At 32.7% G+C, this 144,179-nt stretch overlaps 1 protein-coding gene, 2 long non-coding RNA genes and 1 other non-coding gene across 5 annotated transcripts; 1 reads left to right on the top strand and 3 right to left on the bottom strand.

Moving 5' to 3' along the window:
• Nucleotides 1-30,502: 30,502 nt before the first annotated feature.
• LOC146992675 (uncharacterized) lies at nt 30,503-74,747 on the bottom strand. Its single transcript, XR_015038967.1, has 2 exons — nt 74,612-74,747; nt 30,503-34,578 (listed from the first exon to the last, which is right to left on the bottom strand). It is a non-coding gene; the product is annotated as an uncharacterized LOC146992675 (long non-coding RNA).
• Nucleotides 43,283-83,571, top strand: tinc (transmembrane protein tincar). Of its 2 annotated transcripts, none has more exons than XM_035350071.2 (4): nt 43,283-43,619; nt 64,714-65,415; nt 74,657-75,912; nt 76,304-83,571. In XM_035350071.2, exons 2-4 carry the CDS (start codon nt 64,908-64,910, stop codon nt 77,042-77,044), a joined length of 2,505 nt encoding a protein of 834 aa, XP_035205962.2. In that variant the 5' UTR covers nt 43,283-43,619; nt 64,714-64,907; the 3' UTR covers nt 77,045-83,571. The 2 variants fall into 2 exon arrangements, with proteins under 2 accessions (XP_035205962.2, XP_035205963.2); XM_035350072.2 differs by lacking the exon at nt 43,283-43,619 and adding an exon at nt 43,626-43,958.
• LOC118180999 (uncharacterized) lies at nt 81,806-139,983 on the bottom strand. The gene is made up of 3 exons (XR_004756797.2): nt 139,841-139,983; nt 129,960-130,159; nt 81,806-81,943 (listed from the first exon to the last, which is right to left on the bottom strand). It is a non-coding gene; the product is annotated as an uncharacterized LOC118180999 (long non-coding RNA).
• On the bottom strand, nt 85,711-85,815 carry LOC118181002 (U6 spliceosomal RNA). Its single transcript, XR_004756799.2, has one exon. It is a non-coding gene; the product is annotated as a U6 spliceosomal RNA (small nuclear RNA).
• Nucleotides 139,984-144,179: the final 4,196 nt, after the last annotated feature.

The raw sequence follows: 144,179 nt of genomic DNA, 5'->3' as shown, positions 1-144,179 counted from the left end.
ATTCCTCCCCGATTAAATGATCATCAGCTTGACCAGTCAAGTCCCGTTGATTATCGATCTTTCACGCATATATTAATGTGTAAGATATAAATTCATCTGTAGCGAAATGCATGAAATTTGCGTAATATCAATTCCTTTTTTAACGAAGTAGAGACCTTTCCTTTTAAATGCTGTTCAAGTGCAATTTTTTTTTAAAAGTCCAAAGGAGCTTTGTTCCTGAAGGACTATTGTTCTCGTTTTGTTTTTGCTTCGAACCACTATAAACGCCGTATCACTTTTCACATTGTTGCCACCAAATGTTAGAATCCTGCATTATATTTGAAGAATCTGCATAAATGTTTGTATGTTTCTCGCATTGGGATAAAACAACGGTATTTAGAGCCATCCAATTTTGAATGACGTAATCCTACTGCAAATATGGGCATCTGAAAGCCCAAATTTGAAATTTGGAATTTGTTTTATTATCGATTTCATATTTTGTAAAACTTTAACGAATTTTTGATTAACCAACTCAACGATTTCAAAGCGAGCAATGGCAACGTTGTACAGAAAAAACATTTTTATCTCCAGCGCGTGAGACTGTGTATCGGAAATTCTAAAGACATGCTCAATTTAAAATTATTTTGCGATATTGCTGTTGAACTGAATTTCATGGTTTATGTGCAAAGAACATGATATTTAATAAATAAAGGTAACACACAAAACGTTAAAAAACGCCCCTTTGGGCGTAATTTCAAATCTATAGATATGATAAGGTGAAAGAACAAATTATTGAAAAACATACTGAAAAGATGCTAAAAAATAAAATTATTGTGCTAAGCACTAGTCCTTACGCAAGTCCGGTGGTCCTTTGTAGAAAGAAGTATGGGTTACCGCCTGAGCACCCGGACGCGTATAGGTTTGCAGTTGATTATCGTAAACTTAACAGTATAACAAAATATCCCACGTATCCCCTACCAATAATTGACGAAATAATTTGAAAAATTCTCTCAACGAAGTTTATGACAACCGTAGATATGACTTCGGGTTACTTTCAAATCTCTGTTAAGCCGGAGGATATCCAAAAGACCGCGTTCATTACAAAATCAGGCGTCTATGCCTTCTTAAGAATGCCCTTATGTTTAAACGTAGAGCCAGCTACGTTTCAGAAAGCTATAAACATAGTCTTGAAGCCAGTTTTAGGGAAAAGTACAATTATTTATCTTGACGATATTATAGTTACCAGCGAAACATTAGAGGAACATTTGGAAGAAGTTTTTGCCTAGCTTAACGAGGCCGGTTTCAAAATAAATGCAAGAAAGTGCAAGTTCGCGGAAAAGGAATTGTGATACCTTGGGTACAAAATTTCTAATAAGGACATAGAGACTGATAACTCAAAAATAAAAGCAATTAAAAGTTATCCTCCCCCAAATACGACTAAAAAATTGTCTTCATTTTTGGGCTTATTTTTCTATTATAGAATGTTTATGAAGGATCTTACAAAAATAGTTGAGCCTCTTTTAGTGCTAAAAAGAAAGAAAAGTAGATTTCCTTGGACAAAACCGCTTTTGAACAATTAAATAATGCCCTAATTAATGCCCCAGTCCTTTCTCAGAATGGGAGACCTATAGCCTTCTTTTCGAAAACTTTGAATTCTACCCAGGGAAACTAACTATTCCGCTACAGAGCGAGAAACGCTCGCTGTCTTATTAGCCGTTCAGAAGTTTCGTGTCTACTTCGGAAGTTCACCGATAACAGTCTACTCAGATCATGCGGCAGTGGGTCGCTTGTATTCAGGAAAAAATTTATCGCCTCGCCTGATACGGTGGACTTTAAAGTTACAGGAATTCAATTTAATTATAAAACACACGCCCGGAAAAGAAAATGTAGTTGCCGATGCCCTTTCACGAATAAAAATTGATGTAAAGGGAAACACAATTAAGTGTGCTATGCTCACCTCAAAAGTTATTGAGTCTCGTGATACAATAGTTGAAGAATTGAGAAAGGACCCAGAATTTAATTTTTTATACAAAGGTTACAAATTATAATCAGGAATACCGACCAGTGATCCCAGCGAGTCTACGTTTAAGTATCTTAGTGTAAGTAGGAGTTGCATGATCTACCGTCCGCTGGACATTTCGGAATTCGAAAAACACTACAGAGGGTACGCGAAGCGTTTTATTTTCCGCAGTTACGGAGAGTTGTTACGGCGTATGTTAAATCGTGTCATATGTGCCAGTTAATAAACTATGTTAATTACAGCACGACTGGGTATTTAAAAAACATAAAGAACCAATTTTCCAAAGGAAATAGCATAGATTTGCTTGGACCCTACCCTGGGACAAAAATAAATAAAAATAGATATTTATTAACAATTGTTGACCATTTTTCAAAATGGGTAGAAATAATCCCTCTTAAACGAGCTTCAGCTAAAATAGTCGCAGATTCGTTTTTAAATAAATATATTTTAAAATACGGGGCCCCACTAAAAGTAATATCAGATAACGGAAAACAGTTTGTTAGCAGTATATTTAAAAATTTGTGCACAGGACTTGGCATACGTCATCTAAAAATGGCACCATATAGACCGCAATCGAATATAGCGGAACGCTTAAATAAGAATATTGTAAAAATTATCAGGAGATATGTGAAAAATTTTCATGACCGCTGGGGCAGCTGTGTCAATGAGTTAGGTTTTGCCTTGAGAACAGCAAAGCATGATACTACGCAAAAGATCCCAGCGGAGTTATTTTTAGGGAAAAATTCATAACGCCTTTGGATAAGCTGTTCTTTGTACAGCAAAGACAAGAAGAATTCAAGTTAAAAGACATTCAGAGAATTATAGATGAAGCAATTCATAATTCGGGTGTAGCAGGGGGAAAACAAAAATTATATTATGATAGAAATAGAAGGCAGTTGGAGTATAAAATAGGACAGAAAGTCTTAAAACATTCTTTATCATCAGTACCCGAAAACAGAGTTGCGAAGTTTGAGCCCAGGTTTGAAGGACCTTACATGGTCGAAAGAATAAGGAAAGCCACGTTTTATTTAAAGGCCGAAAATGGCCAACAACTGGTTGCAAATATCGATCAGTTAAAGCCTTATTACAGCCGCAATGATTTTAAAATACTGGAAGATTTATTACAGGATCCTGGAAGGCAGGATAGGAGCCTGCCAGTTCAAAAGCACAGCTGGGATCCCCCCCCCAAAAAAAAAAAAAAAAAAAAAAAGGGAAGTAGATAGAGCAATCTTCGACCAGGCGGATCCAACCCGGTAATGGTACAGGCGCACGAAAACGGAGGAAGTTAGCACCGACGGATCAACGAGGCAGAACCGGGGATTGTGCGAAAACACCAGTACCACTGGCTAAGAGAGTGAGGCCTGCTGACAAGGTTCCAGTTAAGCAGAAATTTCAACGCCGGGTGGAACCTACGAGACGTAAACCACAGTTTCCAGCGGCAACAACTACAAGGGAGGCCCAAGGAGGTCCAGGATGGAGAACGAAAAGCGAGAAAAGACCTGAGACAGCCGTGCCTGACCAACAAGTTAGAAGACCCAAGCAAAGATTCAATGACCCTGAAGGACGGATAGCCCCACCGGAGTTAAAAAGGAGATTGACGTTCCAAAACCCGCAGCCCTCCCGCAAGAGTCCCAGATGCCTAGACAAGGGGCAGAAGATGAAAGGGAATGACTGGAACGGCACAGAGCGTCAAACGGCGAGAAGAAGGCTGGAGATGATGAAGTATCCGACTTTTGAACAGTTCTGCCACATCAGAATGCAGGAATACAGAAAAGATAAGTGAAAATTTCCTTGCTTATTTTACTTTAAAAACGCATTTCAATTTATATCATCTTGTTCTAAGTTGCTAAAGATGTTTAGAAAAGTTAAATCGCAGATAGCGAGAACCCTTGATTGTAAATGTTCGTAATCGTAGATTTTTATGTTAGCAATTTGGCGAGAAGCTACTAGTGCTAAATACTTTTAAGAACTCGCAAGTTGCGAGAAATGAAATGTGAATAAGTTTAGTCGGAAGACTCTTTGAATACTGAAATCTGTTAACGTAAAGTTAAGATTTCGTGTAAAGATGGTAAATGTAATTAAGCAACTATGACTGTTGATGTAAAATGAATTCAAAAGTGATGTGTAAATATATAAATGTTCATGTTAAAGTAGAAATGTTTAATCTCTGTGTTGAAATATCATAAAGTTAAACTTGTACAAAAGATAAATTTTGGCCTCTTTGTATTTGAATTGTGAAAGAATCGAATGCTTAGACTATATGTGTGTTTAATGTTAGGCTCACAAGTTAACACTTTTAAAAGTAAATGTAAGCTTTCGCTTACTACATTAGGAAAGTATTTTCGTGTTGGGAGTCTTGTAAGGTCTAGAGTGTCTATTTTAACCAAGTTAGATGTTGTATAGCGGTAGTTTTGTTCGCGGTAAAACAACATAAAATACCCGAAGTACACTTCAGTACATTTGCTGGAGAGCATGGGGGAAATAGAACTGTAGTATGAATGAAAGTGTATGAGGGCCGAATGAGAAAATAAAGGCGTAATTTTAGGATTTATAGAAAAACTTTGTAAAATGCACTAATAATGACATTTCCTTCCAGATATCGAAGGATCAAGACTTGACTTAATAGTATCTGAAAGTTTCCATTCAAAGAAGATGATGCGTGTCCAGAACAGAGGAATTTTTCGTAAAATTTTATACAATTTTTTCTAGCTTTATTCTAGCTTTAGAATCGTTGTAAAGTTGGCCCTAAAAACAGAACTTTAAAGTGAATTTAGTCAATTCAAAAGTTAGAAGTTTTTCAGACTTTAAAGTCTTAAACAAGATCGTTTTGAGATCTTATTTTTCGAGTATTTAAAGTCTGGTCGGAAGCTATGTAAGGATTATGTTAATTTTATTAACAGTTAAATTTTAAGTTCCTTTCCAGTCAAATTCTTAACTTCAACTTACTGCTTCTGACCAGAACGTAGTTTTGGAATCACTCTGATTACTTAATGAGGAGGAGTGGTATTTAAACCGCAAAGTTCTACTTGCTGAGTTAGAGAGATTCAGAGTTCTGATTTGCGCGCGTCTGCCTTTTGGCTACTCTCTCTCAAAGCTGTTATTACGCTCGGCCGTACTCAAGCCCTTGATAAGCTTCGTAGTCAAATAGAGTTAAGGGGCCAACTCGATTAGAATCTTGATAGCTTCGGCTATATTTCTTTAGTTAATCTTAGTTTTAGTTTAATTCTTAGTATTTTAAGTTCAAGCCCAAGTGTCGGCTTTGTTTGTACACTCCCAGGCGGAGTTTTGTTAAATCTTATTGAAATAATAAAGGGTTAGTTACCCTTTCATCTTCTTGTTTCTTGTCACACGAACTTAAGCGATTATTCGCTAACTAGTTCTTAAGGTTACTCACTTTTGACTGCAATTACACAGTGCTAAACCTCACAACGTAATATTTCCAAAGCAAGTCAAAAGACATACAAGTCCTGACAAACTAACTAATTACGTTTTGCAATACTAATCGCTTTCAGAGAATACTCATATTAGCCAGGAGACCGCCATCAAAGGTTTATATAATGCTTTGTATTTGACTGCGTGGCCGAAGATCATTTGTTGACAATTGTTGATGAGATGTAATGGCAGCAAATGATTTGCGGCATTTTTGATTCGGTTTGTAGGGCCATACACAAAAGCCGTTAGTGACCGTTATAAATCATAGTACTTCTGTATGAGAAGATACCGATCCAGCTAGATGTTAAAATAAAAAATGAACTGTCACCTATCTATGCTATAAAGAACTTCTCATATTACTTGGGGCAATTTTTGTCAAAGAAACGAAAAAATAATATTTGTCATGTAATAACGTTTTGCAAGAAGGTTTTTAACGTTTATACCACAGACCAGTGAAGAAATGATGCTTCTAACATCATACACTATGATTTCACTCCTACTTATACGCTGTCTCTTGCTTTGATAATAAAACATAATAGCAAAGATAAAACTCTATTGCACTTGTTTATATATTGTCAATCAAATTTTTATGGCATCCTTTGAATTTTATAAAACATAAAGAAGTTATAATATAATATTTTTACCGAAACTCATTAAAAAAGTAATCACAGGTAAAAGTTTTTATGGTTCTAAGTTAAATAACATTGCTCTTCTTACACGTCAGTTAGGAGATGAATGACGTATATTTAGCCATTATAATTCATAATTATGGTGTCAGATCTTTAAACACCTCGAAAGAAAATTCTTCAAGGTCTTCATTTTTTTTTTCATTTTCATTTGGTATCCTAAAAATTTAGAAAATATTTTAACTTGAGATAAATGTTTATTACAACTTTCTTGCACAAGCGAACTGGTGAAATAAATAAATGTGCAGTTATGTCTAGAATAGTGAAGTTATAAGGTATTTCTCCCGCCTTCTTACCATGCCTTCGTAGTGTAATGTTCTGTACGCTGGGCATATATTCCAAAGGTGCGTGGTTCGATTCCCGGAGAGGGCGTTGCTCATTTTTCATCACTTTTGCTTCAAAAATAACTAATTTCTCTGCAAAGTTATTATCGTCATTAGAATTAGAATGCAAGTCTCCAAGCGGCATTGATTTACGATAAGATGTTATTTGGCAAGTTTTTTTTTCGATGCTGCTTGGCTTTGCATTTTTGAACAGCCCATTGTCAAGAAAATAGTTTATGTTTTACATCTTTAATTTCTGAGTGCCAAATAATTGGCCTATTATAACTGCTCAGCTTTAAACTGTTTCAAATGTTAAACTGGAATTAGCATATCAAGATCAGTTTGCAATTCTTTTTCAACTGCATATTTTTATTTAAAATTTGATTAATTTAATAATTTTTTTAACTGTTTTGAAACTTCAGTAGTTATCTCGAAGTGTTAGATTGTAATTTCAATTTTCAGATTTAAATTTTTTGCATGTTTGTGCTATTAAAGAACGAAAGAGCACTACTATGCAATTTAATAAGTACAGTGCAATTCTTTCTCGCACTTCGTTTAATCTGATAAAGGCCACATTTATAACAGCTTTCTGTGCGTCGTTACCTGGTGCTTTAAATAGAAGTAGTAGCACTGCATGCACTCTTGCAATGCGTGCATCTTGATTTTTAGAAGGTGTTGGTGTATTTAATTATGGCAAAGCACACGAGGGCTATCTGCCTAAGGGGAGGGATGCCTTCGTGGAAGACTTTCTAAGGGAAACTGGCTCGTATACACGTTACACATGGGGAAAACCACTAAAACGCCCATGCAGCCAGCCCGTTCGCGGGATTCGAACCTCGGACCGAACTACCAGTGTTCAGCAACTTTACCGCTCGGCCGCTGGTGGGCGATTTTTAGAAGGAATATAGACGCTATTCACACATTTTTTAGACGATTTCCATTATATTTATAGAAATATTTTCCCTAAAATTTTTGTGTTTTAAGTATTATATTTGATAAATCTTATTCTTCACTATGTTTCTACATCGTAATTTCCAAGACCATAAAGCCTTTTATAGTATAGGAAGAGGTGTTTTATCCTATTCCTTTTGGAGAGCTTTCCAAATCCAAGGAGAGTTGTAGGGCGATATTTGGAACCAAAAGCGCTAAAATGGAGGTATACATAAGGAGATTTGGTAGGGATATGAGTGGAGGGTACGGCGTTGATACCCGTTTCTTGTTCCCTTTTTCCCAGGAAATTAAAAGTGAATTTTGAGGCGTGACTGCTTGCTTTATCTGACGAAGCTCTTCTGATGGATGGCACTATGGGTAAAGAGAAGGTATTTCGTATTTAAAAACTGTGTATAAAGTATATTCCTAATAATATGTGAAGTTGATCTGAGTATTTACTCCACTCTGTTTATTTACCGTTATATTAAAAACTTGTAACCATCATAAATCTCTTTGAAAACTTTCTTTAGATTCTTTGATCCATGTTTTAAAACCTTTTTCTCTTCTTTGATGATAATGAATGGATCTCTTATTGTAGTCATTCAAATACATTCAAGAATTATCTATCGTGACAATATTTTTTCTTTTTTGTCCGGATAAATGCTTCTCATAAAGATATCTGCAGCGCGTTCGGCGATATGACACTGACCACTACAATGATTTTGCAACTGTTCTTTCATTTGGCGGATTTTCTTTTAACATTAAAAAATCTTACCTCTACAGCATTCGAAACATTCCGTTTTTTCCTTGGATACGTATTTGGAAAGAAATTTTTTCCCGCTCGAAGCCAAACTTTGATTTTTTATTTCATTTCTTGTTTATAGTATTATCGGAAAACCATGGCTTTTACAGTGTCTTTTAATAAACATACACGAATAGTTCTCTTCGAAAAGAACACAAACACAGCCTTCAGTCCATTGCTTCTTGCATTCTTGTCCATTTTGCATGAGAACAAAAATGGCAAGTAGCAGATGATAATTTATACTTCCAAAAATATTGTTGCAGTTAAAAAGAATTTGCAAGCAGATGATTTCTTTTTCTAGCAATGTGATTCTCCATAGGAATATTTTGATTTTTGCTTTCTGTGTTTAGTAGTATAAAAGTTATATTTCGTGTATGCGTATGTGCGCGTGTTTTTGTGATTATATTAGCAATTGAATCTGTTTTAGATAATGCATTTAAAAATTTCCGTTAAAACCCTGCTTTGAATGCAAGTGCTTTCCGCTCATATTCAAAGAAAGGGCTCAATGCTTCATAGGTATACACGTCAAAATTTTGAATTTTCTACAAAACTCAATTACTTGTTTATTTTACAAGTTTCAGCTTTTAAGAGTTACCATGGATACTACTTAAGATGCTTAAGAGAATTATTGAATTTAGAGCTGTGTCATCAGTATAATGCCCTCAGGGCCTGCGCTAGGTTCATCCCCCCATGTGATTTTTGCCCTTCCTAAGTTCTGCCGCCAGGTATATCCAGAATTGTATCGTCCATCAAAGGCTAAATACAAAAGATCGCTGAACATTGGTAGTTCGATTGGATTCAAATACCGGCAAAGGAACTGCTGAATGGGCCTTCTCGCGGTTTTTGAAATATATAACGTGAATACGAACTAGTTTCCCTTAGAAAGTCCCCCACGGAGATACCTGCGCCACTTAGGAATTAGCCCTAGAATGTTTTGCCGTAATCAAAACAATTCAATCCAATCTAAAATTTAGCAGCACCTAAATTCTGCCACATTTGTTGCATCTGCTCTGCATGAATGTATATATTCGGAATGTAATGTCTTGAAACCGGATTGTAATTACAAAAGGACATTTTAGTAAGCAGGTTGTGCAATAAAAATATTTTAATCGTCAAAATTGAGCTGCTAAAGTTTCAGCACAACTATACAGCAGTACTTAAATGTAAGCTTTGTAAACAATTTTATAGTTATAACTTAATTCTGATAGTAAACACTGATGTAAACAGATCATGTTTGCAAAAATGATTTGTAACGTCGGAATATCACGCCTGTTTCTACTGCAATATATAATGTCCTGAAACATGATGCCTGTACCCACTACAATAGATAACATCTTGAACATGTACCTGTGCAACTATGTATATCTCTATCTATATCATGTAATGTAATCCATTTTACTTGAGCTAATTTAACGCTGAAAGGTAGCAATGCCGTTGATGCTACCGGCGGTGGCAAAATTTATGGCGTTGGCTGGAGCCGCATTTTCCATTCCGCCTTCGAGGAATGACGCAGGAATGTTGTTAGTTTTCTAGTTAGTGTGTGGGGCTAATACCTACTTACTTAGGGTAAATATTATGTGGCTCCTTGATTTCTACATAACATAGCATAATAAAAATAATTTGACTGAAATATGATCTCATCTGCCAAACAGGAACATAACTGCAACTTTGTTTACATTTAATGGGTAAAATGTTTTTTAACTCTTTAGGACTTCCCTGAGCAGCATTTAAGAAACGCTGACTATCATATTCTTTTTAATCACATTTAAAAGATAAAAACCTCTTTAATTACATGACAAGAATGAATACCGTATTTACTCGAAAATAAGACCCATTTTTGTTGCATTTTTGGTTCTAAAATTTGGTAGGGATTTAGAATGGGGTACTTTGATAAAGGAAAATGCATAATGAGAGGAAAGGGTTGAATTATCACACAACGTAGTATAATTACACTGTTTAAATATTAAATAAAACCACACATGTCATTTACATAAACTGCATAACTACCGCTATTATAATAGCCACCGTCTAGGCGAGAAATATCTCTCTTGTTCCCACTCCCGTGGCATTAGTTCGTTCGATCCAGAAGTTTATGTAAACTTCAATTATTCCAGAGCTAAGTTTAAGTAATGCTATTTCTTATGTGCGGCTTGTTGAATTTGGATTTCCCTGCGCTGAGCATGAAAGTGACTAGTCGTTTTGATAAATAAATGTTGAAAGTGAATTTTAATATTTACGTTAGAATGTGTCCAGGTCTTTAGTGAATTATGCAGTTTATATCCTGTTATCAGCTTTAAGCCAGCTGTTTTAACTGTATGCAAGCTAGCAACTCTTCATATTTAAAAGTTTTGTATCATAAGATGTGGTCAGAAAAAATGTCAGCTATCTCTAATTAAGTTTTGTAAGTTCTCTTTCATTCTGATTTGATACTTGTGTAGGCTCAGGCTACACAAGTAAGCTAACCTAGGCTCAGGCTGACTCATTAAATTAAGAGTTATAAATTAACTACATTTGAAAAACGCGGAAAACAATTACATAATAAAGGGAAAATAATAAAAAAATTACATTATAAAATGAGTACTAAGCCCAGAAATGCCTATTGACTGCTAGCATATTCAGTGAATGAAATCTACCTTGATGTTGTTGTTGTTTCCTTACTAATCTCACTTGTCTGACAATGGCCAGCACAAATCCACGACATTCATCGTGGCAAGGAGTCAAATGCGCTTGTCGTTGGCAAGAGCCTTGAGCACCATATATATGTCAGTCTGACTTTAGCTTCCCCTACCTTCAACCTCCCAAGAGGTCTTTCGGCTCGTCTTATATTCCCTCCTGCCGTATGCCGCACAGACACTATACATTGCCCCATGCCGCACAGACACTATACATTAACAAATATCCCCACCTTCTCCAGAATTCGAACACGGGCCCTTCGGTACGGCAGCCAGCGTCGCTAACAACTATTCCTGTGGGGTGACGCCCTGATGTTGTCTTCTGATAAACGATTTTCATTTCGAGAAAATCAACAATCTTATTTTATTTCTTAGACTAAGACCTATTTATATTCATTTTTACATTAACATATTAATTTAGAGTTTCATTTAAGGGCGAATTAATTACGGTATATTGAAAAAAACTTAGGTAAGGAAACTAAGTTCAAGGGAGAAAATACCAACTACGGATGAACTGCACATTTACTAGTGACGTAGTTTATCTCTGAAAAGTACTCCTGATTGCATCTTGTATATAGCTTGCCTAATTACACCTACAAGCACTCTTAGTGATTGAAAGTCAACACCTACCGTGTTCCTTCGAAGCAGTGAAATTCCACTCCAGGAGAATTCAAATCAAGCTGATTGCTGCTATATATGGCAGATGAAAGGAGCGATGGGTGCTAAACTTACAAGATTTCTGATAAGATATTCTTGGCAATTTAATCTCCATAGTTTTCTCTTTTCTGCATAATTTACGAAGCAAATTTAAGAAAATATAGAAGTCTGAATGAACCATTTACTGTATTGCTGGAAATATATCGGAAAGATAGCGTAAGGACAAAGCAAATGTTAATAAAATACCCTGAAATATTTCTTCTTAATAAAAATTTGCCTCTCGTGTCTCACCAGACAAGGCAATTTAAAGAAAGAGAAATAATTAATTTATAATCGAACAAGCGCAGAACAAGAGCAGAACAAGAGAGAGAAGAGCGCATTGGCTGCCGTTTTGTCGAACTTAAGGGAGGGAATCATTTCGAATAACAATTTTTCTCCCCCCGCCAGAACTGTTTATAGCAATTAGAGTAGAACTTAATAATTATAGCACTGTTAAGCAAAAGTATGCAATACAGTACTATTATCTGTCTATATTGCAATGAATTTACATTTCTAAATTACAATCCATTTATATATTTATTGTAAAATACATTTACATATTTTTTCATTTAAAATAGATTCAATCTTATTTTGAGTGTCCTCCCCAATGCAGTTATTATGAGCAGCTACGTTATGCCATTATCAGATGAATGTTATCAGCTAAAATAACTTCTTTGCTTTTTTTTAGATAAACCTAATTGTAGCTTAAAACAGCTTGTTACTGTATGTGTAGTCTCTTAGTGAAACAGCATTTTCCGTTTAAACCGATGCAGTATTTTAAAGAAATGATCCCGTAAGTAATTATTACCATTAATGATTCAAATCCATTATATGTTATCAGGTCAATGTCAGTTTTGCTACCTCCTCCCCATAGAGGAAATAATGCGAATCGATGATTAAAAATAAGGGACTAAATAAAAACAAGAACAAAAAGGACTTATAATATCTCACAGATAACCATAAATTTCTAGTTTCAGAAATCCTCTGTTCAATAGCAGAGCTAGAGGAGGGACGGAGGATGTGGGCCGTCCCAGGACGCGTATTTTTTGAGGCGGCATTTTTCACATGAAACATTGTACAGGGGTTAGTTATATGTAAGGTCTAACAACTTTAAAAAGCCCTGAACACACACACGCACACACAAATAAACAAAATCAATAATACAATAGCATACTGGAGTTAAAGTTTTACTTCAAAAATGAACACAGAGGTTTAATTTGTTTCAATGGATGTGATATTGACGTTTTTAATTATTTGCTTTTGTATCGAGAGAGGCAGAAAATTCAGGGACAACCCCAGTTGGCAAAAGCAGGGATTGTGCTGCTGGATGGCAAAAGCCCTTGCCTCTACTGAAATATTGTCGACATCAGTGATTGGCAATATATAAATTCCCTTATTACTTATAGATATAGAATATAGATATAGAACTTATAGATATAGAATAACAAAAAAAAAACAGTTTGAATGTAGTGAAAAAATATTTATAATTTATTGGAATATTTGATATTTCAGTTCATGATAACTTAATAATTTTCAGGTAACTGTCTCCGTACAATGAAAATTTTAATTAACATAATTTATTAACGAAAGTAGTTATTTTGAAGGCCATCTTCTGAAAAAGATTCTATTCTTGATTCCATCTCATGTGCTAATCTGAAATTTATTTTTTTTATTATTAGTATTATTATTATTATTGCAAAATCTATATTTACGTCTAAGGTATAACAAAATTCGATAACAAGTTGTTTTAAGAAAAACTGCAAATTGTTGGTTTTCAGATTCATTGAATAAATATAGTATCTGAATAGTGTAACAATTAAACTAAATGAAATTCGATTAAGAGGGATTATTGTTATTAGAATTTCATAACTCTAGTTAACCCTTTGCGGCATGGTGGGTCAATATATGTCCCACCTAATTAATATTTATTTTCTCAGTTAGCAATTTCCGTTAGAAATTTTCTAATCTTTTAAAAATAATCTATTTTAGTTATTATTTTTCTCAGTAGATGTTACTACTATACCAGGGCTTAAGTTTATAAGCAAAAAATATTCAAAATAGGATCACAAGAGTGATATCCCTGTATCTCACATTTTTCAATATTTTAAAAATTTTGGTATACAATTTATGATATGTATGATACTTTTTAATATTCAAAAGTACTTTATTTTCAAAAATCTTAATTGTATTCAATATTTTATAACATTAATTTTGCAGTTGAAATAAGTGGGTTAAAATTTGTCCCACCACACACTTGAATTTCCGCTCAATAGATGGCAGCACTCACGATTATTTTTTCTTTTCTTTTTTGCATCTACTTTTTTCGTGATTGCGCGCGCTTTTACATCCTTTGTATGCTCTGATGTGCTAAAATGTCTAGGAAAAAATTAACAACTCAGGAAGCTTTGGATCTTTTTGCTGAATTGCCATCAGATTGCGACTCAAATGCTTCAGATGTCAGTTCTGATTCAGATGAAATTGAAATCCAGGAGAGAATAACTGAGGTTGAAGTTATTGCTGAAGAAGAAAGGGAAGTAGTTATAATTTGTTTCGCTTTTTAAAGACACAGACCCATCTATGCATGTGGCACTGTAAATATGGATCGGAAGTATCTACCCAAAAAATTTAAAAGACAAATTTATGTCAAGAGAATATAGACTTTTCAGTTAGCGATGATTCAATTTATTGCATAAAATGGAAGGATAAAAGATCTGTTTCTATCCTGTCTTGCTTGGAAAAGGCAACTGAAATGAAAGAAATTAATAGAAAGGAACGAGATGGAAAGACAAAAAAAAAAGTACTGTGCCCAAACATCATTATTTCATACAATAAGAATATGGGATGTGTCGACTGATTGATCAACTGAAAGGACTATATGAAATAGACCGCAAAAGCAAGAAATGGTGGCACATGATTTTTTTTTTTTTTTTTTTTTTTACTTTTTAGATGCGAGTATAGTAAACACATTTATTCAAGTTTGTTCGCGAACCTGATCATGATGTAAAAACAATGAAAGATTTTCTTCTCTCAGTTACAGAAGGACTAATGGCACTTGCAGGCAAGAAAGAGCTGAAAAGAAAACTGAAATCCGCAGTTCAAATAAAAACTAAAAACCCTGTTCGTACAACCCTGTTCGTAGAAGACACTAAAAAATGCAAGTAAAACGCCAAAGAGAACGAGCAGGAGATGTGCATATTGCAGCATATCGAAAGAAGAACGACGAACATTTTGCATGTGTGAAACATGTGAAGTGCCTCTATGCTTACAAAAGAATGAAACAACATGCTTTTCAAAGTTTCATGAAAAATGACTTTTTTTCAATTTTAGTCATATATAAATGTTTTTGAATCAAGGGCCAATTTTAATATTTTATTTAGTATCATATGTACGAGTATCAAATTTTAATCTTAAAATAATATTCAAGAAAATATTTTCTTTTGTTCCTAAAATTTAAAAATATTAAATATATATTACATGCAAAATGTGCATATGCAAAATTTTACAAGTCATGCATGTATGCAATAAGTACAAAATGCATTTTAGTGTGTTTATTATGAATATTTTAGAATGCGCGCTTTATTTTGTTTATTCATTCCACATATAATTTTTTTCCCTGCTATACACCAATACGCTATAATACATGTGCTAGTTGCATGGTGGGACAAACGGTATCCCACCTTCCACCGTAAAAAATAAAAGCGCAGAATTTTTTTCAAGCCTTAAAGGCACTTAAGTAAGTCCATCTGACTTAGTCTAAGGCACTTTTTTAAAGATTAAAATATATTTTAAATATGCGTATCGCAAAGGGTTAAAGCACATTTTAATTGAAAGAAATACCTTAAGACTAAATAACAATTATCTCACTTCCTATAGTCTTCGTAATGTTGGGATTCTTTTCATCTCTAACAATCTTAAGCTTCAGATAAATTTTACAACGTTTTATACATCAATAAAAATTTATAAATCTTAGAGAAAAAATTGTATGCATAAATGTATTCATTGGCTAGAAAAAATTAAATGTAGATTTTATTAGATTATCTTGCAATGGGGTCAGAAACTGGAAGCAAACATCCTGTATTGCATTGCATTATAGACTGAGAACCGTGAAGTCATTTCAGATGGTCAGAAGCAAACACTTCGGACAAAGGCTCTTTGGAAAATTGCTACCATTTTATCTTAACAAATATGTGACAAGAAACCATACCTTTTGAAATAACAAGAAGCAGTATGTGACTTTGAAACTTAACAATCTGAAAATACAGAAGATATGGGTCATATGATTATTTAAAAAAATGCTTAGCAACAGTAATATAACATATAGGACCCTATCCGCATACAGCGCAATGCAAATTACAGACCTTTTCTTTAGAATCTATTTCTAAAGCTCTTTTTTTTTTCCGAGGAAGAGGGAACAAAAAGGAAAGGTAAAATGATAATGACTAATAAAAGATTCTTCTTCGAACAATACGTAACTGATATAGTATCACTTCTAGGTTATTAAAAATAATGAAACATTAAGGGGTATTCAGGTTGACGGTATTGGACGATTGATGCTGGCTTATCCGCTGCACTCGTGAGAAGAATAACTATATCAAAAGAAGTGAATTATCGTCATTCATCCCAATTCAGGGGAAGGATCATTGCTATTTTGATCAGACACCCTTCAACAATATTAATGTTGACTGCCTCATCATTAATGATGAGTTTTCTAATCTGTTGTATCTGTCGTTCTGGCCCCACAGGAGTAATCTTAAGTAAATTCTTTTTTATTTCTTAATAAAGAATTTTTAAGTATATTGCATCATGAAGCACAATGTATGATTAATTTACACTGGATTATTATTCTATAATATATTATACCTAGAACAAACACTATAAGGTTGTGTAATATGAAAATTATCGATAAGTTTATTATTACACATTATTTATAAATCACAAATATAACTTGATATCTGTATCATATTTGTTCAGTACTTGCTAAATTAAAGTAGTACTAAGCACTATGGTAAATAAACACGTGTGAAAAATTAAGAGAATTTGCACGTTGTGTCAAATTTCAGAAACACTAGCGGACAGATTTTAAGGAAATTCATTGTAAATATACACTTATAGCATAGAAAGAGATGTACTATTCAAAAGTCCTTTCATGTTCACATTATTATCAATAAAGCCCAGAGTGTATGAATGTCCAAAATCTACATCCAAAATCCTAGAGTGTACGAATGTCCAAAATCTAATCTAAATGAATCCAAAATCTATAGCGAACTGAAAATGAGTCTAATATGGGATATAGTCCCCTCTCACAGCCAGACAGGGCGCGCGGCGTGGCAGCATACCGAATACGAGGAAGTTGAAGATCCCACTCCTACAGCAAGAGAGTTTTCAACTTTGGATTGTTCTCGGAGGGGGTTAGCGAGACGTAATTGCCCTTCCAAAAGTATCCCATACATGCTCTGCAGGGTTAAGTTTAGGAGATCTGACTACTCAATCGATGTGACGAATATCCTCACTTTCCAGGTAATCGTCGACCAGCTGAGCGCTATGTGGACGAGCTTTGTTGTTTAATTAACAAGAATCCAGGATCAGCTGCGCCTCTGGAAAGTCGAACATAGTGCTCTAAGATCTCCTCAAAATAGCAGTCAGGATAGTACCTCATAGCAGTTAGGGAGCTTTTGTTAAATGCATGCAGGGGTGTGCAGTCGTCGAACATAACACCTGCTCAACCCATTACACCTCCTCCATTATAATGATCCTTTTCACTGATGAGGGGGGAGGATAATATCGAGTTCAGGTTCTTTCCAGATATAAGTACGCTAAGAATCAGTATCCAGGCTGAATTTCTCCTCATTCTCTGAAAAGCACGTTTCTGCACTGAAGTCTGTTCAAGGAACATGTTGTCTGCACCATGCTAAACGCGTTCTTGTGTGCAGCAATGAGCGGAACTCAAACGTCATAAAGCCTTCGAGCAACTATAGACCATAAAACTCGGAAGCATAGAATTCACGTGAGAGCTGTGGTGCTATAGAAGTCCTGTGTACCCATGCGGAAAGTTCCAGATAGTGATCTTCATTCGTCGTTGTAGATCTTGATCGACTTTGTCCAGGTCTTCTCGATATGGATCCAGTGCCCTGAATCTGTTTCTGCAAATAGCAGACAACACTGAGAGTCAAAATGAGCTCTGTAGCCACCTTCGCTTGTGACTGACTTACCTCCAATCTACTGACAATTCTGTACCTCATTCCGGCATGCATACGGTCGTGCTGCTTGTTTTACCTGACACCTAATAAAATTTACTTCTTTCGAGAAACACGACGAATCTCGTGAAGGAGTATGAGCACGCTAACCGTTGAAAACCCCTCGTGTGCTTATATCCCCTTCGCAATCAAGCTCCGCAGACACACACGTATAAGCTTATGTATTTGATTCTGAATATTTGCGTAGTTATATTTAATGAATATTTGCGTCGGCGGCGTAAGTAGTACTTCTGGTTCAATGATTTTCGTAAAAATAGATATAATTTGCAAATGATCTTAATTCTGCACACCAGTGTGGTAACATCTAGTACCCATTCTCTTTTCACTTTTTTCTTATTATCTACTAGTATTCTTTACTAAGTACTCACTATTTATTCAAGAATAACTAAAGAGGTTTTACTTGAGACTAAATTAAAATAAATGTACAGTTCAAACAAATAACAAACTCATTTAAACTTAACTTTAATTATAACTAAATCCAGGTTCTCTGGAATTTGCAAGATCAATATAATGCTCATTACAACAGAAAATGTTCTTACCAGAAAGGCATAATTTTAACGGTGGTTTTAGGTTTAGTTCACAGTGAGTTCTCTTCCTGGATGTTGAACGACTTGGTTGTGTGGTATTTTTACTGTTTTCTAGATAAAATTTGGAAGAAAATATGTTGATTACCCTTGTGTGCTTTGATGTGATCAAATAATTCAGTTCAGTAGGACTATAATTGTGATTGTACTTGTTGGAATTAATTGGTAATTCTGGTTGATGTTAATATAATTCATTATACTTTAAAGAACACAAGTTATCATAACTCGGCAGGATTTTAATCAGATTAGGGCAGTCTTGCTCAGGCAACTATGCAAGTCATACTTGTGGTTTCACTGAGTTGTAATTAAACTGCAAAATAATTTTCATGTATTCGCGAGTTATTGGGAACAGATCGTCCTGAATTAAAAGAAAATAGGATAGAATGAATTCAAATAGAAATAGAAAAAATAAATAAACTTTGTAATAATACTTTATGGAAGCTTTTATTTCTTAAAATTTTCTACCTGTGTTTTTGCTTAATAGCTTATGAGGTTCTGTTTAATCTGGTACTGGTAATTAGCTATGTAACCCCAACAGACGTAAGGCGAATTATCGCTGTGTCTGGATTAACTACGGAATCGTGGAAAGATTTAAATAACCTTCTTATTTAAATAGAATTGAGAGCATAACTTCACTTTCTCGAGCTAACAATATCAACCACAGCTCATGGGATGCAGCTAAAGGAACAGTCAGATTGAAATTAATTGAGGAACAGTATCGAAGACTACACAATTAAGTTTTACTCCAAGCTGGCTCAGTAATTCTGACCTAAACATCACAATCAAGGTGTCAGCAACGATATAACGCAAAGCTGAATAATTACAACTATCAAGGCTAGCAGGAACTAAACGTAGAGTGCACGCGCAGACCAGAAACAAGCTTTTTCTTAAGATACAAAAACCTCGGTTTAAATGCTAGCCATCTCATTTACATTCTGGTGAGAAAGATGAAAGGGAGAATTTAAAGCACAGATCCAAATCCTAATAACCTGTTAATTTTAAATAATAACCTTAGAAGTTTATGAAATTCCTTTTAAATATACTAATAAAGTAGGTTTCGGTCACTATAATTATATAAAATTCATGTAAATAATACTGTAGGAACACCATTTATTGTTACTTAGCTATTTGAAGATTCGAGTACAGTTTTAAGTTCTAATACCTTTTAATAATTTAACTGGAAATGTGAACTTTATACGCTTTTTTAATAGCTTATGAAATTTCTTTTAAACATATTTGTAAGGTATTTTATTTTAATTAACCAACTATTATGGTTTAAGATCTTACTATAACTTCTTCTTTCCGCATAACAAGAATGCATTTTAGATTTTTGTGTATTTAAGCTGAGGGTTCTTTTGAATGCTAAGGTTGGAGTTTCTAGGAAGTGAGTCTTGCTGTTATGAACTCTCACCAGCCCTGTCTCAAGTTATATACGGGCATTACCGTCATTTTTGAAAGGCTCATCAGTAAAATTCTGAACCAGTTTAATTAGTTTATTTTATGTGCAGTCTTCGACTACGATATCTATATTTGAACTTTAACTTTCTGCTGTGCTAATTTAAATACCCGCAAGATATCGGAAATTCGTTATACCGCAAGCTGGACCGGTTCTATTTGACTTAAGACTAAATAAAAAGGTTATAATAACCTTATTTTTGTGATTTGTTTAAGACTATGCGATAACTCGCTGTCTTTGTAATAAGCTTTGCAGGATTTGCAGAATCTTCCAAATACAGTAGAACTCTATGTACTAATGAAGGATGTTGAGGACATGGTAATCATAGAAAATTCACGTAAACAAATGCTGCGGGAACATAAATAATCGTCGAACATTACTCTATTAAAACTTAAGTAGAGTTTTAAGTTCTAATACAAAATTTCAGCTATTAAATCCTGATCTTCGTGTGAGTATTGAAAGCAGCGTATAAAAAAATAAGATCGCTTGGTTTGTTAATTTGATGGCTGAATCATCAAGTCTGCACCAACCGGAAGTTAAAAATAACTGATGTATGGTTTATCGTCCTAAAATCTTTGAACAAGATTTATATCATAGCATAAATTAATTAGCTCTATTTATAGATTTTCCGAAGAGTTACGTTCGTTTTTTTTTTTTTTTTTTTTTGGTAATACAAATAACTTAAAACTGGACTTCAAACCATTATTGTTATAATAATGCTAATTAATTTACAGGAAATGTATTTGAGGGTAGCATAAAATTACTTCGAGGGCCTCCAGTTTGACTGTGACAGAGCTTTGCTAGAAAATAGCATATGTGATTAAAATTAATTTGAGATGTCCACATTGGTAGAGTACCGCTTCGCAGCAGAATGGAATTAGTAGTTTTAAACCGGCAAAGTTAGAGCAGATGCAAAATCTGTTAACTTCCCATACACGATGATAGCGTCGGCGAGGATCACTCAAAGAAATAACCTAGCCCTTCTCTTTAACCCTGTTACTAAATATTCAATCGTTGAAAGCTGCCAACTCTTTTAAACAGCCGATAACATTTTCAGAAACCTTTAGTCATATTTGGAAATTAAAACTTTCGTTTTTCGATTTACAAACAAACTAAGGTTACGACTAAAGTTAATTATTTAAGATGAAAAGACAAGCATACACAGTTGGATAAAATTAGTTGTTACTTTTGAAATCAATGGGAATGATTGCATTAGCATTTGAGATAAATATTAACTGCCTTTGGAGCCATTTGAACATTATCTCATCAGTACTATCTGCTCATAATAGAAAATGAAAATATTGTTAAGGATTTGGTATTTAAATAGCTAATGTTGGTTGAATTATAAATTAAATTGTTTAATTCCCCGTGCAGTGCAGCGCGTGACGAATATTGAAAGCTAAGCCGTAAAATTAACAAAATACAATTAACATTTAATAAATAAATATCTCTTTTTGATTTCGAGAAAATACCAGAAAATTCTCGCGCATTTATAAAAGCTTATATAAGCTTTTTTAAACGGCATGAAAACCTCTCAATTCGTTATTCAGCTAGTTGTTGTTTTAAGAGTTTGTTTAGAAACTGCTCTTGTTGACTGTAGCGAATTTGCGGATTAGCTGTCTCTAGCTGTTTTGAATTAAGTCCTGTTAAACGTTTGAGTAGTTAAAAGATAACTACTGTGAGATATTGCAATTCTGTACGAATATCTGAGGAAATTTAGGCATTTTGTTTTATTTGTTGTGATAATAATAAATTTTGTTGATTTTTTCATCGGACTTGTGCATTCAATTCATAACGAACCCGTACGCAGGCAACAATATTATTATAAACAAAATAGAAATAGGATAAATCATTCAAAGTAGCTTGTAAGGTTCTACAGTAACTGAAAGCTAATCCTGATATTCTGGAAGCTAGTCCTCATCAGCCTACTAGATTGATAGCGAGTTGTCGATTAGTCTTAAATGAATCACAAATATTGAAGAAAGTTAAAATAACTTTTTTTTTATTCTTAAATTGAACAGAAAGGGCACAGCATGTGCTATGTTACCTTGTGGTTATTTAAGTTAACATAACACAAAGTTAAATTTCAAATTTAGGTAATGCAGTTGAAGACTACAGACAAAATAGACTAATTGAGCTAGCTCAGAATTTTAGGGATGCATATTTTAAAACATCGTCTTGCGAGACGTTAAAGCTAGAATACAACTTTAGGCAGAGCTGGCGAGAGTAAGTAACATCAAGAAGTACCTGCCAGAAGCTGCCATCTAAACATTAAGAAAACAAACTACTAATTTGCATTCTGCTGAGTTATACGGAAAGACGAAGTTATTATAAAGGATTAAAGTATAATAGTTGGTTAATTAAAATGAAATATCTTACAAGCTTCAACTTTAAAATATCCGAAGCAAGCTCAGAGAATAGACTACAGGACGCTGAACAGACAGCCATTGTGTGCCTTACTGTACTCAATTAAACAAACCTCACTGAATTAGTAATTATCTTCTTTTACCGTAAAAATAATAATTTTTCCAATGCATTAAGTACCAGAAGTATAAGAAATCTTTTGGTATATAAACCACATAAAGACTAGTTTGACAACGGAAGTAGACGGTTTGAATAGTTGTTCTGATCTTTCTTACGTTAGAATGCGATCATCTTATAAAATGCTGTTATAATTTCCGATAGCAATGCCTGTTTATTTCTCATAAGAATTAAAAATTTTCAGAGTTGATCGTTTTCTTCCGTGAAAGAGTTCGCTTCGTTTCGCATTTAAATAAAAAATATGCTTTCTATTTATCGATGCATTGATGAATTGTAGTATGTAAAATGAGCTGAATTTTCATAATTTGAGTACTGATTATTTCATCTCATTTTATTTCTCAATTTATAGATTCATGACAAGCATATAGAGGGAGAAACATTTTCACAAATGGAGTTGGAAAAGAATACTGATAAAGCAATATATGACTTGTGATTTGAAGCGAATTCTTAAATGTAACTAACTCATACTTCATAAAAAATATAGTGTTTAGTGTGAAAATAGGAAAATTTTTATAGCAATATAGTAGGACTGCAAAAAATCACCATTATGAAAGCGAGCAGCTGGTTATTCTTAAACTCTCTTTACCTGAATATTTACAGGATAACTAATTATAATTCTGTACATTTAACTTTTATTCAAATTAGTAACCTGCACCTGGTTTGAGGATTCTTTCTCATTAGTATATGGACAGTCAGTAAGAGTACACACACGTTGAATACTTTTCAACCCAAAACGTGTTTTCAACTGCTTGAAGATATGAACAGGTGAAATGCATTTCAAATTCACATTGATAAAAGTAACTATTTTCGATTTAATTTTTGTTTTGTTTTCTTTATTAATATTGCCATTACTTCAACTCTAATTTACAGTATTTTAAGCTCAAAATATTCACACTATGCTGAACAAAAATTTAAATTATGGTGAAAGTGAGTTATTTCCTTTAAAATGATATATTTAATTGCAATAAATAAACAAAATGCATGGCAGCATAATAAACAAACGAATTAAAAAAATCAGCTTTCGAAATTTATTCTAGCTTTGATAAAAGTGCTTTTTAATAAAAATGCAGCTCTTGAATTAAATTCTGGCGCTTTTTCTTTTCATGTCTTAACTGTAATTTACTGACAGTGCTGAAATAAAAGAAATGTGACTGCTTTTATAATTAAAAATAAATAAGTATCCTTTTTTTATAAAAACAAATCCGTAAAATATATTGAAGTGTGCATAATTTGAGAATGTGATTAAATTTATTGCTTAATGAAATCTGTGTTCCTGAATGTTTTTATCTTATGTCAATAGATGGCAGCAACATGCTCAAATGGTCGTTTATACTCGAAACGAAACTATTTGATGCAATGCTGCATAATTACGCGGTTTACAGTTAGTGACACAGTGTTTCGTATCGCATTCCTGCATTTTTAATACATATGACCAAAGTTTTTTTTTTTTTTTTCTTTACATATTTTAAGTTTTTATATAAGTAAAACATTCACATGTACATTTAAACAAGTTTCCTAACTCGATTGCCAAGTCCGATATTCTGGAAGTGTTTTCGAACAGGGAGGAAAGCAAAAGGAAAACTGACGTAACAATTATTAAGCTAAATATTAGCATTTATATCTATAGCACTATCATTAATTACATGAAACTATTAATATTGGTTATACAAGAGAGGGTAAAATTTAAACTTATTTTTATGTGTTTATGAGATGTCTCGGACTTGATTTTGTCACTACAGGTTTACAAAAGAATCTCTATAGGCTAGTTCGTACAACTCAGTTTTAGAAAATTGCGGACTGGACGAATGTTCTTGTGTATATGTCCATGAAAGGACTACATTGGATTAGTCATGTGGAGAAAACACGAGGGTTACTCATATGAACTTCATGCCAAATTTTAATTGAAAGCATCCTGGTAGGTAGAATCCAAAGGTCTCGTACTCCTCTTCCCTTACCACAGCCTCTCTAGCGGTCGGCTCGATATCAAGAGGGTTTTATGTATACCAATCTCGCAAAGACAGTATACAGTCATAAATGTCCAGCATGCAAATCCTAGCACATCCAACGCTACTCCGATGGGACCCCCATCAAGATGAGTTTAAGCACATAAGCGTGTTGATTAGCTTTCTCTAACCACAGTACGGTTGGTGGCCGGATCAGGGCGGTGGAAAGTGAGCTTCAGACTTTTACATATATTTAAGAAATTTAAACACTGTTTTCAAATTGCAAGATTATACGTATATATGTATACAAACATTGTCAGCATTGCTGACAGCCAGGAGTGACTTCTTTCCTTGGACACCATGCCGTTAGCAGCCCGCTTACTTAATGTCTTTTTCTATTTGTGTTTAATATTATGATTAACCCAGAACTAATTTAATGTATTTCATAATTTGTAATGCTTTTGTTCATCTGTACCTGAGTCTGTACTATATCCTTAATATATCTGTATGCCTAACATGTACCATAGTGAAAAATGTTCCTCGTTTAGCGTAGCCTGTTCTCGGAGGACACAGCACTAAGCTCTAAATGTAATGAATTCCCGGAAGACACAGTACTAAGCTCTTTATTTATATTTATTCATTTTTAATTCCATCGACGGGATCCAATAGGCTGAAAAGCACCTAACTCAGTGTGCCAGCTGTTCCGTCGATGGCGGAAACAAAGAAAGTACGACGACGTTATAGATTGAGAATGTTGGTTGCCGTCGCTAGTTTTGGGATCAAGCCAATCTCTGTATCTCAATCTGTCTCGGCACTCCATCTGTATTTAGTTACCAGCGCGATTTGGTTGTTGATATACGCAGTTCATAAAAGTCGATTAATATGTTTCAAAAACATGTTTCGTTCTCCTGCTTGATTTGAGATCAAAAACCGAAAAAAGTTCAGTTAAAGTGTCGACATTAATATTCATATAAAACCGAAAAATTGAATCTCAAATATATCCAGAATTTTCCCTACTCGTTTTCGAAACACTTGGAAAAAAGAATAAAAACAGAACATTGTGTCAACCTGACTACTCAAAAACCAGAAAACTTTACATTATGTGCAATGACCATTCATAAAAACCTAATCGGTCTAAAATCATCATAGGCAAATCCGAAATTCAAAATAAAATACAAATAAAGAGCAGTGCAAATAAAAATTAAACCAAATTGTTATTTAAAAAAACCCTTAAAAATTGGGTGGTCCCCGATTATGCTAAACTAAACATTTAATGCCAAGAAAACAAAAAACTTTTCAAAGAGATTTCTTCAGATATCAAAATCAAATCTGAGCCTTAATCAGCTAAAAACTGAAATCCTATTAGAAACAAAAATTGAAAAAAACGCAGACTTACTGAAAACTTAGGACGATCTTTGAAATAAGAATTGACAGAATTTTTCACACGACCAAACTATGTTCATTGTGGAATTCAAAGTAAAGAAATTCTGGAATTCAAACAAGCTTCAGAGAAGCGAAAAGTTGCAGTTCTTGGAAAAGGTATGCGATAAGGTTCAAAGTGTCCAATAGCAGAACTAAATGTTTAACCATGTGTTCAAAATGTCCTATCCTAATAAACTTTGTGTGCGGGGGTGCCTAACGTTGGATGCGGTCTGCAAAAATGTATTACCTACGAGGAGAGTAATCGTCGACTCCAAAATGGCGACGTAAGAAACTTCTAAAAGATACTGTCTTCTTTAAAATCTTAAAACGCGAAAACAGTACTGGCTCAAAGTCGAGGAAAAGGAAAAATAGATGTTATGAAAGATAAAAGTCTTCACTTCAGCGCGTACAATACATCTTTGAAGTTAGGAGATCCATTTTTTTAACAAAAGCTAGAAGATTTGCCAGTTATTAAATTTACAAAACAGTGGAAAGATAGTATAAATAATTGAAAGGGATACGAAACAAATCTTTGTACATATTTACATTAAATTTCTTATCGTAGTCATCCAACTATTACCTCCGATTAAGGTTTAAGTAATAATTATCATGTCACTTTAAATGCTTTAAGTCTATGTATATAGTATATATATATATATATAAACTAAAATTTCCCATCCCGGGAATAACTTTTGCAAGTTTCAAGAAAATGGATGGGTTATCAGATTATTCATTATACAAACGTCCTTGACTTTTCGTCTGTCTACTATTTCGATCTTTTTAATTTGTAACCATAATCATATTTTAAGGTAATTGCTTCGTCACGTTTTATAAATTTAAAAGAAAGCTTTTCTCCAACTTTCTGTACTTTTCTATGCAAAATTTAAGTTATTCAGCTTTACTACGCAAATTCGTGGGGAAGTTAAATGATTTACCTGCGCTCATGAGTGCTAAAACTACATTTACCCGAACTGGCAACATCAGCAAATTCCCCCTAAACAATTTACAGCTGTGCGAAGATTTAGAAAAAGCATCCTATATTTACTTTTAGTTTGATTTAGAAAATAGTTCTTTCCTTTCCCCTTTTTTTCTGTTTGTTTTTTTTACTTCGATTTAATTAATTTGTGTTTAATAAACTTAACTTGCTTTAAGAAGCCAAGATAATCCATGAAAAGGAGTAGCAAAAATGGGCTCCACAACTTTTTTTACAATTAACTTTGAGCGAAAAATTCTTTAAAATGACAACACATGACCGCTGATACTGTGTTTTATTCTTTTTTTATTTTATACAACAGGGTAAAAATATTTTCCTATTCGAGGGAGAGAGGGTCGGTTTTGTTCGATCGATACACCCACTAGGGAGGTACAGGCCAGGAAAATAGCCCAGTTGTTTGGCGCAAAATCAAGTTTCCTTACTACCAGGGTATGAGAGGTTCAATTCCCCCCCTTTCTCCAGCGTTTTACAAACATTTTATTTGATTTTGTATTACAGATAGCTTAGTTGTACAAAATTTGAGCTTAAACGAATGGCTAAAATTGTACTTACTACATTTACTGTAATAATATTAACACAATAATATGAACGTCGGCGTAATTTAATTTAAACATAGAGTATTTACAAGTGAATTAAATTTTTTAACAGTTTTAAATTGAAAAAGAAATTTTCAACAATGTTGTGGTTCTTGCTCAGACTTTCCATTCAGAGTCTTTAAGAAAATTATACTTTGCTTTAAAAATAACTTTTATTCCTTCAGATTAAAAGCGGAAATACTTCCCAGATGTACTCCATCCTTAGTTTAAAGTTACAAATTAAATGCAATATGTTGTTGACAAAAACATTTCGCATATATAAAAAATTATTTTCATTGATAAAATATTCAATGAAAGTACATAATGAAGTTATCAATATACAGCTAGAATTCTAAGTGTATTTTATAACTAAAAGTATATCCTCTTTTATTCATGAAATGCTCATCACGACAAAGTAAGTAATTGAATAAAGGTTCAAACATAGATTAAACTTTTCATGGTAAAAAATAGATCTATCATTTTATGATAGCTTCTTCAGTGCGTCAGGAAGCTATCAAGTATTCAATATACTGGACATTCCAACATCCAGTCCTGTTAGAAGTTGTAAAGATAAAGTAATTTCTCCATTGACTAAGTTACAAATACCCATTAAATAATAAAAAAGTATATATGTATTAAATATGCAAAAAAAAGCATTTAATTGAGTCTTTCATAGCAGTCCAAAAAAGTTAATAAGCTTCGAATTATAATAATATTAGCTGCTTTCTTTATAATAATATTAAAATAACAATATTAAATAACATTAATTAAATAAATTAAAATAATATTACTTAACTAAATTAAAATAATAAGTTTTAAAACAATTATTAAATGCTAAATAATGTTAAAATAATTTAAACAATGTCATTTTCGAGCGAAAAAGTTAGAATTTAACCTTAGTAGCTTAAGATTTAAGAGTGATTTCTCTCTATTCATGTACACACATACTGCAATTTAATTTTCAGGTCCTATGTAGACCATTTGTTTCACATTTAGGTTGTTCTTCGAGTTCGACGAAAGGCCAGCAGTTGATTAATAAGGAAATGAAAGCTAATGAACCCTTTGCGCCCTTACTCATTAGCTTCCCGTTTCCCATGACCCTGTGGAAACATCCTACGAATTATATTTCAAACTTTGCTTTTATTGTAGATCAGATATCTTCCAGCATATGACAGTGACATAAACGAACACTTCTCTCTGATAATGGGCTGGTGGAACTCCATTTTGAGGCTCTTCTAGGGGCAAAACTACGTTCTTTAATCCTCTACACAATTAGTCAATTATTCAGTTGAGCTGTACTTTCTACACGAATAACGACAGAAAGTGTCTGTAGAACATGTTTCATGAAATCAAGTACATTATTTTTAAAAATTTTATATTTAGAAATACTCATTTAAGATTTACAGAAATAAAGCCTGAAATCTTTGTTTCCAACACCTTATGTATATTATATTGTTAAATTTATTATTTTATTATTTTATGCTAATTAAAAGGGACCCCTCAATTAATTTTACCGAAAAGAAGACATGCGTTTTAAGCAAATTAAAAAAATGTGTATATCTTTTTTTCCTTAATTTTAATTCGATAAAAACTAAACACGGATTTATTCGGTGTTCGGTTGAAACTAAACACGGGTTATTTTTTAAAACCCACGTAAATAAAAATTATTCTTTTTGTTTTCATTCGCCTATTATGTTCTCATTCTTGATTCAAGTAATTTTCATTTGCAGTTTTTATGTCACTAAAATTAAATTAAAAATAGATTGTGCACTTAAGCACATAAGATATTATTTCTTGCTCAGTTTTATGAAAAAATATATGCTTTGCGCTGTATTTCATGGCAAAAATATTTATTTTGCTTCTTTAGTAGTTTGAAGTAGTTTTCTTTGAAGTTGAAAGTTCGTTGTTTTATAAAAATTAAAGCCGTTTATTTAGACTATTCATTCACCAGTAATAAATTACATAGCTATATGCATTATTGAACAGTCTGAGTATAATTTCACTTGAAGCATAAAATAATTTCACTTATCCCAAAAAGTTACTATTCGGCTAAAAGAGAATTTTCGCATTCATGCCATTTTCATTAAAAAAAATATATTGCACAGACCTTGTAAAACAATATGCGTGGTGTTAGGAACATTTATCATAAATTAAAGTTACGAAAAACATTTTATGATTACATGTGTAAATATTTATAATTACGAATTGTTGACAGATATTAACGATGTATGAAAACTTTCTTTTGAATTCCTAGCACAGCAGCAAGTTTTGATTGTCCTGTACTCCTAGCAAGTTTTGTTTGTCATGATCACAAGCAAATGTCATGGCAAACACAAAGAATGATGCATTGCTGATATGTATTAAAGAGATACAGTGAAATAGAGGCGCATAGTTGTCCATACGATTGAAAATAGAAAGAGAGAGTATTTCAGATGCCGGCAAAACGAGCGTAATTTGGCACAGAGAGTGAAAGAAGGTAATCAGAATTACTTAAGCAGTCGTTACTAAGTCAAATTTTTCTTTGATGACTTTTGGATGTTTTCGCTTTTGTTAGATTTATAAAGAATAGTATATTAAGAAAAAAATACGCACACCAGACAAAAGCACAAGTGCATGAATGCACTAACATTTCTGCTCACGTCCCATACAGTGGCAATTATAGGATATTCATCCAGCAGCTATGAAATCAATGAAGTATTCTTAATAAAAATTTGTGCCTTTCAGCTATTTATAGTACGATAATTTAATTTCCATCATCTTTTATTACAGATACGTTGTGATAGTTAAACTCTTTAAGAAATGATTAATGAATGAATTAGTTGACTATATGCTTCACAACAAAAATGTACTATTTAATAACTATTCTACTGATTAATATCATTTTTTAAAATTAAAATTAGAAAAACATGCAGGACTTCAGATCCTCGTTAGACAAAAGTGAAGGAACCAAAATTAAAAAATTTACATATTATCAATTAAATTATTCTCGTAGAGACTATTTCTGACTGAAAAATGACGTTGATGAAAATGAACATCTTCATCGTTATCATTTTCCAGAAAGAAAACAAACTGATCCAAAATATAAATTCATCAATTACTTACATTTTGGCACTGAAAATTAAGAAAGAAATTATCAGTATACTGGCAGTTTCAGAATATGTGGAAACTCTTAAATCAATTAAGAAGTGGAACAGTAGTGCACATTTCTTTTAATATAGACATACATTAAATTATGGCCTTCTACATTTAAAACACTTTAAATTATAAAATAATCTCTGCTAGAACTGGCAAGTCGCTCTGCTTGGGTTTGACTATAATATTTGGAATGACTTTCGTTAAATATTTCTGCTGTCTCACACACACACAAAAAAAAAGTCAGTTCATTTACAGCCGATCATTTTCATCTTGAGAGCAGCAAGGCGTCTCAAATCAGAATTCTGGGATATTTTTCTTCTTCGTATAAACCAGAAATGTAATAAGACATTTTTCGTATTTCGTGCATTCATTTTCACCCCAAATTAAATAACAAAAAACGAAATAAGAAAACATTTTGGAAATTCTCAAAAATATATATGAAAACAGGTGTTTCTAACAACTTCAGCAGAATAATTTAAAAGGTATTTCATTCATACATTCATATCTTATTAACCCGTATTTAACCATTGCAGTAGTGTGAAAATGAGAGTTCACCGCCAGGATCTCAAACTCTAAGGCGCAGCACGTAGCAAGCGCGCAGGCGGATTGCGGATAAGCCAGCACGCCGAGGCGTAGCAGATAAGGAGTGTTTATTGATTCTTCAGTTAGCCGATAAGATGACGTCACACTTTTATAAGAGATTATCTTTGATTATCATTTTGCGGTTTTGCAGCTGAAGATGATGGTTCGGTAAAACCATCGAAACTAGTCCTGTGAAAATTTTGTAAATTAACGCTGATTTTTGTTGTTTGACTTCTGAATTAGTATTTATTCGGCGTGTTATTGTGTCTTAGATTATCTTTGATTGATTTTCCAGAGGTTCTCTGTTAATCAATTTTTAGCCTTTGTATTTTTTCTTCCTATTCAACTATTTTACGACGTATATGATAATTATATCCTAGGTATTCTTAACGGCGCTTATTTTCGAATTTAATCATTGATTCAGGAGGCTTTTATTTTAGATGTAAATTATAAATTTTTCCGTATAATTTAAGCCTTATTATTTCCTATATACTCAGAATTTTAACTTTTTTCATAAATTTAATAATACGACATTTACTTGCCGTATTCTTAACTACATTACTAATTTTTATTATTTATTTCATTTTACATAGAATTTTTTCATACCTTTTAACCAGTACTTATAAATGATTTGTTACATTTTACGAGCTTAATTATTCAGATCTGCGTTTCTATTTATTATATTATTCAATGTTAGATGTAATTTTTAACTTTTTTTGCGCTTTTTAACATTACTGATTTTCAACATATTCTGTATTTTAACTTATTTCTTAAATTTTCTGATGAACTTAAGTTTAGCTTGTTTTGTACATTTTAACCTTCATAATATTCAATATACCCTAATTTTTAACTAATTTATACTTTCACACGATATACATGATTTTTTTAAATTTCTTTCACACGTTTTAAACTTCATAATTTCTAATATAGTCTTTTTTTAACATAATTCCTATATTTTCAGATCATATACCTGACTTATATTTAATTTTAGATTAAATTTTAACTTCTTTTCTATTTTTTAATGTTTATAGTTTCCAATATACTCTGAATTTTAACTAATTTGCTGTATTTTCACACTATGTACATGACTTTCGTACGTTTTTAACTAATTTCATTCGTTTTAACCTTCGTAATTTCAAACATGTTCTTAATTTTAGCTTAGCTCCCCTATTTTCTGACCTAATATATGAGCATATTCATGGCCTTTATTTAATTTCGGATGTAATTTTTAACTTCTTTCATACATTTTAACCTTCGTAATTTTCAACGTACTTTAAGTTTTAATTCCTTTTTACGTTTTTTGTATGAATTGTATTTACTTTTAGATGTAATTTTCTAACATTTTTAACATTTTTGTTTCCCTTATACTCTTAATTTTAACGTATTTATCATATTTTCTGTTTATAAAACATATTTATTTTCCCATTTTACTTAATTTTAAATATTTGTTCACATAATTTTACATGTTTAAACTTCTTAAACATACATAGAACCGAGATATTTTCAATTCAGCATTTTATTTTATAACAGTTAACTACTATTCACATCCAATTCATTGAATAACCCTTGCTTAGTCTATATTTTATAGTACTATTTTAAATTGCCAGTTCTACATTTTATCTTTCTATAGTAGTCTTACCATGACTGATTCTGTATGTTCAGATATTTTCATATAATTTTTAATACCCTTTATATTTGAACGTATGTCTTTAAACTCGTTGATGTTACCATTGTTTAGTTTTGAGTCCCAATTATCTTTAAGCTAGCTCGATAGATTCCGAATTTTTGGAATGAAGTGCCAAATTTCATGTGTAATTTTAGGACATATTCACTATTTCATGTCCTCATCCAGAAGTCATCCCAATATTTTAACATATAATGCCTTATATTTAAATATATTTTGCCAATTACATGCTCTCATGCCGTTATTTTTTAAATTTTAGGTGCCCTGAATATACTATTTTTTTCTTACTACCCTTTCCTAAGCTAGATAATTTAGAATATTTCTACCTTCATAGGAAACTCTCTGAGGGAAAAGTCCTTATTTGTATTACATATCTAATGAGATAACTAAACACTAACGCTTTTAGGATTAGTATTTTACTAAGGAAAACTTACTAAATACTATTCAATTCATAAGTAGATCACATAAAATTAATTTAAAGTTTTATGAATGATATTTTTAGTAATGCTTCAGACTGCATAAAAGTCAGCATTCACTATCTTAATACATGTATCATCAGTTATTTATATTAACCAATGTAATATCATCATTCGATACATTCATATATTTTTGTTTACTTTTTGATTTTCAAGTTAATATTCTTATTTTACTATACACTAAGAAAATGCTCCGTATCTGACCATATTTATTTCACATTTAAATATTTTTTTCCAGAATCAATCCTGAGACATTTTCATAGCTCTTTTTAATTTTTTCGAAAGCTTTGGTAATTTCTCTTTCTACATCATACGCTTTAAGTAACTGCAAACAGTTGCTACGGAAATATGGGTAAATGTATTCAGTTTCCCCATTTTCACACTCACGACTCATTTTAACAGTAACAACTGCATAACATTTCAGACACCGATATGTTGCTACATTATCACTCAATTTTTGTACAAGTTGTGATTTTATGCACTCCAGAAACACATCTAGGTCTTGATTATTCTCTGTATTAGAAAAAATTGACTCAGTAGCGAACATATCCTTGAGACTTGTGATTTTAGCACCCGTACATACACTGACAGAATCAGCACTTCTTCGTTTTTCTATGGTTCGCGTTTGGCCATGCTCCACTCGAATATGATGAAAAAGATCGCTTTTTCTTTTAAAATCTCGTGAACATTGGGTGCAATTTCTAACATGAGAAGCTTCATGCTGTCTCGAAGCATCATCACTGGTGAAACTCTTTGAGCAACTACTGCATTTAAAAACAACATGGTGTGTTTTAATATGTCTTCTTAAATCCCTTTGGCTCGTAAAAACTTCCGAACATTCAATACAATTTTTAAGATGGGAAACTTCATGCTGTTTTAAACTATCAAGTTCACCAAATACCTTTGAGCAGGATTTACACTTAAAAGTAACGTTATGACTTTTCATATGTCTCCTAAAATCCCTCTGACTTGCAAAAACTTCAGAACATTCAGTACATCTTTTAAGATGGGAAGCTTCATGACGTTCCAAACGATCAAGTTCACTAAATTTCTTAGGCCATTTACCACATTTGTAGCTCCATGAGATTTCAGGTGTCTATTTAAGTCAACTGTTTTCGGGAATACTTGTAAATATATCGCACAAGTAAAATTTCGAAGATGAATCGTTTCATAAACATTTAAGTTATCAATGCGAGTGATTCGCTTGGAACACATACTGCATTGGAAAGGTGTTTTTTCTTCATGAATCTTCATATGTCTATTTAAATCGCTATGTCGACTGAATGACATTTCACATTCTACACAATGAAAGGATTTCTCTCTCGAATGGATCTTTAGGTGATGAGTCAAATTAGGCTTTAGACCAAACACTTTATTGCAAATAGGGCATACCTAAGGAAAAAGAGTAGAAACTCGTAATTAGTAGAATAACTTAGTACATGTATACACTTATCTTGTACACAAACACTCGCATAACAAAAATGAAATTTATTAGAATATTGATAATACGTATGCACTTCTTAGGCTGTAATGGCTGAATTCATCATAAATCTTAAACGTTACCACCATAAAATTTTCATCTTAAGTCATTTTTTTCACTAATTTAGTTTCACTAAGTACATCATGTCCCAATAGCATAAACATTAAACATATTAAAAATATATTTCGTAAAAAGTAGTAAAACATACCTTTTTAGGTATAAGTGCATCAATAATAGTATGATTGGAGATTGAAGAAACAGAAGTATTAGCCATTTTAAACATAAAAATGGAAGCAAGCAAACAACGCACAATCGTAAAACTAGTTTACAAGGTACTATAATATTGATTTTGGAAGATATGAATTTATATATGTTATACTACGGACCTAGAAATACTTTAAATCACCAATCAGATAATATGGATCAAAAATCAATATTGTTTAACCAATCAAATGCTTTTCATTTACCAATACCTATGGAACATTCTAGAACATTCATTATCATGCGATTTCTTCTTTCTGTAATTATCTTATTAGATCTATTTCGATAACATCCTGTTTTCTGGATTAAGTCAATCACCTTAGCGAAATTATTATATGGATTCTGAAGAAAAATATAAAGAAATTAAATTGCCAACTCAGAAAGAATTTTACAGTAAATTGAATGAATGTGATATAAGCGATGATGATTATAATCATTCACAAAATGTTTGGAAAGATGTTTGTTTGAAAACATATAAATTAGATCCTGCTTCGTTCAAATGCTTCTGAAAAAGAATTATCAGAAAAATTTCAAGCAGTGATTAAATTAATTGAAAATAAAGAAAATGAAGATAATAAATTGAAAGGATTAGAAGCTTCATATCATATTCAAAACAATTTATATTGTTGGCGAAATTATCATTTTATAAAGGCCTTTAAAAATGTTTACCAATAAATGGAAGAATTCAGTAGCTTCGAATATTATTCTAAAACTCTAAAATTAAAATATTTAGAGCCTGGGAAATATATCTTGACCTTATTGACAAAATTCAAACTATATACGGAGATTCATATACTGTAAAAATAGTAGAGGAAACGAAGGCACTTCGAGCAAATAGACGATTTTACGAGGGGTATGGTGATCGGACTGACATATGGTGTTCATAATGTCCATGTGCAATTTTAAATGCTAAAAACTTCGACAAAAACACCTCAGAAATATTCTTTAAACTACAGATAAAAAATTTGTTCCTTAAGTTTTCACTGCTAATATTCCTAATATTCAATATGATAGTCATCTTTGGGACAAGTGGATCGAAGAATCGGAGAGCAAACCCAACCTTCGAACGCAACGAAGACTCATTCCATCTCATTCGTCAGTCGCTGCTCAGTGATTGCACAGATTGCTTTTGCGATCCTATTCCTAAGATCGCCTGAAGAATGCATCTTTGGTAAGTAGGCAACTGTTTAATATGACGGTATAAGCAGCCTAGCATTTGACTCAATCTTACTGATCTTCTTGCCTCAAAAAAGACATCATTCAAAATTCATCACCATTCGAACTATGCAAATGTAAAATAAATGAATAAATTGTACAGGGAAAGCTTCCATTACATATCCAGTTTACAATGTATCTCTACCATATGTACATCTAAAATTTTAAACAATTAATGCTGCAACCATACTTTAAATATATTCATAAATAATAAATACGAGTAAGAAATTAATATTGATTGCAGCAGCTGTAACTTTTGTTATAAGTTCCTAAGCAGTCATTTTTTATTTTTTAATTTTCACACTGTTCTCTGCTGATTTCATATGCACACTGCAAAGAAAGCTTATGCGAAGACGAGGTTAAGAAAGAATAAAAATATGCTCTTCAACTGCACTTTATATTGATTTATTTAATTCTGTTAACTGCGAGTTTCCCTTCAGGAAAATTAAAGGACGAAAAAGAAAGGCTTAAAGCCTTTCAGTTTCGTCCTTTAATGTGCATTTGAAATTAACTTGAAAAATAGCTTTTAATTGGCAAGCAGAAATTTCTGAACTTAATCCATATTTAGCAGTAAGGTTCAGCTGAGTTTATGTACCTTACTTTGAATCAAGTTGGCTTCTTGTATTAGAATTTTGAATTATTTGTGTTAAGTTCTTTTGTGTCAGAAATTTGCTTTCGATTTACATCTGCACAATGGCGAAACGTTTGGGTGTTTCAACTCCAGCAGAAGCCCGGCTTCTTGCGGATGCGGCAAGTTATCACTAGCGGGTGGAAGAAGCTGCCGGGGTGCGGTAGATGCGGTAACCGTCAAGGTACTCTATGTAACAGGGAATCAAACCTCAGTTTTATGGAATTTAAGTGCGTACCGATGAAAGATACTGTAACGTTCATCTAACAAGGGATCTGTTTCCCATGACCCAGCAACGTCATCGTGGTCAACGTTAACACCTGCTTCTCTGTAGCATAAGAAAGTTTACCTGAACTTATGTATGGACATATGTACACCCATGTGTGTTCATCCGCCAAATTTACCTACTATATTTTTACTAACTGCATTTTTGATATGTCTAAAGGTGTGCTTTTGTCTTACCTCTGTGGACTTCGTGTACCTATGCTCTCAACATCTGAAAGGACGTCACCTACATATTCTGCTAAGAAGCAGCTGTATGTTTCTATTAAATAACTGTTAAGTATTGCCTCATCTGCAACAAGTTATGGACAATTAGTTTAAACTTTTCTTTGTGCTGTGTTTGCATTTTACCAGTTATTAGGCGAAAATTTGCTGCTGTCATCTCATAGTCTGCGTTAACAGGCGGTTAGGAAAAGTCAGTTGGGAAGTAGTATATGTTGTTAGGAGGTTATAAAATTAACTTGCCGATATAAACTTCCAGAGTTGTGGGAAAGAAAAGAATGTAGTAACTCTCCTGTCTTATTTACTCTCAGTTAATAAAAGCAGTTAATAAAAAATTTTTTTGAATGAAATTATAAATTTTCCTCATTTGGGTTTTCATGCAATAAAATTTAATATCAAATTTGGAGAAAGAATTTTGTCATCAGTAGTTATTTACTTAATCTCAAAGCTTTCTCATCAGTTACTTATAATACCTCAACGTGATTCTGGGCTAATAACCACGGAGATACCTTGCCTAAGAAATTAAAGTATTTAAAAAAAAAAAAAATCTGAAAGGTTTCAGATTGTAAATTACGTCCAAAGGGGCCTTTTATTAACAGTTTGTGTGTTACTTTTATTTATTAAATATCATGTTCTTTGCAATTAAACCATAAAATTCAGTTCAATAGCAATGCCGCAAAATAATTTTAAAATGAGCATATCTTTAGAAGTTCCGATACACCGTCTCGCACGCTGGAGATAAAAAGGTTTTTTTATCGTTGAGTTTGTTACTCAAAAATTCGTTAAAGTTTTACAAAATATGAAATCGATAATAAAAGAAATCCCAAATTTCAAATTTGGTCTTCCGCATGCCCATATTCGCAGTAGGATTACGTCATTCAAAATTCGATGGCTCTATGTACCGTTGTTTTATCACAATGCAAGAAATATACATACATTTATGCAGATTTTTCTTTATTTAATTTTTTCAAATATAATGCAGGACTCTAACATTTGGTGGCAACAGTTTGAAAAGTGATTCGTCGATTATAGTGATTCAACGCAAAATCGCAAAACGCGAACTATAGTCCTTCAGGGACAAAGCCCCTTTGGACTAAAAATATTCCTGCATGTTTGTTTTTATTAATAATTTCACAAGGTAAACCAATTCATGCAAAGCTTGTTTTCGTTATGCAGATATTAGTAGGATAAAAAAACATTCTAATTGAATTAATCTATAATTTGATAAACTGATAAATTATAAATTTTTATGCTCTGTGTTACAAACTTTAATGCAAATAAATTAAGTTCTCATGCTTTGATTATTTACTTTAATTAAAGCGCAATGTTATATTTCCAGTTTTTCAAGTTTAGTGCAAAACTATGTTTGGAACAAAATTTTTGAATCAAAATGCTTGGATGAATGAATCTCGAATTGGGATTTCTAATTTTTTAATTGACATGGCATCTTAAAATTTCTGAATTACTGATCAAAATTTTGAAAATGTAACATTAATAAGGACATTTCGATCGCATTCCTGCATATCCGAATTTGCGTATTCTTTATTTCACGTTTCTACTCCACTCCTGAAATCAGTGTCAAATTTCAAAAGGATATAAAATTTACATATTTGCTCTAAATACCAAAATGATAGCACTAACTTTTAAAAATGATTTCTTTATGGGAAAAAGGAATTGCTTTAATGTAACATTTTATGGATTAAAATAAGTTTATAAGGTATTTCTTCCGCCATCTTAGTGAGCCTTCGTAGTGTAGGGGTCCGCCCTCAGCGCGTAATTGAGTGGTCCGCGGTTCGATTCCCGGCGAAGGCGTTGCATGTTTTCAATCTTCCCTGCTTCCAAAAGTACCTAATGTCGCCAAAGTGGCGCCCGAACTATAAGGGTGTTGGATGATGATTCTCCTCACCCAGGATTTGGCGGTTGGGTCGCCTAAAAAACAGTCGCCCTTTAAAAGGGGGGAGTATATAAGGTATTTCTTCCGCCTCCTTAACGAGCTTTCGTGGTGTAGTAGTCTGCACGCGTAGCGCGTAATTGAAAGGTCCGCGGTCCGATTCCCGGCGAAGGCGTTGCATATTTTCCATCTTGCCTGCTTCCAAAAATACCTAATGTCGTATTATTATTAGGTCAACATTAGTTATTTTTAGAAGCAGGCAAGTTGAAAAATATGCAACGCCTTCGCCAGGAATTGAATCCGGCGAAGTTATGTAAATGTTTTTATGTAACTTGTAGACATAAAAATTTATTTTATTTATTTACTCTTACCCCACTTCATTAGAATTAAAGACGAAGGGGGAGAGAAATTCTTAGATTCACATAGATTAAAAAAATATATATATTGCTTTCCAGAGAGAAGTAACGCTTCTTCTTCAGAAAAAATAAAAGCCGGTTTTCTCCCCCTTCTGAAAGAAGAAGTACCTGTGCCAGTTAATCAATAACTTTTTATTTAAAATTTAAGCAATCTAAGCTTGATTTTTGCCTAATTTTGCATTTTGCATTACCATGTATAAATGGTACATTATTTACATTATTTTATAGATATTTCTGATTCAGCGTATTGATTGAAAAGATTTATTGCATCCATTCTTCATTGTATCTTAAGACCTTTTTTTAAAAAAAATATTTTGACTTCCAGGACGTTTTTAAAATCTAACTTACTTAGATAAACCACCGAAGCAGATTAATCCTTAGGACAGAGCTAATTATGATGTAGAAATTTAGATTAATGAATTTTAGCTCGACCTTTACTATACCATTTAAATTTAAATGAATGACATAAATTAAAATAAATGCATAATCTATACGCTCTGACTAAAATTACGTTCAAGTATTCTTGCACATAAATTTCGGTTAATTATATTCTTAGTACTACATAAAATATTGTATTTCTATACTAGAGAGGAGTAAATCATCCTAGTCTTGTACGAATGGGTCATTGAATTGCATTCTTTAAGTCACTACACTGTATTTCTTCGAAACTATTTAAGACGCACCCTTTTTTCCGAAGTAAAACTTCGCTAAAAATGAGATGCGGCTTGAACTCAGTGGCGCATTAGAATGTAGATTTTTTCGAACTGCTTCTGGAAAAATTATAAAATTTCTAAAAGTACTATTTTAAATAATAATGCTACTATTGTAAATATATAGATGATTATTATTAAAACTATTTGTTAGATATACTTTTTTAAGTCGATTTCTTTGACATTAAGGTCTTTGCCAGGTATATATATGTATATCTAATAATTCCGGAAGCATAGAAGGAGACTCAGCTTGCAGTCATAGTGGCTGAGGTTGAAGGCTTACAGATGAAGATAACAAAATATGAATTTGACGAATTTTCAGTCTTTATTTCTACGCATATAAAATCACCTCAGTAGATATTTATCTATTCATAATGAAATCCGAGACATTTATATGATTCAGTCATACTGAAACACGATAAATTACTATGTACATTGATTCTTAAAATTAAGACGCAGGCATTTTAGACGGGAAATCAAAGCGAGGAGCTATTAGCAAGGTAAAAGCAAACAGAAGTTCCAATTTCATATTCATTATGCATCAACACTTCAACGCCATCAAAATTCCTGCTGGTCATTACTTCTGAGTTTGATTTTATCACACAAACACACACATACACATATATATATAAGGAAGAAGAGAGAAAGAAGTCTTCCTTTATTTCTTTCTCCAGTAGAATTGTAGAAGCGGGAACGTGTCTAATTGCCCTCATAATCGATAGAGTTTTATTCAAAATCTACATCAAACTAAGCAACTAAGTTTGCTTTTTGCCTGAAGTAAAGGATCATAGAGTTTAAGAAATACAGTAATATTAATGTGACTAAGAGCTTATTTTTTATTTTATTTTATTTATTTATTTATTTTATTTTATTTTATTTTATTTTATTTTTTTTTATTTTTTTTATTTTTTTATTTTTTTATTTTTATTTTTTTTTTTTGCTTGGCTTTTTTAGAAACTAGAGAACCTTCAAAGTGCCTACAAAAAGCTCTTTTTAATATAAAAGGAAATATTAGATAACGATGGATGACTATTACATATATGAGCATAAACAAATTGACACTTATAATGAAACTATTTTTTCTATTTAGACATTTTATGAAATAAGATAAATTTTTAACTCAGAAAAATAATTTTTCACCGCGCTAGAAACTACATATATATATATATTTGGTTATTCAACTACTAGTAATTATTTATCATTTTCAGTTTGGTAAACATTTATATTTTAAGGCTTTTAAATTTGATTAGTGGGTGCTTAGACTTTATTATCGGTCAATATTTTTCTTGTATTAACCTTTTTTATTGCTACTGAGTAGCTATTTTACTTCATTATTTGACATTTAGTAAATTCATTTGGTTTTCCTATCCGTAACACAACCTGAAACATCATATGTTTATTATTTATCATCATACTTTTATTAATTTATTATGATTCCATTACTTTTTAATTAATAGTCATTAGTTTAAATAATAACACACCTATAAATTTATGTGCATAAATTTATGCAATTCCAAATTATAAAAACCCTTTCTTTAGATAATTTCTTTAAGTAATTTGATGCGATCAGTGCTTGTCATAACTTGGCTGCTGATAACCGTTGTTATTTTTATACTGCATGAATACATTGCAAGTAAATAATATAACAATCAGCTTATGAAATGAGTATTCTTTAAATTAATGTTTATTTCAAATATTTTTTTAAAGAAAAAGTGATTCTAAGAGAAACAACTAGCGTATGATAAAATGAATGAAAAATGCCCTTGAACTACTAGCTGAAATTATGTACAAATTTAGCAAATTATTTTGCAAAATATATGTATACAGTTGTCCGTTTCATTTTAAAATTCATTAATTTTTAATAACTATTTGGTTTTAACGAACGATATTTCGAAATTGCTCTACATTTTTAAATTTCTAAAAAGGAAGAACTAAAATCTTAATGCTCACTTGATTATAATAGCAAATATTTAAGCTTAAATTCAGATCTCCCCCTCTGTTACATAATTGTTTAAATTTAGAAGCGTAATAATCTCGCAATTAAACTATAAAAAAACAACCTTATATCCGGGAAAATATGTAAATATTTTTGGAAAAAGCTGGAATTTTTATTTTACTTTTATGAAGGGAGAGCCGTATAACATTTGTATGAATTTTTCATAAGCGGAGTGCATAAGTGCTGATTTTTAAAAAGGAGAATATGCCCTTATCATTTCTACGCGTTTGCTCCTACAGAATCTAAACTCGTTTTAGTTTCTAGAGTATCCGCTTTAACAGAAACCAAATCCACTTTATTGATGAATAGCACTTTTTGTTATGTTTCAGCACTGTTATACTAAGAATCTAGTTTGGTTATAATTTATTCTTTCCAAGATCACGTACTTGATGATATCTTAAATTTGGAATTTAACTCAGGGTTGCAGAATTTTGGGAAATAGAGTGACTTAAAATTTCTTTTTCTTTTTCTTTTTTTTTTTTTTTTTTTTTTTTTTTTTTGATAATCTGATTAACAATTTCAAGTTAATCCAATAAATGCACAATATTACTCTGAGAAGAATATGACATTTATATGATTAAATCTTTCTGTAAGCAGTTTGTAGAATTATCCAGTTAAGAGCCATTGATGTTATAATTTGCATGTTCGCAACTCATTTCTGTGTGTGTCATTTGAGTTAAATTGAAGCTTACAATTAAGTATAATACACAGTGACGAAATAAAATTTTTGTATATTTAGCAGTTTCTTTTGAAACGAATTCACAATCTTGGGCTCTTCAAATGGATGCCTCATGTCATGGATAACCTGCTTGTCAATGCATATTTAGTTAAAATAGGTTTAATCCAATTTTACCTTTTACACTAATGCAAAGAAATAAAAAAGATACAAATTTGAAATAATTGCATGTGTTGGTATATGCACAGAAGGTCACATGCAAGTAACTTGTCTTTTAAGGTTCTACGAATTGTTCGAATAGAACATTTTTTTTTTTTTTTTACCCGCCATAGTTACTACATTACGCCTTATTTCAAAAGAAAAACCTAATCGAAAACTCCTCTCTGCTTCAAACCTTACGTACCCAAACAATACATACGGCACGTGTTGATTTGGCGGCCGCGCCTTTGGCGATAAACGGTAAAACTGTCCTGGTAACCCTTCGAAAGGCGTGCGGAGGGGTAGGAGAAATTATTGCTAAGAAAATACGAGCTCCGGCTTCAGATGAGATCCAGTTCTTCTCCCGATCAGGTTATTCCTAGGATAAATGTTACTACTCTCCTTAGCTGATATGCTCTAGCATTTGGGATAACTTGAGACATCCGAAGATGCAGAAGGTAAGCCCTTCCAGTTTTCGATGTCCCGTTACAACTTGATACAGCGTGATACTTCCGTGGCCATTGACTGCTTAAATTGTCTTCTTTATAGTTTAAATTCTACTCAGTGAGAGATGTATTTCTGAATGAAGAGAGAAAAAGAATTGTAAAATTTGATCTTACCATTCAAAATTAACTGCTCAGGATTTCATTGTAATATCAATTAGAGTGGAATAAGCAGTTATAGAATTAAGAGAGATATTTCTTTTGAGTAGGGCCCATCTTTAACAATCACAAAATCAATACGGATGGCGGGTTTAGTGTGAAGGAGAGGAAAGCGTGATATTTCTGTCTGAGAGCGTAAGAGAATTTATTTTCTTTTTCTTAAGTTTTATTAGAGTGTAAGAGAATTTATTTTCTTTTTCTTAAGTTTTATTAAGTTTTATGAATGAAAATGTTGCAGTGCAAATAAAACGCGCGAAACTAACTTGGGAAACTCACTTGAGCTAAAATTTGTAAATCCATTTAACAACTCGTGAGAGTGCTATCAAATTGTTTATGCCCTGAAAAACTTATAAGGTGTCAACTTAAGATTAAAATGTTTTGAAGCATTACAAAATACTTGATATGAATGTTTCGAATTATTTGTGTGTCTTGCTTTATAGGAATCGTTTTTAAATAACAAGAATAAGCTCTTTTTTTCCCATCATTCTAAAAATAAAGTTCATGCTTTTTACAAACTTCTTTTCCAATCCGCTTATTTTATTCGTCCTGATTTTCTGATATTAGATTATTATTTCTGTGAAAGCTGAAGGGAGAAAAAGAGTACTTTCCGTACCATTTTACTAACCTGCTTATTACTTCGTTAGTCTTGAATTTATTGATTATCACATTTTCTGGTGCGAGATGCATTTATATTTTTGTTGTTTATTCTAATCTCTCTCTAATAAATGTATAGCTTTTTATTTTCTATTTCTGCCTCTTTCTTTCTCTGTTTATTTACATACAGACGTAGCTTTCAGGCATGATTGTGTGTATACATGTTTAGATAATAATATTAATTACAAAAGCAACTGTTTAATTAAAATTCTGTGAATAAATTTGGTGCATTAGTTTGAGTGCATTGCTGAAGATCGAAAAAAAATTCGTTTTAAACTAATTTTCTAATTTAAACGTATTTTTTGTTTCTCCATGCTAAAATGATGTGCTATTGAAATGTGTTATTAGTATAACCAAGTAAGTGACTATCATATGCAATGCCATGTACTTTCTAAATTACCAAATAATTATTTTAATGCTTTTAATTTTCTGGTCCATGATTGCCTTACTCGTTCTGTCTTTCTTTGTCTTTTAATACAAGTAAAAATGTACAGCATTTTCACTAAAAGTATTCACAAGCCTTAAAATGTCTGATGCAGATAACTTTGTTGATGAAATCTGTCACGCACCGAAGAATTGCTTTTGGCTCTTAGCCATGACGCTGCCTTTGCTTCAATTCGTTGCTCAAGAACATCCACGGGTCGTTCACCGGATTTGGCAGACTTTCTTTTATCATCACCGTTAATTAGTCTTCCTCAATTTGTTTAATCAGATTGCATTTAAGTGACTTATAGTTCACATAATCAAAAGGTTTTTGATGGCTTAAGTTTATCAGTTCAAGGAAGTCACAGAATAAAGTGCATTATTCGTTTCATACGAAGATCCTTCCTGCTGGAGTGCAGACATTCGTGATCATAAGAGTTAGTAATCTGAATACGTATTTTAATAAATACGGCCTTGCTGATTACATCTGCTCCCTCTTCCTTTGTGTGCGCCTTCAATCGAACCTACCAGCAGAAATGAATAGAGGTGGTGCTATTTCATCGGATATGCAAAACACGCAAATCTTAATTCAGAATGTGTGAGAGACAGCGCTTTCATTTCGAACTTCATTTAATGTCAAAGCACAATACTCACTTTCAGAAAAAGGTGAATAGATGTAAATTAATTTGCATTCTTGAGTAGGTAAATATTCATATTCAAACAAAAGTGTGAATTATTGAAGAGAAAAGTTTAGTTTAAATAATTTAACTTTTCACTACATCTAAAATACTTTAATATTTGTAAAGATGAGTAAGGTAAGAGAAAATCTAAGCGGACTGAAGTAACAGAATCTTAAGGAATCTCTCTCTCTCTTTTTTTTTTCCTTTGAAGAATAAAGTCTTATAAATACAATTAACATGGCTTTTATCGAAAAAGAATTTAATGAAGAAAAAATTAAGCGGACTGAAGTAACAGAATCTTAAGGAATCTCTCTCTCTCTTTTTTTTTTCCTTTGAAGAATAAAGTCTTATAAATACAATTAACATGGCTTTTATCGAAAAAGAATTTAATGAAGAAAAAATTTTCATGCATTCGAGCCAGATATCCCTACAAACGAGAATATTTTCAGTATATCTTTTCTATTTGTAAATTTAATAACAGAGAATGTTTCTGCTAATGCTTTTGTATGAAAGGCATTTAAAATTATTTTACTGTAAGATTAACAATATAGAAAAATGTTTGAAAAGAAAAATTTAATTTGAAATATTTTTACTAGAATTGAAGGCATAACTCAAAATCCAACAAGATCATAGCTAGCCCATTTTAGGGTATGGAAAATTTTATTTATTTTTTTTCTTTTCAGCCAAATCAAAGATTAAAAAAAGTTAATTTTAATTCTTTAGAATTTTAAGACTTTTGTTTAAGAATTCTGTATATACGACGACAATACCAAACTTATTGAAAAGTCAAAGCACCTCCCTTATAAATGACGGGCAGGTTATGGCCATCCTACGCTGAGAAGAGATAAGAAAACGGAAAGATAGTGAGTGCCCTGATGTATAATAGTTAGGAGGAATAGCGGCAAGAGGCTTTATTGGAATGCCGGGAAGAACGATATTTTTAAGGTGTATGACGCATGCATATCACACATATGTAATTAAATTGTATGACGAGTTAAAACAAAAGTTTATTAATGTTGACTCCCAAATGTCGTGCTGAAATTTCTCTTGAAGTATTTGAAGATAAATTTAATACGACTAAATATATGTATATATATATATATATGTGTGTGTTTGTATGTATGTATACATACATAGGAACGCAGCATATTAACCTTGCATGTGCGAAATCCTATATGAAAAAAGAATTATTTTTAATATCTAAATAATTAAGAACCAACTATATTAATTCCTTACGAATTTAAGAAATTAGATTGTTCAAATTCAAAGAAACATTAATATGAATAACGAAACAATATTAAAACTGAATCTGAAAGTTATAAGGTATTTCTCTCGTCTTCCTAGCGTGTCTTCGTAGTGTAGTGCTTCTGCACACTGGGCCGGTATTCCAGAGGTCCGTGGTCCGTTTCCCGGCGAAAGCGATTGCTCATTTTTCATCTTGCCTGCTTCCAAAAAATACTTAATGACTCTACAAAGTATTCATCTAGGTCGAAAGGAAAAGGAACATCGGTAAAAGGATTTTACTTTCTGAAAGAACAGGGAACGTGTCGTGTAAAGAAATATGTTGAATTTTTCTGTAAAACCAACATCATTTTTAAGGTTAAATATTATGTAATTAAAAAGGAATACAAGGTAGTCACTTAACTTCATATATATTATTCTTCTGAGAATAAAATCCGCCTATACTTTATGATTCCATTTATTCAATTTTAATATTTTAAAATATTTGCCGATATATATCTGATGAAAATTTTAATAATTATTAAATTATTGCTGACTATTATCGTTTGATTTATAATAGCTTCTCATTAATAGCCGTTTGAGGTTTTCGTAAATTCGGTTTTTTATGCATTCAGTATTAATTCAAATTTAATATTTAATTCCATAAGTGTCATTGGCAACCGCCAAGATCGCCGAATGTCAGGGTCGTCAACCAAATTGTTGTCCAAAGTGACAATGTTTTGCTGCAGCGACAGTTCATACTATCAAAACTGGGTGTAACTAAAACTGGGTGTAAACAAATGACAGTCTAATATTAACACGAAAGAAGCGAGCATAGAACTGTAGAGCTTGCAGGATCTGATATCCGGAGTGGCCGAAAATATCAAAAGACGTTGCAATTTGCATTTGTAACTCTTTACAAAACACTTATGCTAACATATAATCGGCCTATAATTTTTTTTTTGGACGAATTCGGTATCAGTAGCTGTAACGAAGAGAAGTTTTCTAAATTGAAATTGACAATATATTTTTAAATCATGTTTAAGTTTAAAAAAATGAATTCTTTTGCAATTCTAAAAAAGTTCTATTTTTACTTAACTTGATAAAGATACTATACTTTGGTGTGAAATACTAACATGTTTAATTTATGTGCGGCCCCCAACTGAACTCCTGGTTAGCCGAAAATCTTGGAACTGGACTTAGTAACACGGTAACTGCTTTTATTAAGTATTATTGCTATAGAAATTTTAAAAAGCAGCATTTCATCTCTCTTGATTTTAGGCACTCTTTATAGAGTTATCAATTCAGTTAACATCAGATTTATCAAGCTGACATTTTAAATATTTACATTTCATGCTAGCATTTCTAAAATTAAAATTTATACTATAACTAAAAATTCAACCAATTTGACTCTGGCACGTAGATTGTTAGAATCATAGTATGATTTACACATTTCTTTAAATTTTAAGGAACTGAATAACAAAATTTAAAATCAATTTATTTTGATCAGTTTAATATTTTAAGCTCATCAGAACTAAAAAAACGTCTGATAGAATATTTTATGTTATCAAATTTTTATCAACCTACATATATAAACAGACATATACATAATTATATTTAAGAAATGAATTAAATAGCAGTAACCAGATTTATTTTACCTCTTAAAGAATAAATTCCTATGCATTTGTATTTGCGCTAAATTTTCACCAAAATGGTCTTGTCGACAAATCTTTTGTGCGGCTTTTGGCATAATCAGGGCTCACATACGCCTAGGAATGGATTCTACTATTTTAAGCATCTTTCGTATGTAACTCAATCCCCTGTTCTCTACATTAGCTACCCTAGTTTACGCACATTTCGTAGAAGAGAATCAGCAGCCCTTACAATCTATTTTCTAGCATATTTCTCAATTATGCTTCTCAATTATGCTTCTCTCATGGTTTTGCTCAACTAAAAACACTCAGGAAAACTCTATCTTCACGGGCCAGCAGAACTCCGACTGTGCAACCAAGGCATATAAGGCATGATGTTTTTATTTCATATATAAATCCATCCATCACTATGGTGCATGAGGAAATGAGATATTTACCTTTAAGACACAATAACACGCCGAATAAATACTAAATTTATATTTACCTTTGTCCATTGTCGATGTTACTAGGCAATATAAGACACTATTTCCTATGTCTGGGCATTGTAAACACCTTATTCAGTCTCCAAAAATGAAGCTATAAGCGATGTAAGGTACGATGCATAATTCGCAAAAATAGAGCAGCACCGTAGTTGGACTGATTTGTATTAATCAACTGCAAAGTAATGACCGGTGAATCAGTTATGGAATTATCACATCTAACTACTCATGACGTAAGAGGTAACATTTCCTAGAAACAAGCTTCCGAAACATATCTCCCTGAACCTATATCCCGTATCCTCGTGGTGAGAATCCTCGTGGTGTGGGACATTTTACAATCGAAGGGGGAAATGTTTTGCTTGTGTCTTTTCTCCAAAGAACTGCTTTTCGATTAACCCAGTCAGCTTGTCTTCGAACGGTGCAAACAGCGGAGTACGTGGTCTATGGTGATCTACCTCCATCAAGAAGTAATTCTTTGCGAATATTCTCAGAGAAGTAGATATGGGTGTACTCAGCAACATGACATTATTCACTAAGTTGGAGAAAAAGGTCCTAAAGGTTGAAGAAAATGAGGAAATTAGGTGTTTTTTCACTAGGAATATTTTTATTTTCCACGAGGAGCATGCTTCTCGGTATTAACTATTCGTTTCTTAATGGCTAAGCCTAACTGCTCACCTCGGGGGTCAGAGATTCGATTTGACATGATCTTGAATTTTTCCCAGGTCTTGAGTTTTCTTCCTAATGTTTGCTGGATTTTTCGAGTATTTAGAAAAGTTGGCCGCATGTTCCCTAACGCAGTTACAGCAGATAAGTTTCGTATCCATTTCGCATGGCAGTCAGAACTTCTGTGCAGGAGTGCATATTCAACGCACCTCGGAGCACGTTTGCACTCGTCCGAGGCGTGATAGAAAAATTGACAACTGTGGCACTCTGCCATACTTTATATGAACTTATATGGTTCTAGCAAGATTACAAAATACACCAAATTTACAGCATCATAATTTTTTTTTTCGCACCGGATTCTTTCACCAACTACAATTAAAACACTGGCGCTATTACTCGATTCTTAAATTTTACCATCAGAGAAATTTTAAGAACTTTAAATCCATTCTTAATAAGCTTGTCTCTAATCTAACAATCGGAAGGCAAACCCCTAAAGGATTACTTTCAAAGGTGTAACTCTTTTGGGAAAAACAACGTAGTGTCGAACATTGTTCGTAGTTAAATAAATAGTCATATTCCAGTGATCATCCTCACTACGTGGGGCGATTTTAAGAAATTCACCTGCTATACGCGCCGTAAATTCAGCAGAGGTATCCGTAGACAATTTCTTAACAAATTCATTAAATTTAATCGTTGGGACGACCGTGATAGGTTTACTTTTGACCACTGAGGGTTCCGCACGTGGAGAATCACTATAATGAACCATAGCATTAATATTAACATTTGTACTGTCCTTATTAGCGTCACAGAGTATACTAAATTTGTTACTAACGTCTAAGTCTAGGAGCATTTTACTTAATTTTGTTAGGCGGCAGTTCTTCTAGCAGTCCAATCACTCAGATAAATATAAAGCCAAATTTCCGGTAAAATTTTTGGTCCCACGAGCGGCCGAGCGGTAAAGACGCTGAACACTGGTAGTTCGGTCCCAGGTTCGAATTCCGCGAACGGGCTGGCTGCATGGGCGTTTTCGTGGTTTTCCCCATGTGTAACGTATATGCGAGCCAATTTCCCTAAGAAAGTCCTCCAAGAAGGCATTCCTCCCTTTAGGCAGATAGCCCTCGTGTGCTTTGCCATAATTGAATAATCCAATCCAATTCAATCCGAGAAAGTTTTCTCTCTACACGCTGTTGAGGTTTGTATGTAGATGTGATACCGATTTTACTCTCAGCGAGAACAAATTGATGTACTGCAACTACTAACACGATGAAAGAAATCGCATAGTCATCCAAAATTACCGTTTACTGTAGACTAATGGTTATTTTTTAAAGTCCTGTCTTTTGAAGACACCATCGGAAGGACAACTATATCACGCTATGAATTACTGTTAAGAGTCTCGGATATATTTACCTCCAACATGAAATTACAGGTCGCTGTGCGTTCATGATTGTCTCCTTTGCGTGTCAGCCGAGGTGTTAAGCTATTACTGAGGTAACATTTTGTAGAAGAGTAGACAGAATAGTCGTATTACGATAATTTTTGCTAATTAAAATACTAATTTTTCCCATGGAATCGATATCGCATTTTCCAAAACACCTTTTTGTCTTAATGACCTCCCAAACTTACGGAAGTTAAAGATACCTTAAATTGACATGTCCGTAATATTCTGTTCGACATCCTACAAGCAAGTGTAGAAACGCAATACTTCGCTTTCAGCATGTTGCAGAAAAAGGTGTGTTGGTGTTGGTGTATTTAATTATGGCAAAGCACACGAGGGCTATCTGCCTAAGGGGAGGGATGCCTTTCGTGGAGGACTTTCTAAGGGAAACTGGCTCGTATACACGTTACACAGGGGGAAAACCACGAAAACGCCCATGCAGCCAGCCCGTTCGCGGGATTCGAACCTCGGACCGAACTACCAGTGTTCAGCGACTTTACCGCTCGGCCGCTGGTGGGCCCTTGCAGAAAAAGGTGACCAGCATTTTGAATATAACTTATTAATATAAAACTTATTAATTATAAAACTACTTATAAAGTGGATAGTAATAGCAAAACTCCATTTTTCCCATTTGGTATTGATTTTATGGACTGAAATTTTTATTGCAGAACTAAATTCTCATGCCCGCTTTTCATGTGCCATCAAATTTAGAATGTTTACATTCAATTATTTTTCTTTTAGAAAGGCATAAGACATTAGCCCTGATATTGTTTAATATGTTTTGATTATTTATAATTTTGCTTAATGTAATTCAATTGCTTTAAAAGGAAATTTAATGACTGCATTTATTTAGAGGGTCTGGTATGTGAGCTTTTCTAATTTTATTGCAATTATTTATGCGTTTCTTATGTTCCTTTCTTTTCATAAGTACATAAGAAATAATAATGCTCCCATATATAGTCTTAACTAGTAAAGCAGCATTAAAAAAATAAAGTTATCTGAAGTAATGAACTGACTGGGTAGGTCATCCGATCTATAGCGAAAAGTATATTTATCGGATGCATTGTAAAAAGAAATTGCAACTCCTCTCCCCCCAAAACTCCATTATCTTTGAAAGACTGTTGTGGAGAACTATAATTTAATGCCATTGATTATTTGCTTAAATGTCTCGCAAAATACGGGTTTATGCAATATTACTGCGAGATCGACCTCACCCTTTTATTAAACACATTATTCAAAATTTTAATTTCCTTTCAGCGCTTATATATTTTAGCTTTTCAGAAGAAGTTCACTATCTGAAATTTCGTAATTTATTCTTTCTTTATTAACTCTGAAATGTAGATTACTGTTATGTGCTATGCATGTACAGAAATCAGTATTTTTGGGTTTTTTTCTTTGTTAAGTATTGTTTAAGCATAAAGGCAAAACAGTATTTGATTTCTTTATTTAATTTAACAAAACTAAAGTCTTTTTTTTTTTTTTTTTTTTTTTTTTTTTGATTGAATAGAAAAACGAAAGGGTACCTGCAAATGCGCTGCTTATTGGCAGAAAATAAACGGAACAATTTAATTAAAAAAAATATTAGAAATTAATAATATTAATAATTAATAATGACATATTTTGTTTAGATTGATTCCAAATAACGCTAAATAATAAATTAATACAAATATAATTTTTCTAAAGTCCTCAATTTCTGCTTTGTCTTACTGTTTGTGTTCTTCCTTTTTTGCGTTTTGTGTCGGCATTACCGCGCAACGAAAGCGTCTCCGAATATATGAAATCCCATCGTCTAGGTGTAATCTGTCTCTCCTGAAAGTTTGTTACCCCGCTGTACTGTTACTCGCATGTTTTCCGATTTACCCTAGCAATTTTGCCGCTTAAAAATCGGGAACCCAATATACTATTTCTGAAGGTATATATTTTACTATTTCTGAATTATAAGCGGTGTATACTATTTTTCAAAATACGGCTTTAATGATAAACATAGCATATTACAAAGCACACGTAAAGTTACACAGCACAATAAAAGCACACCTTATTTTCAAGAGACTTCTAAATTTCAATAATGTTCTTTTTACTTACGCAAAATACCGTATTTGCGGGCGAATTAGACGCGCTGGCCTATAAGACGAGCCCCCTTTTTATACACATGTTTGAAGAATAAAACTTTGTTATTGATCATTACAATGAATTTATAGTATTTTAAATATAAAGTAATACAAATACAATGTAATACTTTCTACAAATATCCAATCTATCTGGGAAAGAACACCTTGTAATCTTCTTCTTCATAACTCAGACACTCATCTCCAGAGCTAAATGAAGAGTCACTTGAAATCTCTTCTAAATCAGCATCTGAGTCCTCATACAACACATTTTCCTCTGTACCATCCAGTGCATTACTAATGCCACAGTTCTTAAATGATTTAACCACTATCTCTGTTTTCACAGTATCCCATGAAGCTTTGACTCATTCACAAACTTGAGAAATGCTAGGCTTCTTCCTTCTTCCTGATGGTATAACCTGAAAATTTGAAGACTGCATCCAGCTGTTCCACTTCTTCATAAATCCCTTAAATGATTTATTAGTGCAGACATCTAAAGGTTGAAGCTGACTAGTTAGGCCTCCTGGAATTACAACTGAGTTTTTGATTCTTTGAGTTTATTATTAACATCTTCTGTTCTGTTAGAAAGAAACTGATACTAGTAGGGCAGGTTTCTTCAACAGTCCGCCAAGGACCCTCGAACAAATTTTATCTATCCATAACTTCATTCCTCCTCCATCAATACAGTCTTTTGCGGGAACATGTATAAACACTCATTTAGGCAATTTTGTTTGGTTAGTGTCTTCCTTTTAACAATCAATAGTGGGGGCAATTTTTTCCTATCAGCACAGCAGCATAAAACAACTGTGTAGTGAGTTTTTTTGTGCCCTGAAGTTTTAACAGTAACACTTTTTGTAACTTTGGGAATCTACAATTTTGTTTGCGGGCACATCAAACGTCAGAGAAACCTCGTCCAATTTTCTCGTTTTCGTGCTATTAATAAAGAATCCATGAAATTCAGTAAATTTTTCGTCGTATTCGTTCGGCATCTTTTGCGGCATTTTTATTTTAGTCCGCATGCATAGCTGGTGTCTTTTCATGAATCTTGAACGCAATGATCCTGATCCAGTAAAATCGCCAATCTCCTGTATAAGTCGCTATGTGTTTCGCTTGATGAGTAATTGTTTTTACAGACTCTGAAAATCCCTCTTTTCTTTGGTATAAATTCCAAGTATTCAGCTCTGCCTCAAGTTCAAGGGCATTGTACAGTTTCTCTTCGTAGGTTATATTTACTGTGAGTTGCTTTTTTTCAGATCCTCTTCCTGATTCCGCCTGGTTCATATCATTTTCTCAGCTAGGGCTGGCCCGAAATGCCTCTGTGCATCCCTGCTTCCATCTGTTTCAGCATGCGCAATCACACGTAGCTTGTATGCTATGTTATAGCCATGCCGACGTCGATTTTGAGCCATAACTTGCTAACAAATTTAAGAAAATTGAACAGTAGAAATTTCACGCACTTAAAAGTGTTTCACAAAAATTGAAAAGTTTAAACGAACCGAGCTGTGTTCGTCGATGACAGCCCATGCTTATTTACTGAACTCTACGTAACTGTGATATTCGCACACTCCGCAAGGAAGCAAGAAAAAATCGCATAACTCTGAATAGAGGAAATTTCCAGAAATGAATGCAATCAAAAACTGAGTATCGACGTATAAGACGCACCCCGTTTCTCAGACCAATTTTCAAAGAAAAAAAAGTGCGTCTTATACGCCGGCAAATACGGTACTTCCTTATTTGCGCATACATTTTACACTAGAAATTTCTAAATCATATTGTAGAGACATTAGAATTTTTCGGAAGCAGGAGATGGGAAAAATGAGCAACGCCTTCGCCGGGAATGGAACCACGGTCCTCTGGAATACACGCCCAGCATGCAGACCACTACACCACGATGGCATGCTAAGAAGGCGGGGAAAAATACCTTATAACACTCCCATACACATAAATTTTGTAAGGGAATATTGACAGGTTACCGTGGAAACAGTCGTGCTTTATATATCGTTTCGATAGTTTGAATGTACAGCTGTTGTGATCAAGGAAAACTGCAAATTCGATCTTGGTAACAAACAATGTATGCTTTATGTGCGATAAATATTTTACAGAAATATAAATAACGAAGTTGGCCAATTGATGCAACTAAATAAATAAAGTAAAACATAAAAAAGGAGGATTGAACGAGGCGAAAATTTGCAAGCAGTAAACGCCGTATGAAACAATCCGAATGATGCGCAAGTGTAGTTTGAGATAAGGAAAACAACTTGATAAAATCACTCTGTTTCTAGTGGTGGTTAAGTTATGTACCGTGACCGGAAACACTTAGCTGGCTTTACAGACGTCATCAAAACAATAGTTTCGTGCGATTAAGAAAGCCTCATTAATAGATTTTCAAATTTTAAGCAAATTATATGAAATAAAACGTTAATAAAGTTTGCGTTTAAGTTGATGGGACAGAATTTTTTGAATATGTTAAAAGCAATTTTCCATTTCGATAATTACACGCCAAGTTCATTAAAATCAAAACACCAAGATCTCAGGATTCAGCAAGGAAAGAATTACATAGCGTAACGTAATTAACGTTGTCACGCAAATCCGGCAAAGTTTATCCAAACTAATTACTCTCTTTGCTATTGATACTAACAGAGATTGATATTGCTCAGTAATAAGCTGCTTGAAAGATTCACTTACGTGACCTTGGAGATCGGAAAGGTCTTTCGGTAACACATTTTCTACAATGTGAAATTCCTCTTGCATTTTGGATTTCTAAAATTTTGCCAGTTTTGCTTCCGATACAAAATAGAAAACTAGAATTCAAGTTAGCATATGTATTTGTGAACACGTAAGAGGCTTTTCATTATCTTTCATGTAAATGTACAACCTATAGCAGTATAAGGATGCATAGCAATCAAAAAATACTAGAGCAATTTTTTTTTTAAATTTCATGAAAGATGTTAAACATTTCTGCCAAAATTATATTCCTTTTTGCAACAATATTCTTATTTATTAGATTGCTAGCTCTACATAGCAATGGTGATTCAGTATGCAGCGAAAAAACGCGTGACTATAGATAGAAATTACAAAATGCTAAAATGTTCTTTGGAAGAAATAAAAAGCAGTCATTACAAGGATTCAATGAAATTTCTGGGGAAAAAATAGTGTTTTCTGTAGATTAGGTTAGGTTAGGTTATTTAATTACGGCAAAGCCTCGAGGGCTATCTGCCTGCCTCGAGGGGAGGAATGCCTTCGTAGAGGACTTTCTAAGGGAACTGGCTTGTATACACGTTACACTTCGGGAAAACCACGAAAATACCCATGCAGCCAGCCCTTTCGCGGGATTTGAACCTCAGACCGAACTACCAGTATTCAGCGACTTTACCGCTCGGCCGCTGGTGGGCCTACTTTCTGTAGAAGTGGTTTCTTTAAAAAATTTTGTCATCTCCTGGCAGTCAGAGGATATAATTTTTATTTCTGATAAAGGCACTTTTTAAAATTTTTGATACATGCTCACTAGTAAAAGTAATGCAAATATATAAATTCGTTTAAAAAGTACTTTCTAAAAGGTCCACTCATTAAAAAAATAATTTCGGGTAATAAGCTTCAACAAAATTTAATGTCGTTGTGCGGTAAGTTGTACAAAAAGATTATGTTGTATTATCTGAAGGCAATGCTTACAAATTTAACAGTACATCTTATTTTAATATTTTCAGGCCCGAAAAAGTTTAAAAAAAATTAGAGTTTTTAACCAGCTAAATATCTTCTAGTAAAAAATTAGGGCTTGAAGTCTCATTGTGAACACGTCTTTGGATTGCATAGAAGATGCATAATTTTACTATAAGTTGATAACGGAGGGCACATAGCAGTTCAAAGACAAGACAATGAAAAATGCCATAACCAAAAAAATTTGAATTTGCTTACTTTATTAATATTGTTTGCTTAAAACATATTTGATTTGATGAGCGTAATTTGTAATGAACATTGCGATATTATTATTTAATATAAAATTTTAGCTAAGATTTAAAATAAATAAGATTTCTCGTGATGAAAGGTTGCTCATTTTCATTCCAATAAAGTTATTTACATGTATTGTGTGTGCTTTTAATGCTTCAGCTGTAATTAATAAAGCCATTTTTGTCTTCAGTGTACCGAATTATCCCAAGTAAACAAGATGACGTTTACTGTAAATTATGCTACATAAAAGTAAAATATAAAGATCTGAAACTTTAGACAAATGGTGCCTTTCAGTAAATACTAATTTCAATGAAATAATGGATCCTCTATAAATAAATCTCAGAATTATGCAGGAAAACATAGGTAACTGGCTTGAAAATTTTTTATCCATCCTTTAATCTGGTAACGTATAGAAATGTATTGCCATAAAATGTTTTTAAGACAGATTGGCTTGGTGTCTGTGTCTAAATTGTTTCATTTCTACATGGTTTCTGTGAAAATTTCTTTCAACAAATATGTTAGATAAAGTGTTGTGGTTCTTCGAGTTAAATTTTTTGGCAGTAAAAGATAATAAAGATCGAAAAGTCTGAAAACATGTGCTCAAATTACTGATGTATAAAATGGCCGACCTTACTCATAAGGGACTGGCATAACAAATTTAACACAGGAAAGCCTTTACAATGTGAATGGAAGCATACAATCAGTGTATAATTATGGAAATTAAAAAGGAAATTTTCAATAAAAAGACACTTACAAAAATGTGAAAAACCTGTTTTTTACTCTTCACTGTTAATGTAAACTTCCAAACAGAAAACTGTATAAGAAAATGTAACACTCCTTCCCTTTACATTTCGATACTTTTTTTTTTTTTTTTCGATTTAAGGAGGAATTCGTTTCATTTGCTTGTTTCGACTGTTACATGAATGAAGCCATGATTTTAAGCGGTATGGCAGATGAACTTTTCTTGTGCGATTCGGACAATCAGAAATCCTTTTTATTCTCATTAACATGAATCTCGAAACCGTATCCCGAGAGAGCATGACGTAGATCAGGACGTTGTCGTCTCAAGGTCACGACATCTGCAAAAGACTGTTATTTGTCTTTAATTGTGATCAGCTGTTCAACTCTGGAGCTTTCAGCGTCTTAACAAAGAAAGGTTGTCATATACAGAGGAGTATAAATAGTTCTATGAATAAAGGCTATTTTCTTGATGTGTCTCGATGAAATGGGAGATGGGTAATAAAGCTAATAGTTAATGTCCTGTTTCTTTCTCACTCCGTCAGAATGCTAACGCACCGCATAAAAGACATTTTTTTAGGGAGTTACCACACAATTTCAATAATTTATTCACATTTGAAACGATGTCTTGGAAAATGAAGAAAGTGTGCTCTATTTAATCTATTGTTTCAAAGATTTTATGTGATCTTAAAAAAAAATGTTGAAAATAAGACGCTAAATTCAATCTTTCTCATGACAGTTAAGTTCATCCGATGACGGTGTAACTTTTATTTTAAACTGTATCTTGTGTGGAAAACTCCTTTTTTCTTTTCTTTTTGCATGCATTCTCTCCATGATTTGAAGGGCCAGGAATTTAGATCTAAAGTAGGAATTCAATATACATTTGTTGAAGAGCAAAAACTTTCGTAAGATGAAAAGGAATTACTGTCTTCGATGACTCTGCGCAAATTATTTTCTAGAAAATGGTTCAGGTGAAATTCATCAAAACACATCCAAATTAAATCAAACTGAAATCTGAAAAGAACGCACCTTGCTGTTACAAGTGCTTTGACTGAAATAAAAGATTTACAACAAAGAAATGATATTGTCATTTTACTCGGAAACCAGGTATCGTTTTATACTTCTACAGCTCTTATCATCAGCAGGGCAGACAAATGAATATTTGATTGAGAGTATTTCTAGTATTTAAAAAATAGCTTTTCTTTTCAGCTAGCACTCGTTAAGTGAATTCATTAAGCGTTTTATCTCAGGTATTCATCCAGTTTCTTGTCTCAGAGGCATTATAAAATTATTATTCTAACAATATTCAGTATCTGACTGATCTGCCTCCGAATCGCTAAAGCTAACTACCTTTTAACTTTTCTATTTATTCTATTATTTAGTTTTCTTGTATAATAGATTAAAAAGTTTAGAATGAATTAAGTTTTAACATGATTTCCATGATTTGAAGATCATATAGCGATTAACAAAATTGGAAGTGGAGAACAGAATTTTCCCAAGCTGTTTCTCGGCGGCAAAATTTTTCTCTATCTCTCGGCATGCACCTAACCCCGTTTTTCTCCGAATTATTGATTTTCCCTCCCTAACCAACCGAATGCCATGAATTGGAAGCACGTGACAGGGTGAACTGAGAATAGGCTTGTGTGCGTGTGTGCGTATATACATATATCCGAAAATGTGTGAAGGCGCTTGCGTTTTCTTTTTATATAAGTAGGTGGATATCAATACAGATTACGTGCATTATATATGTACAAATATAGTATATGCATACACTATATTTACTCACATATTTCGCTCGCTCGTCTAACCCCCCCCAAGTTTTTTAATGTTAATTAATTGTTACTTTTTTTTACTACAGATAAGCACCTATCCAAGTACCAGCCGAAGTTGATGCTTGATTATCAGGAACTTACCTACGAGAAGCACCTTAAATATCTGGGGTTTATTCTTGACCCTGAATTTACATGTCACAAGAATATCGAAATATTGTTCAAAAAAAGCAGAAAACGACTAAACATTCTTAAATACATCGCGAGTAGGGCTCGGGGAGCTGATGCGAGTACCCTCAGAAGTACTTATTTGGCATTCATTCGACCCATACTCGAGTTTGGGCTTCCAATTTATTGTTGTGTCTCTGATTCCAATCTGAAGAATTAAGACAAAGTTCAATTAAGTGCAGCTCGTGTTATTACTGGGCTGAGGCACAGCTGCCCTACAGAAATACTCCTTTTTTGAGGCCGATTTGCAATCACTTCAGACTAGAAGACTAGCTAGCCTTGTTAAATACTTTAACAAACTCTGTAGTTACGGCCAATACAATAAAACTTTAGTATACCTAAATAGGTGGAAAAATCGACAAAGACTAAATAAAAACTGCCCTTTTGGTCTAGTTGAGCCTACGTTCATGCAGTATTGAGCCCCACTCACTGCAGTGTTGTTTGAGGCCATCGGAGGGTCTCTCCAGGGTCAACTTTCACTGTAACTTTACTACTGCTGTAAATAAGAAGGATTTTATCATTGAATACATGAGACAGATGGCTTTGGTGGTAACAAGCACCATTCCCAAAAATGCTATTAAGATCTTCACAGATGGCAGTTGGGAAAAAATGACTCTCTGTCATTTTAATCCAAATCATTGTTCTGTCTTTAGGAGTGAACTGATTGCAATCAGTTTGGGGCTCGAGGCTGTATTAAGAGAGAAGAATTTTTGTGATCTATGGATTTGATCTGATAGTCGTAGCTCACACATCATCTTGATAATTGGATTCTTGAAGGCGACAAAACCAGTATTTCTGTTCTACAAAAATTATACCTAATTTCCCAGCACCATGATATCTATTTGCAGTGGATCCCCTCTCATGTGGATCTTTACGGCAATGAAATGCCGGACAAATTAGCAAAGGAGGGCTGTAGTTTTTTAACTTCCTCCTCTTCTGTCCTCACATATCTGTAATTATACTCTTTGAAAAAAATCACAAATCATGGCGGAATGGCTTGTGCCCACCCACCCATCACTGGTACTTGGCTAGCTAGTAAACCTGTTTGAACTCTAAACCTTGAGTGTGACAGGAGCTCCCAGACTGAGCTCTTAGGAATTGCTAGCGGTCACATTGTCTCTCTTTCAAGGAAGGAATTGCTAGCGGTCACATTGTCTCTCTTTCAAGGAGGGCATTAAAAATCTTTTCCACATGCACAAAGGCTTTCTGCTAAACATATTTTGGTCTGTTTGGACCTCAGGTTTAAATCGTATGCATGATAAGGGTGTAAAATGTATGCGCAAATAAGGAAGTACCGTATTTGCCGGCGTATAAGACGCACTTTTTTTTTTTTTTTTTTTTTTTTTGAAAATAGGTCTGAGACACAGGGTGCGTCTTATACGTCGATACTCAGTTTTTGATTGCATTCATTTCTGGAAATTTCCTCTATTCGGAGTTATGCGATTTTTTCTTGATTCCTTGCGGAGTGAAGGAATATTACAGTTACGTAGAGTTCAGTGAATGAGCATGGGCTGTCACCGACGATCACAGTTGGGTTCCTTTAAACTTTCTAATTTTTGTGAATCACTTTTAAGTGTGTGAAATTTCTACTGTTTAGTTTTCTTAGATTTGTTGGCAAGTTATGGCTCAAAATCAACGTTACACAGGGGCATTTCGGGCCCCACCAGCTGAGAAAATGATAAAAACTCTGCTTAATCAGAAGGAGGATCTAAAAAAGCAACTCACAGTAAATATAACCTACGAAGAGAAACTGTACAATGGCTTGAACTTGAGGCAGAGCTGAATACTTAGATTTTATACCAAAAAAAAGCGGAACTTTCAGTCTCTATTAAAAACTATTATTCATCAAGCGAAAGAGATAGCGACTGATACAGAGATTGGCGATTTTACTGGATCAGGATCATTGTGTTCAAGATTCATGAAGAGAAACCATCTATGTATGCGGACTAAAATAAAAATATCGCGAAAGATGCCAGACGAATATGAAAAAAAAATTATTGAATTTCATGGATTCGTCATTAATGCACGAAAACGAGAAAATTGGACGAAGGTCCTCTGACGTTTGATGTGCCCGCAGACAAAATTGTAGATTCCCAAAGTTACAAAAAGTGTTACTGTTAAAACTTCAGGGCACGAAAAACTCACTACATGCTTGTTTTATGCTGCTGTGCTGATGGGAGAAAATTGCCCCCACTATTGATTGTTAAAAGAAAGACACTACCCAAACAAAATTGCCTAAATGAGTGTTTATACATGTTCACGCAAAAGACTGTATTGATGGAGGAGGAATGAAGTTATGGATAGATAAAATTTGGTCGAAGTTCCCTGGCGGACTGTTGAAGAAACCTGCCCTACTAGTATCAGTTTCATTCTAACAGAATTCAAGATGTTAAAAATAAACTCAATCAAAAGAATCAAAAACTCAGTTAGCTGTAATTCCAAGAGGCTTAACTAGTCAGCTTCAACCTTTAGATGTCTGCACTAATAAACCATTTAAGGGATTTATGAAGAAGTGGAATAGCTGGATGCAGTCTTCAAATTTTCAGGTTACACCATCAGGAAGAAGGAAGAAGCCTAGTATTTCTCAAGTTTGTGAATGAGTTAAAGCTTCATGGGATACTGTGAAAACAGAGATAGTGGTTAAATCAATTAAAAACTGTGGCATTAGTAATGCACTGGATGGTACAGAGGAAAATGTGTTGTATGAGGACTCAGATGCTGATTTAGAAGAGGTTTCAAGTGACTCTTCATTTAGCTCTGGAGATGAGTGTCTGAGTTATGAAGAAGAAGATTACAAGGTGTTCTTTTCCAGATAGATTGGATGTTTGCAGAAAGTATTACATTGTATTTGTATTACTTTATATTTAAAATACTGTATATTCATTGTAATGATCAATAACAAAGTTTTATTCTTCAAACATGTGAATAAAAAAGGGGGCTCGTCTTATAGGCCAGCGCGTCTAATACACCCGTAAATACGGTATTTTGCGTAAATAAAAAGAACATTATTGAAATTTAGAAGTCTCTTGAAAATAAGGTGTGCTTTTATTGTGCTGTGTAACTTTACGTGTGCTTTGTAATATGCTATGTTTATCATTAAAGCCGTATTTTGAAAAATAGTATACACCGCTTATAATTCAGAAATAGTAAAATATATACCTTCAGAAATAGTATATTGGGTTCTTCTCCCGATTTTTAAGCGGTAAAATTGCTAGGGTAAATCGGAAAACATGCGAGTAACAGTACAGCGGGGTAACAAACTTTCAGGAGAGATAGATTACACCTAGACGATGGGATTTCACATATTCGGAGACGCTTTCGTTGCGCGGTAATGCCGACACAAAACGCAAAAAAGGAAGGACACAAACAGTAAGACAAAACAGAAATTGAGAAGTTTGGAAAATTTTTATTTGTATTAATTTATTATTTAGTTATATTTAGAGTCAATCTAGACAAAATAACTTCACATTGGAGGCTAGTGGAGAAACGGTAGTTTGCTTAATGGTAACAAGTGTTAATTAATTTCACTCATATTCATAGCTCCATTAAAAATCAATTTGGAAGTTTCGCATATGCAGCAGAAAAGGATTTCGACAAAATATACTTATTCAGTTAAAATAACTTTCATCCAAGCTACATTTTGATGATTATGAAATATCGTTGATTGAAAACTATACTTCATATTCGTTTAATTATTGTTTTCCTTTAATACATGCCGAAAACTTAATTAATATTTCTCCATTAAACAGCTAAAATATTAAACAATGAAGTCTTTTTAATTTCTAAACTTACAATTCAAATTATGACTAAGGATTTATTTCGGAGTTTAAATATTAAAAACGAAAACTAGCAAGAGCTATCGACTTGCCTTGTAAAACTTCTGTGGCAACCAAGGGTTAGATATTTCTGCTCTTTCTTCAGTTATCTGAATTGTCGGATAGCCAGTAAAATCATCAAAGATTGAATTATTATTGTGTAGAGGTATTTTTGGAAGCAGGCAAGATGAAAAATATGCAACGCCTTCGCCGGGAATCAATCCGCGGACCTCTCAATTACGCGATGAGCGTGCAGACCACTACACCACGAAGGCTCTCTAAGAAGGCGGGAGAAATACCTTATATACTCCCCCTTTTAAACGGCGACTGAGGTTTTTAGGGGATCCAGTCGCCAAATCCTGGGTGAGGAGAATCATCATCTAACATCATTTTAGTTCGGACGCCATTGTAGAGACATTAGGTATTTTTGGAAGCAGGCAAGATAAAAAATATGCAACGCCTTCGCCGCGAATCGATCCGCGGACCTCTCAATTATGCGCTGAGCGTACAGACCACTACACCACTAAGGCTCGCTAAGAAGGCGGGAGAAATACCTTATAATTATCAGAACCTACTATGCTCTAATAATGAAAATTTAGTAGTCGTTAGTAGAATATTATTAGTAGAATTTAGTAGAACATTACTTCTCAAAATAATAATATGTGATAACGAATAATAATAATATTTAGTATTGAAGTACTTTAGAAAAAGGATCTATAAACTTTATCTATAAATCATTAGGTGTTTATGGATGTAATAGCACAGCAACGATATAAATTGCATCATGATATAAAATGTGGTATTTTAAAATTTGGAGTTACAGGAATTGTTATCGGGTATGTAAGTAATGTGAGAATAGCAGAATGAATATTAAATCACACTGATAGCCAATGTTAATATAAATAACTGTAAATAAGCTAGTGAAAACTAAATTCTTAACTTTACAATTAAATCTCGTTCAAATTTCATTCTCTAAATTGTAATGTAACAAATAATTTCATTTAATTTTCATTGTTACAAGATGAAATGTTTTGCTCTTTTTGAGGTAGTGTGATTAATAAAATACTCTGTTCTTTTTTACAGATGTGTTGTAAACTTTGAAAATGCATAAGAAAAAGCTGCATTCTTTGGAAAATATAGATATTAAACAAACAGAAATTTTGCTGAGCAGAACTGAATGCCTTAAGTAAACGAATCAAAAATAATTCAATTTCATAAATGCAAACAAAAGAATCACAAGAAGCATCAACATTATTTACCCCTAAAGCACATTAAATATGGTTTCTCAAACTCAAGCTGGACGTCTGGTTAAGAGGCCAAGTGATGGTTTCACCAAGTGTCAGCGTCCCAGAGTAAATAGTCAATGGTCTGTGTGGTACTGTGTGTTTACAATGGCTTTGCAAATATACATCATGGTCACAAGTATTCAAAGGTTTACCCGATATGTGTCCTTGCCATGGCCACCTCAGGGACAGCCGTACTTTGAACTAAATGCTTATGTAGCTTTCATAGGAGCTGCAGTGGTTTTGATGCCATTTTTTGTAATATCTGCACTGATGAAAGTTGGAAATTACGCCAATGATGGACATAAGATCGGTGATGAAGAGCCAGATATGGTTGTCTACCAAAATCTACGTAAAAGGAAATGTTGCCGATGGGTTAAATCTCTATGGAAGCACGGAGGACCAATAGCATCGCTGATTCACCTTGCAGCATCTATGTGCCTTTTACTACCTAGGCTGCTCATTGAAGCCCAACTTATTAAACATGGCTTCCTCAGCAAAGGTAACATTAAAAAATATTCTTTATTAAATTCAAAAATCCTAAAAGCGATTCAAAGTAAATGCAGTATTAAAAAAATCGGGTATATTAACTTTTCGTGTAACAGGATTTTATTTGTAATACATATCTTTAATTTTTATTGTTACTTTCTGTAAATTTATGAATTCTTAACTACTCAGGGCAAGTAAAAAACTGAAGCCATATTCTGTTTCAAACATCTAATGTAAAAGAAACAATTGCGGCTACGACATAGTAAATATTTCTCCAAAACCTAAATTTAAAATTTAAATTCTCCAATAGCTTCTTAACAGCTAAAACAGAGAAGATACTTTTAGAACGTCAGGAAACTAATTTTTATCAAATTAAACTCTTAATTAGTTATACTTGTCTAATTTGTAATTCTATTTTAGTTTTTCCTTCCCCTCTCTGATTTGTTGAATTCTTATTAATTACTATATTTCTTTTTTTGCTTTGCAAAACGAAAAGCCAAATTTTTTTTGTTTTTTGTGCTTTATATAAATCCATAATAGAGAGAAACAGTTTATGTCTAAGTATGCCTCTTTCTCATTGGCACCTTAAAAATACGTCTAAAAAAGGAAAAACCTGGCATTTCAAACTGTGATATATATATATGTGTTGTATGATCTTAAATTCATTTAGTGCGAAAAAACAAGTTTATATATATGATATATATGTATATATATATATATATATATATATATATATATATATATATATATATATCATATATGATATATATATGATATATTATATATATATATACGATATCAAGCAAGGTAGTAATTACAATTTTGAAAAACCAATTTGGTCTAGAAAACATCTTGCGCAATGTGCTGCAAAATAAGTAAAATATAAAAAAAAATCTAGTAAGCTCGCCTAAAAGTTACCAGGAGCTGTTGCTCCAAGAAGTTCAACACGTTTAAAAAAATTAATACATATGAAAATCGAACCATTAAACATGTAAAACATTAAAAAAACAGAATCAGATAAAAAAAATGTAAGCGGAAAATGGTAAATTAGCCCAACTCGACTTCCAAACTGGCTTTTCAAGGGAAATTTAATTTGTTTGAACGTCGAATCAAGCTAACCCCGTTACGCGTTTCGCCGAAACACAACAATTGAAACTTTTTCGCTACAAATTTTTTTTTTAATTTAGACAAAGTGTCTTGGAAAATTTTAATAGTCTCAATTCTCTGTTCCAATTTCCCGACGCGTCCGCACAAAATGACACATTAAGGTGTTAAAATATGTTAAACTATACCGAAACATCTTAAATCTAGACTAAAATCAAAGTCAAAATTAAAATCAAAATAAAAACTAAAATAAATAGCGGTCTGCTATTAGTCCTAAAATATACAAAAAAACATACGGACTGGGCCTGCAAGATTAACAATTTTATATATTTTAGAAATCTGTAATGAAAATCTGTAATTAAAATAAAAGAAAATTAAGATCATAACAAACTAAGGGGGTCTTGCTAAGACCAAGAAAAAGTTGTAACAAAAGAAACAAAAAACTGACCTGTGGAGATGCAGATCTCTCCCTCTTAAAACTAGTTGAAAAGTGGTTGTAATTCCCTTCTGTGTACTTCAGTCGTATGACGTATGTAAGGGGGAGCGAAGTTCTGTGGGCATTAGCCAATACGAAGAGATTGTCCGTTATCTGCAACTCGTCTCCTAATATCGAAGGGGGTCGGAAACCTACGGAAACCTTGTTACGACTTTTACTTCCTCTAAATGATCAAGTTTGGTCATCTTTCCGGCACGCCGACGCGACCCGAAAGCCGCTTCTATATATATATATATATAGTTGCGACATGCAGCACGTTCCGTATATTCACACTAATTGAAGGATTTCTCATTAAAAATTTTAACTTTATATACTCTTTAACACTTATATTTTCACATGATAGTTGGTATTCAGCAAATCAATCGAATATTTAAAAAACTTCGAGCTATAGATATCAAACAAAAATTACGTCAATGAAAATAAGGTCGTAGAGACATTAGGTGTTTTTCGGAAGCAGCAAAGATAAAAAATTAGCAACCGCCTTCGCCGGGAATCGAACCACGGCCCTATGTAATACCGGCTCAGCGTGCAGAACCACTACACCACGAAGGCACGCTAGGGAAACGGGAAAGATGCCTTATAAGGTAACCAAAAATCATTGTTATATTTTCAACCTAATAAAACAAATAATGACTTCTCTATATATAAATGTAACTATTTAAAAATAAGGCAAAATAATTCATTAATTGATTGTGATAAAGTATTCAAAGGTTTTGACGTAAAGAGAGATATGATCGTAAGAGTTCTTCTATGAAGATATTGGCTTTTATATTACACACAGGAAAATCTACGAAAACCACGTAATGCCAGCACGTTCATTCATTAAGACCTAAAAATAAATAAATAAAAGAAGATTCCGTAAAAGCATACGATATAATAAACATTAAAAAACTATTTCTTAATAGTAAAGATAAATGATAATAAAATTATTATCAGACTTTAGATAAACGCTGCTTTCCAAAATTGAAACAGAAATCACAGAAAGAAAAAAAAAAGTAGCTTTATGCCATTATTAAAATGGAAATCATTTTAAAAGCTTGCCCTTTAATTCATATTAGCATTTTTAATCGTAATTCATTTATTTATCATTTATCCCCAAAGACGATTAAATCCATTTGCAGCTGGCACCCCGGTTTTTCATGAAATCCCGCTTTCTGTAAATAACTGGAAATGCAATTAAGAACGCGAATCGGGAAACTTTTTTTTTTATTTTGAAAACTTTTTCTAAGCTGGAAGTTCTTCTGGAAGTTCCTGTACTTCGAATTCCTGAGCAGAAAGCCGCGCAGCTCAGGCAGATTTATTTCAAATAAGACAAACAGAAGAAAACGAAAAAATAATGAACTTTTTCCTTGTGGCAAATTTTTTAGAAATTTCAAGCTTTCCGGCGAGTAGTAATTAGATTCGCAAAAAGGGAGGGTACCAAGTAAAAATTTTTCTCCCTTTTCTTTTCTTTTCTTTTTTTTTTTTTTTTTTTTTTTTTTTTTTAGGAATGATGTTTAAGGAACACATTACTGCAACCGTTTTTAGAAAAATTCCATTCTGGTAGGTGCTTTTAGAATGAAGATATCATGAAAATCCAGATCCCTGTTTTGAATACCCTGATGACTTAGACCCTTGATGAAATAACTTATTCCTTTTTATTTTGTTTTCAGAATAAACTGCTCTTTTCATCAATCTTTAAATGTATCTTTTTTCTTGCAGATTTAGTTAACATATCTGACTGCGTTCGATAAAAAAAATAAAGTATTCTTCTAATCTTATTTATTGGAAAATGAGATGATACAGTTCAGTTGAAGAGCCCTTCCCCAAAAATCCGAGGAGTAACTTTCCTCAGATATGTCATTCTTTTATTCAATGGTAGATAAAATGCATTTAAAATTCGCTTAGATTTGCTTTCGCATTGACTTCAAAACTTTGACTTCGCCAAAGTCAAAGCGAAAGCCAATCGGTATCAAAATATCGCACTGTATATTCTTTTCCAGTTTTGTTTTTCCTGCTACGATTCATTTAAATGCTTGCTTTTTGAAATTCTGTTAAAATGCTCCGATCTACTGAATTCCGTTGAATTACTCAAATGTGTCAATTAAATTTCAGAGAGCCGCCCAGATGGGAAGGTGGTTTGTGATTTTAACTGATTATTTAAAAAGTCCGGATTCGAATCCCGGAGAAGGCACGGATGTAATTTGTCTGTCTCTTCATAGGACGCAACGGTGGCCCAGCTATTAGGTGCCTCCATAATAGAGTCCACGACTTCCAGACTTAATAATGACCAACGTCTATAAACGGCTAGAGCCCGCCATTGGGGGAAAAAATAAACATTCAATGATCTTTCCTCCGTTTCAAGCAATTTGGCAGAATAACATTCTTCCAGTATGAGACAGCTTATTTTGACATAATCTACTATTTTCTCAAATGGAAAAACTTTTTATAAGATGTTAAAATCAATAGAAAATTGTTTAATTGAAAGAGCGTAGAAAGTGTGAAATTAAAATTGCTGTACTAAGTAATCAAAAGCAATCTATCTTCAAAACTGAGGCTCCTATAAAGTAACCTCAAAGGGAGATTTTAACAAAGTGCAAAACAAAACGTCAGAGCTATTTAATATTTTCATTTAAAGTGCGCAAAATTTATTTATTTATTTATTATTTAGATTTTGTTTCAAGTCTTTTGCTACAGGAAATCATTTTCCCTCCATCGGTATCTTTTTATTCCTTATTCTGGTCTTTCCTGCCCAGAACTGCACTATTTCTCTCGATTCCAAGTATATTTGCTATACCCACAACCATAAAGGATTTTCCTCTCTCTTTCTTTAAGTACACACGACATAAAGAAACATTAAATTAAAGACAACAAGTAATCAATCACAAAAGTATTAGGGACATTAATTAAAACGATACCTCTCTTTTTAATTTAATTTCCCTAGTTATTTTAAACTTTTTCAGTAAAAATGTGTACACACTAACTACATTTTCATATTGTTAAAAAAAGTATGCACAGAATTTGATGAAGTCGATTACTATTATAAGTTATTTCTTCCGCCTTCCTAGCGTGCCTTCGTGATGTAGTGGTTCTGCACACTGGGCCTGTATTCCAGAGGTCCGTGATTCGATTCCCGGCGAAGGCGATTGCTCGTTTTTCATCTTACCTGCTTCCAAAAATACCTAATGTCTTTACACTATGATAAAATAACCTGTTTCTGTGACATGAACCACAAAAAAAAAAAAAAAAAAAAAAAAAAAAAAAAAAAAAAAAAAAAAAGGAAAAAAAGTATTCAGAGTTCGAATTGTAAATATATTTTCTCTTTCTTAAGGCGAATTTCATACACTGAAATAATGCTTTCAATGTTTATATTTTTTAAAAAATGTCTTAAATGATAGGTACTGTACTTCTCAAAGGGTGGCAGTAATATATGAAGCTAAAATAAGAGATAGAGGTTTGAGCAAAGTTGCATTACGGCGTTAAATAAAGTTTAATCGTTGAACATCACTTTAATCGCTTTCTAATAACAGTTATTACAATCACCTTTCCAATTTTCAAAAAGTTCAAAAGGTCAATCATCGCTGTATCTCAAACTATATAAATTAATGATTGTTTTTTTATAATTTGATATTGGATTCGTGATATACCTGCATTATCGAGTTCTGGGTTTGAAAATATAGAATCTCGTTAAATGATTATGTTAGTTACTATTTTACGAAGCATATGAAGGGCTTCAATTTGAAGTATTTCTTTGATGGAGATTTATATGCATTAAATATGCAGTTCTAAATTACTAATATCTGTTGAAAAAACTATTTCAATGCAAGCTAAAATCGGTATACCCAAGTTGAAACAAATTCTCCAAGAGAAGATATTTGAAACTACTAAATTTACTAAAGTTAACAACCACTTTTAATGCATTAAAACAGAACGCAACCTCAAGTTTGAAGAAATATTACGTTCGTTTCCATACCAACACATCTTTTCTTTTTTAAGAGACTGCATATTTCTTCATTCATAATTTTGTTATGATTTTACCTGTCCAAATTCTAGTGTTTTTGTTTGGATTTAAATAGTAGTGTTTCACGATGTTTATAGTTTGTGACCATTTTTGAAGTAAAACATAGTGTATCTTACCTCTAAAATACTTGAGATTACTTCAACTTTGTGAGGCCCACCAGCGGCCGAGCGGTAAAGTCGCTGAACACTGGTAGTTCGGTCCGAGGTTCGAATCCCGCGAACGGGCTGGCTGCATGGGCGTTTTCGTGGTTTTCCCCATGTGTAACGTGTATACGAGCCAGTTTCCCTTAGAAATTCCTCCACGAAGGCATCCCTCCCTTTAGGCAGATAGCTCTCGTGTGCTTTGCCATAATTAAATACACCACACCACACCACTTCAACTTTGTGATCACTGTCAAGTGCACCGTTTTAACCAAAAGGATTTGAAAAGAAAGTACCGCTTTGTCCATCGCGAGGAAAAGCGAAATTCTAAGAACTAGGAATGCGAATATATTTACATGCTTAGAAATATTTAGGATGATATTACCTTTTAAAAGATAATGTAGACGATCATTTTTGTCTTTCATACATACTTCTTACTACTTTATTTTACCGCTGTCCTCTGCCAGGGAGGAACTGGCAGCACTTTTACGTGTTACCCTATCAGTCTTGAGTTCTCTGTTTCTGGTTCTAAAAATTGTAACTTTTTAGAAAAATATCAACAGAATAAGAATGAATATAACGGATTTCATATGTTTATTTAATGAAATATGTTTTGGTATTTTCCCAATTTTTTAACTAAAGCTATACTGTAAACTTGCACTTTTTTCTTTCATGCAAGCTCTATAAAATAAAATTTAAAACGCTAATTTGTGTTTAAATTATTTCCTTGATAATTATAATCATGTAATCCAAACTGATTATGAGATAATCATTAAAGAAATATTTAAAGACCTTATTGAATTAATATATTTAATTTTAAATTAATTAATCTATTTATATTAAAGGCCTTTTTAATTTTGTGATGAGAATAGGAATGTCATGTCAATAAAGTTTTGGTTGACTGAAATGAATTAAGTGTTCAAAGAGTATTTTAATTTCAATAATCTCGTCTAATGTAGTTTTCGAAGACTTTAATAGTTTAATAATTTTTAAACAATTTATATTTGATATTCCATAGTGTTTTTGTTTTCTTTCTGTTGTTTTAAAAGACGCTCTTGAATCATCTATTGGATGATGTCGACATAATTTAGTTGTCATTTATTATCTTCTGTCTTCTTATTATCTCTAAGTGACCTCATGTTACGTTGAACATCAGGGAAGAAGCGACTGAAATTATTAATTCGCTTCAAGATCACTCTTTAATGGATTAATGGAGGGGGCATATATAATTTCACATGAATAGGAAAATGTTCCATTTTTTTACCTTTGAGGGCAGAGTCGAAAAAGAAAAGCATTTCCTTCTGTTGCTTCAATCAAGTCTATGATGTTTATCAAATACATGGTTTCATATTGTACGTATTTTTTAAAAAAACTGTAACTTTTCATAAAATATAGGCAATAAATATCATATACTTTTTCTCTAAAAAAGTCCCAATGCATCCTAAGGGTCTCTCATCATCAGAAAATATTCATGGTTACTGCTGTTTATACAGCTAGGGAAAAAGATGACAACAAAGAATGTCTCTTACAACGAATATGATTCAAAATCTAAAATGTGATGCATATTCTATTGAAGTCTATCTGAGGAAACTTCTGAGACTATCTGAGGAAACTTCTGAGACTATCTGAGGAAACTTCTGAGACTATCTGAGGAAACTTCTGAGACTATCTGAGGAAACTTCTTAGATATTTCTCTAAGTGTAAAGAAAAATTATTACTAAGGAAATATATAATGAAGACATGGGTAAAGAGGGACATATTAATTCCCAATGCTTTTTCTTCATTCTATATAGAAAACTGGGAGGGAGAAGTATACAGATTTTTCAATTTTATGCTAAGAATCGAAAGGATGGATAGCTCCACTAGTGCAAGGATATCTAAAATGCTGCTTACTTTCAAGGTATAGTAAATATCATCTACCTGTTGTATTTTAGAAATCGGTTTCAGGCCCAGGAACTGGTTCACACTGTGACATACACTCACTACATTACGCATTTGCATGCATTCTCCGAACACAAGATAGATTTCCTTAGCATGTTCCTCACAAAGACATGTCCTGCAAGTTAGATAGGCCTTTAGCTTTGTCGCGATGAGTTACCTGCTTACGTATCAAACAGCGAACCCGAAAAAGACTGGTATTCAATAATTATGCTAACGTTATCTGTCGATATTTTCTCTTTCAATAATATGTTGAGGATGCAATACATAAATAAAGTGTTGTCAAAAGTGCTGTTCGTAGTGCCAGTGGAAATTTATATTTTGGCATTGCTTACCAGTTATCATATATTTTCACGTCAAAGCATAACATAAATAAAAAATGATGGAATTTTTAATCAAAAGGAAAGTATTAAACACAAAATTGTCTGAAAATGTAAAGGGATTGAGAGAAAAATCTTCTAAAAGGTAAAAGAAATGTCAATGACAGATATTTAAAATAAAAAGTTAATTGCAAAAATATTTGTTAATATTAACAAAGATTTTTAACCTCATTAAAACTCGTGTGTTTTATTATCCATGAAAATTAAATCAGGTGACGTTGTATTAATGTTTGAGATTATCTGCTTTATACGATTGACACGTCTAAACGAATTGTTATTTAATGTATCATAAGTTAAACTACTCAAATGTTATTAAACTATTTTTCTTAACTGTTTAAAAAGTTGTGAATAATGAGGAAATAATTTCTGTCAAGCTCGTTATGGCAGGCATTTTCATTTTTTTAATTTTATACGCTCTTTTTGATTACGTGAAAATAATGTTTCAATATTTAGTACATAAATGTAATCTATTTTATTATCACTAGATTATCCCTTTTTTCTAAAAAAATTAACAGACTAAATTTACAAAACAAGCGTAACAGATATTAACTTCCTATACAACATTATTGAAACTACAATGCAGATAAAAGAATACATCTTTTAATCAAGATAACTCTAAAATCTTTATGGGTAGACTTAAATATCACACTTCATTCAACTTGGCTACATATATCGCTAATTTCGATATATTAAAATTTTATAACTTAAAGAGTTCCACGGATTCTGTCAGTAAAATGTACTAATAAAAGATAAATTATATTTAATATATAACAAAAGAAAATACACAATAAAAATAAAAGATAATTTACATATAATATCTAACAAAAGAAAATACATAAAATAAAAGATAATTTACATATAATATCTAACAAAAGAAAATAGATAATTTTTTACCTTAACGTACAGCAACGAACTAGATTTGTAAAATCTGTAGTATGTTTTCTTGATATAATGGAATAATTATGCCTGCCTTTTTATAGCCTATTATAGTTAAAAATAGATTGAAACATTTAGTCAATTACCTATTAAAATTAATTAACATTCGCTGAATATGATTAGAAAAGGTAGCCTGTTTTTGAAAACATAAAATATACTATTATGGTGTCATTTAAGCTTATTTATATTCAGAGCATGAAAATATTAACTGTTACCTATTATTAAACTAAACTAACAGAGACCCCTTCTTTTTATTCTAGGTGCTATATGGAGGACAGATTTGGATTTCCTTATAGAGCATAAAGATCGACTGGTGACTCTGCGTTTTATAGCCACATTGAATGCATCAGAAGTCTGGGGTCAACAGGGAGATGATTCTCCGAAGCCATCTCTTCGACCTGAAATTCAAATAGAAGAACATGCTATCATTTCATCCGAGTTCATAAATTACACGATCGCGCTTCTAGTGTATGCTGTTAGATATCCAGCTGTTTTTTGGAACGCTAATAAAAGTTTCGGCTTAATTTTCAGTTGTTACCTTCTACTTACAGCATCGCAGCAACTACTTGCATTTGCTGGATTTGCAATATTATATAAAGTTCATATATGTGGTTCTCGAGATGTTTTGTTAAGATTCAGTCATCTCTTGCTCAGTGAGAAATTAACCGTGATTACATTTCTAATTTACAGCACATTACTCATAATTTCTGGAACAACGCTTTATTTTTACGGAATTCAGAAATACAAAGAGTGGGTTGACAGTAGAGTACAATGTCAACTGATACGATGGAAACAAGAATCTCGTCGTCTGTGGGGAGTAGCACCTCATTTAACTGCCTTCGTGACTCTTATTGTCACTGCCCTGTGCGCTGGCCCATTGATGTACGATTATACTCTAGTCTATTGCGGTAGTTTAGATGGAGTTGTTCTTGCCGGTGTGACTGGCACGATTATTCACCTTTTTCTGTGGATTGTTTTATGGCTAATATTAACTATTAAGCATCGGTGGGTGTTCGTTTCTGCCACAGTTTGTGCAAACTTACAGCTAACTGGATTCAAAGGAAGTGGTCAAGAGGCTCCTCTTTTAGTTATAGATCATGGTCAGACTTACCAAGTCAGGGAAAAAGATTCTAAAAAAGCCATTCTCAGTGTAGTGCACAAATCACTGTCATCTATACCAAAGATTTCTCCATCAGAAGATGATGACATATATTGGTTAAAACCCAAACCACCTCCACCAAAAGATCCGGAGAGAGCGTCTACATGGCACAGGAGTCAACGAAAATCTCCTGGGGCTAAGCATAAAGTCATTTTTCAAGATGGACTTATTGGATCAACTGCAAATTGCAAAAGAACCAGGTCTTTAAAAAAATCACCTAAAGCTGCAGGAAGATTCAAGAAACAGAATGTGAAGTTTGAAGAGCTTTCTGATTCAGATGATGGTGATTATGCTACTCTGAGGGACATGACTGTAGTCAGAGAAGATGGAGATGGAGACGATGGATTGCTAAGTAAGGTAGGAATGATTATTAAATAAATGTGTATTGATTCATAAGTGTTGAAGCTTTTATTTTATCTTATATTAATTTTTGACCATGAAAAGCATATGGTCAAAGGAACAAACAAAGCACAAATTGCTTTAATAGCTTCAAGATTACAAGCTATTCTTTTTACAATATATTAAAGCAAGTTTCTAATGCATTTGTGCAATAAATTCTTTTCAAGAAGAGAAAAATCTATTCAAATGAAAATTATAACCTAATTCTTCTTTAAGTCTTAAGACTTTTATAAATAAAATCAATGAAATGAAATGGAAGAATTCAGATAATTAATTAACTTACAAGCACATTGTTTGAACTGCATTTTATTATATTTCCATAATTAACCCGGTTTTCCCTCCGTTGTAGAGACTTCTACCCCGAGATGGAAAAGATGTGCTTAGAACAGACTACGAGAACTTAGAAGTTCATCATTTCTCTCCTGGTATTGAAGATGTTGATGATGAAGAGCTTCCTGATTTCGAAAGATCAACAAACTCTCATTTGAGGGTGCCAGTGTCAGTACACCGTCAACCACCCAACAACTCCAGGAGAAATGACTTTGGAGTGTCCAGAGATAACACTGGTGAAATCACTCCCAGATCGGGTTCAATTAGTGAATCCTCAACGTCTCCAGAAAAAGGAACTAGTGAGTCGTCTAGTGGCGTACATTCAAATGGAAGTATGGGAAATAAAAGGGCATCTAGTATGGAGAATGTTGGGCTTGTCACATTAGCAAGGCCAACATGGAAGAGCATGTCTTTGCAAAGAGGTGTAGCACCTCCTCCTGTCGTAGTACCCCATGCTAAAATAATTAAACCTTTAAATGGTTCCATGGCAATCCCTCGTAAGTATAATAAACGAATTGCAGATGAAACAGCAAGTTCAAAAATTGAACCTTTCGAAAGAGCTACAAATATTAGAATGACTTCATTCACTGATCATCCTGACTTTCCCACAACAGTAGTGAATATTAATAACAGCTCAAAGTCAACCACACATTTCCCAATGACTACTATGCAAACAATCCCAACTCATCAAAGGCGAGACTCGGCTAATTATTCTTTAGCTTCATCAGCAGAGTCAGAATCAAGTGTACAGCAATCTTGACAGTCTCTGAAACATTGCTAATCATAGGTTACTCTCTGTGAATCATCAAAAGGTTATAACATACATTGTAATGTATGATACATAACGTTTGTTTCGTCTGACATTCCAGGTATGAAATACTAAAGTGCTTCACTGAAAGTTGTGCCTCACTTTTGTGAGCTAACTGCATTTATGTTAGCTTAACTCAATTTTTGTTGACCAAGGGACCAGTTGTGCCCAGATCCATTTTGAAATCAGAAAATTTGTAGTCCATTTTTGAATATTTGATACATTTTGCGTTTCACAACAAGATTCTGAAAATCTGTATGATAACTGTTGTTATTTTTTGCAGTGTGAATTTATTTAAAAATGATCCAGTTACTATTGTTAGGACATGATTTGTTTTTTATTCAGAAGAAAAACAGTACTAGAAAATGTATAGCACAAGCATAAAAAATTTCACAGTTTACTACTCTTATTTTACATATGAGTTACCATTTGCTGAATAAACATGCATTTTTGACAGTCTAACACCTTGAGTCACAAAAAATGACAAAATTATTTAAGCTTAATGAATGTATGCATGAATTCTTGTATATTTAAAAATGTTTTTACATTTCTATTTGTTGGAATCATTTTATACAAATCTTGTTTCACTGTGTTAAACAATAATAGGTTCCAATATTAAGAAGGCATTTTTAATTAGATCAATGCAGCTTGTTTTATGAATCAAAAAATTCAGTATATTCTGAAATATAAAATTATGTTTCTGCAATAGTTAGTTATTTATATTTCTTTAATAAGTGATAAAATTATTGTTATGGCTCTTTAAAAAAATTAAAGTTTTTGATAATTTCTTTTAATAAGAGAAGTATTTAAAAAAAAATACATTCAGCTTCATACAGAATCATAGTAACTTCATCAGGATTGACATACATTTAAGAAAACAATATATATATATATATAAGAAATTTAGAATGAAGACATAAAAGAAATGAAATTCAAAACCAGTAAAATTCGAAATTCCTTATAAATATGTAGAAGAAAAAAACCAGTACTCACCAAACCAAAAGAATTATAGAAATATAAAAGTTTCGATAAAAATAAAAAATGAATAAATCAGAAGAATTGGTTTTTTTTAACATATGTATAGGTAATTTTGAATTTTACTGGTTTTGAATTTCATTTCTTCCATTTCTTTGTGGATTGTAGCTCTGTATGAATCATAATATTATGAACTCTTGTCTTAATGCATCCGAACTGTCAGCGTACTTGCTGAGTCCTCTTTGCAGTTGCATTTTAAGTCACTATGACTGCTTTGTTTTTGCACTTATAAAGCATTTAACATGATACTGTCTGTAAATAAAATTAATTGGCTAGTACGCCAAATCTTCTGTTATTTAATTGCCTGTAAATGAACAAAATGAATGTGGTTTTAATTACAACAATGGCTCAAATCTCATTGATAAATCATTTCTGCACATAATTTATATCTACATAATAATTATACACAATCTTAGTCTTCAATAATTTGTGATAATTCGATACAATCGTGTGTTTTTCTCTTTCTATCCACTCCACCAAAAAAAAATCAATTTCTGAATTAGTGTATTAACGACTTAGCTGTAGTTATTATCAAAATGGCAAGTTCTAAGTAAATTAATTCTTTTCGCAGATCTATTTGCATATTGCATTTTCACAAGCCATTACTAAAAATTAAATTCTGTATATTTTTGCAATTTGAATAAAAAATATCATATAACTATAATATACTCATATTTTCATATAAAACGTACATATTGATTTCTAACTCGCAGAAATTTTTTAAATATACTTGTAAGAGACTAACTTAAAATTATCGTAAAAATATTATTTGCCCGTGAAAGACAATAAAAATAAATAGCCAGTTTCTGAAAGAGAATACCTAGTAAATTTGAATTCTTAGTGCATATTGTCCTATTCTGCTGACAACAGTTTTGGTAACTTTAGTAACATAAAACTCTGCATGACAAAAGATATGCAACACAAGTCAATTATAAGGTAGAGCATATAATGTTAAATTTCAGTTTGCTGTTAATAAGTAGGTTTGCATATAGTGCAAAAGATTATTTAGCACTTAAATACAGCTCTGCATTGCATTCGAAAACATTACGTACAAAAAATACATTTTCGAGGTACCCTAAGCTCTTAGTTCTTGAATTGCATCGACAAAGATTAATCAACTGTATTTACTTCTGAAAACAATATAATTTGTATATTTAAATGTGATATTTAAGAGGCACTAGTTCTAACGCCTCAATTCAATTATGCAAAGTACTGTATTAAAAATGCCTGTCAACTATTTTTATGACAGTGGTTTGCTAAACATATTGCGAAAACTGTAGTATACAATTTTGAATACTTTTTTAAAGTTTAAACATATATGTACCTGAAATAACATAGCTCAGAAATTTTTATTTGATTTCTTAAGGAATTGTATTTTCTATGATCAGTACAATAATTGTTAACCTTTACATTTAGTGAGAAAACTTGCAAATGTTATACCTGTGACTGTCTATAAGATGGGGGAGGGAAAAAAAGCATTGCTTTTTATTTTAAAGATTTTAAAGTTTGAGTAAAACCTTTAAACAACAGTGTAAGTAATACATGTATTTCAATATCTGTTTCAAGCAAGTAAAAGAGTGTGTATCTCTAGAAATATTTACATTAATAAGAGTCTGTAATTTACGGATATTACTGTATTCATTATCTTTCTAATTGTAGTAAGATGTCTCTGTGTCTGTATGTGAAATTATTCAGTTATAAAGGGAATATTACGGTATTGAAAACTGTTCAGCATTTTAATGAGAAAGATTTTTAATCCACTAATAGAATTCGTGGTGTAAAAAGTGGATATCATTTTACATGGGCTATGCCTAAGCAGTACTGAATGTAATTTAAACAAAATTTGAGATTCCCTTTTGATTATCAAAATTTTTATTTTATTATGGTTTGATAACGGTATCTTATCTTACTATCTATATTTTCACAGTACTTATGTAACTCAAAAATTGCTTAGCTGTTATGTTATTCGCTCTGAAATTGCAATGAAATCTGACCTGCTTTTCAGTTACTTTAAAACTACAAAACTGCAGCTAAAGCATTTGATGATAAATATTTCAGATGTTTTGCATTGTTTCTGTGAAAGAAATATTCTTGATAAATGGCTGAGAGTATTTTTTTCAGTTTTATTTTTTCATTCCAGTTAAAATAAAAACATTAAAAAAAACGAATTAGGCTAAAGAGATCTATAATCTCGTGTGAAGAATTCATGATTTTTTATTTTAAAGTTTTCATGTCTCATATTACGACAGAAATTACGACAATGATTGCAACTAAATTGCAGTAATTTGCTATCGCAGTACTGTTTTAATACGTAGATTTTCCCAATTTTTGATGTTATCCACTTTCTGCACCAACATTTTTAGTTTCATTTATTTCTTCCAAATATACAGTTTAAACTCACAATAAACGAAAAGTTTTTGCCCTGTTTATTTTTATTGTTACATCTGTAAACATCTTAATTGATTTTAAAAAAGTCTTAAAATATGCCTCATGTTGTACTATCATTAAAGTAAATAGATTTGTTACTTTTTGATCTTTACATTCCAGCGGAAAGAGATTCGGATATAAGAATTTCATGATATTTCAGACATTTGATGGCAATATTAGAAAAACAAACTTTTTTACTTAAATCTACAGTTCTTATAGAATGAACAATAAATAAAGTTTTACCTTAATCTTTTAAATGCCTAATTTAGTTTTGCTTACTTAGGAACATACACCGTGACTACAAAAGTCCTTACCCAGCTTTTAATTCCTCTATCATTAGTCGTAGACATGTACTTCCAGTTCCAGAACTGTTCTAAATAATATAAAGAATTCATGTTTTGGCATTTTTAAATTCAAAGAAACCAGCTTTGTAAAAATTACAAAATGTAACTTTTTATATATTATTAATATTCTCATGCAGTTTTATTATTTTAGAATCATAATATAATAATCATGCAAAAATCATTAAACAAGAAATATTTTTATTTTTAATTAATTCAAATAATGTTAGTAGTTGGCTCTGTGCCAATACTGAAGACTGCTAGTATTTTGTAGAATACGAGTGTTTTTGTGGATCTGTAAGACCTGAAATTTTTGTGAAGAACACGAGTATTTCTGTGGTTCTGTAAGTTTCTGTGTTCTAATAAGATCTGTATTTTGAAAACAAAAGGTTATATTTATCAATACTTTTCATGATAATTGGCGCAGAAATGCTCGTTACTTAATCTAGCAACACGAACCCTTTCTGTTAACTGATATGTTATTTTTAGTTACGTACAAATGCAAACATTTCGCTCTTCGATTTGTGCACAGTCCCTGAATATGACGTGCAATTTTAATATCAGATTATCTCCGTCAATTTTGGCCTCACGGGAATCACATATTTTTTCATTTTATTTTTTAAATTTTCCATAATATAAGGGCCGAGAGAAGGTATAAAAAGTTAGATTTTAGAATTTTTACAAAATTAATGCTTTAAATTTAAAAGTGCCAAAATATAAATATTTGCATCACGAAAAACATTTTTGTAACTGTAAGTATATGTCTGCGATTAACGGTTGTGAAAATAAAGGCCGGATAAGGAGTTTTGTGGACACGGTATATATTTAAAAAATAATTATAATAATATAAATAAGTATTATAATACCTGACAACTTTTGAAGTGACTCAGTGCTATGTGCATTCTTTCAGACAACATTTTGCCCGAAACGGCTTCTAGCCATGAGTAGGTAGGATGATTTGGATGGTAAATTGGTACAATTCTCTCTTCGCCCGATCCTCACTGATGAAGCAAAGTGCAGTTTCCCACCGCCAGCAAACTTTTGGAATCTTGAAGAAAAAAGACGCAAGTAGAAAAACCAGCTCCTAGCTTTGCGTTATTCCAAAAGTTATCAAATGTGATAATATTTTAATATATATCTATTACAGATTTTGGTTTGTTTTAATTCGCTCAAACAAGGTAAATAATCAGCCTTTGGAGACATATTTAAACATTTTTAGAGTAAAAATAAAATATAAAAGAAGGCGGGATAAAACCATCGTAATTCAAACAATAAATAGATTTCGCACTTCTTAGTCTTAAGCGTCATTAGTACTATTTAAAAAAAATCGAAGTTCATGATATAGTAGCATTTTCGTATAGGTTTTTCTAATACCTTGTATGTATATGCGATAAGAAATATACCAATTTTTACTCGATTCGTGTTATCAATTGCATTTATGCTGTGTGCCATGTTATTATTGTGATATGCTTGCATTTTGTACCTTACGACGTGTTTTTCAAGTTTATGAATCTGTGAAAAACTGAAGTCGCTTTTATCATCAAAATGCAGACTGTTTATTGTTTATGATATTTTATAGTTGAGTCAAATATTTTTTATGGTCGTGATTATCACAGCATTGGAAATATTAGGCAAGCAATGATATTAACCGAGATGTTAACATAATTTTTTTTAAATTTGAATGGGCAGTGTTAATATTTACTAAAGCATTTCTAAATAATTCAGGGCATATTTAGGACTGTTAAACTTGTGTAACTTATTGTTGACATTACCCTCATTAAGCAGATGTCAAAATATATATTTTGATATATTATCTAAATGTCAGTGTAGAAATTAGTTTTTTTCTAAACTTCACACGGGATTCGGGTACTTTATTTATATGTAAAATTTAGTTGGTTTAAAAAAATATATTATTTTGTGTGGAAGACTGATTTTATTTTTCAAATCATCATGTTTTCTATTAGAAACTTCTTTATTAGTGAGCAACTCTCGAAAAAGACTGAAAATCTGCTGTCGAAATGTTGTCAAACTGAAATAAAATCAAAATAGCTTTGTAAATATTGGTAGTATTGAAATTTTGCTTATTCCAAGTGATTCTTTAGTTTTACAAAAGGGCCTTTATTTTATCTGTAATTATAAATGGTTTCTTGATTAATATTATTATGTGATGACATTTTTAATTTTAAAGGTGCTAAAATGTAATTCTCAATTTGATATTTCAGAATTTGCTTAAAAGTAAAGTCATTCCTAGGAGCTATCTGTTGCTTCCTTATTTGTTTTCTTGGTTGAGCTGTTAATTTTGAATATTTTCATGAAAAAATTTAAAAGACTGGTGTAATTGCTTTAACATACCAAAATTCGAATTTAAATGATAAAATGGAATAATATCGAACTATTTTAGAGCTTCATTTTCCTAAACAATGGCTAATGCTGCCTTTAAGTCATCTAAGTATTGAAACGCTTAAGTTGAAATAAAAAATACTATTATAGCATATTCTGTATATATACAGTTGTACATAATACTACTTATTTCGCGATAAGTTTTCTATTATATATTTTACGTTATTTGATTAAAGAATATACTTTGAACTATGTAAAATGATCTCTTTTAGTCTCTCTCATCTCTTTTGTATAAATGTAAACTGCTGTGCCAAATAAAATATATTGATGTGATTAGATCAGTTGTGTGTGTATTTGATTTGACTATTAATTTTAAAAGAAATAAGTAAAGGTAGTAATGCTAAAAGGCAACAAATAATATTTTAATTAGAAGTTCGTTGCAATAAATATGCTTATTGTAGAGTATCAGGTATGCCTAAAGATGGAAAATGTAACACTTATTTACATATATGTGTGCCTGATGATTTACAAATTGATGGTGTGAAACGATAAAGCAATATTCATGGTCCATTAAACACATTTTATTTCCGGACAAAACAATACTTCAGACACACATTCTTAACTAGAATTACACAGATCGAAAAACGCAGTCTCCGCCCTCGTTCTTGGTCACATTTGTGCCTTTTTACATCGTTATGATGACACAATTGATTAAAGAAAGGTAAGAAGCGACATGTTGGCAGGACAACAAGTCTCTTTTTCTGTTTGAAGGGACTATGTAAGATAAAATGTATGTAAATCAAAATTCTAAATTTAATTTGCGATGGTTACTAATTATTTTTAATTTGTTTATTTCCCTGTTCTGTCCTGGAAATAGTAACTACTTATAATAAATAGCTTTAAACTGCGTCATTACAAAATTAATAAATGGCATATGATTCTTGCATGCAAATACTTGCATATCGTTCAGCTAATAACATTATCAAATTTGAGAATCAAAACATAATATTAATCGAGTGGGAGACAAATCTGAACTGAACTTTCATCCTGAAATACGTCGAATTCGGTCTCTGCTTCCCGGTCTAGCTAGATTGCTATCTCTGCTTTCCTTATTTACCGCAACGTCTTAAAAGTGTGAAATTTATTAAAACAAAGAACGCTAAGTTAGTTGTATCTGCATTTTATATATTTTATTAAGAATAGAAAGTGTTTAGTCTGTCATAATTGCATGAAATTCTTAGCGAATCAATTGTCATAATAAATAGCTATGCCTCTTACATCTAAATTACTATATAACTGTAACTTTTCATTTGTAATAGTACTACAGCCCCCTTTCTAAACTGGTTATTTCTCATTTCATCAATAAAAACATTAAAGTACTTCCTCCCTGTCGTATGTCCCCTATTATTAATTAATTCTTCCAATATGACTCTTATACAATGCTAAAAATTCACTAAATCAAATAACTGTATAAGTGAAACTAGTGCCCTTTATATAGTGGTAAATAAATCGAAACTTTGCTTAACCAATATTCACGATACTCTGTTTTGAAAATCAATTAAAATCAGCTTTCTTAATGTAATATCAATAGCATAATCTTCTCTCTTCTCTCGCTTATCATTTGTCCTAATAAAATGTTGTCTGCAACTTCCCCCTTTTCTATTTCCAGCTGTTGTTTGCTACTTCTCTTCATCACCAGTCGTGATGAATAGTACAAACATGTTTAACGTGTGATTATAATGATCGAATAACGGATGCGGCGATTTCGATATACTTGCTTACGTCGGTAATGTTATGCCGTAAATAAAGAATTGTATGAACTAGCTGTGACTGCAACTTTATTTTTTGTAACCATCTCGCAGTCATCTTCTGTATTCGACACAAAATCTCATTATGCGTAAATAATACTGTTTTAAGAGACCTAATATAAAATTCTGAAGTTAGTTTGTTATGTATCCCAAAGTCTTCTTTTTATTTAATTAGTTCCTCTTTCTGTCCTAAAAACAGTAAAATGCTTACAATAAATCTTTTTGAAGGATAGTATTCCAAAATTATTCTCTGCCTTGTGATTCTTGTTATATAATGTGCGTGACGCTCATACTTACATTTTTGTCCTAATATAATTAATACTATAGCTTTTATAAACTAGCACAACAATAAGTACAATAAGTTTTATACTAGTACAATAATACTAGTATACTAGTATAATAACTATATACTACTAGTATACTTTATACTAGTACAATAATTCAGAAGTCAAACAACAAAAATCAGCGTTAATTCATTTGCGGTTTTGCAGCTGAGGATGGTAGTTCGGTAAAACCATTGAAACTAGTCCTGTGAAAATTTTGAAAATTAACGCTGATTTTTGTTGTTTGACTTCTTAATTAGTACTTGTTCGACGTGTTATTGTGTCTGAACTAGTACAATAAGTTTTATAAGTATAATCAGGACATAACTTATTCTTGTGCTAAGAAAAAAGTGGCTTCCATTACTCTTAATCTAACAGGGCATGCATGGGTCATGCTAATCTTCTCTGTATTGTTCCAAATTTAGTATATGTACTGCCGAAGCAAATAACATAATCTTTACTCTTCTCACTCTTATGTTCTTCAGATAAAGATTAATCTACTCTCTCTTCTAATTCCAGCTAAAATGTTATGAGTATACGAAATGTACTCTTGAAACTGTTGAACTGCAGATGCGCTTGCAGTGTATTATTGTGTTCATTTATAGATTATGCTTAGATAACAATTATCTATAAATATCTGTTATTGTCAAATGCTAAAATAAGCATGTGTATTATTACATCTGATGATTCAATACAGCTAAAGGTGAAAGACTATTCCTCCAAATAAAGATAATTGTTGATTTGAACTTTTGAAGGTTGTTCTTGGGAGTGATACGCAGTAAGCTAAAATGTGATTTCCTACCAAAGGAGTAAGCACACTTGCTGTACGTTGAAAACATAAGATTTAATGGGCACTTTCCTAGAGTTTAACAAAACAGATGAACATAGCATGCCAGACTTTAGTTAAAACATGTGATGAATAACAGATCTATGTACTTGACTGGTACAATATGAGTTGAATCGACTTCGCAGTTCATTTAGTTAAGCAGGTATTTGGCTGCGTAGCAAATTATATGGTATACTTCACTAGATTCCTATTACAATCTAGTCTTCCACAGCTCTATTCCGCTACAAGTTTCCGAAATCACCACACCATGGAATGATTCTCTGCTGTTGGCCATGTCGATATGAGACATCAGGAGGACATACAGTCTTCAGCCACACCGCGTATGACGATGCTTTGATGCTTTAGTTCAGTGTTTCGCAACTGGATTTACTCCAAGGACCGGTAAAATATTTCGGTACGTTCTCGCGAACCGGTAAGCTTAATAATTCGACCCATTGGCACAATTTTTCCACATAATTAAATACTAAACTAGTAAACTATTTTTATTGTAATGTAGATGCTGTTGTAATATCGGTTGTCGGCAGATGGACTTTGGATTTTGGACAGATAGCTGGATATTTCGCGGACCGGCAATTATTTCTTGCGGGCCGGTCCGCGTACTGGCGTTTGAGAAACACAGCTTTAGTGTTTTTCTTGGCATTCAGCAGGATAATTCGTTCCTGCTCTTGCCAGTATCCTCAGGAAATCCCGACTGGGCCTGACATATGATGAAGTCCGAAGATGAGAGTTCTCCATACGAGGTAGAATTAAAGAGGTGAACCGCGTTTGTATCCTACGGCGAGATTATATACTTGACTCTTTTTCTGCTCAGCGCAGCCGCAAAAGAAGAATGCAAATTTCCTAACACTGACTCCCTTGCTGTAAATAAAAATAAAACAAAAAGTATTCATTAGTTAAAGCTCAATTCTTAATAGATTCATGCATTTTCTATGTTTGCCTCTGCCAAGGTTATTCGTTAAAATACCGGCTGGCATTTCTGCTGTAGAGACAATGCCAGTTTCTTTTTTGTCATATAACTCTCTAAATATAATGAAAACGAGTATCAGTATGTTTTGTTCGAGACTGATGAACTGGATTTTTCGCTAAATGTTGTCCACTTTGATTGTCATTATACAACACTATTCCGCTATTTTCTCAGAAAAATTTAGCTTTCTTAAAGGGGGCACAGTACCTTTGCGTTAACCGAAATAACGTTAAACACGACTAAACGATACCTTCTGATACACAAATAATATCATAATAATTTCTATTTTTTGCTTATAGATGTGAAACACACACCTTTTTCAACATTGTGTTCAAAAATAAAAACTTTCACTTCAATAACAATTTTCAAATTGTTGATTTAAAATACTCATGATTAACAGATAAATAAAAATCAATAAGTACGGCGCGCATCATAAAACTTAAAAAAAGGTATGCAGAAAACAATTTTTGGTCAAAATCCTTTTAGAATATATCTAACTTTAATTTAAAACCAGAATATATTAAAAAAAACTACTTAAATTTATAAAATGGTAAAACAATTTTAAAAAATTTAAAATTATCAAAATATTTCGATACTTTTTAATCAAAAATTTAAAATTTTTTTATCAAAATATGATATTTTTTGGTTTTAACATGTAGATAATATAAAGACACACATATGATTCAATTTGCATGTATCTATCATATATAGTTTGAAAGCAATTATGCGCGCAATCTTAAAATTTAACATTTTGAGAAAACTCAATTCAAAGTTTTAATATTAATTTTTCCTTATTTATATTTTAGTAACATTAATCAAAATGCTCCAGATGCATAAACAACTCCTTCTTTTAGCTTATTCATTTCATCTTGTTTCTTTTTCTCCCTTCGCTTAGCTACACGAGCCACTAAACTGTTAATCAGCGCTCGTTGCTTAGCAAATTTTAAGCGAAGTTCATCTACCTTTTTAGCAAATGTTTCGCTTTCAGCACCAGATGTCAATTGTAACTCACTCATCAAAGATAAAATTGCACATTTTCCATCATTGAAACTTGCTACAGCTAAATTTACTGCACCACAATATTTTTTGCAGAATTTGTTGTTTTGGGGCAAAATGTCCAAATTAATGAATTTAACGATTCATTCGCATTATGCGTTCGCCCGCCAATACACCTTTTTAACAAGTCTGGGTGAGACAAATCTTTAAAAATAGGCTTTATGACATCCATAACAGCCACAGGTACAGATTTTTTATGTTTAAAATTTTTCAGTGCACCAGTAAAAAAGGCTTTTTTGTATTGATACCAAGAATCTGCTCCATCTGGACAAAAATCGTGAATTGCTTCGTTATCATTCGAGCGTTTATGATACCATATAGCCCATATTGCTTTCTGCATATCACGATAGTTGTTACAGTGTTTTCGTATGGCATTACCATAATACGTAGTAAGTTGGTCGATCAAGACATCGGTAAGACGACCTTTACCACAAAGAGGTTTTCCGTCACTTAGCTTTTTTCCACGAAATTCACTTTTTAATTTTCTTAAACGTGTACCCATTCTTTTTTGAACATGACCAACACATTCTATTTTAGAAATGGGATCACTATATGTGTTATTATTCGAAAGTGCTAAATAAGTTTTACAGTCACCATCACCAATGTAGTTCACATAACGAACACCATATTTTTCTTCTGATCGAGAAAACATTTCAACCATCCCGTTCACTTCCATCTTGGCAGATGATCCCGAATGATTTTTTGCACACACTTTCGCGTGAAGACGTTTGCATTCTAAATAGTTTTCTGTTGAACGAAAATCTTTCGCAGTTTTACAATACAATCTTGTCATAAAATTTTTGTGCGACAGGCGATGGTAAGTCCATAAGTCCACAAAAGGTTTTACATTCTGCTAGTCCTTTGCCAATGCACCTCATGGCCAGAATAAATCGTCTATTTAAGTCAGAAGCATTCTGTTTTTTTCCAACCATCTTAGAGTTTTTGAAAGAGGAAATTATTCCACAAGAACTGCATGTAACATTGATTTTTATCGTCAGCCCATAATTTATTTCTGAGTTTATATGTATTTTATTATGGCATATAGAACAACATAAACATTGTTCTAATGCTGAAAATAACAGTTCTTTATCGATAATAGCATAACCATCAAAATTATCATTCATGTTATCCACAAGTTCAGCTGATGCAGATGAATCGTTACCGATCTTTCTTGCTGATGCAGAAATGTTCAGGTCTATGTCAACACACTCACGCTTTGTATGTTGATTTCCATAATACTGATGCCTCTTCCGTCTTTTTGATCTTTGACCAGATGCCCTTTTAGCATTAACAGCATTCATTTTGCTTTTAAAAAAGCAGTTTTGTTTTGTGAAAACGGCAATTCAAACTTTCAAAATTGAAAGAAAACGATAATGCGTAATTCTAACACGAGGTAAACAAACAGCTAACGGAAACGAAGATATACAGATGAGTAGTTACCTTCCCGCTTCTCAAAAGAGGAGGGAAAATAAAAAATTGTGAGGCAGCAATCATAAAGAAAACATTCGAAAGGAAAGAAATATCGCAGTCGCAGAAATGGAACGTAAACAGTCACGTGGGCGTGTCCGCCCCTTTAAATGGCAATAGCTGACCTTTTATCAGATTGTCTCTTGCATAAGGGTTTGCGTAAATGGTCATAACTAGAGAAATAATAGGAATTTTTCAATGCGGTTTTTTGCATAGTGCTCAGAAATGTTAATAAAATCAGAATAAATAAAAAAAATTGATTTTTTGAATGCTTAAAGGTGCTGTGCCCCCTTAATAGCAAGCGCAAGTCCATAGCTTCGTTTGAAGCTTCAGGTAACGCTATCTATTCTGCTTCAGTGCTTGAGAGCGCTGCAATTCTTTGCTTGCGTGATTCCCAGAAAATTAGGCATCCTACTAATATGAACCCATAGCCACTAAATTATTTCCTGTCGAGAGTATTTTCGGCCCAATCCGCGTCTACATAACATGTACAACTTTCATTTGTTTTGCGATAAGTTATCTTCATGTTTAACGTAGATTTTAGGTACTGTAGTGCATGTTTGCTTGAATTCAATGAAAGTATTTCGGGTTACTGTTCAATTGATTTAGTCTACTAACAGAATTTGAAATGCCAGGTCGTGTAGATACAGCAAAGTACTAATTTGATACAGCATTAATTTGAAAATATAACGCTGATTTTTTTTTTTTTTTTTTTTTTTGACTTCTGAATTAGTACAGCTAAGTAATTTAAGGATTCGATTAAGTATTGATATTTATTTTTGTCTACACTTTCATTTTCTTTGGCGACATTTGATGATTTGCATAGTTTAAAGTTAGGTTCTAACGGTGTTGATATAGGCTTACATGCTTGCATACCGTATTTAGCTAATAGTTCTTTTATGTACTGAATTTGGCTAATGGATACATTTTCAATATGTTCGATGTTAATGCCTACACACTGTTATTATTAAATTTAACTTTGTAGATGACGCTGCTATTGCGAACGCAGATTGATTAAGTCAATCACGTGACTAGTCGTGCTTTGGAGTCGAGAGTAAATGTTCTGTTTATGTTAGCTGAATTCACAACGCAACGTTTTTTGGCTTGAAAATAAAATTGCATTTTTAATACAGTCTATTGCTGTTTGTTATTAATCCGCATCACATCGCTACATTATTATTCGTTGGTCCTGTTTCGCCGGAAGATTTATGAGTTCTTTTGGAGTTATAATTTTTGGAACCATTGGAGCGTAGAATATCTTAATCATTTGCAGAACCGTTCAAAATGGAATCAAGTGAAATCCAATCTCAAGGCAGGACAACTAGTCTTGTTAAAGGATAAAAACAAGACACCCATGAAGTGGACACTAGCTCGCATTAAGGAGACCTATCCTGGTCCAGATGGACTAGTACGGGTCGTGGACGTCAGAACTACAGATGGAATCTTTCGTCGAGCCGTCTGCAATGTCAGTCCACTCCCATTTCCAAATGATGTTGAATAATCGTCCAACGGGTGCCGGGATGTTTCGGTTTGACTAGAAAATTTTCCTCTGCCGACGTTCCGGTTTGATTAGAAACAAACTTTTCTCTGTCTCTGAATGGCAACAGTGAGAACTTGACTTTCGATTTGTTATGACGCTGCTCATGAAATGTAACATTAGATTCGATTCTAGATTAGATTAATTTGCTTAGTATTTAATAAATCTTTTAAAACTAGATTGAGTATTTTGAACATAGAATTATAATTGAACCACCGCTTGCAGAAATTTAGATGTGGCATTTAGATACGTCGTTAGATTCATAGTTAGATGCGTAGGCAGCGCCATTCGTTGATTCGATTAGTGTACATTAGTGCGTACATAAACAAATATGTTCAATCATCATCATCAGTATAAATAAATATGTTCAATCATCGTGTAGTTACCGTCATTATCTCTGAAATCTTGCAGTCTTGAAGTAGAATTCCTCATCTAGAAAATTTCTGCTTTTTTTAATAGGGGAGAAAAATTGTTTTGAGGAGTAATTTTGCAGTACTCAGCTACAATGAATTTTTGCACTAAGATGCTCTGCAGAAATTTAAAAAAGGAAGGAGGGAAAGGCTGATTATCAGTAGATGCCAGATTTTGGAGAATGCCGCGCTTAATAAAATGCGAGATAACATTTCCCATCCAATATTAACTTTTTTAATAAGTAAAGCTACATACCGAATTTGTCTCACCAATTCCATACTTAAAAAATGTTCCTACGTTGCGCGATTCAATTATATTTGCAACTGTCATACTGCCAGGGTGTGGGTAAAATATTCGGAGCATTAAGTCGTCAATATATTGACCACACATACATTCAACTGATGATATGTGAACTTTTTCAAGGTTTAATGCTTGTTTTGAAACCATGCTTTTTCATTCTCTTAGATGTCAATGAGACATGCCATCTTCATTTCACAGTGAACGTATTAATACAGATTCCCTTCCTTTCTTAAGGCTCATTACTTAGTTCATTACTTAGTATTGTAAACCATATATCATGATATCAAATGTTTAACAAGAAATTACAGGTTAAGCTAGGTTAATTGATTAAGGCAATGCAACTCAAGGGCTATCTGCCTATGGGGAGGGATGCCTTCGTGGAGAACTTTTTAAGGGAAACTGGTTCGTATCCATGTTACACATGGAGAAAACCACGAAAACGAGCCATGCAGCCAGCCCGTCCGTAGGGATTCGATTCCAGGTCGAACTACCAGTTTTCAACGATGCTACTACGCGGCCCAAAAATTATAAATTTAAGTCAATAGCTCGTATGCCACCCTATACAATCTATATTATAGAACAGGAAATAGCTACAATTCGTGGGTCTCTTGTCTGTAATGATCAGGCCCTATTTCTAAGAAAGATGGCATTTCTATAAGACGAAAGCAAAGAAAGGCAGCTGATCGTTCCCTCCTCTCGATGTTTGAAAACTGCTAATGTGGTAATGATCAAACTTGTGTACGTCATTCTGCTACTGTGCTCAACAGAAAATCTTTCTGATAATCCTTCAACGGCTAGGTGTTGGTTACTTGATATGGCATCTTCTTCGGAAATGTCTGACTATTGTCCAGAAAATTGCGAATTTCTGCAGTGCTTGTCCTCTTCAAGGGAATTCAGAAACCATGAATGTGCTCATTCATGAAACCTACAAATTTAGAGACAAGGTACGGCTGCCTTGCTGTTTTTGTCGATCCAATACCTAAAATCAATTCTCTGCTGATCATATTAACTTGTACGTTATTTGTTTAAGAATATGGCGAAGTCCTACTTTTCTTTGGAATATCTCTGTAGAAACTACGTCTGTTTCTTTAATTCGTGAAATTTGTTTAGGGCTTTTAGCTCCATAATTTAATTATGATCGTCATATGGGCAACTGAAATAGTATTGCACAATTAGTGTCTCGTTACAGTTTACACTTAGAAAATCTTTACCTGCCACAGAGCCATCTGTTACTAGGTCGAGTAATAAAAGTTTTTATTCTGGATTTGCATCATTAAAAATTATCCACAATTTTGTACACGTGCAGTATTTGATGAATTTAATATCTTGACTAATTAATTCTAGAGTAAATTATACATCTCCAATAAATGCTGCAGTTTATGCCTTAATTTGTAATTAGAATAAATAATTTCAATTGTTTTGATGTGCATAATACCATAAAATAAATTCCTTCTAGGTAAGGGGTTAAAGTTTTTGTGCAAACCATATTTGATTTCAGCATCTAAGGTTTCTTCGTTGTCTCACTGAATCGCAAGACGTTTAGCGTCAATGAAGCCTGTTCACGAGAAAGTTTTTTTCTTTAATTTTAATTAATTAATTAATTAATTAATTATGAATTTTTATCAGTTTAAACTTGAGACCGAACTAAAAATTTTTATCTGACTCAATAAGGATAGTTGGTCAGTAAACTTTGATCTGAATTTGCAGATAGAAAAAAATATTTTACAAATTTGGAAAAAATGAACATTTTATCCGTTTAGATGAGTTGTAGAAAACTGTGAGAAACTTCTTGTTAGAAATAAGGATAAAACAAAATTTCTGAATGAAAAAAAAATGAGTTTTTACATTTGACATTTCTAAAATGCGTTTCGAAACCACTTTAATCAAGGAAATTTCCCTTCAAAATTAACTAATTAAGAGTTTTGTATCTTGAAAATTATATGAATTTCAAAGAGAAATAAATTTAGAAATAATTTTAGAATTGTGGAAGTTTAGTATCGTATTAAAGTAATTATCATTTAAAATAAAATAATTAATATGTTTTATCATTCACAGGGAAAATGGAATTCTTTAAAAGCAAGGTTATGAGAATTACTGAATATTTATGTATTATTCTATTTCAGGCATGTACTATAAAGCATGTACTATGAAAAAAAAAAAAAAACACTTTATTGTGAAAATTTTCTTCAGTGAAATAAAATCTGAGGTTCTGAAAGGTTTGCCAGCAAAGAAAAAACATTTATAATCTCGCTGTCCTTTTATGAACTCATTTGACCTCTAAAGCTACACTTTTTTTTTATAGCAAGGAGTTTGTAAAACTTCATTGCTTACTCTCTCTGTCTCTCTCTTCCCTACTCTTTCTCTGTCAGCAATTTAATGTAACTCACGTGGTGGTTTTTATTTTGAGCCTACATACTTTCTAAATTATATAACAAAGTGTGGACAACATATTTACATTAGAAGAAAGCATTTAGTTAAAACTAACTAATAGAAAGCAGGATGCTGAAGCTTTATTTTAATAAGAATTCTATTCATATTTGTAGTTTTCATTTGTTTATAAAGGGATTTAGTAAAAAAAATAGTGCTATTGTTTACTTTTTTTGCTTACAAAGATAATAAAACTGAACTGAAATGGACTAATTTAAAACTCGCCCAAAAAAAATCATGCAAATTTTTTCTGAAGCTGTCTAATCTCATTACTTTAATATCCTAACATTCTTGTATATACTTTTACTTTTCATAATTCCACGTAATTAACTGTCATCTAAATCACCATTTGCTAAAATTTATATTTATGTCATGCGTAAAAATTCTAATTTTCCACAGTAAGTTACTGCAAAACAAGGCAGCATTCGGTGAGCCCGCTGACGTAGATATGGCTATTCAGCCGCACTTTTCATATTTGAACACATTCTTCTCTACGTCAAACAGGAACTTCAGTATACTATCTCCGGGAAAGCAAATTAACTTTCAGTTTTAGCTTGCAGGTGCATCAAAGAGATCAACCCAACCAAGTATTGTTGAAAAAGTATTTTTAAAGTGAACTCGCGTTTCTGTAAAAGCATTTTATTGCACTTTTAAATCCTGAACGGTCTCACCGACTTTCAGGCCCCTTTACATTTTTGATAATTTCTTTTACGAGTTAAAAGTTTTCCTCGTAAAAACAATTTTGAGAATGTCAGTGTGTGTGAATTTTAAGCCTTTTGCCATGCACTCATTTTGTATGCCCATAGTCGCCCACAGTAGCGCAAAAAGAATTATCTCAGAAGAATAAAAAATATATAAAAACCAGATAAGGTGAAATTTTCCTTAAAACATTTTGATTTGAATGGCATAAAAGGAAATTATTTTCGCGTTTGAAGAAAACAGACAAAAAAAGAACAAATGAACCACAAGTTACCGCGAGTTTGCTATCCATGTTGTAACAAGCGTTCTCATAATCGAATGTAATTTTCTTACCAAATAAAAATTAACGACGTTTCCAAATGAAAGAAACTCTCTCCTAATACACTTTCAAATTTTCATTCTGAACGTAGAATGATTGAATCATATTTGTCAAACAGCGAAGACTTTACTATCTGTTGGACACGTCTCGAGTTCCATCTTTCGCTTCTTCAAAAATGTTACGGGTACTCTCCGGCAATGAGTTATAGTCTTCGTGGCAAAAAACAGGCGAATTATGACATATACTGTAATATACTGACATATACTGTCAGATTATTTTTTATTTCAGGAGGGAAAGAAATTTCTACAGAATTTTATTTTACTCTTGAAGAAGAGGGGCATGGTGTCTGATTATTATTGAAACTCTATGTCAAACAAGGCCTTTTCTTAAAAGACTTTTTTCTTTTTTTTTTAAGCCCTAAGGGCTTTAACCCAGAAGGGCTATTAATTTCGTTTTGGCATTTTGCCTTGATTCACTATAAATGTCGGTTCACTTTTCAAATTGTTGCCACCAAATATTAGAGCCCTGTATTATATTTAAAGAAATTAAATAATGAAGAATCTGCATAAATGTATGTACGTTTCTCGCTTTGTGATAAAACAACGGTTCCATATGGGCATCTTGAAGCCAAATTTGGAATTTGTTTTATTATCTATTTCATATTTTGTAAAACTTTAACGAATTTTTGATTTACAAAGTCAACGATTTCAAAGCGAGCAATGGCAACACTGTACAGGAAAAAAACCATTTTTTTTCCTCCAGCCCGTGTATCGGAAATTCTAAAGATATGCTTATTTTAAATTTGCGATATTGCTCTTAAACTGAATTTTATGGTTTAAGTGCAAAGAACGTGATATTTAATAAATAAAGGTAACACACAAAACGTTCAAAAAACGCTCTTTGGACGCAATTTAAAATCTGCAACATTTTAGATTTTTTTGTTTGTTTGTTTTGTTTAGTTTAAAAGTAATTTTTTTTTTTTTTTTTTTTTTTTTTTTTTCCATGGCCGGTGCAAATTCTACCGAGTTCTAAATTTTGCCGCTCGGTATCGCTTACATCGGCACTCCCCCCCCCCTAGTTTGAAAAGATAGACTATAATCAAAACCAAGCTGTTGGGTGACTTAATTCCCTTCTTGGCCTCATTCCTCTGTCCCTCGGTAATTTCTATTACCAATATTGAACTTATTTAGCGACTTTACTTCAGCTTAAAAAAAAATTATTCTGTAATGTTTTTATCATATTAACCGAATTCTTTTCACAATAAGCAATATATTTTTTATGTTTCGTATACATACTAGCAGAAATTTAGCAATTCAATAACAATATCCGGATGATCACATTAAGTGGCGTCTATCGTACTTAATTTTAAATGATCGAACTATTCTCATATCTTGTGGCAACTTACTTGAAGGAACCAAAAATAAATAATAATCTGAAAAATTTCAGATTTTACATTACGCTCAAAGAGGCCTTTTTTTTTAACGTTTCGTGTGTTTTCTGTATTTATTAAATATCATAGAGGCGCCAAAAACGTATTTTGCCCCGGGCGCCAGTTATACTCGCTACTCTACTGCATACAATATAAGAAAAATATTACGAAGCAGAGTATATTATTTGTTTTATTTGCATTGGGTGCGCAACTTAAAAAAAAAAAAAAAAAAAAAAAAAAAAAAAAAAATATTCGGTGACCACCGGCTTTTAATCAGAGTTCTTTCAGAAACAAAAAAAAAAACAAACAAAAAAAAAAAAAAAAATTAAATAGCCATAGAATAAGAAGAAATATTTTTAAAAGTGCAAAAAGTGAGCGATAGCAACAAATCCTTAAAACGAAACGTAGTTTTACTCAGAATAGTTATCAGACGAAGATAACTATTTTTGCACTTAAATACAAACAACTTACTGAACTGTTGAATTAATAATAATTTATAACTTTGCTATTGAAATTAAGATAATATTAATGATGTGCTGTATATATTTATTTGTAGCCTTTGTAAAAACATGAATCCTCTCAATATATTTTTTATAAATAACGCCATGTTGAAATTATGATTTTCTATATTCACTATAAGAGTAGATAGTAAGATTGTAATAAACGTGTGTGCCACTAGATGTCGCCTTCTTCCCGTATGCCGACGAACATTTTTTTTTTTTTTAAGCTTTTTCCTATCTTGTCAATGCGGAGAAATCTTCGAACACAATTTTCAAATTTAGAAGTTTTATATTTATCTTCAAATAGCCAGGGAAAGGGATATGGAATTCATAAAGGATCCTTTTTTTTTTTTTCAATCTTCTGTTGCGCGTAATCTCATTACATTTCATATTAATTAGTATTCAACAGTGAAAAAGAAGTCAACAAAAATTAATCATATTTAATTGAACTCCCTTTTTAAATAACTGGGTTTAATCCTAGTATCCGGTGCACACGGGATTTGGCTACTTTTGGCCACTTTTATGATGAGCAGTAAAAACGGGACATATACGATGAGTAGTAAACGAGTATTCAAAAAATATATATAGTTATACATAGTATATACTGTGTATATAGTGATAGTATATAGTGTATAGTATACTATCACTATATATACATAGACGTTCTTTTGGTAATTTTTGGTGTTGGCGATAATTTTCAAAATCGTGCCAAGGATGCACCGTATACTAGGATTTTACCAATAACTGTAAAATTTGCAACATAAATGTACGTTAAACCGATACATGATATTGTATTTTAAAAAATAATTTTTTGCGTTTGCAGTTAACAATGTTGCAGATCAGGTTGTTGGAAAAAAGCGGTTATTAGCTTCATTTAATTAAATACTGAACCTAGCAGCAGGCTCGCGCAAAGCCTAATCTGCGCCGTCGTGCAAACGTCTATCGATCGCCTTTATGCAGTAACGATATTTTAAAAAAAAATCAATTAAAAAAACAAAAACAAATATAAAAAATAAAGTTTAACTTTGTTGTAAATATGCAAACATTTTGTGCTTTGTTAAAACCCACATTTAAATATATTTATTGAACATTTATGTTATTAAAAGCCGCCCAACCAGTATAATGGTTAGCCTTGCTGACTGCCGTGCCCTAGGGCTCGCATTCGAATCCGGGAGAATACATGGATGTTTGTAAATGTATAATGTCCGTGCGGCATGGGGGGCATTCTAAATATGCGAGGTGAAAGTCCTCTCGAAAGGTTGGTGGTTGAAGAAGAGGGGTGAGAGACACTCGGACCAGACCCCCAGGGCATTCTCCATCAAAATTGGTTCGAAACTGAGTTAAATCAAGGTAAGGTGATGAAAGATGTTTCCAACGACAGGCGTATCTTGCGCTCCTTGCCAGGAAGAATTTCGTGGGCTTGGGCTGACTATAGGTCATACAAGTGAGCATTAGTCAACAGCAACATGTTATAAAAAACGTAAGACTGCAAGCGAAGCGAAATAATTTACTAAACGCACTGGATACGAAATATATTGCTGAACACTACTTATTATTTTAAAATTCAAAACGAAGTAATATACATATCTAATAAGTTTGCAGTGAAATAAATTGTTGTTCTCGGTGTAGTTTACGACAAGGTTCAAACTGTGATTAAAAAAGGGCACAAAAAATGCTCTGGGGCTGATATCTAGAGATATATCCAAAATTCTTTTCTGCGCACCGCTATGTTGTTGACAACGATATAGCTTAGAGTTTCAACCGGCGATGCTATATTTCCTCTAAAAGTTTGCAAAACTGCAGTTCATGCACAAGATCTATACTATGCATATAACTTTGATTTTTGTCAATTAATGCTTTTGCAGTTTTTGACATAAGTTGAGCTGATCTTGTAAATATATGTGAACGAATATACGTGATGCCGATGCCTATGCAAGCGTACAGGGGTAGCCGTAGACTCGCTCGACAAATTGCTTAGTCGTTATTTTGTGTCTGCTGTTGCAATCGTAGTAATTTGTGCAACATTTATCTTTTCTGTGATTTTTTTTTTTTTTTTTTTTTTTTTGTGATTTCTTGATGTTATATTTATTCTGCATAAAAAAGGTAAGGGCACTTACATATTATGTTAAACTTGGGTTAGCTTTTTAATTCAGAAAAGCGACAATTTGAGCATAATTACTCGGATTTTTTTTTCTTTTTTTTTTTTCGTGAACCATTTGTTTATTAAACTAAAAATTATGATCTTTCGAGAACAAAGGATTGGCAACTTACGGAGTACCACTGAATTTAAAATTTGAGATTTAAAGTGAAATAAAAATATGCAAGGTATTCTGAAATCAAAAATTGCCCATTTTCCGATTTTTAGCTATGCGGGAAACCGAAGGAAAATGCTTAGTTATTTCATTACGTCTTTGACACATACTTTAAATTTGATTTATTTACTTTAATAAACAAACGAGTACCGCGATCTCAATGAATTATTTGGTATTGATCTAATAGTTCATATATTTTCCAAGCAATGGTTTAAGATATACTCACTTTTTCAGAAGTAAGGTAAAATATTTCAAATAGTAACTTTCTGAGTGTTTCCAAGAAGCATTTTACGCAATAGTTCTTATAATAGTTATTTTCTACTTTTATGTTTACTTCCACTTTTTCTGTTTTCATTTTTCCTCAGATGTTGGGGGGGGGGAAATCTGTCCGAGTATTAGAATGTAATGAAGAACAAGAAGATGAGAGGAAGATTTAATAAACCAGAACTACTCAGTTTTTCCAAAACCCAAAGAATACTCAACCTGACGCTACTCGTACTAGCTGTCCATTAACATCTCAGCTACCACTGAAATTACCAAAAGAACCTAATAATCAGAAAGAGTTAAAGTGTTTTCACCTGGGAAAATTACCTTTAACTTCAATGCCAGCCTGTCAAAAAAAAAAAAAAGAAAAAAAAGAAGAAGAAGAAATGCTATTGAAATCTACAATTTCTGCAGTAAATACTCATTTGCCTGTGCCTGATATGATTCCGGATTATGCTTAAGTCCCTTATTGCCATCCCAAGTTCAAGCCTTAATAGAAAATTGTTCTGGATATTACCAAAACTTGGTTTCGAGTTTGTTTCCCAAAAGGCAAAAATAAACGTAATTTACTTTTAGATGTATTTTTGCCGAATCTGGCCAAACAACGAAAGAGTTATCGATTTCTTAGAACGATTACGAAAGAGTAAACCTGTTAATTCGGAATTTCAAATTTCATTAAAAAAGAGACTAAGCATTGGCGCGATGTTATCGAAAGAATTATCTATGCCATTCAGTTTTTAGCGAAATAAAATTTAGCCTTCCGTGGTTCCAGTAACAAAGTATTCGAAAGATATAATAATTTTCTAAAGTGTATAGAAATGATCACAAAGTTTGACACCATCAATGTTTGTATATATTAATAAAATTCAAACTGAAAAAATATGCTTCATTATCTTGGAAATAAAATTCAAAATAAAACAATAAGCTTATTAGGGAATAATATAAAAGCAAATTATTTTAAATATAAATAAATATAATATAAAGCAAATTATTTTAAATAAAGTCAAACAGGCAAAAAATATTTCTATTTTACTTGATTAAGAGCAGATATCAATTTGTATGAGGTATCTTAATTTAGAAAATACAGACATGAGTATTGAAGAAAGGTTTTAAGTACTTTGTTTTACAACAGATACGACCGGTGGAGGACGAACTACATTCTTATTAAAAATCTTAGAGGAAAATGGTTTAGATATTAGTAATTTATTCAGCCAAGAATACGACAATGGTGAAAACATGAGAGGTAAACAGTTTTCGAGTAATTATGCTCAAATCGTTGCTTTTCCGAATTAAAAAGTTACACTAAGTTTAACATAATATGTAAATGCACTTACCTTTTTTTTATGAAGAAAAACAATAACAACAAGTAATGACAAAAAGGATAAATGTTGCACAAATTACTACTATTGCAACAGTAGACACAAAATAAGAATTAAGTAATTTGTCGAATGCGTCTACCCTTAAATACGCATCGGCATCAAGTATTTCCACGTTCAAATAAGCCGGAAGAGAACACCAAAGACGAACTCCTATCCTGGTTATAAATTTCGGTCAAATAAGACAGTGTGTTGGGAGGAAAGAGCAATCAGACCTGGCAAGGTCGAGGTTGCCTTAACACAGTTAAATGCCACAATCCCTAGAGGCGATCCAAGAGGCCGCAATCCTCTCGGTCGAGCCGACGAGCTGAGATTAAACTGAGTCGACAGGAATACTCAGAAACTCACATTCCACGTCCCCGTTCTGAAGGGATAGTAAAAACATCTGCCATCAACAAGGGACTCAACTCTGGACAGCAGAACGAAGTCACTTAAACACTGTCAGAAAGACCGGGCCACCAATCCGCCCTGCTAACACTACGGCACGCTATACAGATCTCAGCTTTAGGCGACCCCAGTGCAAAACCAAGGAAGGAAATAAATGCGCAGTTTTCAGGCTACAAGTGCCCACTGGAAATTTCAAGCAGTTTAAAGGCTAGCTAAATTCGCCAACTCCATCGACGGAGCTGTTTCTTCCCGGACAACCATCAATATCTGACTATATAGCTCTACCACAACCAACGGAACGAGCAAGACAGTACCATGCGGTCCCTGCCGAACCTGAAAAAAAAAAAACATCGCCAGCGATGACTCCAGTCCTGTGGAGACTGATTTTAAACACTCGAGGCCGAGACTGCCTAGGTACAGATCCTAATCAGTAGCTTCCCATGTTTTACCTGAGTCGACCTCCGGAGAAGCGTTCAAATAAGACAAGATTTTTCCTGTTCAGGCAGGCAGCGAGACGAACTGCTTGTTTTAATGATTGAACGGCGCCTTTCTGACTCGGCGCCGTCGTGCTCCGCACGACCTCGCACCTATTGTCAACGCGGGCCTGCCTAGCAGTAGCATCATTTGCGGAAGGGGCGGCCAGCCACCAGATGAGACGCTTGAGAAAATATCCCCCTCCTCCTTTTAAAAAAAAAAAAAAAAAAAAAAAAAAAAAGGTTAAAAAGAAATAAGTAAGACAATTTAAAATGATAAAATTATTAAACTATAAAGATGTACTCATTTTCTTTCAGATTTTTAAAGCAAATATATGCATAAATTGCATAATTTTAGCCCGTTGCGAAATCACATTAATTCTTAAGAATATACTTTGTCATTTAAAATTCACATTATACCACCTTATTCAAACATCGTACAACAAGTGAGAACTGCCAGGCTCAAATTTGTAAAGAACTGTAAGATTCCTTCATATGCAACATACATGTAAGTTAAAATCCTTATAAATGGAATATGAAAGCTACTCCGGCTTTATAAAGTTAGATGATTATCTTAGCAAAATCCATTAAAATATATCTCAGAATGGATGTTTCTAAATTATTATTACGCAAGTTAAGGGCCCATCAGAAGCTAAGCGGTAAAGGCGCTAATCACTGGTAGTTCCAACATGGGTTCGATTACAGGCAAATGGGCTGGCTGCATGGGTGCCTTCGTGATTTTTTTATGTGGAACGAGCATATGAGCCAGTTTCCCTTAGAAAGTACTTCACGAAGGCATCGCTCCCCCCCTTAGGCAAATAAGCTCTAGTGTGCTTTGTCATATCTCAATAAACCAAACTTGGGATAAGGAGCTTTATGAGAAAAAACGTAAATTTTGCGATTTGATACGTAGCAATTCAGATTTCATCTACTGAAAAAAATTTTCGTAACTTATCATTAATAAAATAATTGCAAAGAAGGTAACAATTTCAAAACAATTTAACGAATATGCTATTTCTTATATGTTGACAGAGAAGAACAATTTAATATCGCCGAAGGAACTTAGCTACTATAAAAGACACGCAAAATGTGATAGATTAATGTACCATTCTTTACCTGTATTTTTCGGAGCAAAAATCAAAAACCGACTAATATCTTGAAACTCATTCGAAGAAAATGCCAACCTATTTAAAAAAGGGCTGACTGTTACTTCAATATGTACTTCAGTTAAACATTCTTTGCCATATTCTATACACCAGTAAAGCATTAAAAAACTAAACGAAAGTAGTTTAATATTATTTCCATAAAGATCATTTTCAAGAACGTCAAAAAATCAAAAGCTAGAATAAAAGCTTTTGGTTCTCACGATTTTTCCTCCTTTGCTAAATACTATTTTTCGTTTTTGATATCTTCTGTTCACAAGAATATTTTTACGCAAGATGTTTTCGAGAAAAAGGGGAGGGTAGCATTTGTCTTGAGTTTCGGACTTAAGTGATAAGCTGATAAGGAAATAAAATATAAAGAGCTCCAAAACATTGCATAACAAAAGATCTCTCTGTCATTTTAATACGTGTTGCATCGTATGCATGAAAACTTACAGCCACATTTATTTAAGAAAATAGCTAAATTTTCTGAGAATTATGATTCAGTATCAGAACTAAATTATTTAGAAACTGTGTCATTCATCAATAAAAAAACGTAAATATGTTAATGTAATAATATAATATTAAGAGCATGTTTATGGAAAACTGATATATTGAAGCTCTGATGTTTAATCTAGTGTTTCATTTTATAGAGTTACACAAATCTTTCTCATAATGTCTTTCTGAAAATGATTTTTGCGTTCATGGAAATAATTTTAAACTGATTTCATTAAAATTTTTTAAATGATTTGCTCGCTTATCGAATATGGCAGAGAAAGTAAGAGCTCTAAATAATCTATCCTTCTTGCTTTTCTCTAGTTTACATACAGGATTACTATTAATTACAAAGAAGTTTAGAAAAGAAAATATATTAAATGCACTTCCTGACGTTACATAGGTTCAGAATGGCTTTTAAAATGACTTTACGTAATACAATTCCTTGATCTGTGTCTAATATTTTTTCTGTGAACTAGTTACTAGCGTTCGTGCCACGGAAAAGTCTCTTCTGTGATTACAATAAAATTTAGATATCAGCTCACATATTTTTGAACAAACGCGTCTGTGATACATCTTGAATGAAAATATGCCCAACTTAATATTCGCAATATCAGTTCAAGGATTCCCCCCCTTAAATGCCATATATTTTTATATGTATCTCGATGATCATGTGAATATCTTCATAGTGCAGAAAATTCCAAGTCAGTATTTTTTAATTAGTTATGAAGCTCGGGGATTTCGACTAGGGCTTTAACCTAGGACTTTCTCACCAGCAGATGAGCATACGCTACTTATGGCCCTGCCCAAAAACAAGGTGTGACACACACACACACACACAAAAAAAAAAAAAAAAAAAAAAAAAAAAAAACTAGTCCAATAAATCATTGTACTTAAAGAATCAGTTCTCCGGGACATTATTACGTTCAAAGTAGTTCTCTTCTGCATTTACACACTTCTGCATTGTCCTGGTGCAACAGCCATCCATCACTCTACAACTGTGGCTTTTTTTTCCCAGTTTTTTCACGAAGTCTTTTTAGTACTTCAATGTAGTGGTATTGATTAACAGTTTGACCACTGGGAACCCATTCAATCATAATGAACACCCAAGGGGGCTCCCAGCACGTTCATCATCACCCACACTGTCCCTTCCCCCTGAAAACCGCTTATGCCATTCAAACACACGTGCATGAGACAAAGTTTCATCTCCATAAGCCTCGGTTAACATTTGAAATATTTCCTCCGTGGCTTATTCCTTAAGTTTCACAAGAAACTTGATTTTGATTCTCTGTTCGGTTTTTACATTAGACATTTTTCTGGCAGAATGCAGTTGCACGTGTTCATTCAATGACGCAGTACTCCCGACTGGCGTGGTCGATAAAGCCGAAACTGGCCGCATGGATAGAGAATAACTGCACGCATGGATAGAGGAGGTGTGTGACATGACGTCGCCAAAACAGTTGTTGCCAACTCCACTCTGTTTTCAAGCTACACAATTAGTCTCTTTTTTGTGTCACACCTCGTAATTACAATGTTTTTCAAAATACTTGCAAAATTGCATTTACTCTACTGTAGGATCATCATTCAAATAAAGAACAAATTGACTTTGACATTTGCTTCAACAGAAATCATTCATTTGATTACTCATACAATTTCACATAAATTTCAGTTATGCACAATTTCACACAATTTCACATAAATTTCAGTTATATATATATATGGCTAAAGAAAGCTTCTGGAGTGCATTTACGTCCAGAGAATACCATGCATTGGCTATGCAGTTCTTTAGATCTTGTGAATTAGACGGAACAGGAGAGTGCTGTCGGATGCGTCTTTTCACCATAACCCATACGTTTTCTATGGGGTTAAGATCCGGACTATGCGGTGAGCAAGGAAGATGGTAGAAGTCAGACTGATGTTCAGCGAACCAATTTTGAACACTTCTGGCGCGATGTATAGTTGCATTATCGTCTGTGAAGTATCTGTCGCAATCAGAGTAAAAATGCAACATTGCATTGTGCAGTTAATCTGCCAATATCTCTAGGCATCTCATGGCTGTTTGTTTACCCTCGAGGAACACCAGGGCACCACTTACATGCCAGAAGAATATGTCCCATCTCATGATACTTCCACCAGTGTGTATTTAATTATGGCAAAGCATACGAGGGCTATCTGCCTAAGGGGAGGGATGCCTTCGTGGAGGACTTTCTAAGGGAAACTGGCTCGTATACACGTTACACATAGGGAAAACCACGAAAACGACCATGCAGCCAGCCCGTTCGCGGGATTCGAACCTCGGACCGAACTACCAGTGTTCAGCGATTTTACCGCTCGGCCGCTGGTGGGCGATACTCCCACCAGATCCTTGCACAGTGCGAATAAAGCAAGATGGATTCATGGCTTCATGGGGTTCTCGCCAAGTCTTCCATCAGTGCAAAATAAGGTGTAGCGTGATTCATTCGACCGCGTTACCCGTTTCCAATCCTCAGATGTCCAGTGTCTTCTTTCCCGACTCCAATGCAAACAAATTCTTGCATGTCGGGCAGAAATGAGTCGTTTTCTCACAGGCACTCAATTACGCATTCCTATCAAATATATCTACAAATTTCAATTGCAAATAAAAATGGAATTAAAACTACCTCGACTGCCAAGTTCTTTAGATATTACCAAGTTAGTATTAGTAGCATACTACGCAATCTTCTTCTTCAAAATGAATCTAAGCATGCATATGTATATGTATTTACTAATGGATTATTGATTATATTATCTTATATATATATATATATATATGTCATTCGCACATCCTCCAGTATATATATATATATACATATATATATCACATATGCTGCAATACAATTGGTCCACAAAGGTCTCCTGATAACATTGGTCAACAAAGCACTTCTCACAAAAATTGGTAGTCTGATTCTTATGCTTTCATGTACTGTGCTGATTTAAGGTAACAATTCAGATTTTCGCCATCTCCCATAGTTCTTGAGTCATATCACTTGTTTAAGGCATGGAACATCACTTGGCATGTTAATTATTCACATAAGTTAGGCGGCATTCACTTACAGCCATTTAGCAAGTGTAAATGCTGCCTAAGTACGTGCTGGCATTCTAAAGTTTAAATTCTAATTAGAGATAGGTATATTGAATACAGCGGTCAACAGTAAAAAATATCAGAGACAAAAATAACTCATACCTATTAATTTTAATCTAATGAACACGAAAATAATTCTTAAAATTGTTTATTAGCTCACGTTTCGAAGATCTGTGAACTAGCACTTATCCGCACACTAGTGAAATATTCCCGACATATGAACTCATCTTCTCAACGTTTACCCTCGAAGGATGACCCAATTGGCATAAAATGTTGCATAGTACTACATTAGTCAGTTGTAAGACAGCGTTCAAGCAAGATGCCCCGTAAATGTGTTAATAACGCGTACAGTTTTTGTTGTATTTGGGGACAAGTGACATTTGCGTCGCAGAGCCGAAATCCGACTCTCATAGTTAAAAAGCTTACAATTTCTATTTTGGCTGCAAAGTGCGAGATCAAGACATATCTTCGGCCTAACACATCTACTGTATTTCGTGAGCATCTAGTCGGCGAAATTGGTTAAATCACAGAAAAATGACGATGCGAAAAATAACGATGCGGTCTCAATGGTGTGAAGACAGCTGTCAGATCATGCGAGTGATTGCTATTTCTGCATGTTGCTTCCTATAGGATAGGAAAGGGGTGTATCGAAGAAAAAAAATGTCTGTTATATTGTATCCAAATATATACTATCCGCTAGACGACCAATACCCCATAGCGATGATTTCCCAATTCCTAAACTGCCAGAAACCTATACCTCTGACTCGGAATCGGGGGAAAAAGTACTGAAGTTTGTCATGTTATAAACATGTCAACGTCTTTGGATCCTGATTACGCCCCCAGTGTTTCACCTAGACAGCTAGCGGGACTGTTAGGATCAAGATTAAAGGAATGGGATCTTTTAGAAAACGGTGTGATGGTAACTAATTTTCATACTCATCAGAAAGATCTGACGCCATTCTTCGACACTGAGAGAGACTTAAATTTTTGCAAGGACGTAAATGGTTTATTCGGAGCTCTTGAAGAATGGAGGTTGTTCATAGATGGTTCAACGTTAAGCTTAAAAGCTGTTTCGCTATATATCGGAAACAATTTACCGTCCATCCGTCTTGGCCACGCTGCTCATATGACGGAATCGAATGAAAATTTGAATAATCTCTTAAAGTGCATCAAACACGAACGATATAAATGGCAAATATGTGTAGATATAAAAAATAGTTGCTCTTTTAGTAGGGTTGTAGCAAGGATACATAAAATTCTGCTGTTTTTTGTGTGAATGGGATAGTCAAGCAAGAGCAGATCATTTTAAAAGTGAAGAATGGCTAACTAGACAGCCCTTGGAAGCAGGAAAAAAGCATGCAGAATGTGGCATTTCTTGACTCAACGAAGATCTTACTACTACCACTACACTTACAATTAGGGCTAATTAAGAATTTTGTGAAAGTGATGGATAAAAATAGTCCGACATTTCAATATCTTCAAAGGAAATTTCATAGGCTAAGCGAAGCAAAAATAAAGGAAGGCATTTTTGTTGGGCCACAAATCTGAATTCTCTTAAAAGACAAATAGTTTGAAAATATATTAAAAGATGACGAGAAGAATGCTTTTTTGTTGATACATTTTCTAACAAATAGCTGTTAACTTCCTAGGAAACAAGAGGTCTGAAAACTACACTGAATTTGTGGAGGAAATGTTTTTATCGTGTAAGAAACTAGCCTGCAACGTCTTTTAAAATACATTTTCTTCATTCCCACCTAGAGTTTTCCTTAGATAACTGCGGTACGGTTTGTGATGAACACGGCGAGTGATTTCACCAGAACACTGCAGAGATGGAGAAAAAATATCAGGGAAAATGGAGCCCTTCCATGCTTACTGATTATTGCTGGACACTTGTTAGAGATTCTCCAGATGTAGTGAATCACAGGGTAGCAAAACGAAGGCTTATTTAGTGTTAGAAAAGTATTTTCAAATAAATTTATGTAAATAATATGTGCTTACAAATTTATTTTAAAATTTAATAAAAAACCATAACGAAATTCTGAATTTCATATTTAGCACCCCAGTTTCCATATAAAGATGTATTTATATCGAGGGTACAGATAAAAAGTTAAAATTTCTTGCCCAAGAAGAATGAATGGAATGTTTTTAGATTTTTAGATTTAGATTTAGATTTTTAGATTTTTAGATTTAGTTTATGGGAAATGTTTTTAGATTTCGATTTGCGGCAGTTTTCCGTACTTTATAAACTTCTCTGTTTACTGCTTAACAGGAAAAACATATATTGGACATACATTGAACGAGAGAATAAGTTCAGACTGGTCATAAAATTACTTGACAAATTTACAATAACCCCGGAAGAGTGGCAAATGAGGAAGCTTCATCTTAGCAGAATGATTACAGGATGGCATACCTTATAGTTAAACCTTACAGTTAAACTCTTAAACCTTGGATTTCACAATTACATGAGATTCTAACTGAAGAAAGGTACCGTAAGGCGTTGGAATGATGTGTGTATAATAAAATATAAAACATTTATTTGAGTATTTTCGGCTTTAGTTACACGTTTTACAGAAGAGAAGAATGAGATTTTCACAGAAACAATGTGGTAAACCTCTCGAAGCAGCATTACACTGTAACGTCGTGTATGCTTAGTTATCATAACATTACTAATTCAGAAGTCAAACAACAAAAATCAGCGTTAATTTTCAAAATTTTCATAGGACTAGTTTCGATGGTTTTACCGAACCACCATCCTCAGCTGCAAAACCGCAAATGAACGAGATAGGAAATAATGGTTAGATAAGATAAGAAAGCCTGGAAAAGAATTACAAGTGGCGCCATCTGTTGGTGAAACCAGAACTAAAACATAATTTCTTTAAAAGCCATCGAACCATCGAAATTAGTCCTGTGAAAATTTTGAAAATTAACGCTGATTTTTGTTGTTTGACTTCTGAATTAGTACTTATTCGGCGTGTTATTGTGTCTTAATTATCATAACATGTTAGCTACGTTAAAGACTGCTGGTAAATTATCACCAAGTCTTTTAAAGTACTGCAGGACTTTTAAGGTACTACAGATTTTAGCAGGAGAAAAGTGTAAAGAATCCTTTATTAACTTAAATAAAATTTAACAGTCGGCACCAACTGGCGCTTTCAAAAGCCAACACTTTTCGCATTAATCAAAAGGTAAATTGCCGTCTTCCTTGGTCAACGAGGAAACTCGAAAAGGATGGGCAAACCCCGAACGTTTCCATTGCTCTCCAACTCGCCGGATGACGTAGTAAGGGGGGGGAACAACGTCACTTGGAAATAGCCAATGTAAAGTGACTGACCGTTGGCAAAAAACCTGACTCATTGCAAAGGGGGGTAAAATGTGTTGAAAAATGCGGAAAAGGTTCAAAATGGCGTCTTGTCTTAGTCGTTTGAAGAAAATTGGACTGGGTAAAAGAGAAAATGGCTAATTCAACAAAACATTACCTAAAATGGCCTCTAAAGTCAGCGGAAATAATGAAAAAATAGTAATTTGTTAATTAAAGTCGTAATTCTTCAAGCTAGAGGGCGTTCAAGCTGCCAGAAACAAAATAGCCCATAAGTTAATAACAGAATAGAATTGGCCAGCAAATGTTTAAAAACTATTTAAAAATAGAATTAAAAGTATTGTGCCAAATTTTAAGAGGGAAAATAGATGTAGTGACAGGAATTATTTGTACATTTATACATTAGATCTTCAGAATTAGCCATCCACTTTATACCGTCCAATAGGGCTTTAAGCATAAAATTTCATTATCTAACTCAAAAAAATCTAAAAAATGGTAAGGTTAATGCCAGCTTTTTTAACGTATTTTTAATTACTTTTTGAGGAATAAGGTTATTTTTCCATATTGTGACGAAGTATAATACTTCTTCTTGAAGGTGTTTTGTTGTATTGCAGATTCTTTTAATTCCAAGCAGCTGTGAGTAAATTGAGTTGAGGATGACTCTTTTAGAAATATTGGAATTCCAGTTGGTTAATTTAAGTGTTGAAAAGTTGAATTCTCTTCGTTTATCATAGACTTTCAAAAAACTGTAATCTATAATGTGCAAATTAAGGTAGACTATATCATGTTGCACGGTATTTGTAGTATTAAGGCATGAAGGGTAGATATTAGCATTTTCAATTTTGTTGAAGTTGTTGAAGGCTATTACATCATCAATATATCGAAAGATGTGTTGGTAAAATTTATGATCTTCCTTATCGAGTGAACGTATAAAAGTCAATTCTGTTGTAAAAAGGAATAATTCACAGACAGAAGTTGAAAAATTACCTCCCATAGGAATTCCCTGTATTTGTTTAAATATGTTGTAGTTGAATTGAATATAATTATTAAAAAGTTCGCATGAAGGAAAAAGTTGCCATTTTTCTGCATTTAATATTGTAGAAAATTGGAGAAATAATTCAGGAAGAGCAAGTAAACTTTTATAAATTTCTTCAAGTGGCAAAGTAGTATAGAGGTTTTCAAAGTCGTAGCATTGGATATGTTCTATTTTAAGTGTATTTAAGGTATTTAGAACATGTTCGTTACTTGAAATCATCTATTTGCAATGTAGATCTTTAAAATCATAATTATTAATGAGGTCACGTATTATACGTAGTTTTTGTGCAAAGAGATAATCTGTGTCTTTAAGATAACTTTTGGTAGTATTAGCAATGAACCTAAATTTGACCAGAGTCTTATGAAATTTTGGTAGTGCATACATATTTGCAAATCTGTTATTATATTTCCGAGGAAGAATTTTGAGTTTTTTATGTAGTGCATTAAATTTATTGAGAAGAATCTTAGTGCTGGTAGTAATCTTTTGATAGGTGCAAGCGTTATTCAATTCATTATTCAGAAGGTCGTAATAAAACTTTTTTCAAATAACACTAAAATTGTTGCTAGCTTTGTCAATCTTTGTGATGATAAAGTTATCTTGCTGTTTTTGAATAAGAGTTTCTAGATGCTTTTTATTGTGTAAATAATTGAAATTGGGTAACTTGAAAAGCATAAGCTGAAATTCTTTAATTAGTGCAGCTTTCCATTCTAGAAAAGTAGTAGTAGGTAAATTGGATCTATTACTAGCTAAAATGATAAATTTATCAAGATCATTATTGAATTGTTTAAGGCTAAAGTGCTTATTAATACTGAAAGTAGGACGAAACTTGGTGCCAAGTTGCATAATTTCTCGTAATTATATATCTTCAATGATATTGAGATCTCCAGTAACTACATGCTGGTGATACGAATCTACATATTTATTGTAAATAGGAAGTTGGCAATGACATATGCTATCTTCTATTATATTGTGGTGGTTGAAGTTTTTTTTTTTTTTTTTTTTCAAATTTAAAACAGGGCTTCATTTGAAGTTGTTAGTCAGGTAGCAAGTGTTGATATTTTTTAAAAATGCTTGGAATTTTTAACTTAGCGTAATTAAAATGACCGTTTTTAACTGATCATTTTAATTACGTATCTTAGGTTGACCAAAAAAACTAGTATATTGCTCATTTTCAATTATTTATAAAGCCATGCCTTTTGAAATTAATTTTCATTTAATTTAGATTTCTGTTTTTAAATTAATTTGAAAGATATGCCTCATGTTTAGATCGTTAGCGCTTTTGTACTAAATTTACTTTTAATTTTGTACTTGCTTATGAACATTTTAATTGAGGAATGCTTTTCAGCAAGTTTTCCGTTCTGGGTGGTGGACTTATTTTAGATTCTGATTACTTGAGAAAGCCTTGTTTGGTCTTTCACTGCTAAATTTATTTGTGCTGTTATTTTTTAAAATGCAGTTGATTTGATTTTTAAGTCATCTCTATTCTTTAGTTCTTAGCAATATTATAATCAGAAGTATGAATTTTATTTATTTCTCTGTTTGGGGACCCAACATATGGCCCGTAAGCTGAAAGTCCTTTTGTTCGATTCGTTATCACAACAGAACTGGGAGGGGACTATCTTAAAAACAAAATTTGTAGAGCACTAAAATCATGTATTAAGGTACATAATTCTGTATTTTACAAGGCACTGTACGATATATTAAAAAAAATCTTTGAAGTCGCAAAAAGTAGCATAAGGAAATGATGGAGGTCGCAAAAATTTCGCAAAATCGCAAATACTAAAATTTTAGTAGCACAAGTTTGTCAAAAGTCGCACAAATTTGCGAAAAATCGCACGATCTGGCAACACCGGTTATAACGGTTGCAAATGCAGAGTGACTACGAAACAAGATTTAAACATTTATGGCAACATGTAAAAAATGTTCACGCATGTGTAGACATAAAATAACTCATTTTCTACAATGGTAAATGTCCTGCTCCAAAATTTCATGCTTTCAAGATATATGAATAAGCTGAAAAAAGAACTTATGCCGTAACCTTTCTACCGATAAAAATCACGCCAAGAACTCTTCACTGGTGCATCGAACTTTCATTCGCCACATAAATCACGCATGTCGAGAAACAATAACTATACAATAAAAGCCGACACATTTCCTGCTTTCTATTTGACAAACAACCAAGACTTACACGAAACGTCCATTGAAACAGCACGGCGCCATTAGGCGTCAGAGCTCTTGAAAGTAACAGGAAGACATTGTGAGTGATAAAAATACTATTCAAGTAACAAATTAAGTCTTAATTTTTCTTTTCGATCAAAGATCTTAAACATGGATCAAGACCAGAAACATATAAATATATAATTTTATAAATTTTGTCTTACAATATCTATTCATTTATTTATATGCAATCAAATCAAATGAAGTATTAGTTAACAAAATTATTTCAAAATTCCCATTAAGTTTTAGAAATTGTAATTTCTAACACTGAAAAGAAAAGAATTCGATATTAGGTAGATTTTTGCTACGCTGTCCTCCGGTATATCATTTTTGAAGATAGTAAGTTAAACGTAAAATTAATCTTATACTTTTTATTACGTCATTTAGTTAGAAACTAAAATTTTAAAGAATTTAGTTGAGACAGTTTACTTAGAATGAACTACAGCTGTCTTTATCAGAAAATAATTACATCTAAGACAAGCAAATCGTAGTATAACCCAAAAGAAAAACAATTTTTCTGTGGAATAATCCAGTTTATTAAACATTAAGTATGAGTCTTTTCATTAAAATAAGCGGAAATAAATTTGTTAACATAACATGGGAGCTAAGGACTTGTTTCAAAACTATTGCTAAAAATTAACTCATCTATTTTAAATACATACATACGTAATTCAGAAGTCAAACAACAAAAATCAGCGTTATACCTACAAAATTTTCACAGGACTAGTTTCGATGGTTTTACCGAACCATCATCTTCAGCTGCAAAACCGCAAATGAACAAGATAGGAAATAATGATTAGATAAGATAAGAAAGCCTGGACAAGAATAAGCAAGTGGCGCCATCTGTTGGCGAAACCAGAACTAAAACATAATTTCTCTAAAAGCCGAAGGCAAATTTGGATTGGAATTAGGATCGTTAACTAGAACAGAAAGATTTTTATGAATGTGAAATGCCTCTAGAAAATCCAGTTCTCCAATGGAAGATGTTTTTTGAATAATTTTGGCAGCAGAAAAATTGAAAGTGTGATTTTCGGACCAACAATGTTGAGCAACAGAAGACCTCTGTGTTTCCTTTTTTCTAACATATGCCTCATGTTCTTTGACGCGAAATTTTAAGGCTCTCTTAGTTTGGCCAATGTAAATTAAACCACATTGTTTTTTCTCCCATCAATAAAATTCCAACTTCTATACTCAAGGACCCCATTCCGGATATGAATTCCTGGGGTATTTATAGGATTCCTTGCCAGTGTGGTTTAATTTACATTGGCCAAACTAAGAGAGCCTTAAAATTTCGCGTCAAAGAACATGAGGCATATGTTAGAAAAAAGGAAACACAGAGGTCATCTGTTGCTCAACATTGTTGGTCCGAAAATCACACTTTCAATTTTTCTGCTGCCAAAATTATTCAAAAAACATCTTCCATTGGAGAACTGGATTTTCTAGAGGCATTTCACATTCATAAAAATCTTTCTGTTCTAGTTAACGATCCTAATTCCAATCCAAATTTGCCTTCGGCTTTTAGAGAAATTATGTTTTAGTTCTGGTTTCGCCAACAGATGGCGCCACTTGCTTATTCTTGTCCAGGCTTTCTTATCTTATCTAATCATTATTTCCTATCTTGTTCATTTGCGGTTTTGCAGCTGAAGATGATGGTTCGGTAAAACCATCGAAACTAGTCCTGTGAAAATTTTGTAGGTATAACGCTGATTTTTGTTGTTTGACTTCTGAATTAGTATTTATTCGGCGAGTTATTGTGTCTTAAACATACATACGTAATGAAAGAAAATTTAGAAGGACTGATGTAAGAACAGCGAGACGTAGAAAAGCAGAAATACTGATGGCGAAGCACGTAGATGGCATATTTAAAAGGAGGAAGAATTCTGGATGAGTAAAATGCTAAAATGTGAAATCCGTAATGCCTAGGAAACTTGGCAGCTGAGTAAGATTAAATATTCATTTTTATTCCAATTGACATTTGTAGCCACAATTTTCTTGACACTCTAATCGTGCCTACTCAAAAATATTTACATTTTTTAATACTGCTGCGATAGGAAGAGAGCGAGGAAAATACCGTCTTAAAATCGGAATAAAGGCAGAAACTAAGTGCGCAGTTATCCAGTATGGAGGCTCTTTAAGAGAAGGTTTTGCGGTTTTGCAGCTGAGGATGGTGGTTCGGTAAAACCATCGAAACTAGTCCTGTGAAAATTTTGAAAATTAACGCTGATTTTTGTTGTTTGACTTGTGAATTAGAAAGCTTTGGTTTAGGTTATAAAATTTCAGTTCTCAAAACCTTGAGTTCAAATTCCTAATTAGCTACGTCATCAGTGTATATATAAATATTTAAAATAGATGAATTTATTTACTAAAGAAATATTGATTATATTATCTCCTAAGATTAATTTTAGTACAATTATCTAAAAAGAGTGAATCCATAGTTAGTAAGTTTAATTCCGAAAATTGTTTTAAAGCAACTTGAATGTAAATTGTTAAAAATGTTTAACGGGGACTTGAATTAAATCATGAATAACAAAATTTCAATTGTAAAAAGAAATTAAATTAAAAGCAAGTAATTAAATTAAAAGCAAGTAATCATTTCCATTGATTGGAAATTAGTTGACTTTTCAAAGGGAACAAACCAACTCCCGTTCAATGAACAATAATTAAGAAATAAATACGAAGGTGTTTCGTCCTTTACTTAAGTAATAAGGCGATGCCAAACTGGCAATTTAAGTTAGGCCAAATATTTCCATGAATTCAAGGGATCAAGAACCAATGCAGAGCACTAAAGAACTCATTCTGATTAATCATTTTCGCTAATTTAATTTAATATAGTCACAACAGAGCGGAGAATATTATTTATGGAGTGGTAGAGCTTACTGCATTAAAGATGAGAGTTGCAGAGCGGCAGATTTAAATTTTCTTTATTCTTGAGAGATATATTCGTAATTTGAATTACATAGCGTATAGGCACGAATTTTTGATCACATTTGAGCCTTTTTTACATCTTCATAACAATTAATTTGGATGAAATAAAAAAACAGGGGTGCAGCAGCGAAGAACAAGCAAGTTAGCAGGGAAACGAAAAAGAGGATGCGACGTGTTCAAAATGAAATTTTCGTTTAAAATTAGTTGGTTTTGTTTTAGCTTTATTTTGATTGCTTAATAATTACTTTCTAAAAGTATTATTGGCGTATGTAAGTATCTGCGTCACTTGCTAATGACTGGAGCATATACTGAAGCATATGACAAAGATTAATTTTGGAGTGGCGCATTTTAGAGCGGTTAATTATCAGAAGCTCTTATTTTTAGTATGAAAAAAGAGAAATAAACAAATTAAAAATGGAGAGTTCAGGAACTTTTGAAAACTAAAGTTTGTCAGTATTATGATTTTCGTCTGTTTTATCTTACGTTTATGTAAAGAAGATGTATTAACAGCAGTTTTAGCCAGAAAAGAATTAATCCCCACATGGGGAAACAGCAAATACCTAATTAGCTGTACAGCTCTCAACTAATAAATTAGTTATCATTTTCAAATATCTATTTTAAATAAGTAAAAATATTCGATTTATGACATGGCAAAATGGAATCCTCTTTCACTCTTCTATAACAATGATTTTATTTAAAAGTATATCCTGAACATTATTTGCAATGGAGTAAAAACAGGCTTTCAGAGGGTGAACAGAGACAGAAAGCGAATCATCGAAATGCAAAGAAGAATAACCACTGAATAACGTATACTCCCAAACACAGTAATAAGCTAAGGACTGTGATAAGAACCATTACTCTCCATATCATTTCGCAGTAATACGTTTTTATAAATGCAAAGCAGAGTTCGTACTGACTGTTTGATTTAAATCTCACTAATGCTCACTACTGGCAGAGTGGTTCGATCCGAGTTCAAATCCCAAAGAAAAGACTACTTGCATGAATATTTTCATTCTTTCCCCTCTTTGTAATGCAAATATAAGCCATTTTCCCTCAGAAAGTCCACTACGAAGACATCCGTCCCGTTAGGGATTTAACTCTCGCTTATTCGATTAAACAAACAAAACTTGATAACGATATTCGGGTGTTCCAAATGCAGAAGAGCATGATAATAATTTCTCAGATTATCATATGTAATGTTATCTTCTAACCCAAATCCTTCTAATGTATTAAGAGGGCCCACCAGCGGCGAGTGATAAGGCCGCCGACCACTAGTAACTCGATTCGGCTTTAAATCGCGACGACACTTGCACCAGCGACTAGCGATGACGCTAATATTCAGTAGTCAGTACGGGTTCTAATCTCGGTGAACGGGCTGGCACCATGGGCGATTTCGTGTTTTTCCTTATGTATACTCGCCCCACTTGTGGATAAGTGATTAAGAATGATAAGTGATGAACATACATGGGTAGCTCGACCCGAGATCAAATACCGACAAACAGGCTAACTGCATGGGAATTTTCGTGGATTTCTTCATATGTAACGTGAATAGGAACCAGTTTTCCTTAAAACGTTCTTCACGAAGTCATCCATCCCTTAGACAGTAGCCTTTGTATGCTTTGTCTTACTTAAGTAATCTAATATAACATAAGGTTACCATATAACAGCAATGAGAATCTAGGACCATAGAATGCTTGTGAGGGCGGGATGAACAGCCTGGAATTGAGTAAAAAATGTGTTTTCTATTGATGCATATATGTAATAAAAACAAATTTAGAAGTACAGATGTAAGAACACTGAGACATAGAAACGCAGAAATATCGATGGTGTAGGTACTTGAAAGTTTAGAACGCAGTAGATGCATACTGAAAAGGAAGAACTGAGTAGAATGCTAATCCATAATACGAGTAAGTAGGAACTTGGCAGTCGAGGCAGATTAAATCCCATTTTTATTTAAATTCATATTTGTGGTCACGGTTTACTTATCACTCTAATCATGCCTATATTCAAGAACATTTACATTTTTGTGCTGCGACAGGAAGAGAGCAAGGGAAGTAGCGTCCAAGCAGCACAGAAGTTCAAGCTAAAAGTGCGCATTTAAAATCCAGTATGGAAAATCGCCAAGAGGAACTTTTGGTTTAAGTAGAAAGGTTTCAGTTCTCAAAATTTAGAGTTCAAGTTCTGAATTAATTACGGCATCAACGCTAAGCAAGCCACGTGACATAGGTAAATCTAGAAATTGGGCAGTCCAGAAAAGTTATTTACAAAGAGGAAATACACAAATTAAAAATGGTGAATGAAGATGCTATTAGTAAATTAAATTATAAAGCTGATTTACATATTTTTATCTTATATATATACGCGTTTGTGTATTGATGTAACACTGTATTTTTATAAGCTACTTATAAACCTGACCCAAATTTAAAAAATTAATAATTTGTCTGAAAACTTTTATGTGAATGTCCATATGTACCACATTTTATAAAAAAATAGTTTCAGTGATTAAACAAAGAAAGCATAAAACATGTACGCTATCCAAGTCTGCGTGACATATAAAAGTTGGTATGAAAGAAGAAAGAGAATTATACAGCAAGGGCAACAAAATATTCGAGTTATCGATAAAGCAGACTGCATATCTTTTGCAGCATGTCTACTATTAAAATTACGTGGATGGGTAGCATTCATATTTCTTGTATTAAATAACATTTTTCCGAGAAACGCTTTGTTGAATTTTGCATGACCATAAAAGTCACTACATGAATCTTTGGTATTCATATTCAAGTTTGACAGTTCCTTTACTTTCGACACTTATGATAACCTCTTTCTGCAGACCGAATCCTGGACTGTCCGAGCTAATCTTGGTCTTCTGATACCCATAATTATAGGACAACATACGCCGAACAATTTTCTCTAAAAAATATATGCGCCACCCTGATACTTCTGAAACATACTTTCGTCATCAGCTGATTTTGATACTGATAAAATTTTCTAAATATAAGAAATATATCTCTTGTGCTGGTTATTTTAGTAGACAAAGAATAAAATAGAATAGCACACTTTTAAAATGCTTTACGGACAACTTATAACAAGTACTTTGCAAGCAATAATATTGTGATGACAATAGCACATTTAATTTAAAGGTAGCCAGTAAACTACGCTGATGTACAAATCAATTCTGCAGGAAATTGTTTGGCGTGAGTTGTCCTATAACGGAAAAGATCTAAAACAGGGAATCCTGAAATAAAAAAATGTGACATTACGACTACCTTGCACATAATTTATTAGCACAGGTATAGAGCCCTTTCAAACATAAACTGGGCGAAATTACCCAGAAAATGTACGGAAAATGTATATATTATACTTTTCAGAATTAAAATATATACACAGACTTGAAAATTATTTTGATTAAGTGATAATTCATCAGAAAAGCAGTATTTTATACGCGTAGAAGAACTCCAGAGTTTCACTGCTCTTTTTCTTTTTAATGAAAGCTCGCTATGTTACCATTACTTAATATTTACAATCATTTTCTACTTTTACAATCATTTTTCTACTTTTTCATCATAAATGATTGTTTATATGATCAATGACAATCATTTAAGTTTCATAACTAATAATATCTATTAAACTGAAATGCTGACCCCCAAAAATTAACTTCTTTCCTTGCGTACGGCCCACCAGCGGCCGAGCGGTAAAGTCGCTGAACACTGGTAGTTCGGTCCGAGGTTCGATTCCCGCGAACGGGCTGGCTGCATGGGTGTTTTCGTGGTTTTCCCCATGTGTAACGTGTATACGAGCCAGTTTCCCTTAGAAAGTCCTCCACGAAGGCATCCCTCCCCTTGGGCAGATAGCCTTAGTGTGCTTTGCCATAATTAAATAAACCAAAACCAAACCTTGCGTAACAGACTTAGTAAAATAGTAAGAGATTTTGGAAATGAACTCATTAATCCTATGCTACTGAACGAACAGTAAAACTGAGCATTTGATTCTTTTCAGAAATTGAGCACATTATTTCAGATTTCACCTTATTTTCAGACACGATGCCTAAATTACATTATTTCAAATGAATATGTGAATGAAAAATATAATGATTTTCATTAATATAAATAAGATTGGTTTGGTTTGGTTTATTTAATTATGGCAAAGCACACTAGGGCTATTTGCCTAAGGGGAGGGATGCCTTCGTGGAGGACTTTCTAAGGGAAACTGGCTCGTATACACGTTACACATGGGGAAACCCACGAAAACGCCCATGCAGTCAGCCCGTTCGCGGAATTCGAACGTCGGACCGAACTACCAGTTTCCAGCGACTTTACCGCTCGGCCGCTGATGAGCTTAATATAAATAGGAAAGGAAAAACTGCTGTCTAGCATTTTTCACCTATTCCATTTCTTGGCTAAAGATTGAGTATCATCCATAGAAAATAATTAGTGATATCCATACGCTAAAAGGAACACAGAACTGCTAAATTATACTATGAATTTGTATTTGACCTTTGTTTTCCTCACAATGCATATAAACTTTTGAAAGGTTATTTTTTAATCATATCTAGAACACTTAAAAAATTCATTACATTTTAGATGTCAGTTTAAAAAATTTCTTCAGTAGAACTATTAAACACGTGGCCGCGTATGTTCCTTATTGATACACATCCTATAATCTATTCGTTAACCCCAGTTAAAGAACTAAAACTAATGTAATTATTTGTCTTCAGCTCTTCTCGAAACACATTTTCTACGGATGCTCATGACCCAGTTTGTGAAAAAATAATTTCAGCCTTAAAAAGCTGAAGGATTTGAAACTCTTTGTGTGATTTTTTATGTTCATAAAAATCACTACATGAATGCTTGGTATTATTCTCTTTCAAGTTTCATTGCTCTTTTAAGTGTTGACCCATCTAACTAATTTCTCCCTGGAGACCAAATGTTATTTTGTAGCTTTAAAAATCCTTTATGTTGATGCTGATGCTTTGATGATGCTTTTAGCGGCAAAACTACTTAACTATACATACGGATTCGGTTTTAGCTGATTATGGCAAAGCACCCTAGGGTTATCTGCCTAAGGGAAGGGATGCCTTTGTGGAAGACTTTCTAAAGGGAACTGGTTCTTGTACATGTTACACATCCGTAAACCACGAAAACACCCACTCAACGATTTTTACCGCTCTGCTAACTAGACGCACAATCAGTCTTATTTAAAAACTCCTGACGTCTGGTAACCTTATCCATGCAGCATCTAGTGTACGGATAAGTAACGTATATTGATTTTAAGTAGATATTGATAACGATTGCATTTTTTTTTTTTTTTTTTTTTTTTTGTAAATGTTTGCTACATACAAATCAAATGTTTTACTTCCAAAATGATTTTTAAGTTCTTATTTCAGAAATCAGTTAAAAAATGTTATATATAAATGAGAATCGAAAACTTCCTTTGGCTAGTGTTGGTCAGTTTATGCTGCTCAGCTGGCAAGCTCTACATAAGAATATGGAAATAATTCATATTCTAGAATTCCATATAAAGAGGGCAGCCAGTTTTACTCCCGGATGTTGAATCATCAAGGCTATGTAATTAGCAGAGAATGAGTCTTAAGGAACGAGATTCATAATAATAGAAGGATAATCGCCACCATTTTCTTAGTCTAGATTTAAAAAAAAAAAAAATGCTTTTAAAATAGTATTGTGACGTACTGGGCTGCATTTTACGTTCGAATAATAATAATAAAAAAAGAAAATTATTTTAAAGCATTAGTAATTTTGTTATCCTCCCGAATCAACATCCGGGAGGATAACTGCTTTCGGAAAATACAGCATTTTCATTCGACGATGGCAAAGGAAAATAAAGACAAGTCGAAAGAACTTGCACTACATGCAGGTATCGATCGACTTCAGACGGCAATCAGTAGAAAATTTCTGAAAAAAAAGGTATTTGAATGAAGCATTTCGATGAACTAAAACATTTTAAAGCTTTTATTTTAACACAAAACATCTAAGATTTGTCATTTTTTTTAATGAAATTAGTATGTATTTCCATAAGTATATTTTCTTCAAAACATCGTTCATGGTAAAACCTACCAAAAATATTTCAATTTTAATGCATTTTTTCTTTGACTTCGTGTATCAAAAATGCGAAAGGAATAGAACAAAATTACTAATGCTTTAAAATAATTTTCTTTATTATTATTATTATTATTCAAACGTAAAATGCAGCCCAGTACGTCACAATACTATTTTAAAAGCATTTTTTTTCCATCTAGACTAAAGAAAATGGTGGCAATTATCCTTCTAGTATTATGAATCTCGTTACTTAAGGCTCATTCTCTGCCAATTACATAGCCTTGATGATTCAACATCCGGGAGGATAACTGGCTGCAAGCCAAAAAAGAAGGCCTGATCATTCAGGGCGTTTACGACAGCGGACGTGAGTTAAAGCATCCGAGGCTAAAGAGAAATTTTTAAGCTCATTTTCTAGCACAGCACTTCTATAACTGGAATAAATAAATTTCAACGTTTAAACTGACCATCATTTTAATTTTATCACACGCATGCGTGAATAAGAATCTTCACGTTTATTTTTCCAGTTAGTTATACAGAATATTTGCTCATTGGCCTGATTTCCGCAGGGGCTACCGAGGCATATGCTCCGCGCCTCCATTTTACGGGAGGCTTCCAAATCATTTTATAATATTTCAGCTATATACAGTTTTATACAAGTTTTCAATTATAAGTTTTAAAATGTAAAATTACGAGCCCATCAGAAGCAATTACTTTTTCACCGTTTTAAAGAAAGTGGATTTTATGCCTGCACTTAATTATTGAATTGATAAATTAATAAATAATTTAAATGCATTAATTTACTCATTTATCAATAACTTCTAAGATTTCTAATCAAATCAATGAGAATTCTTTAGATTATTTCGTTTCAATTAATTTCTGCCAAAAAATACAATACAAAATCCTAGTTTAAAATTTGTAAATTTATATTTTATGCAGCATATACTAAACTAAAACCACGGGGAGGGGCATATCCAAGAAAAGTGAAATGTTCTTTGTTGCTTCAATAAGGTTGGTTGAGAAATATTGAATTATAAGGTTATTTCATGAAATATTTTATATGAAATGCACTTTAAATAAAGCATAATTTGCATCCGTGGCAAGTATTACCTTAAAAGAATTATAAGGCATCCCACCGTAAGGTTTTGCCCTGTGTCCTGACTATTTTATATTCATCTACCGATTTTTCGATATTCTTTCTATAGCAGATGAAAACCAAACTTCTAAAAAAAATTTCAATTTTCTATCTTCAATAATGGGCCTAAGTTTACTTTTTGCTTCTGATTACCAGCTGTACTGAAACCTATTCATTTTAAAAGAGATACAAAGTTTAGGTTTTGAATATGAAATCAATCCGTATCAAAAATTTAAATTTTATTGAAAGAAATGTATGTGTATTTAATTATGGCAAAGCACACTAGGGCTATCTGCCTAAGAGGAAGGATGCCTTTCGTGGAGGACTTTCTAAGGGAAACTGGCTCGTATACACGTTACACATGGGGAAAACCACGAAAATACCTATGCAGCCATCCCGTTCGCGGGATTCGAACCTCGGACCGAACTACCAGCGTTCAGCGACTTTACCGCTCGGCCGCTGGTGGGCCTATTGAAAGAAATGAATTTTATTTAATGTAAAAGATTTTAAAATAGTTTAAAAGTATAAGCAATAATTAACGATGCATTTTTAAAAGTAAAAAACTACTTACGTAGCAGCATGTTTTATTAATTCTGATTTGAAAATATATTACAGAACAGAGCATTCGATAATTTGCAGCTGCTTTCTCTTTAGTTCCTTATATCATATCTAAACTATTCAGATAAGACTTATAACAGATAGAAACTTGACAATAGTTAAGGAAGTCTTTTAATATGTTAACTTAAAAATTATCACTAGGGAAAAATTTTAGTTTCACATTAAGAATTTCCATCTAGTCGAGAAATTTTTGCAGTCACAACTGCAGTCCTTCCTTGTTTTATTGATTTTTTACATAAAATACGATAGACAGAGTATACATTTTATAATGTTAAGGAAAACTAATAATTTTATAATGCTCAGGAATGTCAGTTCTGGTTTTTTTTATGATAAAAATTACGTACCAGACACACAATTCCATCTATTAGAACGCACGTAATCTCATAGCGAACAATATTCGCTGCTGTTTCTTTCGTTTTGGTGTGTTTATTTATTACGGCAAAGTATTGGAGGCCTATCTCGCCTAAAAGGAAGAATACATTCGTGCAGCAGTTTCTAAGGAAAACTGGCTCGTATACGCGTTACACATGGGAAAAACACGAAACAGCCATGCAGCCAGCCAGTTCGGTGAATTTGAATCCCAGGCCTAATTACCAGTGGTTAGCGAATTTACCGCTCGGCAGCTGGTGGGTCTTTCGTTTCTTTCATTATTAGACAAATTTATAGCAACTAGTCGGCAAAAACAAGCAGCATTTTCTTTCGTATCTGAAATAAATACAAAACAGACTCCCTTAAAAATTCCTCCATGAAAGACCTTCTTCTAAGTTAGCTCGATAATTCATGATTTCTCTGTAAATTCTGTAACTAATAAATAGAAAAGAATAAGTACAGAATAATATCATTATTAATAGGTAAGGAGATAAATAATTCAGAGTTAGGACGGAAAACAGATTTTTCCTTTTAAAAATATATTGTTTGGATTAAAGACGATTAATTTAAAAGTCCTTTATATATATATTAGGGGCACCAGAAAGTAATGTCGCTTTCTTACACTAAATTCAAACGAATAAATTTGCAACAAGTTTTTATTTTTAATCAATAATATAATCACCCTCCTTATCAGCAACCTTTTGCCATCTAGTATGCCGATTTCAATCCCAGACCGATAAAAATCCATTGGTTTTTGAGTAAAATATCTCGAGATGGCATTTTGGACATCATCCAAATTTTCAAATTTTTCGTCACTAAGAAAATGTTGTAGGGATCGGAGTAAGTGGAAATCCGAGTGTGCGATATCGGTCGAATATAGTGAAAGAGGCAGTACCTCCCACCCCGATTCATTATATTTTTCCAGTGTTCGTCTTGCATTGTCGTGTTGCAGAATGACGCCTTTTCCGTTGACAATCGCCAGATATTTTTCGATTAAAAATTGGTTCACTAGATCCAATAAGGTCCAATTTCACAATAAAGGTCAACATTAACAGTTTTTCCAGGTTTCAGCAATTCAAAATGAACTATTCCGCGAATATTCCATCAAACACCCAGAAGTGCCTTTTCGGGATGTAAACCCTTTGTAACCCCTACTAAAACTGCCTTTTGAGTTTTGGATTATCATACAGGACTTATTTTTTTGTGTCCACTAATCAAACGATCAAAAAAACGGTTCTGTAAGGTGTCGTTGAAGCAATACGTTGCATGTGATGGATAGGTTGGCTTTGTTCTTTTCGGACATATTATGGGGGACTCAAACACCTGCTTTGCTTATTTTTCCATTCTGCTTTAAATGTCCTTGGATGGTCGACCAAGGTTGGTTAAGAGTGTTTGACATGGATTTGCTTCCACTTCTGTCCTGAGCATGTTGCTGTCGACAAGCGCAGAAACGACATTACTTTCCGGTCCCCCCTATTATATATAAGATAAGAAATATGTAAATCAACTTTATCATTTAATTTAGTAATAGCCTTTTCATTCCTCTTTTTTTTTAATTTGGTTATTCCCTCTTTATTCCAAAAATAATAATAACATTTCTGGACTGTGACACTTCTAGATTACTCTATGCCACAAAGTTTGCAGAAATACTGATGCCGTAGATACTTCATACTTTTAAACTTATGTTTTTGCCAATTTATTGCCATTTACTTTTATTTAGAAATTAAATTTGTTATGATATTTTTAAATTAGATTTTTAAGTTCTTTCTAATTTACATATGAGAGCTCTCATAATGAAACGTATACGGGCTATGTCCCTGATGCCTACTCATACACTGTAAATATTGTTAAAAACTTTGTCTTACTTCGCTAACACACTAATGATTTTTTCTCAGAAGGCTTTTTTCTCCCCGAGCCTTTTTCTTTTTGAAGGGGAGGATGTGTAAAATTTAAAAAATATGTAAATTAGCTTTAAAATTTAATTTAGTAATAGCCTTTTAATTCCTCTTTTTTAATTTGGTTATTTTCTTTTTATTCTAAAAATAATAATAACATTTTTGGACTGCGCTATTTCTAGATTAAACTTTGCCCCAAAGCTTGCGTAACGCTGATGACGTAGTTATTTCAGAACCTAAACTCTGAGAACTGAAACCTTTCTAACGTAAACCAAAACCTTCCTCTTTGATGAACTACTCTATTGGATAAATGCTTGCTTTGCTTATATCTCTGTTGGTGCTTAGAGGCCATTTCATTTCGCTGCGCTCTTTTCCTGTCACAATAGTATTCAAAATGTAAATGTTCTGCAAATAGGCACAATTAGAGTGCCAAGTGAACTGTGGCTATAAATGTGAATTTAAATAAAAATGGAATTAAAACCGCCTCGACTGCCAAGTTTCTTAATCATTACGAATTCTACAATCAAAGCATCAAGTCTCTACGCCATAAATATTTCTACGTCTCAGTGTTCTCACTTCAGTACTTCTAAATTTTGCTTTTATTATCTATATATAGAGAGATAAAAGTTTAGAAATTAAATTCGAGAAAGCTGGTATAGTTTAAATAAAGTAAGTGGAATATTAAGTCAATCTAAAATGGTAAAATGATGATACAAACGTATCATGCAAGACCAAGAAACGTGAATGACGATAAGAAGTATAAAAAAATATTAAACGTGAATTATGCATTTAAAACAACTAAAAGTTAATAGAGTTACATTTTTCTAAAATCCATTGAGTGTTTGTATATTAGATCATATTTTGCTAAATATAAAAAGCTCAGAAATTACCTGCAATTAAACACTTGAAACTTACAAATTTTAGTACTCATAAAAGAAAAATAATGAATGGTGTTGATAAATGAACAAAGTGTTTTTAAATAAAAGACAAAAAAAAAATAATAGCCAATCAAATGCATGAAGACAGTCAAAATATTTTCAAAACATTAAGTATCTATCTCTACTATGTTTTCAAATTCTGATATTTATCAATATAAAATTTATGCATATGCTGCGAATTTAGTTAAATAATCAAGCGATAACAGTTAAATCCCTGTTAAACCAATAAACACTCGAATTGGAAGTACATATACCAAAACTGAAACAAAAACAATTTAACAAACAAAACAAAAATATTTTAAAGAAACAACAAAACAAAAATATTTCAAAGAAATAGTATAATAAAATATAATTAATATATTATAATAAAATTAATGTAATACATGTTGCTGAAAATTCCTTGGTTTTCTTCAAGCAGCAACCAAAGAATTTTCAGTATAGCCGCTTTTCTGAATTACATCTATATGATTCTGAAATTTAGAAAAATTAATTGAAATAAAATTATAAAATAAATATAAATTTATTGAAAAATTATTAAATTAAAATCCCTTAAAAGTGCAATAAAGAAAAATTTAAAAAACTTTTGCAATTAAATTAATTTTAATTAATCATCAAGATATAATCTGCTTCGATGTGACCCTAAAATAATTATTACAAATTACAAAAGAATTCTCCAATGAGAAACCAGAACAACCACTGGGTAAATCAAAAGAAATGTGCTAAAGGACTTTGCTTTAATAATTTTTAATAAATTAATTTTTTATTCCCAACTTTCTTTTAAAATTTTTTTCTAGACTTCACTATCTATTCTTCGGGTGCTCCTTGAAAAAAATTAAGGAATTTTCAACAACACTTTTTATGTTAATATTATTATGTTATATTAAATATATTTTATTATGTTATTTCGTTGTAATATTTTTGTTTCATTTTATTAAATTGTTTCTGTTTCAGTTTTAGAATGTGTACTTCCAATTACAGGGTTGATTCCTTTATTGATTTCATTATTATCTCTTTATTAGCATACGTATATATATATATATATATATATATATATATATATATATATACTTATATTTCATAGAGGTGACTGATATAAGAGAAGCCTTCCCATTCTAACATTAGGTAAAATTCAACCTCACACTGAGTTTTAGAAAAAAAAATTTCTAAGCATAATAATAGCACTAATGAGGATTATACGCTCAAGATTTTCAAATCAAAATTTTACATTAGTAGCATAGGTATATTTTAACATATGTTTTTACCACATCATTTATAAACTCATCGCTTGGTTTTATGTACATGTTTCATATCCATTTAGTAAAAATGAAAAAAATAAATTTACAAAATGAAATACACTATATTTCGTAATTTTTCTTATCACTTAGGCGAAAACATTGTGTAAGATTTATGCTCAGATTGTTTTTATGTATTATTCTTTTGATTTACTCTGTGATTTTTATGGGCTTCTGCTTCGTATTCATCGCAGAAGGTAATAGTTTTGCCACGTACATTATTACTCAGGAAATGTAAATCTGTTACACCAAAATTAAATCTCATAGTTTCTCCTAATATTGAACGACAGGCATTATGAGGAATTTCTTCGATCAAAATTCTTCACAGTAGTCGTTGCCGACCTTTTGTGTCCGAGAAGGATTTGGGAAGGTTAAAATATATATTCATGGACTGATAGAAAGGAAATAAATGTGGTTAAAAGGTATCAGCATAATATCATTCATTAAGAAATTTTTGCCTGCTTGGAATAACATCTAGCCATTTTTAACTAAATAAAGCTTTGTAATCTAAGACTCTAAGGACTAGAAGGTTAAAATCAAAAGCTATAAATAAGTTGTACCCTCTCATTGCCCCCCCCCAAAAAAGGACGCATGAAAAACGTATGCATTTGGACAGGAAATCTGCTAAGGACTTATCCGTCTATGTAATTTTAACAACTTTTTTTGACAGCAGTTTGAAAGGCTGCAGTGCTATGTCGTTTTAACCTGCAATGCGATCTCAGTAGAATAGAGGAACAATCTTTACGTGGGGAATATGGTGAGCTAAAACTAAGATTTTGTTATCTGAAATAAGTTTATGCGGCTAAACAATTATTTCACTGATGTTTTACACAGTATTTTTTAATGAAAAGGACGGAGAGATGTATTAAAAAAAAATTCAAAATAGCGTAAGTTTGAGGACTCCTTACTAGACTCTGAATAAACCTGCAATGCGAACTTACCCCCACTCCTCACTCACAATCATTCATTAGTATAATTGTAACATGGGCTAAACTTGTAACATTCATATTATTTCTTTAACGAAGCGATTAAAATAGTTAAATTATTTCTTAAACGAAATTTTGACAATTCATATTATTGAATAATGTTTTGACAATTCTTATCATTTCTTAGACGAAGAGATGAAAAATCCTTACATTGTTCAGTAATTAATAACTTAAGAAGTGATGGCAAAATAGCAATAAGCCTAAAGTTTTAATACAGGATACACACAAGATAGCATTACTGCATTTTTAAAACTTATGACATCTTCAGTTCCTTCTACGGATTGAATTCCAAACACATGCAATAAATTTACCAACGTTAAAAGAATATGGTGGAGCAGCTGCGATGATGCCGATATTATGAGGTATCTGTATCTGAGAGGTTGACGCAGTTATACTTCATTGATTGACAGGCGCAAGCGTTTCATCACAATAGGCAGAAGTTTTTAGCTTCCTAACCCGATATTCATTTCAGCCACATTTTTCTTTCAGGATTTCTTTCTTCCCGGATAATCTAAAAATAAAATAAATAATAACTGAAAATTCTGGAAGATTTCAAATGGGAAAATGCAAAATTTTAATGTAGCATAAATTCAAAATGAATATAAAACTGAGGATTGGAGCTTTTAAATGCCAAAAATTTCTAGTTTCGAATCCCTGATTTCGTATTTCAGTATTTTAGGTAACCTAACTTCAGGTATTTAAAGCAACTGTCTCTGAAAAACAAGAAATTAAACAACACAGCAGAAAAATAGTTCAGTAATTTGGTGTCTGGCTTGATTATTTAAATAATGACTAGTTAATTCATTATGAATTAGTTTAAGTAAGTACTACTCGTACTTTCAATTGAAATTACTTTAGTGAATATTTAAAGCTATATAAAGCATTAACGTTGAATTCTAGTCATGAAAGGGAAAGTTATGAGAGGTATTTTCTTGACTAATCAACTAGTTACTGATTAGAGTTTTTGGTTTGGTTGACTGAGTAAGGCAAGGCAACTCGACGGCTTTGCCTTAATCAGTCTATGGGAAGGAATGCCTTCGTATATAAAACAGCTAATCAAAGTGCTTTTTTTTTTTAATTTCTAAAGAAAAAATATTTTTGTGTGCTCAGTAATTGTTTGACCATTACTTTCTCGTTCGTACACAAGAAGTGCACAATATTTTACTTATTCAACCTATTTCCATTAATTTTAAGATTTTTCGATTTTGTATAGCCGTAAGATACGACTTGTAAGGTCTTACTACAATACTTTGATTAAATTAAATATTTAATTATTCTCTCAAAAAATGTTTGAAAGTTAAATCAAATTTAAATTTCTAGCAATAAATGTCGTTGATCCCACATTGATGCTACTATATTATTTAATCACATCGGTAATTATTAATTTGATATTAATAAAAGTAACACAAATTTAATTATTTTTCTAAGGGTGTAGGGTTTATATTTATTTTAACTAACATTTATTTTAAGTTTAAACTATCTTTCCTGTCAAGCCTTACTTTCCCCTGGAATTGCCAATGCCAGAGTATGTAAATTTTAGTAGAACGCGCAAAGTATTCAGATCTTTAGCAGAAGTAATTTTGAGTTAAATAGAAGAGAAACGAGTTTGTAGGTGTGCTTTCTCGCTTCACGAGCGTGAAGGTGGCTAGGTAGAAATTTAAGAACCGCGCGTTTCGGCCTGTGTGCTTGCCTCGGCAGATAGTTGAATCTTTCAACTTAATATTCAGAGAGTTTGCTGAAATATCAGCTGTATCTTAGAACGCGGTTAGGTTAATTACGTTTAGAGAGCCTCGTAGGTAGTAACTTGTTATTATTCATTTTTAGTTTCTTATTTTTATTTTACCGCCTGGTTGGCGTAGTTTGTGAGCGTCAAGTGCACGCATCTGTAACTTCTAAAGTAGAATAAAAAGGGAGTTAAACCCTTCTTAAGAGTTTTGTGTACTTTCCAGTTCATAACAGTCACTATTATTGTTGCGTGTAGGTTGGGGCCGCGCAACACCACAAGGGAAAAAAAAAAGAGCCGAACAACTTTTCATAGAAAGATATATAGTAGTTTAAAAAAGTTTTAAGCATAAGAAACATTCTTGATAAAAATTCAGCTGCTTTTCTCTAAAACTAAATATTTTTTATTTTTTATGTGTTTAAATACAAAGTCTTATGATAAATAAAACTAAATAACACTAATGAATAAACATTTGATATTATACATCGTGTCATTAAACACGAAATTAAGATAAAAAAAAAAGTATTGAAAACTGCAGCAACAAATATGATAAAGAACCAGTTTCGTCAGACATTTCTTGCGAAAAAGCTGGAGGAGAACTCGCGGAGAACTTTCTAAAGGAAACTTGTTCGAATACCCGTTACACATGGAGAAAAATCACGAAAACCAACTGTGCAGCAGACTGGCTCACCTAAGTTCGAACCAGAAACGAACTACCAATATTTAGCAATTTTAAAGCGCTCGATCAGTGGCGGGGCTGAGTGTTTGGAATCGTAGAAATTTTCTGAGCATAAATAAAGTGATCTATTGCATGTATGTAAATGTATTGTTTGTATGTATGTAATTTCAGAATGGTAAAAGAAATTTTACTGAAAACAGACCACAAACAGGGCATCCAAAGAATTTCACTGAACACGGAGAAATGTAACAGTTAAAAATATTATTTGTAATTCTAAGATCAGTGCGGCCAAATTGACTCGAAAAAAACCGTACAAATGTTTAGCAAGTCTCCCTAATGCAGAAATTGTTAGGAGTATTATAGGTATGTATAACTTTTATGTCCGAATAACTAGAAAGAAACCATTTCTCTGTAAAGTGAATCGAAAAGCATGATTAATAAGCGCGAGGATTTCGGAATTCAGTTACATTTGTAAATGAAAACAGACCTAATAATTTGGGAGTGAAGGAAAGTAGATGGTATGATGATAAACCAACAATAAACTTCAAACTGCACTCCAAACGCTCAAAATAGGGTATATTTTCGAATCAAAAACTTCATTATGACAATGATTTTATGTATAATATTTTTATTCGCAAACTGACTTAATATATAACTGTCCATATATAATCAAAATACTTCTGCAAAGTGCAGACCTCAGTTCTATATAGCACATTTGGAACCATTTGCAAGACAATGCTAGTAAATTTAATATTTCCAACAGAGATGAACTTAGAGAAAAACTCACCAAAGAATGGGGAAAGTGGAAACAAAACTTTGCCAAAATGTGTTGACATCCATGCTTAGAAGACTCAATGTAGACATACTCGTATTTTTATATTTGGGGAAACTAGATCCATTACATTGTTAAAGTGCATTTTTGTGTGCTCCGCAATGGTTTGACCATTACTTTCTCGTTCGTACACAAGAAGTGCACAATATTTTACTTATTCAACATATTTCCATTAATTTTAAGATTTTTCGATTTTGTATAGCCGTAAGATATGACTTGTAAGGAAATACTTAGATTAAATTAAATATTCTCTCACAAAATGTTTGAAAGTTTGCTGTTCCCCAGCACTTTTGAGACGCACTTTTGTGTATACACCGGTTCGATACTTCCAGCACGAGAACATACTTTGTCACCAGCTCATTTCGACTGTGAGAAGATATTTCTAAACATGAGAAATATACCTATTAGATTAGGTATATCAGTATGCAAAGAATGAAACAGAACGACACTTCAGAAGCCCCCCGCCTCTTTTTTCAGTACTTCTTTTAAAAACAAGAATATTGTTTATAAGAGACCATAATAACGCATTTAATTTAACGAAGGCAAAGGAGCAACAATTATATGCATACATAGGATACTAACCAAAGTTCTGTCTCATTTTTTTTGGAACAAAAAATCCATTGTGACCCCCCTAAAAATACAAAATTAACATGAGCAAAGTTTTTTATTTTTATCATGTTTTAATTGTCCACCAACGGCCGAGCGGTAAAAGCCACTGCACACTGCTAATTCGGTAAAGGCCTCGAGCCTCAGCGAACGGACTGGCTGCCTGGGCGTTTTCGTAGACTTCCGCGTATGTAAGGTGGATACGAGTCACTTTCCCTTAAAAAGTCCTCCACGGGGTATCCCTCCGTCTCCATGTACAGCCAACGGCGGAGCATGCAATAAGTAAAAAATATCATGTTTTAATTTTTATTAGTTACAACAGCTAACTGTTAGATGAGCAGGAAATTAATTTCTCTATGCAATTTATTGCAGTACCACTGAAATCATTGCGAGGCCGTGCATTCATACAGCTTAGCTTTGAAACCGCTTAGGCTCACACAGCTATGAATGCTCTGCCTATAACGGAAAAAGTCCAAAAAAAAAAAAAAAAAAAAAACTTGCCTGATAACTAATTACAGTTTAAGATATAATATATCGCAGTTCTGCTTTGTCTTGAAAAGATATATATATATATATATATAAAATAAACAATATTGTGCATGCTATTTATTATGTGCCTGTTTTAAATTATCAAAGAATTATCACGAACAAATTGTTCAGTTACTGAAAAATTACAATCTTTTTTAACTGTGACTTAAGATAAACAAATTTGGTCATAAATGAAAGATTAGATTTCAAAAGATCTTGTTTGTTTCCAGGCTTGGGAAACGTATGTTAACTGTGCGTTATAAAGAGTTCCTTTCGCCAGATATTACCTTAATACTTAAAAGACTTGTTTGTTGCAGTAATGAATGATACCAGACTAGCTTTATTCGACAATAACGCTCCAGGAATAACTATCACGCACATATCCATTGTCATTTCACGAAGAAAATATCCAAAACTAGAAGCCGGTTTCGGTATTTCAGTCGTAGAAATCTGTCTGCTTAGAGAGGAGGCTTTTGGTTCGAGCTCCACTCACAGCTCAAATTTCTACGTTGTTTAGTTTGGATATTGGCCCAGATGTCTTCACAATTTGGTGAATTTGGTTTGAATCGGGCATTAGTAAGCCTAATCCTAGACAAACAAATTTCCTTGAGTTACCTGCAAAAATACAATGTGGAAGGAGGGTAAGCAATTGAAAAGATTTCAAAACTAAATAAAAAAATCAAATTTAAACAACAGAGTAGAGTTTTGCATAAAAATGTATCTCAGTGATGGTTTTTTTTTCCGAGTGGTGCTAGCCTTTTATAATATAAATAAAAGTGATTATTCGGGGTATCTGTCAACAGAAGAATCTTATCATTTTTCAGTGCTATTCTGATCGTTATGGTATATCTTCCTTCCTCTCTGAAAGTTTTAATTAAATATTTACCCATAAAATTCCAATTACAACATATTTTTAGTCTATCTAGACTCTTCCACCCAAACGTTGAACTTTTATAAATTTTTGGAATCTTTTGGATCACTTTGTACTGAAGCTCAATCGCAAATTATTGCAATAAGTTTATTTTTTTAATACATTCTATAAGATGTTTAGCATCTTTAACAGAATTAAGTCGCCTTTCTAGTTAAAATAAGGTTACTTTGAGGTAGATGGAAGCTCTCTAAACAAAATTAAAGACTGAATTCTGAGACTGACTTATCACTCATTGTAAAGTCCTAGTGTTCCGTCCATTTGTCCTGCGTATGATAGTAGCAGCTTAAAATATTTCTACATCTGTGTAAGGGAGGAAAAGATATATTGAAACCTAGAGAATTTTATTTATCATGAACAAGAACGCTTCTGCCCTAAGCTGGGAGGTGCGAGAAAGGTTTCCATTTATCCATGAAAGCGAAAAACGTGACTTACCAGCAAAATTAATGTCTTTTATAAAATTACTTCATAATTTCTCAAATTTGATTTATTACTGCTCAAATCTAAGTTTTCATTTACCTAGTTTGTTTCAGGTTATTACAAAACAGTTGCTTGTTTCCACAAGGTGTCATATCAGATAATATTACTTAACTAATGTCGCAACTATTGAGAAACCGTGAACCAATTTATTATTTATTTTCCCTTATCTTATGTTTATTCGTAAGCCAGTAACTTTCCGTCTTCTGTCTGAAAAATATGGAAAGATTTAGTAATTGTAACGTCATTGTAGCAGTTGTTGGTATTAGCTTCCAGATTTCAATCATTCTTTTCTGTAGGTCAGCTGTACTTTCATTCAAAGCAGGACTAGAATTCCGCCTCTTCCAACCTATCTGACGTCTTAACTGTCGGACTGCTCGCGCATTCCTTTCATTTCTTTAATTGTTAATTATTTTGATGACTAGGTGACCTTTTCAAGGCCACAATTCATATCCTAATATGCATTCGTTTAATTTGTTCCTCCTTGGGAAATGCGAAATGCACATTTCCCCAAAGTCACTTGAAGGTAATATCAGAGATGGAAACTAATATTTTTATACACAGAGAAGCAAATTTTACGGACGAAATATAGTAAGCAAATCACATTTAAACATGATATAAGTAGGACTTTTTCTCATTCCTTTGAATAATTATATTTAGTCATTTCCTTTTCATTGTATCTGTAAACAAAGAAAATATAATTATGGTTATTATACATGTAGTAAAATTAATAATTGACAGTATTTTGCATTTCAAGTTAATATTACGTGGGATAAACATAGCACATATGGAAAACAAAATGCAAAATAGTTTAAATTAAATAGGTTTCGACATATAAAATATACCAGCTGTAATTTTTATTTGATTTGTTTCATATTTGAAATTATCTGATAGTGAATGAATGAGCTTAAAATTCTGTCTCAAGCATTAAGAATCAAAATTTACCCAAGTTTAAAGAATATACCACATTACGATTGTGTTTCGTAACTCTGTTTGCTTATTAAAGCAAAAATCGAAACAATTTTTATTTAATTTGCAATTTAAGTGAAAAATTAGTAAGAAAGTTTTGAATCTTCTACATAGAAAATACCTTAGTTCTGCATTACATTCAGACAGAAATGAAAATTTTGAACTGTGTTAGGAGGATCAGCAAATTATGTCATTAAGAAAAAGCTGTCAAATTGGAGAATAAACTAAGAGATGGACACATGTGCACAATGTGTCCACTTGTCCACGATCTCTTCCACTGTGCTTCACGGTATGACTCACTAATACTTTCGTGTTGAAACTAAACTGCAGAATATTGAACTTTAACCCCCATCTGAAAAAACGTTTTGCCACGACGTTAAACTGTTTTTTTTTTTTTTTTTTTTTTTTTTTTTTTTTGACTGAAACAGGAGCACAGTTTCGAACCATTATCGAACTCATCGATATAACTGAACTTAAAACCAATAAACACAAGAATTAATTTCCTTTCGCTGAATTGCATTTCGTATATTCCTAATATCAAAATAAAAATAATAAGAGAAGAAAAAGCATATTTAAAAGGTTTTATTCATCGAAATTTGGATTAATTCCCAAAAATTTAGATTCATTCAAAATGAAGACCTGTCTTTTGGTCGATCGTGTCACATTATGCAACGGTATGTTATCCTATAAGTACACTATCTATTCCTCTAATCAACCACGTGAACTGGAATATTGCCAACTGTGAGAACTATATTACATCATTTGGCGAGTGGTAAGATTTGTAATTTATTTTTCAAGATTAAACAATATATTGCTTAAGGCAAGCACGGGGGATTAAAAAATAATATACGCTCTACATAATTTTATTACAAAAAATTATAGCCGTTAGTCAAAATTTTTTAAGTGAAAGATATTTTTCTTCTTCCGCGGGCATTTCTATATGCTGGAGGTGAGCGTTCTGTGCATAATGGAATATGCTTTTTCAAATTTTTCTCCTCAACAGATCTGTGGAGACAATAACAATAAAAGGAGTGCTTCTTGACGTGTCTAACCCCTCATTAAAAGTGAAAAATTTTAATAAGGCAATAATTACTGCCTCTTTCATCAGATATGCATAGTAAATTAATACAACCATCATCATTTTCTTGAGGGGATATATCGAGTGGGAAGACGTCATCATCCTTAAAACCAAAGATGTTGCTTCGTAAATTTTTCAATTTTTCGATGACTGGAATTTTTGTCACCGGAACGGAAGACTGGATGTTACCTAATTTTACACAGGCCTCATAGGAAGTGTAATGGCTAATTACCTGTTTTTCCAGTAACTCTTCATTTTATTTGCTAGTATACACCACACAGAATATTCAAGTCCACTTTCTGAATTTAGGAAGAGGGATACAGCTGCTAGGGATTGCAAAATTTAAAAGATTTAAATTTTCACTTCCAAAACATTGAAAACTTGAATATGCCAGGATGGCATATGAAACCGCTGAGCTGCAATATATTTCCTCTTGTTACTCCGATGCAAGAAGCCTTGAATGCATTAAAGTAAGATATTCAAGCACAAGTCTTATTTCAAATACGTGTGTACCTAAGTTTCGGAATTTAAAAGTCACTCCAGAGAAATAGATCAAAATAAAAATTGTTACCGAACAACATTATTAACTTTTCCTTCTTACCTATCAGAACCAGGCTTCAGACAAGTTAGTAATTTACTGCAGAAAACAAAAAAACAAAAAAAAAAAAAAAAACAGGTTGAATGAGAAAGGTGAAGAGCAGCCATCACATCATTTGAAATCAAACTTTAGTGCAATTAGAATCCGTAGTTTTGTTTCTGAAAACTTGATTATATTCCTAAAACTAAAAATAATAACTACAAAAAATAATAAAACATAAGTCTATTAAACCTTTTCTTTTTTTTTTCAAAAATGTTTCCTTAGCGTAGCTGTTATCTTTAAATTAGTCGTGTGCAATTACTTGCATTATGATTATGTTGTATGTTGGGTATTACAAATAAAATTGTAAATGGGTCGATGAAGAAAAACATTCTTTTAAAAGGGGAAGGAGCAAGAAAAAGGTTCGGAATCTTTGGTCTAGATGCTCTTCATGTATACTGCTTATTAAAAGGCGGTGTGATATAGCTAATCGAAAGCAATTTAATAAAATAATAATTCAAAAGTTCACGCCTTATTTTATGTAACACCGATGTAAATGTGTTGCAATATATCCTTTTGCACAACAGTGTTAAAAGTATTTATTTTTAGTTTCAGGTGCTGAATATAGTTTCCATATGTTAACCGAAATGGCTCCTTCTTCCTTTTGTTCCGGTAAACAAAGTTCTGCGTCAGATAACAGAGACTTTTATTCTGTATGTAATTTCTGAAAATGTTTGAAACTCGAACTGAAACAAGAATAAAAGCAACCAGGTACTCGTAGGAACAGCTCACTATGAATTATTACAAAGCACTTTAACTCCAAGAACTTGGCCTTCTAAAGCAAAAGAAAATCGTACAAGAAGTTAATTTAAAAGTACAAAGTAGAAAAGTGGAGTTCTATCGCTCGCTAATGGTTTCGGAACTGATTAAATTTAATTTTTTACCATCGGATTACTAGATACTAGATACGAATTACTAGATACGAGAACAACACTGACAGCTCAGAAAGAAGATGACACAGGATGGCTCAAATTATAATAATCAGTTTTCAACATAGTTATATCGTTAAAAGTTGCTGAAATAATTTCTATAATGTCAACTGATTAGCTGCATTGACAATCGTAACTTCAATCATTCGTTGACAAAAATTATAATTAAAGAGAAATACCTTTTCTCTTTGTTTATAAGTTTTATCAAAGAGGTGAAAAACTTGTGACTCGGGAAGAAATTAGGGGAGGAGAAAAAAGCAATAGGTGAGAAAACCATGCCAGTGTAACAAATACTAAATGATAATTGATTTTGTCGTATTGTGTTAAGTAGTAAGTAATTTAGCTATTTCCACTTCAAGCTCAATTTGTTTTGAAGCCGCTGCTAAAGAATGTTATCAAAACTTGAGTTTATTAACCCACGGAATATTCTAAAATGCAAACGATGAAATACTTTTGCATAAACGCATCAATAAGATAGATGATGTAATTAAAATAAATCTTTTAACTGAAAAAAATTAGATATACTTCTGATTAAATCTTACAAAGAGAAGGAAAAAGTATGGAAAGAAATTCTTATAAAATCATTTATATTTAGCTACTTTTGGAATTACACAATGAAGAAATAAATATTTCTGGGAGTACGAAAAACCCCCATTCTTTCCCCAACAGGAACTGATTATTCCTAGCTTCATATGAATAAAGTTTAGAACTCGAATACGAGCCTTTAATAGAGATTTCGAAAATAGTGTATCATCAAAGTCAGTTTTGAATTCAGGTCAAATCTGCAGTATTAATCAAAATTTTACCTGATAAAAATCCTAGAGCTCTTTTTTAAATCCTAAGTACGGCACACATAATAAGTAATGCATATTTTGCGTCTCCCTTTCGATACCCCCCAAGTTTAATCAAAGTCTCTGTCGATTGTTCAAGATGTCAAAGCTGTCGTCAGTTGAGGAGACAATAAAGTAACAGGTGCATACCACTTGTTGCTTACATATATGAGGCACCGGTTGCTTCCATATTGCAACTTAAATGCAGAAGTTAACTCATTTAACAGTCTGCCCCCTGGTTTGTGACCGCAACAATGAGCATGAGTTAACTTAGAAAGCGTGCACATTTTAGCGTTCACTGACTAGAGGCAGTATTAGCGGCATCTGGGCAATTGTGGAGAAACGGAGGCAAGTACTTACTATATCATATTTATTAAAACTTATTTTCAAAGAGAAAATACTTGTAAACATTTATGACTGATAACATTTACTAGATAGAAACTTTTATTGAATAATGAATTTGTAAATAAATTTCTGACAGTTGTGCTCTGATCCAAAATACTTTAAGCATACCAAAACCATTCCAATTTCCAGAACATGCGTCTATTAGAAACTAATTACGTTTAAACTAATCTTCAGCTGAAAAATATCTGCAGTTCGTACAAGAATCTGATAAGAAGAGAATTGTATAACTAGAACTATATGGTATCCAAATTTGTTGATAAAATCGATGACTAAATGGAGTGAGTATTTCCCTGAATTTATATGTCACTTACTCGTAAAGAAAACTGCTGAATTACTTAACGAGTGCTTTAAAATGTACTCGGAGCAGGGGGAGTAGACAGATTAGATTAGATCATTAATTATAGTAAAATACTCAAGATTTTATCTACTTCAGGATGAATGCCATTATAGTGGACTCCTTATTAGAAAACAGTCTTGTATTCACTGCAACGAACCATGTATCGGAAGCCGTATTTGGCTATTAATATTCCGTCACTGGTGGGCCCCGTGGAAATTACCAAAATACATTTAAATATTTCAAACGTAAAAGCTGGTATACACCTATATTATTTGAAATAGTTTGTCTGCCTCATCTTAATTATTATATCTGTTCTACGTAAAAATTTATATAATAACGATATTTTGTATTAATAAAATGCTATAAATAACTCTTACACAAGTTGTTTTAGGTAACTGCTAGCACACTGAAGCTTTAAAAGAAGTCCCTCCACTCTCTCTATTAAGCGAAATGACAGCAAAAAAAAAAAAAAAAAAAAGCTTCGAAAGGTAACTCAAATGACCAGTGCTTTTATTCATATGCACAGACAAAACCCGATTCGAATACCTAATTAATACTGACGATTGCAATAAATTCAGTTAAGTTATATATCAAATATAAATAGTATAAATTAACGTAATACTAAATTTTTTGCAATTCGCTGTTTCGTGGTCTGTGAGTCTTAGCGTATTAAAATTACCAGGGAGCGCTATTATCAAGGACCCTTATCATATTAGAAATAACCATCATTTTCTTGTGATCATTGCTGTGCGTCTTAAAGCAATGCACTGAAGCACAGCTAATTTAATTTAAACTGCAGTCATCACACGTTTCATTCTAGCAAGTTGAGATAATATAGAGTCATTTTAGTGGAATACAAGCTTTAAAACCAAGTAAACATTTTCTCATTTACATACAAATGATACACATGCGGTGATCACGAATATGTCGAACGATATTAAAACTATTCGGAAAGGTATTAAAAAACTGTTTTACAGGAGATAATTTTGAGGTAATAAACAGGCTTCTCCCGGATTTAAATCAAGATACATGTAATTTCGTTACTATGACGTAAAAGTAAATTTTTTAAAAAGTTTTTCTTTTCTCTTCTACCGAGGGAAGGGGGAACTTTCAATCAAAATTTTGATATAATTAGCAGACGGCCCTAATGTGTATTGCCTTTAATAATCTAGTTCCTTCAGAGCTGATAAGCAGACCTTCTCCACTCACTCTCTGTCACGACTTTATGATATGGTCAAACAACCTTGAAGTTATGGTCAACCAGTATGAAGGTGTTACAAAGTAAGAAGTAATTCCAAATGACAGTAATTAATAATTAATTTAGGCGACAGCTGCTTAACACTTTTACCAGCCATTATCTGGAAAGACATATTTCAGAATTAATGCATATGAAACGAAGGCCTTTCTAGTCTGCTTCTCCAAGCTCCTAAATAATAGACTATTAATTTGTAACTTACCCGTTCCTTTTTACAACAAGGCCCACCAGCGGCCGAGCGGTAAAGTCGCTGAACACTGGTAGTTCGGTCCGAGGTTCGATTCCCGCGAACGGGCTGGCTGCATGGGTGTTTTCGTGGTTTTCCCCATGTGTAACGTGTATACGAGCCAGTTTCCCTTAGAAAGTCCTCCACGAAAGGCATCCCTCCTCTTAGGCAGATAGCCCTAGTGTGCTTTGCCATAAATAAATACACCACACCACCACCACACCTTTTTACAACAAAATCACCAACACCAGAGATGTTATTTCTAAAACAAAATCATTGTTTAAAAACATTCGGAATTTTAATATGATATTAGAAGAAATTCAAGCCTAGAACTTAATTGACATTCAAACTGAAATTAACGAAGAAGAAAATTCTTTTTCGTTAATTTCAGTTTGAGTAGCAAATATGGATGACTTCGAGAGGAAATAAAAAAAGACCGCCAGTACCTTATAGAACGCCAACGCTGAAACTCAGAATTTTCCGGTCATGAATTATGGTATAAAATTAATAAGCAGAGCCACTAATTACGGCACTACTTCTTACTCAGATTTAATGAAGAAAAGAAGCAAAAATATCGAAAAGAAAACAAACAAATCCCGTTTTTTCAATCTTCTGAATTCGTATTTTTTTCTTTTGAACAATTCAGTTTTTCTTATTTTCTCACAATTAAAATTCTCTTCACTTGCAGCTGTGTTGAAAAAGAAACGAATAAACAACCTAATCATTCAAAGAAAATGGAAGCGAGCTCCATCTGTACTAAATCTGTACAAAAATGACTCCATCTGTACAAAAATGAGCTTCGCATAACAGCATTTCAGTAGCATGTATCGCTTCACTTTAATAGCAATATGAAACTTTTCTCTCGAGTTCATTTCCAAAAGCTAAGTTTCGCGCTATCGGAAGAGAAGCATTTTAACGAATGTCCCTAACAGTTTAAATTATGGCTTTGTAAACAGTCTTTCTGTCGCCACAAGCTAACGCTATTTAAAGAAATGAAAAGAATAGGAAAAAAGAAAAAGAGTTTTTAAGACGTCACAGAAGCTCATAGAATAAAAGTGTGGCTATTAGAATGTAATCAATGAAACCTGAGGAAGAGGGGATGGATTTGTGCTGTTACAACGATGTTACATTTAAGTTAACACTTGTCTTCAGAAAGAAGTTGATATCAACTCACATAATACTATATAAAATAAAAACTCCGCTCAACTGCTTAAAAGTGGAGGTATCAGTTAAATTGTACGATTTGGCATGACCTAACAATACATAAGAAAGCCATTTACTGTTATGTATTTTTTTTTAGATGTAATTTTTTCAACTCCCATCAGGCGCGAAATTTCTGTTTTAACTGAAATTTAATTCATAAAAATTTTTTAGTTATATTTTTGAGCGCTGTAATTCTTTTTTACTTCCTTGTACGAAGTAAAAAGGAAGTATTGTAATTGCGAAAAGTTTCAGGCAGTATATTTCAACGAAAATATCCATTTTGACCGCTATTGAATGCAATTTAAGGATGTTTTTGCGTGATATCTGTACGTAAGAACAGAATAAAATACTCTTTTCCTTCAAAAAAAATTATAAAAACTGCTTTAAAATTAATTCTAAAGAGAATTTTTCGTGGCGTCTGTACGAACGTATGTACGTACGTGCGTACGTACGTATCTCGCATAACTCAAAAACGAGTAGCCTCAGAACGTTGAAATTTTGTATATAGGACTGCTATAACATGTAGATGTGCACCTTGTATTTTGGTTGCAATCGGCCGCACCAAACGTATATAAATATATTTATATATATATCCACTCTGTTACCCGGCTCAGTGATCTCAGTTTCTTTACTCTTATATGTTTGTAAATTGTACATTTTTTGCTTTAAAAATGATTGAATTATGTTGTTTTTATCTTCCGGTTAAGGTCTTTATGCCTTTAGTAAATCTGTGTGCAATATTTTTAGAATTATCAACAACTTTAAAGTTGTTCAAGTGCCGCTAAGCCATTTTTTTTTATGGCGGCCATTGATTGCTTACATTTGAAACAGCAGATTAGTGGATTTGTTGCCAATCTAGAGAAACTTAGCTTCGCAACAACAAAGATAA

Source organism: Stegodyphus dumicola, chromosome X2 (genome assembly GCF_044657685.1).
Source record: "Stegodyphus dumicola isolate Sdum_Otavi_A_Nest chromosome X2, ASM4465768v1".
NCBI lineage: Eukaryota > Metazoa > Arthropoda > Arachnida > Araneae > Eresidae > Stegodyphus > Stegodyphus dumicola.
The sequence above is the reverse complement of the archived record's forward strand: the minus strand, read 5'-3'. Positions and strand labels throughout refer to the sequence as shown.

Bases quoted from the DNA above. Each gene is read 5' to 3' on its own strand.
- tinc (XM_035350071.2), top strand. From the start codon at position 64,908: ATGGTTTCTCAAACTCAAGCTGGACGTCTGGTTAAGAGGCCAAGTGAT. The intron at 65,416-74,656 runs GTAACATTAAAA...TTTTTATTCTAG, and splicing joins ACATGGCTTCCTCAGCAAAG to GTGCTATATGGAGGACAGAT. The intron at 75,913-76,303 runs GTAGGAATGATT...CCTCCGTTGTAG, and splicing joins ACGATGGATTGCTAAGTAAG to AGACTTCTACCCCGAGATGG.